The 144,179-nt window shown below is 46.1% G+C and overlaps 1 protein-coding gene and 1 long non-coding RNA gene across 7 annotated transcripts; one reads left to right on the top strand and one right to left on the bottom strand.

The window, feature by feature from the left end:
* Window positions 1-18,555: 18,555 nt before the first annotated feature.
* LOC146050357 (uncharacterized) lies at window positions 18,556-53,788 on the bottom strand. The gene is made up of 3 exons (XR_014466296.1): window positions 53,528-53,788; window positions 48,449-48,675; window positions 18,556-18,777 (listed from the first exon to the last, which is right to left on the bottom strand). It is a non-coding gene; the product is annotated as an uncharacterized LOC146050357 (long non-coding RNA).
* A 14,259-nt stretch (window positions 53,789-68,047) lies between these two features.
* EML1 (EMAP like 1) lies at window positions 68,048-142,667 on the top strand. Of its 6 annotated transcripts, none has more exons than XM_083166322.1 (24): window positions 68,048-68,201; window positions 110,914-111,096; window positions 111,598-111,730; window positions 113,149-113,199; window positions 114,012-114,146; window positions 116,362-116,390; window positions 118,222-118,248; window positions 122,665-122,794; window positions 124,522-124,671; window positions 125,259-125,328; window positions 126,203-126,313; window positions 126,934-127,029; window positions 127,842-127,976; window positions 129,769-129,868; window positions 130,495-130,646; window positions 131,239-131,364; window positions 132,705-132,836; window positions 133,438-133,505; window positions 134,033-134,121; window positions 135,937-136,034; window positions 137,216-137,303; window positions 137,617-137,712; window positions 139,505-139,635; window positions 140,131-142,667. In XM_083166322.1, exons 1-24 carry the CDS (start codon window positions 68,174-68,176, stop codon window positions 140,254-140,256), a joined length of 2,484 nt encoding a protein of 827 aa, XP_083022448.1. In that variant the 5' UTR covers window positions 68,048-68,173; the 3' UTR covers window positions 140,257-142,667. The 6 variants fall into 6 exon arrangements, with proteins under 6 accessions (XP_083022448.1, XP_083022443.1, XP_083022444.1 ...); XM_083166317.1 differs by lacking the exon at window positions 68,048-68,201 and adding an exon at window positions 76,614-76,723; XM_083166319.1 differs by lacking the exon at window positions 68,048-68,201 and adding an exon at window positions 91,590-92,093.
* The last annotated feature ends 1,512 nt before the right edge of the window (window positions 142,668-144,179 follow it).

Genomic DNA, 144,179 nt, shown 5'->3' with positions numbered 1-144,179 from the left:
ATAAAGTGTCTGGTTTTTATCACCGGCCAATCAGCTTCTACCGTTGAAGTTACAGGCTTGGCTAGAAAAATGACAGGTAGGATCTGATTGGCTGGTGATAAAAACCAGACACTTTATCACTTCACCGAGCTTAATAAATCTACCCCACAGTTCCCTAAGAAATGTGGAATGAAAACATGAAGGGCCTAGTGACAGCAGGTAGCCAGGTACAGAACACGTCAGAATAGGGACAATTTATCCTATTCTAATGCCACAAATACAATATGAGAAGGAATTATTATTTTAGGCATTATTCATTTTGAAGTATTAGTAAATAAAAGTGCTCATAGAACCCATAGTTACTATTACCCCTATCACACCGCTCCTCGGACCCAGGCAATTGCCGGCTTGGAGAACACAGCGCATCAGCTCAGCGCAGACATGCGGTGACTCCCTGCTCAGCCAGCTGTAGTGCGCATGTGCGAGATCCCCAGAACCAGCACCACCACAGCCAGGGACAGCAGTACTACATCCAGGGACAGCACTACACCTGCAGCTGCCAAACTGTCGGCCTTGCTAACCATACATACACTGCCCTGCAAATTACCGTGCATATAGCATAATACCGTGTATATAGACAGCAGTGCTGATATAGACTTTCATTTGCCACACACACCGCCAGTGTAATACATGGGAGGGGGGAGCTTTACAGAGAATATTTGGCCATTCACACCCGTCCCTGCCCCAGTGGACGTTACAATCTATACACCCTACAATATCTACACACACATACACTAGGACTGCTAGAAACCAATGTACCTACTAGAATGTTTTCAGGCTGTGGAAGGAAACCCACAAAGGGAGAACATCGCTACTCTACACACATGGAGCCTTTGGAGAAATTGTACCCGTGAGGCAGTAATGCTAACCACTGTGCCATCAGTGCTGTCCAACAATTGAGACAAGAGGAGCGAGATGTAGCGAAGGGGGTAGATTTATCGATCCTTCGAAAAGAGGTCAAGTTGACGAGTTGCAAATAGCAACCAAATAGACTTGAGATATTCTGTAGAATTAGAACTGTGACGCCAGAAGTGATGTACAGAGAGATGGATCAAATCTTGTAACTTTACCGGGGTGAGAAGTATCCCATAGCAACCAACCTGCATCTAGCCATCAATTGTATTCTAGTACATTATATAGAATGCTAGCTGAATGCCGATTGGTTGATATGGGGAAAGGGAGTTTTTGTCTTACCAGTAAAATAATTATCTGTGGCACCATTTAGGGGTCGAGCCGCCCCCTAGACACAACACTTTCAATTGCACCAATAAAGTCATTGCTCTACTCAATGCCCTCCTTCCATCAAGTGTCACTCCCATAGCTCCCAGCATGACCCATTCTGGACTTGCTGCCAGTGGCAGTTGCAGAGATAGGACTGCACTAATGTACAAAATTCAAATAGGGGAGCCCACTTGCCAGTGAGTCCCAGACTGTGGTGTTTGGGGTGTCAGTTGGTGGCACTCCCCTATCTGAATGTTAGACTGTGCTGCAGCCAAGCATCTGCAACTGCCACTGGCATGGAAGTCCAGAAACAGCATCTTGTCCCTCCTGGAACGGGTCATGTTGGGAGTGCCTAATGGGAAATCCACCACTGGTCTCCTGTATGTCTGAAAGGCACCAACTCGGAACATGTATGTAAATAAAGATATCACAGGACTGGAGGAGTTGGTGTACACCATGAAATACTAGCCAATTCATTATGCAGCAATGCTAGTCTGCTCATGAGATAGAAGCCACATTTAGCAATCGATTCCTCGTATGACAGGTGGAAAACGGTGGCCAGATTAGAGAACAAATTTAGGTTCTCTAATATTTATTTTTACTAGTTGCGATATTAAGTTTAGAATTTAGAAAGGATAAAAAAAAATTCCTATAGATCAGTTGCATAATGTAGGTGCCATTCAAGACTATGCTTTGTTCCATTATGACATCACAGTTACTGATGACATCACAGTTACTGATGACATCACAAAGCTACTTACACAGCTGCTGAAGTCACTGAGGCTCAGATTACAGACACTCATAGCCGTATACACATCTTGTGATATTGCTGGTCTGATTTTTTTCTCTGAGACCCCCTATTCTTGTCTTTGGACATAACATGGGACGTAAAAGGAGAAAGCAAGCGAAGGAGAAACCATGGAGATGTAGATCATGGAGATATAGAGGAAGGAAGATGCATTGGAGAAGGAGACAGTGCAGGAAAAGAGAGCAGTCAGCAAGAATGGTGAGAAGAGATGCATTTGTGGCATGTGTAAGAAGAGGTTGGCGGAGAATTGCGAAATTTATGACAAAGAAAAGAGATCAGGTCATAAACTCATGTCGCAAATTTCAAAGATTTTGGCATTTGAGAGACAGGAGAAACACGATCATTACTGAAGACCCAGGTGAAGGATGCAGCCATTGGGCAGGCCAAATGAACTTGCCAAACAGAGAGAAAACCGAAAAAAAATCAAGCAAAGCAGCCCCCCAAACACACTGGGAACGATTTGCTGGTTTTCTTACAAAGAAAAAACAACGATTTTTAACAGCAATTGGCAGAAGACAACCAGACATCCCACCGGCTCAGCAAACTGCAGAGAAAAGCGCCACTGCCCCCTTAACCGTGGAAACATTTACTTTTCACTTGCTACTTGGAAAGGGGAGTTATGGCAAAGTAATGCTCGCGACAGAGGCCATTCATAAGGAAAGAGTGGCAGTTAAGATCTTACGGAAGAGAGCCCTTATTGAAAAATCAAAGGAGAGAGCATTACTAGAACAAGAGGACATTTTGACAGAGTGTCGTGTTCTTCAGTTGGCACATGAGAGTCCATTTCTGACCCATGGATTTGCAGCCTTCCACACATACAGTTATCTGTACTATATCATGGAATTGGCTGGTGGAGGGGATTTGTTCCATTATGTGAAAGCAAAGTATCCGTTGATGCCAACCACAATAACATTCATTGCAGCAGAACTGGTCTGTGGCCTTCAGTTCTTACATTCCAGAGGCATAATACATAGAGACCTAAAATTGAACAACGTTTTGCTGACCACAGATGGCCATATAAAGATCACAGACTTTGGCCTGGCCTTAATGAATGCATATGGAGAGGACAATACCACAGAACCTGTTGGGACACCTGCCTACGTGGCTCCAGAAATGATAAAATGCCAGTCATACAGCGCAGGGGTAGACTGGTTCGCATTTGGGGTCATGTTATATATCCTCACCCTAGGGCACTTCCCTTTTCATGGGAAGGACAAAAAAGCGACTCTCAGTAGGGTCCTTGATCAAGAACCATCGTATTCAGGGCTTACTGATCCCATAACAAAAGACATTCTATCTCAGCTCCTGTGCAAAGATCAGACCCTTCGGCTCGGGGTGCACGGAAATGTGCGTAAACACCCCTTCTTCTCTTCTGTTAAATGGAAAAGGATAGAGACTGGAAAAGCAGCATCTCCAGTAGTCCAAACGCACAATCCCTTCAGTGATCTAGATCAAGTTCCTTTGCCCTGCAGTGAAGCTGACAAAAAAATGCCAATTCGTTACATGCACCACCGCATGTTTGATGACGTTCAATTTGTGTGCCCTAAATGGGGTGAAACGTACCATAATGCGTCAATGGAGCCAGATATTATACCACCACCTGACTTCGACCTGCACAAAAAACAATAAAAAAAAAAAAAGTGAAGCTGACAAATCGCAATTCGTTACATGGACCACCGCATGTTTGATGACATTCAGTTTGTGTGCCCTAAATGGGGTGAAACGTACCATAATGCGCCAATGGAGCCAGATATTATACCACCACCTGACTTCGACCTGCACAAAAAACAACAGTAAAAAAAAAAAAAATCTTGTACAGGTGCCCATACACCTTACAATTATTGTATACAATATCACATGTCATTGCATCTCGGTTTTGCGATGATCATCGCAAAACCAAGATGCGATAAGATGCGATATTGTATACAATATCCATGATCTTTACTCTGGTATGAACTCCACTGTAAACTGGGGATTAGGGCTACTGGCGACACCCCACAAAAAAAAACGACACCAGGCAGCCACCTCACGGGTGTGTTGGAAGAGCCGCTAAGCATTTTTAAGATGTTGACAGTGACATCCACCTCATGAATAACTTAATAAATTGAAGATTTTATCCCAGGCAATGGTACAGATGGAGCCTCCACCGCCAGGGTTGCGTGCGCACGAGACTCTCGCGCGCCCCGTGGCAACGAAGCCTGCCGCCTGTCCCCGCTGCCTCCCCCGCAGTCGTTCCCCCCCCCCCCCCCCCGGAACTTGGCAGTGTCTCCCTGAAGCGGAGACGGGCAGGGAGACGCTGCCCATCCGCCGCAATACTGGGACGCGTGTGTGAGACGCACGCGCATCCCAGTCCCTATCACCAGCGCTCGCCAGTGACAGGGATCTGGTGGGCGCTGGCCAAGGATGAGCGGCGCTACAGGGGCTATCTAATTAGCCCCAATAACGCATGCTTTAAGTCATTAAAGAGGAAAGGGTACTTGTGTAGTTTCAATATACACCCAATATATCGGATGCGATATCGGCCAATATACGCCCAATATATCGGATGCGATATCGGCCGATATATCGATATTTTGACCTGTTCATAACCCCACTATCCACTACGCATGGAGATGATTTTATTTAGTGTGGCGAGAGCAGCGAGCCACCGAGCCCGAAGCGTGGCGAGCCCCGTGAGGGGACTCCGATTACTGCGCTCGCCACCAGGGCCGCCACTAGGAATCTTGGGGCCCGGGATGTGCCGATGTGGGCAGCTGCCCGGGCCCCTCCAGAGGCCAGGGACAGCTGTACCAACAGCATCCTGATGTCGGCGGCCTTGCTCGCCACACTATATAAAATCAAATCCATGCGTAATGGATAGTGGGGTTATGAACAGGTCAAAAATCGCATCGATATATCGGCCGATATTGCATCCGATATATCGGACGTCGTGAAACTACACTTTACTTGAAAACGCCACTAGGCCTGGCCACATTTCTTGAGTTGGACAAACTGAAAGCCACACGGTGACGTTACCAAATAATTCCTGCATCTGCCTCTGCCTGTGGTAGGTAGATGTACCCAGAAACGCGCTGGACGCCCTCCAACTATACAGAAGCACAGACACTCGGGAAAACAGTTTGTCAGTTTGTAGTATAAAAGCAGCGCAAGACGAGTCTGGTCTGGATCAAACATTACTTCATTTATACTTTACTGACAGATAATTCATTCTGACAGGGTTGATTGCAATCGGTTACCCAACAAGACCCTCACTGCCACTAGAAACACATACATACACAATGATTTAATAGTGGACCGGTCACTCCAAAAATATAACTGCTTTGCCATCTATAAACAAGAAATACTTACCCAGCCAGAATGCAAAGCACCAATGAAATGGTGTGCAAGCGCTGGAGCCGCAAGTCGGCTGAGGTAAAAGCGATTCAGGGGTAGATGTATGAAACGGTGATAAGGGGGGAGGAGTGGCCCATGGCAACCAATCAGCTGCTCTGTATAATGTTATATTATGCAAATTATAGATGTTACGTCAGTGCTGATTGGTTGCCATGGGCCACTTCTCCTGTGGCTCACTGCTCCCTTATCACTGCTTCATACACCTACCCCTCAGTGACATCAGTAGTGGTGGCATCACTTAGCACTGGTGTACTGATAATGTATGTGTGGTATACACTGCACATGGGTGCCAGAGTCAGAGAGAGCCCTGTGCCACCCACCCTGCTGCTACTGCCTGGCACACAAACAGTATAAAAACACAGCACAGAAAACAAAGTTGAACTCTGCAATATTCAGGATCTGCCCAGCTCGCAGGCTTCACCCCCCCTCCCCCTGGAATATCTCTTACCTACATTAGCCAGGTGAGGACACAGGCCGCCGCTGTGATATGTGGCTGGGTCCTCCACTTGTGGGAACCGGGAGAACAACGAAGGCGCAACCAGGGGCTGGCTGGCAACTTTTAGCCTGGGGGGCCAGTCCAGAGCACTGGCCCATAAGTAACAGCGCATCTTTAAATTTAGGTTTTGCAGTTTAAAAATATGTATTAATAAAAAAAAAAAAAAAAAAATAATAGGACACCACAGGCTGCTCCCCTGTATAACATCAGGACACCACAGGCTGCTCCCCTGTATAATATCAGGACACCACAGGCTACTCCCCGTCTTATAATAATAACAGGACAACAGAGGCTGCTCCCCCTGTATAATATCCGTACACCACAGGCTACTCCCCGTCTTATAATAATAACAGGACAACAGAGGCTGCTCCCCCTGTATAATATCAGGACACCACAGGCTACTCCCCATCTTATAATAACAGGACAACAGAGGCTGCTTCCCTGTATAATAATGGGACCCCCACAGGCTGCTACTCCTGTATAATAAAAGTACACCACAGGCTGCTACCCCTGTATAATAGGACACAACAGGCTGCACCCCCTGTCTTATAATCATAACAGGACCCCACAGGCTTCTACCCCTGTATAATAATAATGGGACCCCCACAGGCTGCTCCCCCTGTATAATAACGGGACCCCCACAGGCTGCTCCCGCTGTATAATAACTGGACCCCCACAGGCTGCTCCCCCTTAAAATAATAACTGGACCCCCACAGGCTGCTCCCCCTGTATAATAACGGGTCCCCCACAGGCTGCTCCCGCTGTATAATAACTGGACCCCCACAGGCTGCTCCCCCTTAAAATAATAACTGGACCCCCACAGGCTGCTCCCCCCTGTATAATAACTGAACCTTACAGGCTGCTCAGCCTGTAGAGTCCCACTCCCTCTTAAGGTGGCCATACATTAGAAAGATATTGTACCCAATCATACAATCTCAATTGATTGTAAAATGGATTGTATGCAGATTGTGTGCACATTGTGTGTCCAAAAACCACCAAGGACTGCCGAAGAATTGAAGGGAAATTGGACACAATCATGAGCGCAATCGATCTTAAGATCAATCTTTCTGATGTATGGCCAGCATTACCTTGATGCCAGACAGCGAGGCAGGCTGCAGCATAGGGAAGAAAGTGTAACGCACAGGCAGGAAGTAGGTGGAACATACAGAGTCTCTGTAGTGGCCTCCTGCACTAGACATGTCCTCAGTGCAGGAGGCCGGCGGCCATGTTTATGGAAACTGGTCAGTCTGGCTGCAGCAGCAGCCTCAGAACAATGGCGGCCCGCACGCAAAACGATTCAGCGGCCCGGGGGGGCACATGGCACCCTGCCCCCCAGGACAGCCCGCCCCTGGACGCAACCCAGTAAAATCATGGCACCTCTCCCTTCCTGCTCATTAAGGAGCCACCTCAGCGCTTTCCCCTATGTCCTGGGTCTTGTGCAGCTCTGTACCTACTAACTGCCCCCACTCCCAACTGTCACTGTCATGTGACCTGCTCCTGTCTGCTGCTGCTGCGGAGATTTATCCACCAGCGTAATAATGTACACTATTATTATTATTATTATTATTATTATTTTATTTATAAGGCGCCACAAGTGTTTCGCAGCGCCGTACAAAGGAACAATACAGGGAGACAAAACTTGGCATAACATTGAATAAATAACAAAAATACAGTACAAATAAAGAGCACCACAGTTCAATACACATTACAGCTTAAATGTAAGTAGTGAGGACCCAATCAACATACAACTAGAGGCTTGAGGCCAATGATGGAGATGAGTATGAAGATGGTCACTGAGTGTTGGAGTATAGGAGAGCTGTGAGTGAAATGTGAAGAGAAGTGGGCTTTGACAACAGGAGGGAAGAGGGCCCTACTCGGAGGAGCTTACAATCTAGTAGGAAGGGGAGACAGACAGATTACAAGAGGTGCAAGCGAGGGGGTGGTGGTTAGATACCAGGATGTAAACAGGCAAGGGGTCGGAGAACCAGCTGGTTTATGCAGTGGAAGGGTACGCTTTGATGCTTAGGTGAGTTTTCAGTGCCCGTTTGAAGCTTTTACTATACCTACATAAGGGCAGATGTAGTAAGCAGTGATCAGGCTGAGTGAAAAATAAACAATGTGTGGGTCCCAGGGACCCCACATCTTAGTAAATTGGTGCTCTCCTCTCGAGGGTACCTCCCATGTGTTTCAGCCTGAGGCACCCTCGAGAGGAGAGGGACCCCTTTATTTTGGGGATTCCCCACCTCCACAAGAATCTCCGTCCGGGGGTGACCATTTATTGTGGATTAATGTGGGTGCAGGGTTTATAGCTTGTGTAAAATGATATATTGCCAACCAGAGGGGACTGGCCAATGACGAAGCGAGCCTCGAATGGCTTGGGTCGGAGCGGCCGTTTATTCCCCGCCCCAGCCGCAGATGGGACCCCTGACCTCCATCGCTGCAGTTGGGACCCCAGACCACCACTGAGACCATAGGACCTACTATAGTGCATTTAGTGTAAAAATGCACTATATGTCCACCAATTCCATGTCATTGGTGGAAAACTGGTTGGCTCTTACAGTGGATTGCCTACTCTCCATCTTGTTTGGTGCAGAAGATAGCAACCATGAACTTCCATCAGGGGTCCTGGGAGATTAGCAGGAGGGCTGCCTGCCAATCTCGCTGTTTAAAATACGAAGAACTCAGATATAAAATAAACACGGTGGATCTGATTATGTATCATGGAAGGATAGATTTCCTTCAAAGGATTACCAGATGATCCTCCTCATAAGCGCTGCTTATAAACACTTTATGTAAAGCGAGCACCGCATTCACGCACCACAGTCAAACCCTCCATTTGTTCATGCAGTCTGATTCTATACAAAGATAGTCACATTTCATTGGCTGTTTCACGATCCGGCCCTACCCGAACGCCATCATGGCCTAGCGATGCCACACACGTCCTTTGTCACAACTTCTCGAGGTGTGATAATATTCTCACAATATAATAAGTATGACAGCACAGATATTCAAACTACTGAGTAGAGAAGTCAAACAATGGAAACTCTACACACTGCTCTGCAAGCAAATAAACTAGCGCCAACACTGAACGAAGGAAAGATCTATAAGAATGGCAGGGTGCAAAATCACCATCAATACCAACCATCGATGGCGTCTGCAGCAATGGCCATCCCTACTCTGCAACAGGCAAAAACCTTTACTACCCCTCATTCCCACACACTTCTATCACTGCCCTGCCTCCTGTTCTCCTGCTCCGTAACATCTGCCAGTGGTGACCCGCTCCACCAGTAGGAGGAGACACTGACTCAGGGGCACCGTCCTGTGCTCCTGTGCTGCCACGGTGGACCCTCACCCACTGGCAGAAGTTGCACAGTGTCCCCCACCTCCTCTTTAGTCCCCCATATGCCCACACACCCCAATCACTACCCAGCTTCCTGCTCTCTTGAACCGTAACTTCCACCACTGGGGAGTCGCTGACGCGGTGTTGCCCACATACCCCTATCATGCCTCATAGCCCAGCCTCCTGCTCTTATGCACCCTAACTCCCACCCAGTAGGAAGAAACACTGACTCAGGGCCACCATCCTGTACTGCCACGCTGGACCCTCACCCACTGGCAGAAGCTGCACAGTGTCCCACACCCACCTCTTTAGTCCCCCGTATGCCCACACACCCCTATCACTACCCAGCCTCCTGTTTTCCTGTATAGTGATCTCCGCCAGTGGGGAGACGTTGATTGGAAAACACCCTACTATACTATTGCCCACATAACGTACATCTTACTCTGTAACCGCTTTTTGATTAAAAAGATAAACTTGTCAAAAGCTGCCTTGACGTGATGCCCCGAACTAGTGACCGCACGAAGGGGTTCCACCGTTGTGGAATGGCCTGATGTGTAGAACAGCTAAGGGCATAAGCAAAACCAAAGAATTCACTTTTAATTGCACCAGTTTTAAAATCAATGATTTTATCACATGTAATTCCAAAAATGTGATTTATTTTTTACAATGTGACTGTGGCTTATTTTATGTGGGCAAGACCACCAGGAACCTGAAGACACGCTTAGCGGAACATGTATATAATATAAGAAGAGGTTTGGAAACCCATACAGTTCCAGCTCATTTTAAAAAGGTCCACAACTGTAAAGAATGTTGTATTAAAGCTTTTGGTGGTCTTGAAGTTATCACACCCACGTGGCGAAATAAAAATATAGAAACTTGTTTAGCCCAATCAGAAATTAGATGGATTTTTAAGCTTAATACCCTGGTGCTAAAATGGTCTTAATAGTGACTTTGAAATTAAATGGTTTTTATAATTTTTGCCCTTTTAGCTGTTCTTAAATTATATTCTGTTTTTATCTGCTGTTATATTTTATAAGTGTATGTTTTTTAATGTGTTATGAAAATGTACGGATTTCTGAAAAATGATTAACTGCCCTTTATTCTCCTCCATCTCCCTCTTGTTTCTTGTATATGGACTGATAAAAAATACGGACCTATGTAGGGTACTATTAGGTGGAGCACAAGGAATGTGCACTCCACTGAATGGGCAGTGTGCAATACATCAATCCTTCCGTACCGGAAGTGACCTTCTGGTATTTTGGAACGCATGAGAAGCACCCGGTGGAACGCAAATGACGGCGTTCCACTTCCGGTTGCGGCTCAAATCACTTCCGCATCCTGTATAGCGTCAGGGCAGCGTAATGCTGTTTTGGCGCCCTTTTCTGCTATTTATATCCCACCAGCCACGGGAAACATTATGCTTCTGAAGAAGGACCCCAATGGTCCGAAATGCATTAAGCAGGTGTTCCCGTGGCTGGTAGAACCGATGCTTGTTTTTTACTTGTGCTGTTTGGAGTGGAGGACCCCTGGAGTCTCCATCCCGAGGAGAAAGGTGTCCGGAACCTGGAAACATCGGTGAAGGGATTCCTGGGTGTAACCTCCCACATGTTATCACCGGCTGGTGATTATATGCTGTTTTTAAATCTGGAAATTGTGAGTGCAAAATAAATTGTTTTCCCTTTGAAAAAAGGTGTTGCAATATTTTTCTGTTTCCGTTTTAGAGCATTTGGACATCCAACAGTTATTGAAGATTTTGGTGACCTTCCCCTCTTGTGAATAACTTTAGGAGTGACCCAAGTTTAAAACTTGTCCCACCTACAATAAGGACACTTATGTACCATTAGTGTAAGTCAGACCTGGAAAGCGCTTTATGCAGTGGTACTTCCAATTTCTGTATCCTATGTTTTGAGAAAGTTGGTGAACTTTCTTTTACCAGTACTAGCTGCTTCCTAGGCATCAGCGCAAAGGAATTGCACATTTTCTGTTCTTGTATTCGCTTTTTTATTAAACAAAACAATACACACCCCTTCCAAATCATATGCTCTCTATTTAACACATTTCACCTATAACTCAAGTTGCAATAGAGGCATCTTTCATACAATTCTAACCACACTGTATTTCTCACAATACAAACGTTAACAAATTAAGGGGGCGCAGCCCCTTACGACGGTGTGAAGAGCGCCCGTAGGGCGCGATGAAACACATAGTCTCTTATATATTTGGCTATATGTGTCAATCATCCTCAGAGTGTGTCTATAACGCTGGGCGGGGTCACACATGAAACTCCACCCCCCACCCAACCTTATACACGCACACCAAATATAAAATGTTGCCAAATGTAGCCACATATATAGGAGATATTGCCCCTGCACTACACCACCCCCCCATCCCCCCGCAATAACGTACACCTATAATACACACACACACACCCCCCCCCCCCCCCCGCAATAAATACACACATAAAACACAGACACGATCACTCTGCCCCGGCACCTGAGCTCTGTGAAGTCTCGCGGGATCTTGCGCTGCGCACACACACTTTAAAGGCAGCACAATCCAAGTCTCGCGGTAACTCCCTGTGCCACCCCAGCACACGCTCCGCACAGACAGTGCAGACCCATGCGCCCGCTGCCTCCTACTTCCTCCTGCCGCCATCCTGAAGCGCTCATCCCGGCACAGGATCCTTTACCCTGCGCCCGCTGCCTGGCACCCCCTCCGGCCACAATAGTACTGTGCCCGATGCCTGCCACCCAGCACACGCTCCGCACAGACAGTGCAGACCCATGCGCCCGCTGCCTCCTACTTCCTCCTGCCGCCATCCCGAAGCGCTCATCCCGGCACAGGCTCCTTTACCCTGCACCCGCTGCCTGGCACCCCCTCCGGCCACAATAGTACTGTGCCCAATGCCTGCCACCCAGCACACACTCCGCACAGACAGTGCAGAGCCATGCACCCGCTGCCTCCTACTTCCTCCTGCCGCCATCCCGAAGCGCTCATCCTGGCACAGGCTCCTTTACCCTGCGACCGCTGCTGGCACTCCCTCCGGCCGCAATAGTACTGTGCCCGATACCTGCCACCACCGGCGTCCGCTGACACTAAGCTCCCACTCCCCTCGAACCTGCCTGTCCACCGACACCAGTCCAGCACCCAAGGACAGAACACTGCCCACTATACCACCAATGGATAACAGGTACCTTTTGGCTATATTGTAACTAAGCCTTCACTGTTCACATATGCTACCTGCAGCACAACAACTAACACCCCTGCATGGTCCCACAATCCACCCTCCATACAAAATTAATACCCCACACCCACTCTCTTTCCACGGGAAACGGTCATCTGTCAGAACACACTTCGGTCGACCCCGGAAGGTCGACTGGCCCCAAAGACGACAGGGTTAAAGGTTGACATGGGTCAAGGTCGACATGGTTCTAGGTCTACAGTCATTAGGTTGACATGAGTTTTCACTGTTTTTTGAGCCGACATGTGCCGACTGGCGGTATTTCATGCCCGAAGCATTGCGAGCGAAGCGAGGGGCTGCGGTTCAACTCCAACTGTGTCCATGTCGACTGTGTCGACATTCGGGACAAAAAAACAGTGAAAAACTCATGTTGACCTAATGACTGTCGACCTAGAACCATGTCGACCTTGGCCCATGTCGACCTTGGGGCCAGTCGACCTTCCGGGGTCGACCTAATGACTGTAGATCTAAGTCTGTTCTGACAGATGTACAGATTCCCTTTCCACCACTATAGCACCAACCCATGCACTTTACACCTACCTAAACTTACAGCACAGCAACAAAATCCTTAACCCAACATACCCCTACACCACAACACCACACCACCGCCACACACAATTCAACCACACACACTATCTTTGCATCACTATAGCAACAACGCTTCCACTCTACACACAGCCAAAGGCCCACATTTCTCAATATCGCATTTACAATGCAATCTGCCCAGAACATTCACGTTCACGATTGTGCAGCACATACTTTTTGTACTTTGCGATGAGATGCCGCGGGAGCACGCATCTCATTGCACCGGGAAAATCGGTGCGTGTATGGGCACCTTTACAATTTTATATTCTCTGCCACCCTAGTAATTGCTTCAGTGTCCCCTAAAGCAGCTGTGTATATTGACCATGTAATTGTCCTAATACTGCAATTAGTTATTTTCTTGTGCTTTGCTCATTTATGTATTGTTAGGCGTGTGGAACCTCTGAAGCTCCATATATAACTAAACGATCATAATAAACTGGACGATATTCTGATTTTATTGTTCCAACCCGTCATAATCGCCAATATTGTTTAGAACGTTGTCCAGTGCGTACGCACCTTATAAAACAGCACTAGTTTGCTTCGCTGAAACCTAGGAAAACCTCTTCCAACATACAAACAAATGATACAAGTACACGTAGAATTTCCCCCTGGCCAGCATCAATATTCACCATGATTTATTAGTCTTTCCATCAACCATAGCCGAGGAAATGTCATTAACTTTAATAGTGTTACGTTATTATACCAACCAAGGGGTCTATGCACTAAGTCTTGGTGAGAGAATTCAGACTTGGTGGTAGGACAAATTTGTTCTCAAAATGGGCAAAATCATGCTGCACTGCATGGTAGTACCAGCCAGTCAGCTTCTAGCTGCCATGTTACATTATAAACGTCCAGATCTATGAACGTCTGTCATTTATCTAGCAAATTGAAATGACAGAAGCGGACTGGTTAATTTGGGCAACAACGCAACTTTACCACTTTCCAAGGTTTGATACATATCCCTCATTGGTATAAAATGAATTAATGCTGAATCCATTCGCTCTTTGGAGTGTTTAGGATAAAACGGATATTCCTTTCTTTCAATGTTTTAACCTGTACCCAGTGGCGTAGCTACAGGGGTCGCAGCGGTCGCACCTGCGACCGGGCCTCTGAGCCAGGGGGGCCCAACCCCCGCCACTGTTGGAGAGGTGCCCAGAGCCGGCCCTAGGCATAGGCATACTAGGCAATTGCCTAGGGCAGCAGCCTATGCCTAGGGGCAGCACTTTGGCAGCTTTACCGGGTGTTCACTGTGGGCTAATGCGATGTTATGCGGCAGGGCGACGAGTGACGGTTCGGCACTTTGTTGTGTCCAATCCGCGGCATTGCTCCCGCCTGTGACAGGCAGCTCCCGGCGCAGGCTGCCCAATCAAAGAGCTCAGAAGACAGCCGTCACTGAATCTCCAGCGCCAGCGGCTGGGACGGGCGGCTGACTTCTGAGCTCTGTGATTGGGCAGCCTGCGCCGGGTTGGCAGCCTGCGCCGGGAGTGCAGGAAGAAGCCCAGCCTGCGCCGCAGCGCCAGGAAAGTGACCCTTCGGGAAGGAGAGAGTGACAGCCAGTTAGCTAACAACATCCTGCCCGGGTCCCCCAGATGCACTGGTAAGTCATTGTCAGTGACTACCTTCAAGAAGGGGGACCATGCAGCTGCCGTGTGAGCAGTGGCGGAACTACCGTGGGTGCAGGGGGTGCAGCTGCTATGGGGCCCGGCGACTGGGGGGGCCCGGGCCCCATGGACAGCAAGCAAGCAAGCAAGCCGTGAACGTCAGTAATATTGCCAGCCGCCGCTGCCGCTGTGCAGTCAGTAACTCACTGTGCAGTGTGCTGGGCTGGCCAGGGGAGAAGCCTGCCGGGGGAGGACGCCGCCGACGTGAACTCTGACCCGCGAGATGTAGCGTCATCATTCTCGCGGGTCTGCAGCAGCAGGAGCTGCTGCTGCTGGTATTAGCCCTGGCAGCGGACCGAAAACCTGCTGACCCATATTGATGACCGCGCGCACCCGGCGTCCGCAGATCTTTACTGTGAGTCTGGGAGGTAGGGGACGTGACAGCCGCACCAATGGCCAGTACTGACGCAACCAATATGCCGGGCACGTGTTGAGTACGGCGCCACAGGCAGGAGGGTGCAGGGAAGGAAGCTGTTGAAACTAAGCACCGCTGTGTGCTGTATTTGAAAAGTACCGCCGCTGTCAGCCTGCAAGGTAATTGTAGATTTCAGTCAGGCAGCCAATCAGGAAGCGGCGGCTTCTGATTGACTCCCGACGACTGCAAGCACCGATTAAATTGGTTTACACTCTGTCACTTTATGGCAGAGCAGCTCCAATCCCCGCATGCTGCCTTGTTCAGCCAGTAATGCCTCAAGATTACATGGCATGTCTGTGCACTGCACAGTTTTTGAGAGGTGAAGGGGGAAGTTACTGGGCCCATGCACCAGCGGGGCTTTAACAGGGCAGACACAGGTCACACACTGTGCACTGTCCTGTCCCCCACTGGAGAGACCTGGATGCCTGGTCCTCCCTTCACCTTTATTGCTCCCTTTCTCCATGTTCAATGGTGCCAGAGCGGTGTACATATCCCAACACCCTCTCTGACCGTCTTTTTCCTAACTCTACCTGGCACTGTTTCTCTCCCGACACTCTTTCTTCTGGCGCCCCTTCCCCCATGGGCACTGTAGTGACAATGGGGGGCCCCGTCCAAGATTTTGCTATGGGGCCCAGATCGTTCTAGTTACGCCTCTGCGTGTGAGGTCCTGCATACAAGCATAAAAGAGGTCACCACCCAGGTGTGGGATGTGAGAGGGGGGGGGGTGTATTTGAAATGAACAGGGGGGCTAGGGTGTATATGGGAGTAGTAAAGGATTATAGGGTGTATGAAGGTGGAATAGGGTATTTTTGGTGGGGATAAAGGGTTATGGGATGTATTTTGGGTAACAGGGACTGAAGTGCAGGATGTGTGGGGGTAGCGGTATATGGGTTTTATGTTCGGTCAGTAGGTGGTGTGTAATGGAGGAGAGGAACATGGAGCATACTGTATGTGGGATGAAGAGGGGGAATAGGGTATATGGGAGAAAAGGATTTTAGGGTATGTGGGTGGAATAGGGTGCGTGGTGCGTATAGAGGGTTATGTATTAAAATATAAACAGACCGAGATTTTAATTTTGTTGTATGTAGGGGGGCCCCAAGCTGACCTTTCGCACCAGGGCCCATGAACCCTTAGCTACGCCCCTGCCTGTACCTGTTCCTATGTGGTCATTATTATTGTAATAAAGGACCTGATGTGGGATTGGTGGGTAACCAGCAAACAACTTACCGAGCGCCAGAGGGGCCGCCCTGCCGAATAAACCCCCCGCCGTCATTTCTGGGAGGGGTATGTGTAATGAAGACACATCCCCTTTGCATGCCGATTCAGAAGAAAATACCATTGAATCATTTCTCCTGCCTAAAACTCAGGTCTCAACCGACTTATTTGCGGGCCCCGGGACACAGACAGGGCTGGCGAATGATATCATGCGATGTCAGCCGCCAACCCCCAACAGGCATTGGCCGGCCTGTGTATTTATAGGGATGCCCCAGCAACGCCACCGCCCCGGCGAGTGGGTAACCCTCACCATCGGGACGGGGCCTAATTTGGGTCACTGCATGTGATCCAGAATCGGCCTCAAAGTTCCTTATGATACATGATCAGAGAAAATTTTGCTTAGTAAAATAAGTGAATCTTAAAGTAAATGGTCTGCAAACAACACAAGGAAATTCTAAGGGGTGTGGGATTACACAGCGAAAGCCCGACGTCGGAATCCCGACTGCACAGCGGGGGGGCGCAATGAAGATCCTTCTCGTGGACCCCTACGAGGGAGCAGCCGGGATTCCGACGTCGGGGTAATGACTGTCGGATCCCGACTGTTGGGGAGTCGTCCGACACCCATTCTAAGAGATATTGGTCAAAACCAGTGGTAGAAATCAGACTATGGGGGAGATTCTCTAAACTAAAAATGCGGTAAAAACCCCGTTATCGGGTTTTTACCACATTTTGGGATGCACTAAGCATCCCCCGCCGGCAGGGGCTGGCTGGCAACTTTTAGCCTGGGGGCAAGTCCAGAGCACTGGCCCATAAGTAACAGCGCATCGTTAAATGGAGGTTTTTAGTTTAAAAAATATGTATTAATAAACAAAACATTAGGCCTGGAGTTGATTATAGCACCACAGGCTGCTCCCCCTGCATAGTAACAGGATAACACCACAGGCTGCGAATGGCAGAAATATTATATATTTGTAGATAATGAATGTCAGTAAAATGTTGGGCGTCAGAGTTGGCAGTGCCTAATTCTAATTATCAGTATGTAATGCTGTGCAGTTTGTAGACACTGTTAGTGTTGTGAATGAGTTGGTTGGTGTGTAAGAATGAAGTAGATGCAGAATATCACAGTGCATTTGTAAAGACAGAAAACTGGGAAAACAATTGAGATGGGTTAATGGGAGGGGAAAAGTTGCAGGGCAATGGTAGATAAAATATATTGTTCTCCATTATCTACCATTTCCCTGCAACTCATTCACAACACTAACAGTATCTACAAACTGTACAGCACAACATTACATACTGATAATTAGAATTCCGCACTGGCAGTGCTGACACCCAACATTTTACTTGTAATCAACCACAAGAGTTTTGGGACACCCTTAAGACAATAGCAGCTCCAAATACCCAACTGACCACCACCATAGGTCAGCGCAGTGTACCCACTTGTTAATGATTGTCATCTGTCCTGGGATTTGTCCGGGTGCTGCTGTGGCTCAGAATCCTGCCTTTCTGTCCTCCACCACAGTCCTCCGCCCAGGGATGCCATCAGAAATTGATGGGCCCGGGATTGGCATAATTGTTTGGGCCCCCATTCAACAGTGCCCTCAATTCATAATACCAAACACACTCGCACAAACAAATATATAGAATAATCTTAAATATAGAGAACATAATGAAAAGTGCTAAAGGTGAACAATGAAACAAAAATCTGTGTAGCCCTATACATCTTCAATTAAGATCAAATTAATTTTAAATGATATACACTGCCTGTTACATAAATGGTATATATGAAGCCTATTACATTAGGTATTCCCTTAAACTGTATATGAATTATAATATACAGTATATATATATATATATATATATATATATATACATACATACATACATACACACACACATCCAGTGGGCCCGGCACTCAGACCCCCCCATGGGGTAACTTGCTCAGGGGCCCTCAGTGCAAGTGAAATCACTTGAAAACGTACAATGCTGGAACAAACCGCGACACTCTGAGAATTCCAAACTGTGCAAACCAAGTGAAACTTTTTAATTGTCTACATTTTTCGGGGATTCTTCCCCTTCTTCAGGACAACCAGAATACAAAAACAAAGTGCAATAAATAACCACACCAAACTTACCCCACCCTCCGGCATTCCCGCGTCCCCGATGTCGCGTCCCCGTCTCTCCGGGCATCAACCGGAAGTGTTGCTGTACCAGGAAAGTGTGCGCGCTGACCCCAGCGGTAACCAGGAGACTCTAACTCCCCTGGTACTTCCGGCCTCCGTCTCACGTCACTCCACCTCCGTCCTCTGACTGCAGGGATACCCGTACACATCCGGGTGGTAACCAGGGCGACCCGGCTGCCTCTGCAAAATATAAACAAACAATCTAAATACTGTTGCTAAAATGTGAACATTCATGGTATATATTAAAATACAAAACAGTTAATGTATTGTGATACAGTGATGAACACATAACATCAGATGCTCCCCATAAAAATTTTAAATATTAAAACACTAAGAGAAATGGTTCAATTCATAAACTTATACTGTGTGTGGGGAGCAAAGCAGTGCATCTTGTGGTCGGAGAGAAGCCTTAAAGCTCCCCCTATTGCTATATCTATAAAAGTGCTTAGTGCAAAACGATATTTAAAAATGACACATATCGAATGCTGGCTGAAACTAATTTGCATAAAAAAGACCAGCATCAACCATGAACTGTGTTTTTCTCAAAAGAGCTAAAACTAGAGTCCTTGCTGCCGGAATAAAGCTGCACTTGCCACTTTCCCTACCTCCAGTGGTGTAAGTTTGCCCCATTCGCCCAGAGGCATGATAAATGTTGGCAGGGGTGCCGAGAGAGGGGGGAAGCAGGTACAATTTACCCGGGCCCGGGCCTGTCAGGGGGGCCCTGGTCTGGACACACAGGGTTTTTTTTATTTGGTGGCAAGTACCCCCAACATGACCCATTCCATTAGGTACAAAATGCTCTGTTCCTGGACTTCCCTGCCAGTGGCAGTTACAGAGGTTGGACTCCAGCACAGTCCAAAATTCAAAGAGGGGCAGTCACATCAACTGCCAATGAGTCCAGGACAGTGATGCTTGGGGTGGCAGTATATATGACCCCCCCTTTTTGAATATTGGACTGTGCTTACATCTGTAACTGCCACTGGCAGGGAAGTCCAGGAACAGAGCATTTTGTAACTAATGGAATGGGCCATGTTGGAGGGTATGTGTAAATCCTTTGCAAAGAGCATGTAACCCCTTGCAGAGCATGTTAACCCCTGGCAGAGCATGTAAATCAGGGCAGACAGGTTAATCCCTGGCAGAGAATGTTAACCCCTGGCAGAGCATGTTAACCCCTTAATATGCAATGAGCATTACGGTGTGTGGCATAACGTGTAATGAGCATTATGGCATGTGGTATAATATGTAATGGGTGTGTGACATGTGTAATAGGCATTACAGTGTAAATTGTTGTACGTGTATCCACCTTGGAAGCAGTGGCGTAACAACGGGTCCGTAGATTGTGCGGGAGCTCCGTCCGTGGGGGCCCCAGGAAGTTGTTGTACCGGGGCCCAGGATTTCTCTTGGTGGCCCTGAATGTTGGTGACCCCCTACACACACAGCTTTCGCTCTGCTGCACACAGGACTCTCACTTAGACACACACACCTCTCACTCAGATGCACACACACACACACACACACACTTCTCACTCGGAGGCACAAACGCCTTTCACTCAGACACACACACACACACACCTTTCACGCAGACACACACACACACACACACACACACACACACACAAATGCCTCTCACTCAGACACACACTCCTTTCACACCTCTCAATCAGACGCACACACCTCTAACTCAGACACACACCTCGTGTAAATCTTGATGTGGTATATATACACCATAAGTTCACAAAAAATTACATTTGAAATGTTTACCCACTCATAATTAGCATACTGTGGCACAATGTATGTCCGCTTGTGTAATGCTCCTAGTCTTGTAACATACTCATAACAACAATGGGGGGTATTCAATGCCGTGGGCGAGTAGGATTTTCTGCTTGCTGTCACTGCTCACCCTGTCAGTATTCCACTGACCCCCCTCATACGCAAATTCCCCCTCGCTCCGTTTATTGAGCGAGGGGGAATTTGCGTATGTGACTGCAGAAGCTGCGAGACTCGCGGCTAATTACAGCTGCAGGTCTCGCTGTTTAGGGGAATCCTCGCTGTCCTGTGACGGTGAGGATTCCCCTGGAATGTTGAATAGTGCGACCGGCCAGCGCAGGGGTTAAACAGCGAGCATGGCTGGTTTTCTGTGATCCACTCTGTTTAAACCCCACGCAGCGGCATTGAATACATGCCATAGTTGCAACTCCAAGATGGAACAAGCTGTAAACAGCGCCCTAGACATTGGCCATCATAGTTAAAAGAAATACCACAACCTTACTTATTGCAAGCCCAGGAGTAGTACAGTAGACCACAATATATAGGAAACACTTTCCACAACAAATGAAGAGGCCACCATATCTTACAAGTTTATAGAGTCCTGGACTGTACTGGACATTTCTCACTGCTCAATAAAGGTGGTTCCAAAATCACATCTCTCACTCAGAGACACACAAACCTCTCACTCACATGCATATACACACACACACACACACACACACCTCTCACTCACATGCATGCATGCACACACACCTCTCACTCACATGCATGCACACACACACCTCTCACTCACATGCATGCACACACACCTCTCACATGCATGCATGCGCGCGCGCGCGCACACACACCTCACTCACATGCATGCATGCATACACACACACACCTCTCACTCACATGCATGCATGCACGCACACACACACACACCTCTCACTCACATACACACACACCTCTCACTCACATGCATGCACACACACCCCTCATTCACATGCATGCACACACACACACACCTCTCACTCACAAGCATACACACACACCTCTCACTCACATGCATGCACACACACACCTCTCACTCACATGCATGCACACACACACACACACACACACACACACCTCTCACTCTCACATGCATGCACACACACACCTCTCACTCAGACGCATGCACACACACACACACACACACACACCTCTCACTCAGACACACACACACACCTCTCACTCAGAGACACACACACACACACCTCTCACTCAGAGACACACACACACACCTCTCACTCACATGCATGCACACACACACACACCTCTCACTCAGAGACACACACACACACACCTCTCACTCACATGCATGCACACACACACACACACACACACACCTCTCACTCACATGCATGCACACACACACACCTCTCACTCACATGCATGCACACACACACCTCTCACTCAGACGCATGCACACACACACCTCTCACTCAGACACACACACACACCTCTCACTCAGAGACACACACACACACACCTCTCACTCAGAGACACACACACACACACACCTCTCACTCACATGCATGCACACACACACACACCTCTCACTCAGAGACACACACACCTCTCACTCAGATGCACACACCTGTTTTATTAAACACACACTCCTATTTCAACTAAATAAACAAAACTTCCCCTAAGAAAACAAACACACACTTCACATAAAAAATGTACAAACATATCAAATCATTGCTCCGTTCCCTATCCCCCCCCCCCCCCACCCCCCCCACACACACACTGGCCCTTATTCTGAATCGTGCGGTACGGCCCGCGTGCGGCCGTACCGCCGATGTTTTCAGTCTGCACATGCGCAGAGGTCAATCTGCGCATGTGCAGCCGAATTCGCCGCAGACGTATTTCGTCCGCCGCAAAGGGGGCGTATAGGGGCGTGAGGGGCTTCATACCCTCATTTCCCTATGCATACGCCCCGCGTTTCATGGGCGTTCCCATGCAAACGCGGGGCGTATGCATGGTAATGAGGCTATGACGCCAGTGATGGGGGCGGAAAGCTGACATCGCCGGATGTCAGTTCTCCGCCCCCATACAAGCTTTCACACGGACGATTGTCCGTGTGGTCTCAGCTTGCGGGACCTGGTGGGGCGTGCGGCCCTGCCTTCGATGGTCGCCGACCATCGAATGCAGGGGGCAGCTCCCACCATGGTGGAGGCGTACGCCCCACCATTTTCATGCGGATCGCCAGCCGTCCGTGTACGGACGGCCGTGGCGATCCGTATCGTGGGCGGGGATTGGTTTGTGCGGCCGGAGCACCGTGTGCGGCTCCGGCCGCACAGATCTGAATAAGGGCCACTGTAACATGAACCAGGTGGCTGTCAGTGCCCCTACCTGTGGCTATATTCCCCACACGGTGCAGGAGAGCACTCCAGCCAGCCAGCTACTGCAGCATTGGAGCCCAGAGGAGCTGTGCGCAGCAGCTCCCCCTAGTGTCAGTCGGCTGCCAGCTCATTCTCTATGTGAGAAAAGAAGGCGTCACCTGCACTGGCGGCCATGTTTGTGTAGCTGCGGCCATGATCTGAAAGCCGCGGCTAGGAGGATGAATAAAGGAAGGGGAGGACAATGCACGGATCACCAGGCTGGCGGCATGAATTTCGACTCGTGGAGGTTTCTGGTCACTTCCAGGCCGCTGCTCTTCCACCCACTGTGCACAGATCTGTTCGATAATCTGGAGGTTTCTTACAGCATTTAATGCAAATCGCATTCGATGTGATCTCTGCCCGATTTTATTATAGCAAGGTGCATTCGATGCATCGCAGGATTGTATGCACAATTCTACGCCAAACAAAAAGCATTTTTGATGCGATTTATCAAAAGGTGATCTTCAAGGGAAATCGAGGTACTGGTTTCCTAGCACGGCGCCACCAATTTTAATTGTAAGCCATCGGGTCGGAAAAATCGGGTCGATCGCTTCACATGCGATGCGACGGACCCGATTTTTACATTGGACCCAATTTTAAATGCCCCCCAGACCCCAATTTTCATTGTATACACACCATGATGGGTCAAATGCCCCCCCCCATTGTTAACGCCACCCCATGATGAATGCCAACCCAAAGCGTGGCGAGCGCAGCGGTACGCGTCCTCCGACCTTTTCATACCCCGTGGGCGTGGAGTTGATCTTATATAGTGTGGCGAGCGCAGCGAGCCATCGAGCCCGAAGTGTTGGGAGCGGACGCGCATTACTTCACAGGTATTACACGTGCGCTCGTCACACAGCGGGCTCGGTGGCTCGCCACACTATATAAAATCAACTCCATGCCGACGTGGATAGTGGGGATATGAAAAGGTCGTAGGACGCGTACCGCCGCCGCTCGCCAAGCTTCGGGTTGGCGTTCATCGTGGGGTGGAGTTAACAATGGGGGGCATTTCACATACAAATTACCCATCAGGGTGGGTATACAAGCAAAAATCGGGTCCATTTGGGCCATTTAACATTGTTCCTTATGTAAAATCGTGTCCATCGCATTGGTCGCATCGCATGGCATTATAATGGTATACAATGGACCCGATTTTACATAGGAATTTAACATTGAATACAATGCATACAATGTAAAATCGCGTCAGACGCATCGCATGCCATTATAATGGCATGCGATGGACCCGATTTTACATTTGTTGGGAAAGCAGTAAAAAAGCCCAAAATCAGGTCGGTCTGGTCCCTGAATGTAATCGCACAAGTGTATGGGTAGCATAAGACTTATGAGACTATTCTCACATGTGCAGATCGAGGACGCTATTGCCAATGTACGTCAGTGGGAGCCCCCCATCCACGGCAATACTACTTGCTATCACAATTGCACCATCAATGGTTGTTTAGCATTATGGTCATGACCGTCGCCTTCCCTACTCTTCAGCACAGAACGCGCTTATGCAATCAGGGAATTGTTACTGTCCACAGATATCATCTAAAACACGTCTTCAACCTGTGGCCCTCCAGATGTTGTAGAACTACATGTCCCAGCATGCCCTGACAGTTTTGGCATGCTGTCATAGGAAATATGTGGCAATGCATGTTGGAACATGTAGTTTCACAACATCTGGAGGGCCGTAGGTTGAAGACCCATGATCTAAAACAAACAAAAAAAAATAAAACAATTATCTATGGATGTTCGGTGGGGCGGGGAGCGGCGCAGACCTGTTCGAATGAACACAACCTAAGTACCAACCTGTCATTTTTCAAACACAGCCTGTAACAGGCCAGTTAGGAGCTGATTGGCTGGTACTTTATCAATGTCCACTAAATCTCTCTCCAAGTGTTAGTACATAGGGGCAGATTTATTAAGCTTGGTGAAGTGATAAAGTGTCTGGTTTTTATCACCGGCCAATCAGCTTCTACCGTTGAAGTTACAGGCTTGGCTAGAAAAATGACAGGTAGGATCTGATTGGCTGGTGATAAAAACCAGACACTTTATCACTTCACCGAGCTTAATAAATCTACCCCACAGTTCCCTAAGAAATGTGGAATGAAAACATGAAGGGCCTAGTGACAGCAGGTAGCCAGGTACAGAACACGTCAGAATAGGGACAATTTATCCTATTCTAATGCCACAAATACAATATGAGAAGGAATTATTATTTTAGGCATTATTCATTTTGAAGTATTAGTAAATAAAAGTGCTCATAGAACCCATAGTTACTATTACCCCTATCACACCGCTCCTCGGACCCAGGCAATTGCCGGCTTGGAGAACACAGCGCATCAGCTCAGCGCAGACATGCGGTGACTCCCTGCTCAGCCAGCTGTAGTGCGCATGTGCGAGATCCCCAGAACCAGCACCACCACAGCCAGGGACAGCAGTACTACATCCAGGGACAGCACTACACCTGCAGCTGCCAAACTGTCGGCCTTGCTAACCATACATACACTGCCCTGCAAATTACCGTGCATATAGCATAATACCGTGTATATAGACAGCAGTGCTGATATAGACTTTCATTTGCCACACACACCGCCAGTGTAATACATGGGAGGGGGGAGCTTTACAGAGAATATTTGGCCATTCACACCCGTCCCTGCCCCAGTGGACGTTACAATCTATACACCCTACAATATCTACACACACATACACTAGGACTGCTAGAAACCAATGTACCTACTAGAATGTTTTCAGGCTGTGGAAGGAAACCCACAAAGGGAGAACATCGCTACTCTACACACATGGAGCCTTTGGAGAAATTGTACCCGTGAGGCAGTAATGCTAACCACTGTGCCATCAGTGCTGTCCAACAATTGAGACAAGAGGAGCGAGATGTAGCGAAGGGGGTAGATTTATCGATCCTTCGAAAAGAGGTCAAGTTGACGAGTTGCAAATAGCAACCAAATAGACTTGAGATATTCTGTAGAATTAGAACTGTGACGCCAGAAGTGATGTACAGAGAGATGGATCAAATCTTGTAACTTTACCGGGGTGAGAAGTATCCCATAGCAACCAACCTGCATCTAGCCATCAATTGTATTCTAGTACATTATATAGAATGCTAGCTGAATGCCGATTGGTTGATATGGGGAAAGGGAGTTTTTGTCTTACCAGTAAAATAATTATCTGTGGCACCATTTAGGGGTCGAGCCGCCCCCTAGACACAACACTTTCAATTGCACCAATAAAGTCATTGCTCTACTCAATGCCCTCCTTCCATCAAGTGTCACTCCCATAGCTCCCAGCATGACCCATTCAAGGAGGGACAAAATGCTCTGCTGCTGGACTTGCTGCCAGTGGCAGTTGCAGAGATAGGACTGCACTAATGTACAAAATTCAAATAGGGGAGCCCACTTGCCAGTGAGTCCCAGACTGTGGTGTTTGGGGTGTCAGTTGGTGGCACTCCCCTATCTGAATGTTAGACTGTGCTGCAGCCAAGCATCTGCAACTGCCACTGGCATGGAAGTCCAGAAACAGCATCTTGTCCCTCCTGGAACGGGTCATGTTGGGAGTGCCTAATGGGAAATCCACCACTGGTCTCCTGTATGTCTGAAAGGCACCAACTCGGAACATGTATGTAAATAAAGATATCACAGGACTGGAGGAGTTGGCGTACACCATGAAATACTAGCCAATTCATTATGCAGCAATGCTAGTCTGCTCATGAGATAGAAGCCACATTTAGCAATCGATTCCTCGTATGACAGGTGGAAAACGGTGGCCAGATTAGAGAACAAATTTAGGTTCTCTAATATTTATTTTTACTAGTTGCGATATTAAGTTTAGAATTTAGAAAGGATAAAAAAAAATTCCTATAGATCAGTTGCATAATGTAGGTGCCATTCAAGACTATGCTTTGTTCCATTATGACATCACAGTTACTGATGACATCACAGTTACTGATGACATCACAAAGCTACTTACACAGCTGCTGAAGTCACTGAGGCTCAGATTACAGACACTCATAGCCGTATACACATCTTGTGATATTGCTGGTCTGATTTTTTTCTCTGAGACCCCCTATTCTTGTCTTTGGACATAACATGGGACGTAAAAGGAGAAAGCAAGCGAAGGAGAAACCATGGAGATGTAGATCATGGAGATATAGAGGAAGGAAGATGCATTGGAGAAGGAGACAGTGCAGGAAAAGAGAGCAGTCAGCAAGAATGGTGAGAAGAGATGCATTTGTGGCATGTGTAAGAAGAGGTTGGCGGAGAATTGCGAAATTTATGACAAAGAAAAGAGATCAGGTCATAAACTCATGTCGCAAATTTCAAAGATTTTGGCATTTGAGAGACAGGAGAAACACGATCATTACTGAAGACCCAGGTGAAGGATGCAGCCATTGGGCAGGCCAAATGAACTTGCCAAACAGAGAGAAAACCGAAAAAAAATCAAGCAAAGCAGCCCCCCAAACACACTGGGAACGATTTGCTGGTTTTCTTACAAAGAAAAAACAACGATTTTTAACAGCAATTGGCAGAAGACAACCAGACATCCCACCGGCTCAGCAAACTGCAGAGAAAAGCGCCACTGCCCCCTTAACCGTGGAAACATTTACTTTTCACTTGCTACTTGGAAAGGGGAGTTATGGCAAAGTAATGCTCGCGACAGAGGCCATTCATAAGGAAAGAGTGGCAGTTAAGATCTTACGGAAGAGAGCCCTTATTGAAAAATCAAAGGAGAGAGCATTACTAGAACAAGAGGACATTTTGACAGAGTGTCGTGTTCTTCAGTTGGCACATGAGAGTCCATTTCTGACCCATGGATTTGCAGCCTTCCACACATACAGTTATCTGTACTATATCATGGAATTGGCTGGTGGAGGGGATTTGTTCCATTATGTGAAAGCAAAGTATCCGTTGATGCCAACCACAATAACATTCATTGCAGCAGAACTGGTCTGTGGCCTTCAGTTCTTACATTCCAGAGGCATAATACATAGAGACCTAAAATTGAACAACGTTTTGCTGACCACAGATGGCCATATAAAGATCACAGACTTTGGCCTGGCCTTAATGAATGCATATGGAGAGGACAATACCACAGAACCTGTTGGGACACCTGCCTACGTGGCTCCAGAAATGATAAAATGCCAGTCATACAGCGCAGGGGTAGACTGGTTCGCATTTGGGGTCATGTTATATATCCTCACCCTAGGGCACTTCCCTTTTCATGGGAAGGACAAAAAAGCGACTCTCAGTAGGGTCCTTGATCAAGAACCATCGTATTCAGGGCTTACTGATCCCATAACAAAAGACATTCTATCTCAGCTCCTGTGCAAAGATCAGACCCTTCGGCTCGGGGTGCACGGAAATGTGCGTAAACACCCCTTCTTCTCTTCTGTTAAATGGAAAAGGATAGAGACTGGAAAAGCAGCATCTCCAGTAGTCCAAACGCACAATCCCTTCAGTGATCTAGATCAAGTTCCTTTGCCCTGCAGTGAAGCTGACAAAAAAATGCCAATTCGTTACATGCACCACCGCATGTTTGATGACGTTCAATTTGTGTGCCCTAAATGGGGTGAAACGTACCATAATGCGTCAATGGAGCCAGATATTATACCACCACCTGACTTCGACCTGCACAAAAAACAATAAAAAAAAAAAAAGTGAAGCTGACAAATCGCAATTCGTTACATGGACCACCGCATGTTTGATGACATTCAGTTTGTGTGCCCTAAATGGGGTGAAACGTACCATAATGCGCCAATGGAGCCAGATATTATACCACCACCTGACTTCGACCTGCACAAAAAACAACAGTAAAAAAAAAAAAAATCTTGTACAGGTGCCCATACACCTTACAATTATTGTATACAATATCACATGTCATTGCATCTCGGTTTTGCGATGATCATCGCAAAACCAAGATGCGATAAGATGCGATATTGTATACAATATCCATGATCTTTACTCTGGTATGAACTCCACTGTAAACTGGGGATTAGGGCTACTGGCGACACCCCACAAAAAAAAACGACACCAGGCAGCCACCTCACGGGTGTGTTGGAAGAGCCGCTAAGCATTTTTAAGATGTTGACAGTGACATCCACCTCATGAATAACTTAATAAATTGAAGATTTTATCCCAGGCAATGGTACAGATGGAGCCTCCACCGCCAGGGTTGCGTGCGCACGAGACTCTCGCGCGCCCCGTGGCAACGAAGCCTGCCGCCTGTCCCCGCTGCCTCCCCCGCAGTCGTTCCCCCCCCCCCCCCCCCGGAACTTGGCAGTGTCTCCCTGAAGCGGAGACGGGCAGGGAGACGCTGCCCATCCGCCGCAATACTGGGACGCGTGTGTGAGACGCACGCGCATCCCAGTCCCTATCACCAGCGCTCGCCAGTGACAGGGATCTGGTGGGCGCTGGCCAAGGATGAGCGGCGCTACAGGGGCTATCTAATTAGCCCCAATAACGCATGCTTTAAGTCATAAAAGAGGAAAGGGTACTTGTGTAGTTTCAATATACACCCAATATATCGGATGCGATATCGGCCAATATACGCCCAATATATCGGATGCGATATCGGCCGATATATCGATATTTTGACCTGTTCATAACCCCACTATCCACTACGCATGGAGATGATTTTATTTAGTGTGGCGAGAGCAGCGAGCCACCGAGCCCGAAGCGTGGCGAGCCCCGTGAGGGGACTCCGATTACTGCGCTCGCCACCAGGGCCGCCACTAGGAATCTTGGGGCCCGGGATGTGCCGATGTGGGCAGCTGCCCGGGCCCCTCCAGAGGCCAGGGACAGCTGTACCAACAGCATCCTGATGTCGGCGGCCTTGCTCGCCACACTATATAAAATCAAATCCATGCGTAATGGATAGTGGGGTTATGAACAGGTCAAAAATCGCATCGATATATCGGCCAATATTGCATCCGATATATCGGACGTCGTGAAACTACACTTTACTTGAAAACGCCACTAGGCCTGGCCACATTTCTTGAGTTTAGAGTACTTAAGTAGTCATTGCATTCGGCTGTGGCCGGATAGGCTGTGGGCAGAGTTTATCTGTGGGCCTAGATTGAAGTGGGCCGTTATTAAAGTGGGAAAACTGATTCATAACTACAGCGTTATACCAGATTCATCTGACTCATCATCTCTTGTCTCCAACAGGTAACACACTGAACATCTCCTCTGTACTGCAGAGCATTACATCTATTGTGTGGGATTGATTTGGATATCTAGGTAACACACTGAACATCTCCTCTGTACTGCAGAGCATTACATCTATTGTGTGGGATTGATTTGGATATCTAGGTAACACACTGAACATCTCCTCTGTACTGCAGAGCATTACATCTATTGTGTGGGATTGATTTGGATATCTAGGTAACACACTGAACATCTCCTCTGTACTGCAGAGCATTACATCTATTGTGTGGGATTGATTTGGATATCTAGGTAACACACTGAACATCTCCTCTGTACTGCAGAGCATTACATCTATTGTGTGGGATTGATTTGGATATCTAGGTAACACACTGAACATCTCCTCTGTACTGCAGAGCATTACATCTATTGTGTGGGATTGATTTGGATATCTAGGTAACACACTGAACATCTCCTCTGTACTGCAGAGCATTACATCTATTGTGTGGGATTGATTTGGATATCTAGGTAACACACTGAACATCTCCTCTGTACTGCAGAGCATTACATCTATTGTGTGGGATTGATTTGGATATCTAGGTAACACACTGAACATCTCCTCTGTGTACTTTACAACAGTACCTAGCCTGTGTGTAGGGAGGAATTTATTTTTATTCTAGGTGATATATAGAATCCTGGAATGCTAGTTTTGTTTTTCTAAGCCACTTTTATTGCTATGGGTTGTAGGGGGTGGGGACTGAGCGAGTGGATTCCAATTATTGGGAATTGGGAACTCATGCATTGTTAGAGTACTTAAGTAGTCATTGCATTCGGCTGTGGCCGGATAGGCTGTGGGCAGAGTTTATCTGTGGGCCTAGATTGAAGTGGGCCGTTATTAAAGTGGGAAAACTGATTCATAACTACAGCGTTATACCAGATTCATCTGACTCATCATCTCTTGTCTCCAACAGGTAACACACTGAACATCTCCTCTGTACTGCAGAGCATTACATCTATTGTGTGGGATTGATTTGGATATCTAGGTAACACACTGAACATCTCCTCTGTACTGCAGAGCATTACATCTATTGTGTGGGATTGATTTGGATATCTAGGTAACACACTGAACATCTCCTCTGTACTGCAGAGCATTACATCTATTGTGTGGGATTGATTTGGATATCTAGGTAACACACTGAACATCTCCTCTGTACTGCAGAGCATTACATCTATTGTGTGGGATTGATTTGGATATCTAGGTAACACACTGAACATCTCCTCTGTACTGCAGAGCATTACATCTATTGTGTGGGATTGATTTGGATATCTAGGTAACACACTGAACATCTCCTCTGTACTGCAGAGCATTACATCTATTGTGTGGGATTGATTTGGATATCTAGGTAACACACTGAACATCTCCTCTGTACTGCAGAGCATTACATCTATTGTGTGGGATTGATTTGGATATCTAGGTAACACACTGAACATCTCCTCTGTGTACTTTACAACAGTTCCTAGCCTGTGTGTAGGGAGGAATTTATTTTTATTCTAGGTGATATATAGAATCCTGGAATGCTAGTTTTGTTTTTCTAAGCCACTTTTATTGCTATGGGTTGTAGGGGGTGGGGACTGAGCGAGTGGATTCCAATTATTGGGAATTGGGAACTCATGCATTGTTAGAGTACTTAAGTAGTCATTGCATTCGGCTGTGGCCGGATAGGCTGTGGGCAGAGTTTATCTGTGGGCCTAGATTGAAGTGGGCCGTTATTAAAGTGGGAAAACTGATTCATAACTACAGCGTTATACCAGATTCATCTGACTCATCATCTCTTGTCTCCAACAGGTAACACACTGAACATCTCCTCTGTACTGCAGAGCATTACATCTATTGTGTGGGATTGATTTGGATATCTAGGTAACACACTGAACATCTCCTCTGTACTGCAGAGCATTACATCTATTGTGTGGGATTGATTTGGATATCTAGGTAACACACTGAACATCTCCTCTGTACTGCAGAGCATTACATCTATTGTGTGGGATTGATTTGGATATCTAGGTAACACACTGAACATCTCCTCTGTGTACTTTACAACAGTACCTAGCCTGTGTGTAGGGAGGAATTTATTTTTATTCTAGGTGATATATAGAATCCTGGAATGCTAGTTTTGTTTTTCTAAGCCACTTTTATTGCTATGGGTTGTAGGGGGTGGGGACTGAGCGAGTGGATTCCAATTATTGGGAATTGGGAACTCATGCATTGTTAGAGTACTTAAGTAGTCATTGCATTCGGCTGTGGCCGGATAGGCTGTGGGCAGAGTTTATCTGTGGGCCTAGATTGAAGTGGGCCGTTATTAAAGTGGGAAAACTGATTCATAACTACAGCGTTATACCAGATTCATCTGACTCATCATCTCTTGTCTCCAACAGGTAACACACTGAACATCTCCTCTGTACTGCAGAGCATTACATCTATTGTGTGGGATTGATTTGGATATCTAGGTAACACACTGAACATCTCCTCTGTACTGCAGAGCATTACATCTATTGTGTGGGATTGATTTGGATATCTAGGTAACACACTGAACATCTCCTCTGTACTGCAGAGCATTACATCTATTGTGTGGGATTGATTTGGATATCTAGGTAACACACTGAACATCTCCTCTGTACTGCAGAGCATTACATCTATTGTGTGGGATTGATTTGGATATCTAGGTAACACACTGAACATCTCCTCTGTACTGCAGAGCATTACATCTATTGTGTGGGATTGATTTGGATATCTAGGTAACACACTGAACATCTCCTCTGTGTACTTTACAACAGTACCTAGCCTGTGTGTAGGGAGGAATTTATTTTTATTCTAGGTGATATATAGAATCCTGGAATGCTAGTTTTGTTTTTCTAAGCCACTTTTATTGCTATGGGTTGTAGGGGGTGGGGACTGAGCGAGTGGATTCCAATTATTGGGAATTGGGAACTCATGCATTGTTAGAGTACTTAAGTAGTCATTGCATTCGGCTGTGGCCGGATAGGCTGTGGGCAGAGTTTATCTGTGGGCCTAGATTGAAGTGGGCCGTTATTAAAGTGGGAAAACTGATTCATAACTACAGCGTTATACCAGATTCATCTGACTCATCATCTCTTGTCTCCAACAGGTAACACACTGAACATCTCCTCTGTACTGCAGAGCATTACATCTATTGTGTGGGATTGATTTGGATATCTAGGTAACACACTGAACATCTCCTCTGTACTGCAGAGCATTACATCTATTGTGTGGGATTGATTTGGATATCTAGGTAACACACTGAACATCTCCTCTGTGTACTTTACAACAGTACCTAGCCTGTGTGTAGGGAGGAATTTATTTTTATTCTAGGTGATATATAGAATCCTGGAATGCTAGTTTTGTTTTTCTAAGCCACTTTTATTGCTATGGGTTGTAGGGGGTGGGGACTGAGCGAGTGGATTCCAATTATTGGGAATTGGGAACTCATGCATTGTTAGAGTACTTAAGTAGTCATTGCATTCGGCTGTGGCCGGATAGGCTGTGGGCAGAGTTTATCTGTGGGCCTAGATTGAAGTGGGCCGTTATTAAAGTGGGAAAACTGATTCATAACTACAGCGTTATACCAGATTCATCTGACTCATCATCTCTTGTCTCCAACAGGTAACACACTGAACATCTCCTCTGTACTGCAGAGCATTACATCTATTGTGTGGGATTGATTTGGATATCTAGGTAACACACTGAACATCTCCTCTGTACTGCAGAGCATTACATCTATTGTGTGGGATTGATTTGGATATCTAGGTAACACACTGAACATCTCCTCTGTACTGCAGAGCATTACATCTATTGTGTGGGATTGATTTGGATATCTAGGTAACACACTGAACATCTCCTCTGTACTGCAGAGCATTACATCTATTGTGTGGGATTGATTTGGATATCTAGGTAACACACTGAACATCTCCTCTGTACTGCAGAGCATTACATCTATTGTGTGGGATTGATTTGGATATCTAGGTAACACACTGAACATCTCCTCTGTGTACTTTACAACAGTACCTAGCCTGTGTGTAGGGAGGAATTTATTTTTATTCTAGGTGATATATAGAATCCTGGAATGCTAGTTTTGTTTTTCTAAGCCACTTTTATTGCTATGGGTTGTAGGGGGTGGGGACTGAGCGAGTGGATTCCAATTATTGGGAATTGGGAACTCATGCATTGTTAGAGTACTTAAGTAGTCATTGCATTCGGCTGTGGCCGGATAGGCTGTGGGCAGAGTTTATCTGTGGGCCGTTATTAAAGTGGGAAAACTGATTCATAACTACAGCGTTATACCAGATTCATCTGACTCATCATCTCTTGTCTCCAACAGGTAACACACTGAACATCTCCTCTGTACTGCAGAGCATTACATCTATTGTGTGGGATTGATTTGGATATCTAGGTAACACACTGAACATCTCCTCTGTACTGCAGAGCATTACATCTATTGTGTGGGATTGATTTGGATATCTAGGTAACACACTGAACATCTCCTCTGTACTGCAGAGCATTACATCTATTGTGTGGGATTGATTTGGATATCTAGGTAACACACTGAACATCTCCTCTGTGTACTTTACAACAGTACCTAGCCTGTGTGTAGGGAGGAATTTATTTTTATTCTAGGTGATATATAGAATCCTGGAATGCTAGTTTTGTTTTTCTAAGCCACTTTTATTGCTATGGGTTGTAGGGGGTGGGGACTGAGCGAGTGGATTCCAATTATTGGGAATTGGGAACTCATGCATTGTTAGAGTACTTAAGTAGTCATTGCATTCGGCTGTGGCCGGATAGGCTGTGGGCAGAGTTTATCTGTGGGCCTAGATTGAAGTGGGCCGTTATTAAAGTGGGAAAACTGATTCATAACTACAGCGTTATACCAGATTCATCTGACTCATCATCTCTTGTCTCCAACAGGTAACACACTGAACATCTCCTCTGTACTGCAGAGCATTACATCTATTGTGTGGGATTGATTTGGATATCTAGGTAACACACTGAACATCTCCTCTGTGTACTTTACAACAGTACCTAGCCTGTGTGTAGGGAGGAATTTATTTTTATTCTAGGTGATATATAGAATCCTGGAATGCTAGTTTTGTTTTTCTAAGCCACTTTTATTGCTATGGGTTGTAGGGGGTGGGGACTGAGCGAGTGGATTCCAATTATTGGGAATTGGGAACTCATGCATTGTTAGAGTACTTAAGTAGTCATTGCATTCGGCTGTGGCCGGATAGGCTGTGGGCAGAGTTTATCTGTGGGCCTAGATTGAAGTGGGCCGTTATTAAAGTGGGAAAACTGATTCATAACTACAGCGTTATACCAGCGTTAAACCGAAGTGAAACTGAAGGACAAAACAACAACTGAGAAAACCAAAGTCTGCTTGGAGTGAGTTAAATTCATTCACACGACATACTACTCCTGGCTGCTTAATCTGGCAATTCAACCATAATATCATCATTTTACATCTGCAAACAACTTTTACTATCACTGTTAAAGCTTGTACTTACACTGTCAGTTTTGAAAATGACCAGCTGTACCGCTAATGACCTCACCTCTCCTGCTCTTCCATTGATAGTAGGTGTTCTCTTTCTCTATACATCCTCTCTGGGTGAGCTTATGTGCTCACTCGACTTCCACTATCACATCTATGCTGATAACACTGAAATCTACCTCTCCTCTCCTGATCTCTCTCCCTCTATCCTCACTCATATCTCCAACTGTATCTCTGCTGTCTACTCTTGGATGACCCAGCGCTTCTTTAGACTTAAAATATCAAAGACTAAGCTGACCTCTTCCCACCCTCCTGCATAAAACCTGACCATCTCTCATCCTAACCTACTGTTTATGCTCACTTCTTTCCCTTCTGTGTCACCCCTGTCTGTCTAACCCTCCCCTTTTAGAATGTAAGCTCTCACGGGCAGGGCCGTCTCTCCTCATGTGCCTTTCTTAGAATATATAAACCACTGCCACCCTGATGATTGCTTCAGTGTCCTGTCCCCTGATGCAACTATCTATATTAACCATGTACTTGTCCTAAACTGTCTTGTAATGTAATTTGTTATGTGTTTTTGATTATAACTATGCTCTGTACAGCGCTGCGGAATCTGTGTGCGCTATATAAGAAACTGTTAATAAATAAATAAATAAATAAACTGAAAGCCACACGGTGACGTTACCAAATAATTCCTGCATCTGCCTCTGCCTGTGGTAGGTAGATGTACCCAGAAACGCGCTGGACGCCCTCCAACTATACAGAAGCACAGACACTCGGGAAAACAGTTTGTCAGTTTGTAGTATAAAAGCAGCGCAAGACGAGTCTGGTCTGGATCAAACATTACTTCATTTATACTTTACTGACAGATAATTCATTCTGACAGGGTTGATTGCAATCGGTTACCCAACAAGACCCTCACTGCCACTAGAAACACATACATACACAATGATTTAATAGTGGACCGGTCACTCCAAAAATATAACTGCTTTGCCATCTATAAACAAGAAATACTTACCCAGCCAGAATGCAAAGCACCAATGAAATGGTGTGCAAGCGCTGGAGCCGCAAGTCGGCTGAGGTAAAAGCGATTCAGGGGTAGATGTATGAAACGGTGATAAGGGGGGAGGAGTGGCCCATGGCAACCAATCAGCTGCTCTGTATAATGTTATATTATGCAAATTATAGATGTTACGTCAGTGCTGATTGGTTGCCATGGGCCACTTCTCCTGTGGCTCACTGCTCCCTTATCACTGCTTCATACACCTACCCCTCAGTGACATCAGTAGTGGTGGCATCACTTAGCACTGGTGTACTGATAATGTATGTGTGGTATACACTGCACATGGGTGCCAGAGTCAGAGAGAGCCCTGTGCCACCCACCCTGCTGCTACTGCCTGGCACACAAACAGTATAAAAACACAGCACAGAAAACAAAGTTGAACTCTGCAATATTCAGGATCTGCCCAGCTCGCAGGCTTCACCCCCCCTCCCCCTGGAATATCTCTTACCTACATTAGCCAGGTGAGGACACAGGCCGCCGCTGTGATATGTGGCTGGGTCCTCCACTTGTGGGAACCGGGAGAACAACGAAGGCGCAACCAGGGGCTGGCTGGCAACTTTTAGCCTGGGGGGCCAGTCCAGAGCACTGGCCCATAAGTAACAGCGCATCGTTAAATTTAGGTTTTGCAGTTTAAAAATATGTATTAATAAAAAATAAAAAAAAAATAATAGGACACCACAGGCTGCTCCCCTGTATAACATCAGGACACCACAGGCTGCTCCCCTGTATAATATCAGGACACCACAGGCTACTCCCCGTCTTATAATAATAACAGGACAACAGAGGCTGCTCCCCCTGTATAATATCCGTACACCACAGGCTACTCCCCGTCTTATAATAATAACAGGACAACAGAGGCTGCTCCCCCTGTATAATATCAGGACACCACAGGCTACTCCCCATCTTATAATAACAGGACAACAGAGGCTGCTTCCCTGTATAATAATGGGACCCCCACAGGCTGCTACTCCTGTATAATAAAAGTACACCACAGGCTGCTACCCCTGTATAATAGGACACAACAGGCTGCACCCCCTGTCTTATAATCATAACAGGACCCCACAGGCTTCTACCCCTGTATAATAATAATGGGACCCCCACAGGCTGCTCCCCCTGTATAATAACGGGACCCCCACAGGCTGCTCCCGCTGTATAATAACTGGACCCCCACAGGCTGCTCCCCTTAAAATAATAACTGGACCCCCACAGGCTGCTCCCCCTGTATAATAACGGGTCCCCCACAGGCTGCTCCCGCTGTATAATAACTGGACCCCCACAGGCTGCTCCCCCTTAAAATAATAACTGGACCCCCACAGGCTGCTCCCCCCTGTATAATAACTGAACCTTACAGGCTGCTCAGCCTGTAGAGTCCCACTCCCTCTTAAGGTGGCCATACATTAGAAAGATATTGTACCCAATCATACAATCTCAATTGATTGTAAAATGGATTGTATGCAGATTGTGTGCACATTGTGTGTCCAAAAACCACCAAGGACTGCCGAAGAATTGAAGGGAAATTGGACACAATCATGAGCGCAATCGATCTTAAGATCAATCTTTCTGATGTATGGCCAGCATTACCTTGATGCCAGACAGCGAGGCAGGCTGCAGCATAGGGAAGAAAGTGTAACGCACAGGCAGGAAGTAGGTGGAACATACGGAGTCTCTGTAGTGGCCTCCTGCACTAGACATGTCCTCAGTGCAGGAGGCCGGCGGCCATGTTTATGGAAACTGGTCAGTCTGGCTGCAGCAGCAGCCTCAGAACAATGGCGGCCCGCACGCAAAACGATTCAGCGGCCCGGGGGGGCACATGGCACCCTGCCCCCCAGGACAGCCCGCCCCTGGACGCAACCCAGTAAAATCATGGCACCTCTCCCTTCCTGCTCATTAAGGAGCCACCTCAGCGCTTTCCCCTATGTCCTGGGTCTTGTGCAGCTCTGTACCTACTAACTGCCCCCACTCCCAACTGTCACTGTCATGTGACCTGCTCCTGTCTGCTGCTGCTGCGGAGATTTATCCACCAGCGTAATAATGTACACTATTATTATTATTATTATTATTATTATTTTATTTATAAGGCGCCACAAGTGTTTCGCAGCGCCGTACAAAGGAACAATACAGGGAGACAAAACTTGGCATAACATTGAATAAATAACAAAAATACAGTACAAATAAAGAGCACCACAGTTCAATACACATTACAGCTTAAATGTAAGTAGTGAGGACCCAATCAACATACAACTAGAGGCTTGAGGCCAATGATGGAGATGAGTATGAAGATGGTCACTGAGTGTTGGAGTATAGGAGAGCTGTGAGTGAAATGTGAAGAGAAGTGGGCTTTGACAACAGGAGGGAAGAGGGCCCTACTCGGAGGAGCTTACAATCTAGTAGGAAGGGGAGACAGACAGATTACAAGAGGTGCAAGCGAGGGGGTGGTGGTTAGATACCAGGATGTAAACAGGCAAGGGGTCGGAGAACCAGCTGGTTTATGCAGTGGAAGGGTACGCTTTGATGCTTAGGTGAGTTTTCAGTGCCCGTTTGAAGCTTTTACTATACCTACATAAGGGCAGATGTAGTAAGCAGTGATCAGGCTGAGTGAAAAATAAACAATGTGTGGGTCCCAGGGACCCCACATCTTAGTAAATTGGTGCTCTCCTCTCGAGGGTACCTCCCATGTGTTTCAGCCTGAGGCACCCTCGAGAGGAGAGGGACCCCTTTATTTTGGGGATACCCCACCTCCACAAGAATCTCCGTCCGGGGGTGACCATTTATTGTGGATTAATGTGGGTGCAGGGTTTATAGCTTGTGTAAAATGATATATTGCCAACCAGAGGGGACTGGCCAATGACGAAGCGAGCCTCGAATGGCTTGGGTCGGAGCGGCCGTTTATTCCCCGCCCCAGCCGCAGATGGGACCCCTGACCTCCATCGCTGCAGTTGGGACCCCAGACCACCACTGAGACCATAGGACCTACTATAGTGCATTTAGTGTAAAAATGCACTATATGTCCACCAATTTCATGTCATTGGTGGAAAACTGGTTGGCTCTTACAGTGGATTGCCTACTCTCCATCTTGTTTGGTGCAGAAGATAGCAACCATGAACTTCCATCAGGGGTCCTGGGAGATTAGCAGGAGGGCTGCCTGCCAATCTCGCTGTTTAAAATACGAAGCCCTCAGATATAAAATAAACACGGTGGATCTGATTATGTATCATGGAAGGATAGATTTCCTTCAAAGGATTACCAGATGATCCTCCTCATAAGCGCTGCTTATAAACACTTTATGTAAAGCGAGCACCGCATTCACGCACCACAGTCAAACCCTCCATTTGTTCATGCAGTCTGATTCTATACAAAGATAGTCACATTTCATTGGCTGTTTCACGATCCGGCCCTACCCGAACGCCATCATGGCCTAGCGATGCCACACACGTCCTTTGTCACAACTTCTCGAGGTGTGATAATATTCTCACAATATAATAAGTATGACAGCACAGATATTCAAACTACTGAGTAGAGAAGTCAAACAATGGAAACTCTACACACTGCTCTGCAAGCAAATAAACTAGCGCCAACACTGAACGAAGGAAAGATCTATAAGAATGGCAGGGTGCAAAATCACCATCAATACCAACCATCGATGGCGTCTGCACCAATGGCCATCCCTACTCTGCAACAGGCAAAAACCTTTACTACCCCTCATTCCCACACACTTCTATCACTGCCCTGCCTCCTGTTCTCCTGCTCCGTAACATCTGCCAGTGGTGACCCGCTCCACCAGTAGGAGGAGACACTGACTCAGGGGCACCGTCCTGTGCTCCTGTGCTGCCACGGTGGACCCTCACCCACTGGCAGAAGTTGCACAGTGTCCCCCACCTCCTCTTTAGACCCCCATATGCCCACACACCCCAATCACTACCCAGCTTCCTGCTCTCTTGAACCGTAACTTCCACCACTGGGGAGTCGCTGACGCGGTGTTGCCCACATACCCCTATCATGCCTCATAGCCCAGCCTCCTGCTCTTATGCACCCTAACTCCCACCCAGTAGGAAGAAACACTGACTCAGGGCCACCATCCTGTACTGCCACGCTGGACCCTCACCCACTGGCAGAAGCTGCACAGTGTCCCACACCCACCTCTTTAGTCCCCCGTATGCCCACACACCCCTATCACTACCCAGCCTCCTGTTTTCCTGTATAGTGATCTCCGCCAGTGGGGAGACGTTGATTGGAAAACACCCTACTATACTATTGCCCACATAATGTACATCTTACTCTGTAACCGCTTTTTGATTAAAAAGATAAACTTGTCAAAAGCTGCCTTGACGTGATGCCCCGAACTAGTGACCGCACGAAGGGGTTCCACCGTTGTGGAATGTGCCTGATGTGTAGAACAGCTAAGGGCATAAGCAAAACCAAAGAATTCACTTTTAATTGCACCAGTTTTAAAATCAATGATTTTATCACATGTAATTCCAAAAATGTGATTTATTTTTTACAATGTGACTGTGGCTTATTTTATTTGGGCAAGACCACCAGGAACCTGAAGACACGCTTAGCGGAACATGTATATAATATAAGAAAAGGTTTGGAAACCCATACAGTTCCAGCTCATTTTAAAAAGGTCCACAACTGTAAAGAATGTTGTATTAAAGCTTTTGGTGGTCTTGAAGTTATCACACCCACGTGGCGAAATAAAAATATAGAAACTTGTTTAGCCCAGTCAGAAATGAGATGGATTTTTAAGCTTAATACCCTGGTGCTAAAATGGTCTTAATAGTGACTTTGAAATTAAATGGTTTTTATAATTTTTGCCCTTTTAGCTGTTCTTAAATTATATTCTGTTTTTATCTGCTGTTATATTTTATAAGTGTATGTTTTTTAATGTGTTATGAAAATGTACGGATTTCTGAAAAATGATTAACTGCCCTTTATTCTCCTCCATCTCCCTCTTGTTTCTTGTATATGGACTGATAAAAAATACGGACCTATGTAGGGTACTATTAGGTGGAGCACAAGGAATGTGCACTCCACTGAATGGGCAGTGTGCAATACATCAATCCTTCCGTACCGGAAGTGACCTTCTGGTATTTTGGAACGCATGAGAAGCACCCGGTGGAACGCAAATGACGGCGTTCCACTTCCGGTTGCGGCTCAAATCACTTCCGCATCCTGTATAGCGTCAGGGCAGCGTAATGCTGTTTTGGCGCCCTTTTCTGCTATTTATATCCCACCAGCCACGGGAAACATTATGCTTCTGAAGAAGGACCCCAATGGTCCGAAATGCATTAAGCAGGTGTTCCCGTGGCTGGTAGAACCGATGCTTGTTTTTTACTTGTGCTGTTTGGAGTGGAGGACCCCTGGAGTCTCCATCCCGAGGAGAAAGGTGTCCGGAACCTGGAAACATCGGTGAAGGGATTCCTGGGTGTAACCTCCCACATGTTATCACCGGCTGGTGATTATATGCTGTTTTTAAATCTGGAAATTGTGAGTGCAAAATAAATTGTTTTCCCTTTGAAAAAAGGTGTTGCAATATTTTTCTGTTTCCGTTTTAGAGCATTTGGACATCCAACAGTTATTGAAGATTTTGGTGACCTTCCCTTCATGTGAATAACTTTAGGAGTGACCCAAGTTTAAAAGAACTTGTCCCACCTACAATAAGGACACTTATGTACCATTAGTGTAAGTCAGACCTAGAAAGCGCTTTATGCAGTGGTACTTCCAATTTCTGTATCCTATGTTTTGAGAAAGTTGGTGAACTTTCTTTTACCAGTACTAGCTGCTTCCTAGGCATCAGCGCAAAGGAATTGCACATTTTCTGTTCTTGTATTCGCTTTTTTATTAAACAAAACAATACACACCCCTTCCAAATCATATGCTCTCTATTTAACACATTTCACCTATAACTCAAGTTGCAATAGAGGCATCTTTCATACAATTCTAACCACACTGTATTTCTCACAATACAAACGTTAACAAATTAAGGGGGCGCAGCCCCTTACGACGGTGTGAAGAGCGCCCGTAGGGCGCGATGAAACACATAGTCTCTTATATATTTGGCTATATGTGTCAATCATCCTCAGAGTGTGTCTATAACGCTGGGCGGGGTCACACATGAAACTCCACCCCCCACCCAACCTTATACACGCACACCAAATATAAAATGTTGCCAAATGTAGCCACATATATAGGAGATATTGCCCCTGCACTACACCACCCCCCCATCCCCCCGCAATAACGTACACCTATAATACACACACACCCCCCCCCCCCCCCGCAATAAATACACACATAAAACACAGACACGATCACTCTGCCCCGGCACCTGAGCTCTGTGAAGTCTCGCGGGATCTTGCGCTGCGCACACACACTTTAAAGGCAGCACAATCCAAGTCTCGCGGGAACTCCCTGTGCCACCCCAGCACACGCTCCGCACAGACAGTGCAGACCCATGCGCCCGCTGCCTCCTACTTCCTCCTGCCGCCATCCTGAAGCGCTTATCCCGGCACAGGCTCCTTTACCCTGCGCCCGCTGCCTGGCACCCCCTCCGGCCACAATAGTACTGTGCCCGATGCCTGCCACCCAGCACACGCTCCGCACAGACAGTGCAGACCCATGCGCCCGCTGCCTCCTACTTCCTCCTGCCGCCATCCCGAAGCGCTCATCCCGGCACAGGCTCCTTTACCCTGCACCCGCTGCCTGGCACCCCCTCCGGCCACAATAGTACTGTGCCCAATGCCTGCCACCCAGCACACACTCCGCACAGACAGTGCAGAGCCATGCACCCGCTGCCTCCTCCTGCCGCCATCCCGAAGCGCTCATCCTGGCACAGGCTCCTTTACCCTGCGACCGCTGCTGGCACTCCCTCCGGCCGCAATAGTACTGTGCCCGATACCTGCCACCACCGGCCGCCGCTGACACTAAGCTCCCACTCCCCTCGAACCTGCCTGTCCACCGACACCAGTCCAGCACCCAAGGACAGAACACTGCCCACTATACCACCAACGGATAACAGGTACCTTTTGGCTATATTGTAACTAAGCCTTCACTGTTCACATATGCTACCTAGCCTGCAGCACAACAACTAACACCCCTGCATGGTCCCACAATCCACCCTCCATACAAAATGAATACCCCACACCCACTCTCTTTCCACGGGAAACGGTCATCTGTCAGAACACACTTCGGTCGACCCCGGAAGGTCAACTGGCCCCAAAGACGACAGGGTTAAAGGTTGACATGGGTCAAGGTCGACATGGTTCTAGGTCTACAGTCATTAGGTTGACATGAGTTTTCACTGTTTTTTGAGCCGACATGTGCCGACTGGCGGTATTTCATGCCCGAAGCATTGCGAGCGAAGCGAGGGGCTGCGGTTCAACTCCAACTGTGTCCATGTCGACTGTGTCGACATTCGGGACAAAAAAACAGTGAAAAACTCATGTTGACCTAATGACTGTCGACCTAGAACCATGTCGACCTTGGCCCATGTCGACCTTGGGGCCAGTCGACCTTCCGGGGTCGACCTAATGACTGTAGATCTAAGTCTGTTCTGACAGATGTACAGATTCCCTTTCCACCACTATAGCACCAACCCATGCACTTTACACCTACCTAAACTTACAGCACAGCAACAAAATCCTTAACCCAACATACCCCTACACCACAACACCACACCACCGCCACACACAATTCAACCACACACACTATCTTTGCATCACTATAGCAACAACGCTTCCACTCTACACACAGCCAAAGGCCCACATTTCTCAATATCGCATTTACAATGCAATCTGCCCAGAACATTCACGCTCACGATTGTGCAGCACATACTTTTTGTACTTTGCGATGAGATGCCGCAGGAGCACGCATCTCATTGCACCGGGAAAATCGGTGCGTGTATGGGCACCTTTACAATTTTATATTCTCTGGCACCCTAGTAATTGCTTCAGTGTCCCCTAAAGCAGCTGTGTATATTGACCATGTAATTGTCCTAATACTGCAATTAGTTATTTTCTTGTGCTTTGCTCATTTATGTATTGTTAGGCGTGTGGAACCTCTGAAACTCCATATATAACTAAACGATCATAATAAACTGGACGATATTCTGATTTTATTGTTCCAACCCGTCATAATCGCCAATATTGTTTAGAACGTTGTCCAGTGCGTACGCACCTTATAAAACAGCACTAGTTTGCTTCGCTGAAACCTAGGAAAACCTCTTCCAACATACAAACAAATGATACAAGTACACGTAGAATTTCCCCCTGGCCAGCATCAATATTCACCATGATTTATTAGTCTTTCCATCAACCATAGCCGAGGAAATGTCATTAACATTAATAGTGTTACGTTATTATACCAACCAAGGGGTCTATGCACTAAGTCTTGGTGAGAGAATTCAGACTTGGTGGTAGGACAAATTTGTTCTCAAAATGGGCAAAATCATGCTGCACTGCATGGTAGTACCAGCCAGTCAGCTTCTAGCTGCCATGTTACATTATAAACGTCCAGACCTATGAACGTCTGTCATTTATCTAGCAAATTGAAATGACAGAAGCGGACTGGTTAATTTGGGCAACAACGCAACTTTACCACTTTCCAAGGTTTGATACATATCCCTCATTGGTATAAAATGAATTAATGCTGAATCCATTCGCTCTTTGGAGTGTTTAAGATAAAACGGATATTCCTTTCTTTCAATGTTTTAACCTGTACCCAGTGGCGTAGCTACAGGGGTCGCAGCGGTCGCACCTGCGACCGGGCCCCTGAGCCAGGGGGGCCCAACCCCCGCCACTGTTGGAGAGGTGCCCAGAGCCGGCCCTAGGCATAGGCATACTAGGCAATTGCCTAGGGCAGCAGCCTATGCCTAGGGGCAGCACTTCGGCAGCTTTACCGGGTGTTCACTGTGGGCTAATGCGATGTTATGCGGCAGGGCGACGAGTGACGGTTCGGCACTTTGTTGTGTCCAATCCGCGGCACTGCTCCCGCCTGTGACAGGCAGCTCCCGGCGCAGGCTGCCCAATCAAAGAGCTCAGAAGACAGCCGTCACTGAATCTCCAGCGCCAGCGGCTGACTTCTGAGCTCTGTGATTGGGCAGCCTGCGCCGGGTTGGCAGCCTGCGCCGGGAGTGCAGGAAGAAGCCCAGCCTGCGCCGCAGCGCCAGGAAAGTGACCCTTCGGGAAGGAGAGAGTGACAGCCAGTTAGCTAACAACATCCTGCCCGGGTCCCCCAGATGCACTGGTAAGTCATTGTCAGTGACTACCTTCAAGAAGGAGGACCATGCAGCTGCCGTGCATATAAGCATAAAAGAGGTCACCACCCAGGTGTGGGATGTGAGAGGGGGGGGGGGGTGTATTTGAAATGAACAGGGGGGCTAGGGTGTATATGGGAGTAGTAAAGGATTATAGGGTGTATGAAGGTGGAATAGGGTATTTTTGGTGGGGATAAAGGGTTATGGGATGTATTTTGGGTAACAGGGACTGAAGTGCAGGATGTGTGGGGGGTAGCGGTATATGGGTTTTATGTTGGGTCAGTAGGTGGTGTGTAATGGAGGAGAGGAACATGGAGCATACTGTATGTGGGATGAAGAGGGGGAATAGGGTATATGGGAGAAAAGGATTTTAGGGTATGTGGGTGGAATAGGGTGCGTGGTGCGTATAGAGGGTTATGTATTAAAATATAAACAGACCGAGATTTTAATTTTGTTGTATGTAGGGGGGCCCCAAGCTGACCTTTCGCACCAGGGCCCATGAACCCTTAGCTACGCCCCTGCCTGTACCTGTTCCTATGTGGTCATTATTATGTAATAAAGGACCTGATGTGGGATTGGTGGGTAACCAGCAAACAACTTACCGAGCGCCAGAGGGGCCGCCCTGCCGAATAAACCCCCCGCCGTCATTTCTGGGAGGGGTATGTGTAATGAAGACACATCCCCTTTGCATGCCGATTCAGGAGAAAATACCATTGAATCATTTCTCCTGCCTAACGGGAGTACGGGAGTACGGTCGGCCGAACGGTTGCAAGAAAAAGGGATTGTATATATGTGTACCCAGCTTAAAACTGAGGTCTCAACCGACTTATTTGCGGGCCCCGGGACACAGACAGGGCTGGCGAATGATATCATGCGATGTCAGCCGCCAACCCCCAACAGGCATTGGCCGGCCTGTGTATTTATAGGGATGCCCCAGCAACGCCACCGCCCCGGCGAGTGGGTAACCCTCACCATCGGGGCGGGGCCTAATTTGGGTCACTGCATGTGATCCAGAATCGGCCTCAAAGTTCCTTATGATACATGATCAGAGAAAATTTTGCTTAGTAAAATAAGTGAATCTTAAAGTAAATGGTCTGCAAACAACACAAGGAAATTCTAAGGGGTGTGGGATTACACAGCGAAAGCCCGACGTCGGAATCCCGACTGCACAGCGGGGGGGCGCAATGAAGATCCTTCTCGTGGACCCCTACGAGGGAGCAGCCGGGATTCCGACGACGGGGTAATGACTGTCGGATCCCGACTGTTGGTGAGTCGTCCGACACCCATTCTAAGAGATATTGGTCAAAACCAGTGCTAGAAATCAGACTAAGGGGGAGATTCTGTAAACTAAAATATTAATAAACAAAACATTAGGCCTGGAGTTGATATAGCACCACAGGCTGCTCCCCCTGCATAGTAACAGGATAACACCACAGGCTGCGAATGGCAGAAATATTATATATTTGTAGATAATGAATGTCAGTAAAATGTTGGGCGTCAGAGTTGGCAGTGCCTAATTCTAATTATCAGTATGTAATGCTGTGCAGTTTGTAGACACTGTTAGTGTTGTGAATGAGTTGGTTGGTGTGTAAGAATGAAGTACTGTAGATGCAGAATATCACAGTGCATTTGTAAAGACAGAAAACTGGGAAAACAATTGAGATGGGTTAATGGGAGGGGAAAAGTTGCAGGGCAATGGTAGATAAAATATATTGTTCTCCATTATCTACCATTTCCCTGCAACTCATTCACAACACTAACAGTATCTACAAACTGTACAGCACAACATTACATACTGATAATTAGAATTCCGCACTGGCAGTGCTGACACCCAACATTTTACTTGTAATCAACCACAAGAGTTTTGGGACACCCTTAAGACAATAGCAGCTCCAAATACCCAACTGATCACCACCATAGGTCAGCGCAGTGTACCCACTTGTTAATGATTGTCATCTGTCCTGGGATTTGTCCGGGTGCTGCTGTGGCTCAGAATCCTGCCTTTCTGTCCTCCACCACAGTCCTCCGCCCAGGGATGCCATCAGAAATTGATGGGCCCGGGATTGGCATAATTGTTTGGGCCCCCATTCAACAGTGCCCTCAATTCATAATACCAAACACACGCGCACAAACAAATATATAGAATAATCTTAAATATAGAGAACATAATGAAAAGTGCTAAAGGTGAACAATGAAACAAAAATCTGTGTAGCCCTATACATCTTCAATTAAGATCAAATTAATTTTAAATGATATACACTGCCTGTTACATAAATGGTATATATGAAGCCTATTACATTAGGTATTCACTTAAACTGTATATGAATTATAATATACAGTATATATATATATATATATATATATACATACATACATACACACACACATCCAGTGGGCCCGGCACTCAGACCCCCCCCCAACCCCCCCCCCCCCCCCCCCCGTGGGGTAACTTGCTCAGGGGCCCTCAGTGCAAGTGAAATCACTTGAAAACGTACAATGCTGGAACAAACCGCGACACTCTGAGAATTCCAAACTGTGCAAACCAAGTGAAACTTTTTAATTGTCTACATTTTTCAGGGATTCTTCCCCTTCTTCAGGACAACCAGAATACAAAAACAAAGTGCAATAAATAACCACACCAAACTTACCCCACTCTCCGGCATTCCCGCGTCCCCGATGTCGCCTCCCCGTCTCTCCGGGCATCAACCGAAAGAGTTGCTGTACCAGGAAGTGTGCGCGCTGACCCCAGCGGTAACCAGGAGACTCTAACTCCCCTGGTACTTCCGGCCTCCGTCTCACGTCACTCCACCTCCGTCCTCTGACTGCCGGGATACCCGTACACATCCGGCTGGTAACCAGGGCAACCCGGCTGCCTCTGCAAAATATAAACAAACAATCTAAATACTGTTGCTAAAACGTGAACATTCATGGTATATATTAAAATACAAAACAGTTAATGTATTGTGATACAGTGATGAACACATAACATCAGATGCTCCCCATAAAAATGTTAAATATTAAAACACTAAGAGAAATGGTTCAATTCATAAACTTATACTGTGTGTGGGGAGCAAAGCAGTGCATCTTGTGGTCGGAGAGAAGCCTTAAAGCTCCCCCTATTGCTATATCTATAAAAGTGCTTAGTGCAAAACGATATTTAAAATGACACATATCGAATGCTGGCTGAAACTAATTTGCATAAAAAAGACCAGCATCAACCATGAACTGTGTTTTTCTCAAAAGAGCTAAAACTAGAGTCCTTGCTGCCAGAATAAAGCTGCACTTGCCACTTTCCCTACCTCCAGTGGTGTAAGTTTGCCCCATTCGAGGCATGATAAATGTTGGCAGGGGTGCCGAGAGAGGGGGGGAGCAGGTACAATTTACCCGGGCCTGTCAGGGGGGCCCTGGTCTGGACACACAGGGTTTTTTTATTTGGTGGCAAGTACCCCCAACATGACCCATTCCATTAGGTACAAAATGCTCTGTTCCTGGACTTCCCTGCCAGTGGCAGTTACAGAGGTTGGACTCCAGCACAGTCCAAAATTCAAAGAGGGGCAGTCACATCAACTGCCAGTGAGTCCAGGACAGTGATGCTTGGGGTGGCAGTATATATGACCCCCCCTTTTTGAATATTGGACTGTGCTTACATCTGTAACTGCCACTGGCAGGGAAGTCCAGGAACAGAGCATTTTGTAACTAATGGAATGGGCCATGTTGGAGGGTATGTGTAAATCCTTTGCAAAGAGCATGTAACCCCTGGCAGAGCATGTTAACCCCTGGCAGAGCATGTGAATCAGGGCAGACAGGTTAATCCCTGGCAGAGAATGTTAACCCCTGGCAGAGCATGTTAACCCCTTAATATGCAATGAGCATTACGGTGTGTGGCATAACGTGTAATGAGCATTATGGCATGTGGTATAATATGTAATGGGTGTGTGACATGTGTAATAGGCATTACAGTGTAAATTGTTGTACGTGTATCCACCTTGGAAGCAGTGGCGTAACAACGGGTCCGTAGATTGTGCGGGAGCTCCGTCCGTGGGGGCCCCAGGAAGTTGTTGTACCGGGGCCCAGGATTTCTCTTGGCGGCCCTGCTTGTTTACATGACATAGCAGGGGGGATTTTCTTTGATAGAGATGATATCGCCTTTCACCCTGCATCTACTCCCCCCAACATGAACCATGAACCAGGCTGCCTAGCAATGGAAAACAGTTTTGTACAGATAAATGTTGGAAAAACTGAATTGTTTTTTCAGTAACATAATATAATATTGCGTAGCAGCGTTATTAAGATACTGCTAATCAATAATGTAAGAGAGGCAGAATGCAAATATGGGAATGCATGGTTCCAAGTGTATATTTGTAATGTTAATATAATGCAATATAAGGCAGGAGAATTAATCTGGTGGCACATTTTTCAGCGTGCAAGGCATCATAGGGTTATAATATACAGTATTAGAAAGATGTCACTGAATGGGGAATGATATATTGTATCAGGTTAGATTAAGCTGCATTCAGAAGTATAACATGGTGTTGCATACAAAATAGTAACTTCATTGTTACATGTTATATGTACAATCATAATGGTAGTACATTATATCAATAAGTGAATTCATCATTATGTTTGTGCATGTTTAGCATTTTACTTCAGTATTAGACTGGATGTTCAAATATTCTCTGTAAAGCGCTGTGCAATATGTAATGGGTATTATAAATAAGGGCACAGGGCGGGAACCATAGTTCTGATAGCAACTAAGTTTGCGGTACATGCATGGCCTTCACATGGAAGAAACATTACTGATGCTGGGTGCAAAGGTAGATGGACCCTTTAACAGATAAGGCAAAATAAATAAGTAAATAAAAAAAATAAAAATAGGTGTACGCATAATCTTCCCTCCAAGTCTAGCTGTTGTTAGCCAGTTTGTTTTATCTCTGTTTACAATTGTAAAGCACAATGGAATCTGCTGCGCTATATAAGAATCTGTAACGGAATCTGCTGCGCTATATAAGAATCTGTTAATAAATCAATAAATAAACTGCACAGTACAGGTAACTGCTCAGTGGGCATTAGCTTGCCAATTAGGAGGAATGTGCTGGAAATTCTGACATGGAATAAGCAAAGCAAAATAATTATAAGAAAAGCTATGTCATTTTATGTAACTTGGGTAGTAAACCATCATAGCTGCAATAATGACAGGTATCAGAAGGGTGCAAGCAGACATATGCGCAGTGCACCTGCCAGCAATGTGGTGGCAAAATCTTATAACCTTTATGCAAATACGAGGGATAACAGCCCCTTCGACAACAAGCTAGCAGTTTAACAACCCCAATTTTCATTAGGAAATTGGGTTCTCTGTTTAAGCTTAGTACAAGTTCTCTATCATGGTCATTTAGAACAAAGGTAATGAACTATTTACTGAACAAGCTTAGTGAAGTGTCTAATGCCAATGGGGCTTAAGGGGACGTTACAAATTCCATGGTGGTAGTTATCAGCGCAAATTCAGTCACTTGTATATGGATAGAGGCAGTTTAAGAAACGGAAAAAGGAGAATGCATGGAGGTGGCATTATAGGATTATTGCTCAGGTTTGGGAGGCTGCATGGTCCAACGTATTTACACACAGTACAAACTAACATGCTTTATGTCACCTCGCAGTGCAACACTTCTTCTTCCACATGCAGATGCCTAATGATCGGAGGAGGCGGGCAGGCTGATGACCTGGACGGACGCTGAGCTACGGAAATGCCGAAAGCGTAGTATGCAAACGGACTCTTCCTTGACAGGAAGGAGGGGTGAAGCTAGCATGGCCATTCATGGGGCCCCAGGAAAGAACAAGTTAAGGCCAGCATGGAGGAGGTATGAGGTACCCGGCATGCAGGCAAGAGGAGGGTCTGCTACTGGAGCTGTCCCCAATAATGCTTCACATACAACCGCACATACAGCACCAGGGGCCAGTACTGCAAATACAGGCACTGCGGCAAAGGGCACCCAGCAAAGTAATGCTACAAGAGAGCAGGGGGTTACACAGTGCCTAAAACAGAATGAGATCAGCGCAATAAGTAACGCAGCAACCCCGATACAACTAAAAACATGCAAAAATGGCTAGGATGGTACCACAACAAAGAAGATGCAGAGTTTCTGGAAAAGGAAACCACTTTATAGCAGCTAGTAGTGTCCCCCTTGGGGGTAGTACCAAAAAAGACGCCTGGAAAATTCATATAAATACAGCACATTTCATACCCCGCAGGAGGGTCGGTAAACGATGCTATAGAAAAGCAGCAGTGCAGCGTGGCTTACCAGTATTTTGAGGACGTGCTCAAAATAGTGCGCAGCTGCGGGGAAGGGGCCCTCATGGGAAGATAGATATCGAATCAGCATTCAGGCTCCTTCTGCTTCACCTCCAGAGTCAAAGATTCATGGGCCTCAAATTTGAGGGCAGTTATTTCATTGACCTATGCTTACCAATGGGCTGCACCATTTCATGCGCTTTCTTCGTAAAATTCAGTACGTTCCTGCACTGGTGTGTGGAAGCAGGAACAGGCAGTAAGACAATGGCACACTACTTGGACGACTTTCTACTGGTCGGCCAGGCTAATACCGATAGACGCGAGCAGCTGCTCAAATCCACCCAGGCACTATTCCACACATTTGGGGTACCAATAGCAACCGAAAAAACGGAAGGACCAACAACAAGACTATACAACCTAGGCATAGAAATAGACACCTCAGACAAGACGTTTAGGTTACCAGAAGACAAGGTGTCCAACCTCCTGGGGCAGATTAGCGAGCACGCAAGGGCAAAGAAATTGACACTAAAACAGCTCCAATCAGTGCTGGGGTCACTAAACTTTGCGTGCAGGATGATCCCCATGGGCAGAATCTTCTGTCGCAAACTGGAAAGGGCCACAGCGGGGACGAAAAGGGGCATCACTTAGGTTAACAGCAGAGATTAGAGAAGACATGCTCATGTGGGAAACCTTTTTCTAGAAAGTCAATGGAGTAAGGATCCGGCTGGCAGCGCCTGTGCCAAACAAGAAGCTGCAACTATACACTGACACAGCGGGGTCATGGGGCTTCGGAGATTACCTAGAGGGAGAATGGTGCACTGCACTGTGGCCCCAGAGCTGGGCAGAGGAGGGGCTGACTAAGAACTTGCTGCTTCTGGAGCTGTTCCCAATAATAGTAGCAGTGGAATTGTGGGGCAGCAGGTTAGCCAACAAGGAGAAACTTTCTGGTGTGACAACTTGGGGTGGTTGTAACCCTCCTTTATAGGAATGTAGATTACTCTAATGTCTGACTGTGCCTCCACCCCAAGCTTTGGTGGTATATAGATAGTTTTATATTTCAAGAGGGCGGGCTTGGGGAAACGCCCTTTGAATTATCCAGTAACCAATAAATTTAGTTACCTAACAATAATATTATGAATGTGTATATAGGCAATTCCACACCGCACAAATAGGTGAAACAATGGCATAAATAACCAAAACACAGTTTTATTTGACTGGAACAGAAGAATGATAGTCAAGCTCCGTCAGATTTCTTGGATGCCTCCTTTAAATACAAAGATTATACACTCCTACCTTAGTTGTATATAACCAATAATACAATGTTTACATACACAAGTTTACATACTTTAAATGTTTGCACACATTTTATATCAACAATGAAACCTATTAGTAATGAACAATAACTTATTATTGCGCAATAATATGGGTTTTTTTTTCTCACCAGTGTACACTTGTTAGTCAAAGAGGAAATCCCTTAGCGCTTTGGGTTTATTTTGTAGAGTTCGAAAGGGGGTATGTCCTGATGTTCCTTAGATGGTAAAGTTCCCACCTGAGTCCTGTAAGGTGAGGTGTTTGTTAATAAAAAATGTAAACTTCAATGAAGTATTTGTAATCCTCTCTAGGAATGGTCTGATTAAGAAATATTGTGGGATTATAGCAAGCGGTTCCAGTGGTTAATGTTAATAACCTTCCCCAAGATGAGTCCTTCCTGGAATGGAGCTTTAGTATTTCAATTATACTGCTCTTCTTCTACCATCTATGTAGTCTAATCAGTATTACTATAATAATAAAACTAGCACACTTTGTATCCAATTTCAAATAGTCCCCATTTCTTTCGATTGAAAACAAGGTGAATGTGAATAAGGCTCTCTGCTGTGTACCTTGATATTCTGCCTTTGAATCTGCACTGTCTTATATCACGCTATAGATGCAGCTGACCATAGTATAGAGCACAGGTTTTCTATAGTAAGTGATATTCAATCTCTGCAGAGCAGTAAAGAACTTATTGTCTATGTCAGCTGAAAGTTCATAGCAGGGATATCCTTTCTCTCCCACTAAAGTGTCATAAAGCAGGCCTTATATGCAGTAACCAGATTGTAGCTTTTCCTCAGCAATCTCTTTTTACTTGCACCAAGGTATAACAGGGATAGGTTATCCACTTTTCCTCAGTAGTCTTTACCAAGAAGCTGGGTATTGTATTTATTTCCACTTATACATACTGTATACAAAGTCTCTTTTTAGCAGGCAACTTTGCTCATGGAGTGGATACATTCAACTGTAAATTAATTTACTATGTGCAGCATCAAGTATATTCATTAATGAAGTATTTTCCCCCAACTGATAGTGAGTATTTATCTGGTCACATGGGAAAAAGCAGAAATGCTTGGGGCAGCAAGCTGTGTAATATAAGGCTCTGGCTCCCTTTACTCAGCTGCCTGCTCTGGGCGGTATTCAATGTGAATACCTGCGAGGTGCAGCGAATCCTTTTTTGGATTCGCTGCACATTCGCCACGTTCCGGAGCCGGCGGGCTCCAGTATTCAACGAGTCAGGGGCAGCGAGCCCCTGACTGGCGAATATGAGCTCCTGCGGCGATTGCCGCAGGGAGCCTGAGGACGGTGCCAGGCAGAGAGATGGTAGTCTCTCTGCCTAGCCCAGACCTTTGTGGGGGGTTAGGTGGGCTCCCCGGGTGCCAGGCAGCACAGGCTGCCCCCCCGGGGGTGCCAGCAGGGGGGCGTATATTCACTACACACGAACGTAATGATCGTGCAGTGAATATATGAATATGTAATGAGTGGCTAGGCTCCGGCGCCCCCTGCTGGCTGCTGTGTAAAAAAAAAAAAAAAAAATAATAATTATTTTTAAAATTAAATATATATTCATGTGCTTACAGCACATGAATAAAAATAGCATGCCCCTCCTCAGAATAAAATTCCTGATTTTTTTACACCAAATGTAAAAAACAAAACACTTTATTTTAAAAGTTCACATTCCACTTCACCATAAAAAGATAGCGATTGCTACTCGGTGAATCATGGCAAAAAAACCTTCAAATGTATTCGCCATGTGGTCATTGAATAGGGTGATTCACCGTTTTTGTCAGAAATTCGCCAAGCAGCACAAATTGGCCATAAAAACCTGGCGAATCAGGCTCATTGAATACCGCCCTCTGTCTCCTCAGCTCAGTTCCTGACAGGCAGCCACTCCCCCAGACTCTCTGACAGGCTGCTGTGGTGGCTATACATTACTGTACTAGGCTCCGCAGCACAACCCACTCCTGCTGTAAGGGCTTTCAGTAAGTCTATATTAATGACACTTAGTGCTCAATTGTGATGTACACATATATGTAGGGGTGATGTGTGCTGACCTCTATCACAACCCAGCAGGCTCACCACTCCAGACAATACTGGGGTTATCTCTGTTCTGCTCCTCTGTCACTTTTTCTCCTCCTACCTCAGGCCTTAAGCTGGGTACACATATATACAATCCAACCGTTTGGCCGACTGTACTCCCATCGGACCGTCCGCAAACAACAGCCGATCACGCGCGTACACACCTGTACAATTTTACTTGCGGCGTCCGATGTACTCCCGTCCAAACAGTCGCAAGAAAAAGATTGTACCACCGTACACACTCTCTCGATTTGGGCTTTTGACACGATATATATGAACAAAATTATCATAATGGGCTGGGTTAAGGGCATACCAAAACAAAGAGGCGTGAGTACAGAACCTAAACAAAAGTGACAGGGTACGCGTCTACTAAACTTCAAATGCCGGTCTGGTCCCGCAGTTAAATTTGAGAGGCACAAGCAGACAGACAATAGCCCTTAAAATGGCCAAGGATAATACAAGGCACAGTTGCTAATATTTCAATATGCATTACATAATGTGACACACATGGATCACCAAACTTCTATAAAGCCGGGTATGCGACTAGTTAGTTTGCGGTAGTCACCCTGCCAAACTTCTATAAAGCCGGGTATGCGAGTATAGTCAGTTTGCGGTAGTCACCCTGTAGTCGCAAACTTCTATAAAGCCGGGTATGCGAGTATAGTCAGTTTGCGGTAGTCACCCTGTAGTCGCAAACTGCTATAAAGCCGGGTATGCGAGTATAGTCAGTTTGCGGTAGTCACCCTGTAGTCGCATACCCGGCTTTATAGCAGTTTGGCAGGGTGACTACCGCAAACTGACAAGTCGCATACCCGGCTTTATAGAAATAATGAACTACAATATTTCAAATGGGGATTAGTGCAGCGCTCTGCTCCTTAACAATTAACCTATTGTTAATATTCTCAAACCAGAGCTTCAGGCTCTTTTGGTCACCATCTAACCTATATATATCTGCTGTATAATGTGATCATATAGGATGGTCCTTCATTATAATACATGAAACGGAACACGTGCAGTGTCTATTATCGGCATTAGCCATAAAGCCAGCTGTTTGTTCAATTGCCGGCTCTGCTGTATGTGTTATATAAATATCAGCACCTAAATTCCATTGTTCAATCGGAACTTGCAAATACACACAATATCAGTGGCGGTGAGGTGGCCTGGGTCCCGGAGACGCAGGGTAGCTCGGGCATCAAGGCTGTACGCGGTGGGAAGGCAGAGTGGTACCCGGTCGGTTGCATCAGCCGGCATTCCTCTGAGCCCCTGCATCCGTGCTGCCAACCCTGCTCCCCCGTCGCTGCACCACGGTCACTGGCGGGTGCTCCACGACTATGGAGGCGCCCGTACAGTCGGGACACAGTCGCCTCAGACTTCCTGTCACAGCGATAGCGCTGCTGCCCCGGTTCCCATAGTCGTGGATCGCCCTCCAGTGATCGTGGTGCAGTAACAGGGGAGCAGAGTAGGCAGCACGCCACGGATGCAGGGGCTCAGAGGAATGCCGGCTGATGCAAACATAGTGTAAGCTGCCCGGGTACCGCTCTGCCTTCCCACAGCTTACAGCCTGCCATTCATTCCCGAACACTATATGTTCCGTCTATGGTATGTGTTCCGTCTAGCAATTAAAAGGTGGTCTGTGCTGAACATGAATTTGCCAGACATGGTACACATTATGTTACACTGTGGCAATGTAATGTGTAACATAATGAGCACCATGTCTGGCAAATTCATGTTCAGAACAGACCACCTTTTAATTGCTAGACGTAACACATACCATAGACGGAACACAGACGCTCGCGCGCCAGAGCATCCAGGACAACATTACCGCAACAGGCTCCCGCGTCCTGACTGCCTCGCTTCCAGTCACAGCGAGTGCTGGGGAAAGGTAAGGTGACCCTCACCAGCACAAGCAGCAGCACCACCACCACCACTCTCCACGTGGTATGCGGTGCACAGCACGCTGCACCTCATCTTGGGCTTGTGCCCCCCAGAGCTGCCCGTCACCAAGTACCTCCAGGGCCCCCTCTCCTCGCTTTCTGTGGCCCTGTCTGTAGGGGGGGGTCCCCGCAGCACCCTCCCCTCGGGATGCTGCTCCAAGCTGCCCACTGTCTGCAAGTCTGGCACCCTGATCATAGTGCACAGACACAGGGGCTCCAGCTGTAGCGCCCGTCGTGCTTGCCCCTGCTGCCATCATCCTCCTCCCCCAGTCCTGTTCCTACTCTCTGCCTGCGCAGTGCATATCCTGCTGGTCCCCCATCCCCAGCACCATGACCCGCACACAGCAGCATTAACAGCCTCCAGCGAATCGCTGTTGTGCTACCGGGTCCGTGCAGTGGCCTGTGGCACCCCAGCTGTGGATATTAGGGGGGCAGGTGCAGGGGATGCTGCCTGTACCCCACACTACCCAGGTATCACCTCACCTCTCCCTGTATCCTTCCTGGACTGGGGGGGGGGGGGGCACCTTTGAAATGCTAGACGGACATAGATGGAACACAGACTCTGTGATACGTCTATGTGTTCCGTCTAAGGACAGCGGCAGGGAGCTGCGGGGCTGCAATTATCTACTAACCTGAAATGTAAACTACGGTGCGGCCATACTACATAACCTATAATTTTGTTTACTGGCAACACCAACAAGCAGAGAAACCTTCCACTTTCCATTCAATCATCTTAATAGTGGCCGCGCTTTATTCCACCCGCAATAATCCCCACTATCCAGTGTAATGACACTACACATACTCATACAGCTATGGAACGCCCACATGGGCGTTCCAGCTTTGGCAGTATAGTCGCAAGGACGGCAGCATATCGGTCGGACGTGCGTACACACTGCACTTTTGTTCCGATATGAGGCCGTCCTGTCGGATGAAAATTAAACTGCAAAGAACCATCGACCGACCGAGTATGGACGGACAAGACAGTTTTTTGCCGTTTATCGCTCGTACGGGACAGCGTACACACATATACAATTGAACGGCTGTCCGACCCAGAACGGAAGAACGGCCCGACAATTGTATATATGTGTACCCAGCTTTACACTCACTGCATAATCATGAACAGGCCTCTACGATTTCTACGGCAACTGCTCCTGCTCCCCCTTCTGAAAGCTGGCTCACCAAGACACTGCCAGCAGATCAGGAGGATCTCTCCATTCACCTGCTCCTTCACTTCCACTGTCCCCCGCCGCTGCTGCTGTGTTTACAGCCAGCTACTTTGCAAGCAGCAGCGGGGACAGATAAGGTATACAACTCTGGCCAGGGGATCAGCAGTCTCCCAGACTCTCTGTCAGCTGCTCTATTTATACCCCCTCCTCAGCTGGCCACACCCACACCTCTTTCCCGCCTTCTGCCTCCCTCTCACTGCAGCTGACTGGATGATTGACAGCCTCACAGTCAGCTGTGCACATGAAGTATCTAGTACTTTCTCTCACTGTCATCAATGTACATATAAATTGATTTAACCCTAAAATAACTGCCTCTAATGTATATAGGTATTTATACACTACAGCATCTCCCTATGCCACATACATACATTTATACATATTAGCCAATACATGTTCATAAATATACATGAAATACATACTGTTAATTAAAATATATTTACTCATGGATTTATTATTTAACCCCTTCATTGGGCTACAGTTCTGCTCATGTCAATTTAACCCTTTATCAGGGTTACATGGTGCAGGCGGTCAACAAGCAAAGTGCCTCCTCCCCGCCAGCGATTAACCTGATCAGGCACCTGGTATTGGGGTGTCTGCAACACAACATTAACTTCCGTGCCAGGTGTAGACAACAAAATAGCCGATGCCCTCTCCAGGGGAAGATGCGAAGCCTTTAGGGAGGCAGCACCACAGGCTCAGCTGCAAGGTCTAACCTGTCCTCCTCACTTATGGCAGATTGTGAAGACAAGGTGAACAAGATGGTGAGGTATTCATTAGCAACCCTTGCTACAGGCCACTCCCACCCACAACCCATGTTACCACAGCAACAGGCAACAAAGGTCAGAGCACAGTATGGACAAGAACATAGCTCGGTCACAGCCATATGGGCAGAGAGTAAGCTGGGGACTAGGACACCAGCAGGCATTAGGGGACAGAAAAACCCATCAGACTAGAGTCCAGGGCGAGGTAGGGTCACGGTAGGGTGGCGGGCTACGGTCCTAGGACCTAGCGTTGGCGGAAGTACTGCGGGCCAGCCAAGGTGGGCGCCAGGCCTGGCGTCGGGGGGCAAAACGGGATCACCCACGGGTACAGGTCGTCAGTTGCGAGAAGGGGATCCCGGCCCCCCAGGCGGTTACATGATTCAGTTGATAAGGGCTGGTGGACCGCAGTGCTATCTTTGCCACCCAAATTAAGTAACAGTAAATCTGAAATCAAGTTAATAAATTGTGACCATTTAATTCACCAAAAATACTAGACTCCGACTGGTTATTTCAGGTACAAGGGGAAGGTTACAAAAGGGGAAAGAAGGGGAGGAGATGGTGCTTTGGGTTCAAGGTTTGTTGACTGGTGAGGGGCATCAGGCGCTCAGCGGTTTATACACAGCTCCCCCTTATTACACCTGGTATACATAGCACATTACACACATTACAACTAGGGTTACCACCTAGTCCCTTTAATTCCGGACACATGTTAATTACACAGGTTCTGTGGCAGTTTAAAATCAGGTGAAGTGGAGTCTTGAAGTCAGCCAGCCACAGAACCTGTGTAATTAATATGTGTCCGGAATTAAAGGGACTAGGTGGTAACCCTAATTACAACTAATCAATAAAAATAATACAATTGGGCAGGGGGGTGGCCATTAATGTGCCTACGGGCACCCTCACCCCTAAATCTGCCCCTGGTAAGCTTTGCGGGGCAGCGGGAGACTCAGGTAAGTCGGGAACCTCCCGCTGATTGCGGGAGGGTAGGCAAGCCTGGGAAAAATGCCTGTTTGCAGAGAGCTTTGTACTATTTTTGCAAATACAGGGCCAATTATATCCATGCACCCTATTAGAAGCTTAGTTGGGGCAGGGTCCAGGTCACAAGTGGTGGGACGCAGCCGTCGGGTAATTTCTGCAATGTCTTTTACATCCATTGGGTCAAAGCTGTTCCAAGAAGTCAGGTGGCTTACATTCGCAGGCTTGATAGTTTGGAACTCCTTTGATGACACTGTGGGTATTCCAGCCCGGATGGAAGACTTATTGCAACTTGACTGGGAGAGGGCTTCGTCAGGCTGCAGGCATGCTGGTTTGCAAAGCTTCTCCACTGTACGGAAAAGCTGAGCAGGCCTGTTGTTTGCTGTTCTGATCTTATTTGATAGGAACTCTGATTTCTTATGATTGATTGTTGATTGTACACAGTGATAGAACAAACTGGGTAACAACAGACAGGTAGGAGGGCCCTGCTGCAAGCTTACCATCTATAGCAGTGGTTCTCAACCTCCATCCTCCATCCTCCAGGTGCACTCATTATTCACTGACACATTTTAAAAGATCCACAGGTGGGTCTAATTACTTCACTTGTGATTCTGTGTGGAGACCTGGAAAACATGAACTGTTGGGGGTCATAAGGACTGAGGTTAAGAACCACTGCTCTATATATATACATTTTAAAAGATCCACAGGTGGGTCTAATTACTTCACTTGTGATTCTGTGTGGAGACCTGGAAAACATGAACTGTTGGGGGTCATAAGGACTGAGGTTGAGAACCACTGCTCTATAGTGACATAGGAGAGAAACACAAGGACAGGCACAGGGAGACCCGGAAAACATGCATCATTAAAGTGTCTCCTGGGGGATGAATGTCTGACATTTATATTAGTAGTGTTTCTTTTGGTAGTCAGCGTAGTTTCCCTGTCAGAATCAGCGTAGTGTTCCCGCAGCCAGCGTAGTCAGCTTGTGTCTGCAACTGTGTGTGCGATTGCGCCTAACTGGAGCTTATGCAGTTAGCATAGTCAGTCAGCGTTACGCAGTTAACGTAGTCAGCGTTGTGTCACTGCTTATTACATTGTGTGGGAACCATTGATCATTTTTTACCTGCCTGGCATGACAGGTCTGAATGTATTCCTGAAACACCCCCTCTATCCACGTCAGGCCGAAGCGTGGCGAGGGGACGTGGTACTACTACCACTATCCACGTGCAGTTGAATTTATAAAGTATGGCGAGCACAGCGTGCCACCGAGCCCAAAGCGTGGCGAGCATCCGTGGATTACTTGGCGTGTATTCTGCGTCCCCTCGAGGGGCTTGCTGCGCTTGCCACGCTTCGGGCTCGTTTTACACGTCCCCTCACGGGGCTCGCTGCGCTCGCCATGTTTCAGGCTCGCTGCGCTCGCTACACTTTAGAAAATCCACTCCACGCCGACGTGGATAGTGGGGGTATGAACAGGTCAGGAGGACGCGTAACCTCACGGGGCTCGCCGCGCTTCGGGCTGACATGGATAGTGGGGGTTTGAAATGGAGGCATTTGCCAGTATGTAATATGGGGCACTGGCAAATGCATCCTTTATTGTGCATGAGACGCACTTGTGCACTGCTCCCCCTTTGTGCACGAGACACACGTACTAACCCTGACCGTCTCCCTGAAGCAGACACGGGCAGAGTTGCCGAACCCTGCTGCAGGAATTACTGAGACGCCCAAGCGTATGAGACGCTCGTGCATCTTAAGCAGATGGAGCACCTCTCCGCCAGCGCCCGCATGATTGCCTCCCCGCCGGCGTCTGCCAGCGCAGGGGATCTGGTGGTTACCGGCGCTAACTAGGCCAGGGATGCGGGGGACAGAGCTGCAGCTCACGGGGACAGTACAGTGACTACGCTGCCTGACGGGGACACTACGCTGAATACACATGGCTGTCGCTGGGACTCTACGCTAACTACGCTAGGCTGCCGCTGGGCTACGCTGGCAGCGTATCGTAGCTTGCCACCGTGAAACTACACCTTTCTTTTTTATAGCCCCACCCTATTACACAGAACTTACAAGAACATATTAAAGCATCCCCATCAGTCCCTGACCCATTGGAGCTTGCATTCTAAAGAGACTTGCCCTGAGACTCGAGCTGCCACTCCCCCTCCCCTTAGCCTTGACCCTCTCCCCCCGTCGTACCTAGCTGAGAAGTGGCTACTACTGCCTAGCCTTCTCCACTACTGCTCCTAACCGTTCTTCACTACTGCTGCCCGCCCTTCTCACTACTGCTGCCTCCCCTTCTCCACTACTGCACCTAACCCTTCTTCACTACTGCTGTCCGCCCTTCTCACTAATGCTGCCAACCCTTCTTCACTATTGCTACCAACCCTTCTTCACTACTGCTGCCCACCCTACTCACTACTGCTGCCCACCCTTCTCCACTACTGCTGCCAACCCTTCTTCACTAATGCTACCAACCCTTCTTCACTACTGCCGCCCACCCTACTCACTACTGCCGCCCACCCTTCTTACTACTGCCGCCCACCCTTCTCACTACTGCCGCCCACCCTTCACATTACTGCCGCCCACCCTTCTCACTAATGCTGCCCGTCCTTCTCCCTACTGCTGCCCGCCCTTCTCCCTACTGCTGCCCGCCCTTCTCCCTACTGCTGCCCATCATTCTCACTTCTGCTGCCCATTTTTCTCACTACTGCCGCCCACCCTTCTCACTACTGCCGCCAACCCTTCTCACTACTGCCGCCCACCCTTCACATTACTGCCGCCCACCCTTCTCACTAATGCTGCCCACCCATCTCCACTACTGTTGGCCACCCTTTTCCACTACTGCTGTCCACTCTTCTCACTACTGTTTCCTGCCCTTCTCACAACTACTGCCTACCCTTCTCACTACTGCTGCCCACCCTTCTCCACTACTGTTGACCACCCTTCTCCACTACTTCTGCCCACCCTTCTCCACTACTGCTGCCCACCCTTCTCACAACTACTGCCCACCCTACTCACTACTGCTGCCCACCCTTCTCACTACTGCTGCCTCCCCTTCTCCACTACTGCTGCCAACCCTTCTTCACTAAGGCTACCAACCCTTCTTCACTACTGCCGCCCACCCTACTCACTACTGCCACCCACCCTTCTCACTACTGCCGCCCACCCTTCACATTACTGCCGCCCACCCTTCTCCCTACTGCTGCCCGCCCTTCTCCCTACTGCTGCCCACCCTTCTCCCTACTGCTGCCCGTCATTCTCACTTCTGCTGCCCATTTTTCTCACTACTGCCGCCCACCCTTCTCACTACTGCCGCCCACCCTTCTCACTACTGCCGCCCACCCTTCACATTACTGCCGCCCACCCTTCTCACTAATGCTGCCCACCCTTCTCCACTACTGTTGGCCACCCTTTTCCACTACTGCTGTCCACCCTTCTCACTACTGTTTCCCGCCCTTCTCACAACTACTGCCTACCCTTCTCACTACTGCTGCCCACCCTTCTCAACTGCTGTTGACCACCCTTCTCCACTACTTCTGCCCACCCTTCTCCACTACTGCTGCCTGCCCTTCTCACAACTACTGCCCACCCTTCACATTACTGCTGCCCACCCTTCTCCACTACTGGTGACCACCCTTCTCCACTAATTCTGCCCACCCTTCTCCACTACTGCTGCCTACCCTTCTCACTACTGCTGCCCTCCCTTCTCACTAATGGGTCCACCCCACCCCACATCCACCGCCTTCCCACGACACAGCAGTGCTCCCATTCCAGAAGTGCTCCTCAGTCACTATCCTCCCTTATGTCACTTCCAGCAATACCATCAGTAGATATAACTCTGCCCATTAAGCTTTCTTGTCAGACATATTTCTGGATAAGGGAAATTAATCTTGTTTACGCTTTGTAGCCTCATTTGTTCTGCAAGAAAAACAGATTAGATGCACTGAGCGCTTCGCCGTCTCCTTATGTTCCCTGTGTTGGTTTTCTTGTTTCATTAAATCTGATGGATGCTGGAGGGTGCAGGGATGTGACTCTAGCCCAGACACTCTGCAGTCTCCCTGGTGTCACTTCTGTGCAGACATACATGACCTGGACAATGGGGGGGGGGGCAGATTGGGACAGGTATAGTGTCAAAGCTCTCACTGCGGAGATGACTGATGTCTTATGTAGCCCATACACGTGAGATATTGCATACAATCTTTTTTCGATTTCAACCACATCTGTTTGATAAATCAAATTATTGTCTGCACACTTTATGTACCATGCAACGCAATGTGCAGGCTCGGTGGTCGAATGGCGCGTTGATAAATAGTATGTGCTGCACATAATATTTATCAAATTGCAGGAGGGATCGCATGTGGTTTTAAACCACACGCAGTTGCTCGCAATGCGATTGGAGGGTGGTGGGGACAATTTAAAACACTGGGCGGCCCTCTGATTGGCTGAGAGAGAGCACTCTCAGCCAACCAGCAGCTGCCTGAATGGGAGGCCTCTGATTGGCTGAGAGCTCTCTCAGCCAATCAGAGGGCCCCCAGTGTTTTAAATAGTTTTGTCAAATTCTGATGCCACTGCTGACCTCCGTTGTCTGCCAGCCTTCCTACACAGCGCTGCTATACATCGCTGCCTGCCGCCATCGGGTGCTGGAAAAAAGCAGTTGGGCACCCTAAAATGTGATCAGATGCGATACGATGTCCCATCTCATCCGATCGCGTATGTTTGGGCACCATTAGAGTGAGCAATAGGACAATCAGAGATTGGGGGGCCTGGGACAGGCAATTTCATCAGGACCCCTCCTGTCTGGGAAAGATCTGTGCTGCCAGCTGATTGCCGCTGGAGCACCGAGTGGCAGTCAGACATAGACCACACTGGTGACATTTCACATATGGAGTCCGCGCAAGCCAATCGAAGCTTGTGAACCAACAGCCAATCAGGAGCCACTGACTCTGTGTCCTTGATACATCCTGCCAATGTAATCACATTCTGCATTTGATCTCCAACGATATCTTTACGTAAATAAATCACTCACGGAGCTCATTGCCTAGTGTAGATGGGGCTTTAATGTCTTAATGAAATACATTCCTCCAGTCTGCGGTTCTAAAGCAATATGTACATAGGCCCTTATTCTGGTTCACTCGCAAAGGCACATTCCTTCTCAAATGGACAAAACCATGCTGCACTGCAGGTGGGGCAGATGTAACATGTGCAGAGAGATTTAGATTTGGGTGAGTTATTTTGTATCTGTGCAGGGAAAATACTGACTGCTTTATTTTTACACTGCAATGTACAGTAGATCTCACTTTGAAGTAAAACCTCACCCAAATCTAATTCCCTCTGCACAAGTTACATCTGCCCCACCTGCAGTGCACATGGTTTTGTCCATTTGAGAAGGAATTTGCCTTTGTGAGTGAACCAGAATAATGGCCATATAGTGATTAATAGCACATTTACCTGTTATCTCTGATTATTGAACACACTTATATAACAGGCCCCCACGCATCACAACACCCCCCATGCCTCTATTCAGGCTTCTGAATATTTCCAAATCCACTGACATTCCTGGGCGCAGTCACACCCTGAAATGACCTGAAAATATTTCAGTCGGGTGTGCCTGTACTACAGATCATCCATGCCTGTAATGTGATCAGCCTGTGTTCCTATAATCATCTATTTATCCAGAAATCCGGGTGAGGAGTACTCGGCAATCTGCACTCTGACCTAACTGTCATGTAGAGCACACAAGCTGAAAGCTTGATGTGTGAACCTACTGTAGTTTTACGTGGCCTTGAAATCTTCCATCTCTGAAAATCAATTGTAGTAACTTATCGGATAAATATATGATAAATATCTTCTTGTTTCAGTCCACAGACTTTTTTTTCTCTTTCCCCAGGTGAAGGCACAGTCATAACGCAGCCACTGCCAGACCCACTGCGCCTTGATCTGATGATGGCAGCAGTCTTTTCTCTGACTGCAGTCTCAAATAAGAGCTGCTGCTGACTGTGTTTGAAAAATGACAGGTAGGAGCTGATTGGCTGGCTGTTTATCACTCTCCATTTTTACATCTATGAAGCTTAGTGCATCTGGCCCATAGACTGTAACATTGATTGGCAAGTACTTTATTACTCTCCACTTTATCTCACCATGAAGTTTATTACATAGACCGTGCACTGGTAATGCACCACAAGAAATAATTCCTATTGGAAACTCTACCTCTGCATGTGTGTTTCTAATTGATGATGTGGACCTTCATTTCTTATTGCCATTATAATGAATAAATATGCCCTATATTAGCATATAAACTTGTATGATGTCATACAAATAGGAGCTATTGGAAATGCCCCAAGCTTGGCTGTGGTGATGGAACTGGAGATTGAGAACATACCTGAATGAAGCAGGAGCAGTAAGAACATACTAGCGCTGTTTAAGGCATTACAGAATCTCCCAGGAGCCAAGTCAGCTCCATCTGCTAATTGCCTGTATTTGTTGTATCCTTGTCTCTGGATCAATACTGAGCTGCCACATCCGGGGGATTCATTTTCAGGGCTTTAGGGAAGATTAGTAAAACATCTCCCATTATATCAGCATAAAGGAAGAATACACATTAGCTGCACTATAGAGGCAATGCTAGGTCTCACAGCCTCCACTGCAGGAATAAAGGACCTTATTCTGGTTGACCTGCAACGCTGCAAATTTTGCAGCTTTCCGAGTCAACCAAACGCCACCCCACCCCCTTGCATGCTGAGTTTCCCTCGCCGGCTTGTAAATGGATGTTTTGCATAAGCACCATTCGCAGCTGCGTGTGCGGGGAGGAAATCATTCGGTGGTCGCCAACTTTCGAATGATTTCTACAGCCCCACATCTACGAGTACCCCCTGTGCAGGAAGCAGGGGGGTAGCTGACATCAGCTGCCTGCCCCTGCACCCGCGACACAGGCACATTTACAGGGGAACACCCATGAAATGCTGGATGTTGCCATGTGTGCGACCCCTCATCGCCACCCCATGCCCCCCACCCGCACTGCTAGGTGTGAACAGGATGGCAAACAGCAGTTCACCGTGCCCGCTCACACCAAGCGTCTTAATATGCGCATAAATGGCATGAATAGAATAGGGGCCAAAGTAAGCTGTCAATTTTAATGGGGGAGTAATGGCAAATTCATTACAATATATTACTTTAGCCTTCTAAGCAATGCGCACAGCGTTTATTCACGGGTGACAGGGGGTTCGCCCAACTGCACCCCCCACCCCACCGCGGGACACTGCCGGCCACGGGTGGCCCGCGGGACGTACCCAAAAATGGGACATTCTCCCAGTAATCAGGACACTTGGGAGTATGCCGTAACCATCAAAGCAACATCTTATGGCCCTCGGTGCATACAACACTTGAATCCCCCCCGGAGAGTTGAGGAGCAGCATTAGCCTTTTATCATATAGAATAGTACAGCACAAATCCTTTTCCAGTGAGGAAATGAAATAACGTTCATGCATTGTTTTGTGTATTATTAGAGATACAGGGACATCTGTCCTGCCTCGCCAATGAAAGTCTCGGGTCAGTGTTAAAATGCCCCAGTATAAATATTCCATTAGTGCACTGAGTGACTTATGGGAAATGGAAAGTCCAGAGGGAGGGGGATCAAATTATATCCTCCAATCACAGGACAGTCCTGGCTCTGGGATTCATTCTTATCTTCTTGGCTTTTTGCTTTCTTTTTTTTCCCTTCTTGTAATGAAAAGTCAGAACCTCAGCTGTTGGTCAGACATAGAACCGGGAAGCTTTGGACCACATTCCCTGGGGTTCTGCAGCCTCTAGTGCCAGGATGTCGGACAGTGAAGGTCTCGCTCTGGGTAAGTCAGATTTATTTTTACCTACACTGGCCGTGCGGTCTCACATTTCCCTGTCCTGCAACTAGATTAGAAGCATAGGCGGCCGTCTGCCTGGCACAGGCCTGACTCAGTGGTGCAGTGCGCTGGCAAGGAAGTCGTTCCAGGGAATAATTATTAACAGATGGGAGTTCTATTGAAGATGAGATATTGCCAGAGCAACCAATCATTCAGCACCTTCTAGAAGAGTGGTGTCAAACTCATGGCCCTCCAGCTGTTGTGGAACTACACGTCCCAGCATGACATGCCACAGAACTTATATAATGGATTGCCAAAACTGTGGCAGGGCATGCTGGGACGTGTAAATCCACAACAGCTGGAGGTTTGATACCACTGTTCTAGAAGATAATAGAATCAGGTTGCTATGGACATCTCATCTTAGTAAATTTACCTCACAAACTGCATCGTCATGATTCCCTGTATGGTTGGTGCAGGCTGTGGGGCCAGAAGGACATAATTAATTGTGCCACCCACCTGCCCACCCCACACACCTCCCATCTCCTTCTACTGCAGAACACAGCATCATGCCCTAGGACTGCCAACTTTGCTGGGGACGTGGGCGCGATTGGAGAGACTGGTCTGCTCTCCTGCTCCCTGAAATGTTGTGAAGCTGCTGGACAGTCTGAGAGAGTTTACAGTAGCATCAATTAATAGAGAGGCACAAATAGCTGTATCTGTGCCTCGTGCCTCACTGATTCCTAGGGTATTGGCAGGATGCTTTCTCCTTCATACTGGCTGAGCTTTATACTCTGAATATATTGACAGTAAAATGGGATAGAGTGTTATTTAACTTATACGCATTGTAGCAATTGCAACAATATTACCAGATGAGTGATTATATCTGTATGAGAGTTATTTATATCTGCATGAGAGTATTAGTATACCTGTTTATGCGTTACTTATATCTGCATGAGTATTAGTATACCTGTTTATGCGTTACTTATATCTGCATGAGTATTAGTATACCTGTTTATGCGTTACTTATATCTGCATGAGAGTATTAGTATACCTGTTTATGCGTTACTTATATCTGCATGAGTATTAGTATACCTGTTTATGCGTTACTTATATCTGCATGAGAGTATTAGTATACCTGTTTATGCGTTACTTATATCTGCATGAGAGTATTAGTATACCTGTTTATGCGTTACTTATATCTGCATGAGTATTAGTATACCTGTTTATGCGTTACTTATATCTGCATGAGTATTAGTATACCTGTTTATGCGTTACTTATATCTGCATGAGAGTATTAGTATACCTGTTTATGCGTTACTTATATCTGCATGAGAGTATTAGTATACCTGTTTATGCGTTACTTATCTGTATGTGAGTTATTGTTCTTGTATGAGAGTTATTATAACTGTATATGAGTTAGTATACCTGTATGAGAGTTATTACACCTGTATGTTCATCATTTATATCTGTATGACAGTTATTACACCTGTATGACAGTTATTATACCTGTATGTGCATCATTTATATCTGTATGAGAATTATTACACCTGTATGAGAGTTATTATACCTGTATGAGAATTATTACACCTGTATGAGAGTTATTACACCTGTATGAGAGTAACTATACCTGTATATGAGTTATTATACCTGTATGTGCATCATTTATATCGAGTATGGGTAAAAACCAGACCCAGACAAGATCCCGGACCGCCGGACCGGACATCAAAATCAGCTATCACAGGAACCCCCCTCCAAACATGACACCCCCAGGTTCCAGGGTCTTGTCCAGGTCCGGTTTTTACATAGACCCATTTATATCTGTATGAGAATTATTACAACTGTATGAGAGTTATTATACCTGTGCTGTGTGTGAGTTATTATACCTGCGTGAGAGATATTATACCTGTATATAAGTTATTTATATCTGTATGCGTTATTATTCCTGTATGTCAGTTATTATACCTGTGTGTGTGAGTTATTATACCTGTATAAGAGTTATTATACCTGTATATGAGTTATTATACCTGTATATGCATTATTATACCTGTATATACGTTATTATACCTGTATATGTGTTACTTATATCTATATGAGAGTTATTATACCTGTATATGTGTTACTTATATCTATATGAGAGTTATTATACCTGTATGAGAGTTATTATACCTGTATATGTGTTACTTATATCTGTATGAGAGTTATTATACCTGTATGAGAGTTATTATACCTGTATATGTGTTACTTATATCTGTATGAGAGTTATTATACCTGTATGAGAGTTATTATACCTGTATATGTGTTACTTATATCTGTATGAGAGTTATTATACCTGTATATGGGTTACTTATATCTATATGAGAGTTATTATACCTGTATATGTGTTACTTATATCTGTATGAGAGTTATTATACCTGTATGTGCGTTACTTATATCTGTATGAGAGTTATTATACCTGTATGTGCCTCATTATACCTCTATGTGAGTTATTATACCTGGATGAGAGTTATTATACCTGTATGTCAGTAATTATACCTTTATATGGGTTATTATACCTGTATTTGCGTTACTTATATCTGTACGAGAGTTATTATACCTGTATATGAGTTATTATACCTGTATATGAGTTATTATACCTGTATATGCGTTACTTATATCTGTATGAGAGTTATTATACCTGTATGTGCCTCATTATACCTCTATGTAAGTTATTATACCTGTGTGAGAGGTATTATACTGTATGTGAGCTATATATATCTGTATCTGATTATTATAGAATAGACTTCCTTTATTCATCTCACAATGGAGAAACTCACATCTGGGTCATCTGGTGGTTGTGGGGACTGCAGGGCATTACGGGGGAAATTATCCACCTTTCCATGAGGGGGAACAAATTACACAGATTGGGATTCTTTGCCCCCGTGGAGCTGATGAAATCTTTGATGGGTCAATTACGAAGCTTCTAGAGGGGGAATTCCAAATGCCATCCTCTGCAGAACAATGGCGCAAGTGCGGGAGTCTGGGGGGAGCGACAGGAGAACCTGGCTCTGGTTGATAGCCCTACAGGGGTAAATTTACGAAGATAGAACTTATTTTAATGATGGAATGCTGCCCAGAGCAACCAATCAGATTCTATTATCTTCTAGAAGGTGCTAAATAAATAAGAGGTAGCATCTAATTGGTTGCTATGGGCAACATCCCATCTTCAATAGTAGTCCCATCTTAGTAAATTTACCCCCCCAGTTCTAGAAGGACAGTCAATATGTCAAGACCAAAAGGTTGACATGCAGTAGGTCGACAGGTTGAAAAGGTCGACATGGTCAAATGGTCAACATAAAAAAATGGTTGACCTGGTCAAAAGGTTGACATGGAAAAGGTCCAAAATGTGCCAATCTCTTCCCGAAATGCAGTCAGCGATGGAACAGTTAACAGACAAGTCTGCGTTCTGCTGCCTCTCCATTAGTGCCGGGGTTCTGGCATTCCTGAGGTAAAGAGCGGAGCCATGAATAATTTAGCGACCACCATTCCCTCAGTGCAATGTTTTCCCCCTGTATGTTGATGCGGCACAGATTGTTGTCCACATATTTCATTACATTCTCATCAATGATGGAAGAGAAGGTCTGTGCTTGCCTGTAACAGACACACCACCTCCCGTGCTGCACAACAAGGGCGGAGGCCCCATGTTAGGCCGTGGAAGCCTTGTGCAGAGGTCAACCTGGAGGAAATGCCAAACACATACAGGGGGGATTCTGACGGGTGTGAGTCAGACAGTCAGAGGCTTCAGTAACAGGAACAGGCCATTTACAGACAAATAGCAGGTGGGCCGTTGGTGTTTGGGAACCCCGGGGCTAGTAGCCCAGTGGCTGGGCCTATAACATAGCTGCCTACCCTCCTGCATTCTGCAGGAGACTCCCTAAAATAGCAGCATTTATTTATTTATTAACAGTTTCTTATATAGCGCAGCATATTCCGTTGCGCTTTACAAGCATTCTCCCTCATTAGTCTAGCAATCCCCCTCATGTCACCTAGCCCACATTACACTGTTACATCATAGTTACCTCTCCTCCTGCATGCTGCAGGAGACTCCCTGACATAGCAGCAATCTCCCTCTCTCCCTCATTAGTCTAGTAATCCCCCTCATGTCACCTAGCCCACATTACACTGATACATCATAGTTACCTCCCCTCCTGCATTCTGCAGGAGACTCCCTGACATAGCAGCAATCTCCCTCTCTCCCTCATTAGTCTAGCAATCTCCCTCATGTCACCTAGCCCACATTACACTGTTACATCATAGTTACCTCCCCTCCTGCATTCTGCAGGAGACTCCCTGACATAGCAGCAATCTCCCTCTCTCCCTCATTAGTCTAGTAATCCCCCTCATGTCACCTAGCCCACATTACACTGTTACATCATAGTTACCTCCCCTCCTGCATGCTGCAGGAGACTCCCTGACATAGCAGCAATCTCCCTCTCTCCCTCATTAGTCTAGTAATCCCCCTCATGTCACCTAGCCCACATTACACTGTTACATCATAGTTACCGCCCCTCCTGCATGCTGCAGGAGACTCCCTGACATAGCAGCAATCTCCCTCTCTCCCTCATTAGTCTAGCAATCTCCCTCATGTCACCTAGCCCACATTACACTGTTACATCATAGTTACCTCCCCTCCTGCATTCTGCAGGAGACTCCCTGACATAGCAGCAATCTCCCTCTCTCCCTCATTAGTCTAGCATTCCCCCTCATGTCACCTAGCCCACATTACACTGTTACATCATAGTTACCTACTCTCCTGCATTCTGCAGGAGACTCCCTGACATAGCAGCAATCTCCCTCTCTCCCTCATTAGTCTAGTAATCTCCCTCATGTCACCTAGCCCACATTACACTGTTACATTGTTGGGGAAAAAAGGAATGAGAGACAGATACATTTACATTGAATCATCAGCACCATTTCCCAGCCCTTTACCAAGTATAGTAGCTCTTACTAACTGCTTTGGGGCTCATCTACATGACACGTTCACAATCTCTCCATATATGGAACTAGACACGCCCCCTCAATGGGGCACTTTGCAAAATTCTATTACGAACTATAATCTCCCTGAAACTGTTTTTCAAAAGTAGGCAAGTATGGCCTATAATCTGTCTCTGATTACCTGGGTGTGTTTGAGCAAATGTATGGTTGGATTTGGGCATTAAAGCAGAGCACCCCTACAGGACAGGTTGCGGTACTGCACTTTGTATGTATCCATTTGAAGTGCTAACTTTTTTGGGATCAAGATTGAAAAAAACCCACGTCAGCTCTACAAATACAGTAGAACCAGTCCCCTCCTTCATATGACCTGGGAATGTAATATGGTGTGATATTGAGTAATCTCATTCATGTACGCACAGTTATGACCTACCTGTAGTATGGGTTATGGCAGGGCTGGGCAACACCGGCCCTCCAGATATTAATGAACTACACATCCCAGGATGCTTTGCATTCGTTTTGCTATGTGGCCATGCTGAAACTGATGCAAGGCATGCTGGGATGTGTAGTTCATCAACATCTGGAGGGCCGGTGTTGCCCAGCCCTGGGTTATGGTATAGTGGGCAGACAATGTCTAGGTCGACAGTCACTAAGTCGAACACTAATGGTCAACAGTGACTTGGTCAACACCTGAAAATAGTTGCTAGAAGGTTGACACAAGCTTAAGGTTGACATGGACCTTGTTGACACCTACAAGGTGGACACGATTTTTTCACTGTTTTTGGGGGGTGGCTGGGCGGCTAATAATGGTGTGCCTAGGGGTGGCCAGGCTCCGAAATACACCTATGCTAAGATGGGAGTACTATTAAAAATGTAATGTTGCTAAGAGCAACCAATCAGAATGTACTTCTTATGTATTTTGCACCGTCTATATATACTATAGATCCATCCAGTAGAGGGTTCTTGACCCTAGATACATAATCACAGCTTTGTCTGTAATGGCCGTCCCTGTGTGGCCAAGGCAGCCCCCACACCCAACATAGCGATTAATGGTGGTCACACATTTGGGACACAAGGGGACATCTGTCTACATTAACTGCTCCAAACTGATAAGATTTCAGGATTTTAAGCCAAAAGGCTTTTTAATGCCAAAATGCTGCTGAATAACTTAAACCCCTTTAAGAATTACAATTAAGGACTAACCCTCCCATTAGTAAATGACTGACAGTGTCACCTCCTGCGGTTCCCAATCTGTCATCATCCTTGATGATCCCGAATTTGTTCCATTGTATATACTTTGCAGGACACAGCACAGTCCAGAATAAAGCTGGGTACACATATATACAATCCCTGTTTTTTTGCGACCGTTCGACCGACCATAGACGCGATGGACCGTCCACAAACAGCCGATACACGAGTACACACCTGTACAATTTTACTTGTGACGTCCGATGTACTCCCGTCCAAACAGTCGCAAGAAAAAGAATGTACCACTGTACACACTCTCTCGATTTGGGCTATTGACATGATATATATAAACAAAATTATCATAATGGGCTGGGTTAAGGGCATACCAAAACAAAGAGGCGTGAGCACAGAACCTAAACAAAAGTCGGGGTACGCAGCCGGCAGGGTGACTATGGACAGATACGGCAAACTGCTATAAAGATGGGGGAAAGCATTCTACAGTCAGCCGGCAGGGTGACTATGGACAGATATGCAAACTGCTATAAAGACGGGGGAAAGCGTCTACAGTCAGTTTGCAGTATCTGTCCATAGTCATCCTGCTGACTGACTGTAGAATGCTTTCCCCATCTTGGGGTGCATATATATTATGTGTGTGTGTATATGTATATATATATATATATATTGAAAAAAAGTAATTGAAAGACTGCGCTTAGCTGTTATTCCCTCAGAGTGCCAGTACACTCTGGTCCTGGTACAGTGTGAGCAGCTTATGCCATTGGTTTTAAACCCATGCCTTGTGGTACCCAGTCCACAGTGTTTTTATATGTGGTACGAGTTTTATCTTGCTTACATCCAGGAAAACTTTCTTGAATAAATTTCATACTTTGAAATATTACACCATGAAGCGCCTTCTTTCTACCCATTTCTAGATATATATATATATATATATATATATATATAACGCTTCTTGTGCTGTAGGAGAGATCATGCAGCTATGGAACGCCCACATGGGAATTCCAGCTTTGCCAGTATAGTCGGAAGAACGGCCAGCATATCGATCGAACTTGCGTACACACTGCACTTTTGTTCTGATATGGGGCCGTCCTGTCAGATGAATATTAAACAGCACTAAACCTTCGACCGACCGAGTATGGACAGACAAGACCGTTTTGGGCAGTTTATCGATCGTACAGAGTACGTCGGGACAGTGTACACACCTATACAATTGAACGGCCGTCCGACCCAGAACGGAAGAACGGCCCGACGATTGTATATATATATGTGTACCCAGAGAGGTCTCAGAAAATCAGTGGTTGCCCATTCATTTGTATGGGATTTTTTTTTAAGGGCTTTGCTCCCGCCGCGCTCCCTCAGGCCGCTGCCGTCCCCCACAAGGCTTTGGGCTGCAACGTGCGACCTCTCTACTCGGGACCGCGCATCGGGTTGGACGGGATGTCTTCATCAGAATCGGGTGTAATCGTGCCCAAATCACATAGTGTATGGATGGGGTTTGTTTAAACTGAAATCTAAATTGCTGTGTAAGAATAAAGCAGCCAATATTTACCCTGCCCAGAAACAATGTAACTGAATCACGCTCATTGTGGTCCACATATTGTGGTCACATGCACAAGCCCAAATAGCAACCAAAAATAGTGAAAGGATCTATTCGCTATCCTCTCGCAATTTGATGGACAGGAAGTCTGCATTTTGGGGTGGTAAACAGACGTTTTCTGGGGGTGTCTGAAAAATGCAGGCGTTCCCATCACTGCGCTCAGCACACTGTTATATTCCCCATCCACGTGCTAGTGGATGGTAGGGTGTGAAATACCTCCAGTTTGAACTCATGTCATGACCTTACAATTGTCGACCTGATGCGTGTGTTAACCTTCCAACTCTATCGACTTTTGCCACGTTGACCTATTTCATAAATCAATTTAAGCCCTGACTACCTTTAGTGGTCCACTTTGTGTATGTCGACATTCACAGTGTTGACCTAGCGACCATATCCCCTCAGCAATAATGTACAATGTCTTGTGTTTACTTCCTCCAACAACACCCACAACATGGCCGAGATATTTGCAATGTAAATGAGATCAGTGACATTATTTAAATGCTCCTTTCCAACGACCTTGTAATCCTAAGCCGCATTAATGACATCACTATAATACTTGGGTTTAAGGAAGAATTACTCCATTGAACAGGTGTGAGTTTAGCGAGTCCCCTCTGTAACCTTTTACATAACTAGTTCCCAGGAATATACATCTCCATGATCAGCCAGCTAGCCGTACATGACGCTGCTTGGACCGCCATGAAGTCCATACCGGAGGAACCCTTTCAGAGCAGTCACGGTGGAGGACAGGAGCCCAGATCAGGTTATTGGAGATCCCAATATGTATCATTATGCTGCTAGGAGAGAGAAAGGCAGCAGACGGTGCTATAGATCAGTGGTTCTCAAACTCGGTCCTCAGGACCCAGCACAGTTCTCGTTTTTCAGGTCACCCAGCAGGTGCACAGGTGCATTCATTACTCATTGACACAGTTGAAAAGATCCACAGGTGGAGCTAATTATTTCACTTGGGATTCTGTGAGGAGACCTGCAAAACATGCACTGTGTGGGGTCCTGAGGACCGGGTTTGAGTACCTGTGCTATAGATTGATGTGTGAGCAGAGGGATGGGTTGCACTGTTCAAGTGACACCAAATACCACATTTATTGTCATCTTATTCCTTAGAATGTATTTCTATAGCACAGACATATTACAGCGCTCTTTACAATTGGGAACGCAGTAATAAAACAAGGCAGGCAGCAAGGTAAAAGGGACTTGCTCACAAGCTTGCAATCTACAGGGAAAGAGGAATCTGATTCGTATAGACTGTGAGCGGTACGATCCCAGTCATGCAGCAGTGATGGCCTGCTCGGTTGTTTGAGTATGTAAAGAACACATGTACATTTTGTTGGAGCTGTGTAGTGGTCTGCGCTTTAGTTACACACTGTTATTTAGTGGGGTAAAATGTCCGTTTTATGTTTTTGACCCAATTTGACAGTTTGATGATCTGTGCTGTACTAATTCTTATGTTGTGGGTGCTGAATATAATTTGTTTCATTTTGTATGACAGTTACACATTACTGCTTTTCTTGCTTTGTAAACTGGATATAATCAGTATTACATGGAGACCTGTACAGTCTCTGATTCTATATATATGGATATAATTTCAGGTATGCAAAGTACCACTTCAGGTATGCAAAGAACCCCACATAGGGGGTTCCATGGTTGTTGCCATAGGGGGTTCCATGCTCGTTGCCTGGGAGGATTACGTGCTTGTTGCCAAGGTGGATTAGATGCTCATTGTCCTGGGGCAGGTAAATGCTCATTGCCCAGGGGGAGGTAAATCCTTTTTATTGCAGGGGGGTCAGTGCCGCGGAGTTGCAGAATCTCTGACAGAGTCTCTGACCCTGCGCCCCTCCAAAGATGGCCGCCGCCGCAAAGGAGACATACGCTAGAGGTGCAGGAGCACTTCTAGCTTGTCTTCTCTGTGGATGCGGACATTTTTGGAGGCGCAGAGTCTCGGAGGCGTCGGCACAGCATTGAGGGGGCGCAGTCCAGACCTTAAATAATAATTATATGATTTATTTTGGCACTATGTCTCCTCTCTGTTACATGACTGTAAATACAGGATGGATGGCAGGAAACAATTGTGATGATTTATTTCAATAGACAAAGAAAAGAATAAAATGTTTCAGGATTTTCCTCTGATTTCTGTGATATTTCCATAGCCGTCAGAGACTCGTTTTAATATTTTCTGATGGTGACAGGGAATTGGATTAATTAGTAATCTGTCCTGCTATACATAAATGTGTTGGGATGACTTATTTCATAGGGATAAATAACAGATGGCATCTTAATGAGCGTTAATGTCATTAGTGGGTCACTTGGTGATAAGTAGGGATTGGAGTTCTATGCCATCCCGGACTACAAACAAAATTACATGTCCCGGCTCCTGTTGTACACACTTTTCTTTGCACTTGAGGAGTACCTTGCTTGTTTATGTGCGTAGAGCCCGGTCTGTGGTGACAGGTAGAGAGAGGGCAGGGATTTCCAATAGCAAAATTGCATTTTAATAAGAGTATGTGTTGAAAATAAGTCAAATCAGTTCTACACTAGTCAAAATGGCAGAACAGCATAACAGTAACGCCGGCGTCTGTGTATGTACGGCCTAACGGAGCAACACTTGAATTGGCTTCCGGCATGCGCAACACATGAATTGAATGCATGGAATTTGCGTCTTCCTATGAATCAGGCCCTGTGTCCTGGCTGACAAAAATATTGATTAAAACACTACTGAGCCAGAATTCCAGAAAATACCTGTACTATATGCCATGTTGCATGATTATTTGTCCACCAGGTGGCACTGCTCTGTCTTGCTGGAATCTGAACCATACAGTATGATTAATTCGCTGTTTTTTTTTTTTATGGGAGGGGGGATTAAGTTTCAGAGGATGAGATGTTATTCTGAATTTAGCAATGATGTGCAAAACTATGAAGAGCTTGAGGGTACATGGACTGAAACGCGTACAGCAGAAAATTATATTATCAGAACAATTTTAATATGTGAAATTGTGTAACAGACTGCTTAGTTTGCGTAATCTCATGAACACTTTGGGGAGTATTCAATCCCCGGTTTCAATATTCAATCCTGGCCATTTTCACCAGGGAAACAGACGGGATTCACGGCTGCAGACTCGGCTCTTTGAAAAGCCAAATTTGCATTCGTGGAAGCGGCTGGTACATTTTTGAATTAGTGTCCGTTTCCACAGAAAAAGATGTGGGTTTGCGGATCCACGTCTTTTACAATTTTCAGATTGATCTCGGTAATCAGAAGAAAAGGTTGAATAGATGGCTTATGAATTCCATCTATTCCTTTGCGGAAACGGGCAATATTTTGGCGTTTTTCATCAAAATAGCAGTGGGGGGGTTTGCGGTGGACAGGGGGCGGCATCATCGGCCGCATGCTGGGGGATGGAATCTCCGGGGCGGGCTTTCAGAGAGGTAGCTGACCTGCGAGTATACACTGCCTAGCAAACAGGTCTGAATCAGGCCCAATATTAAAGGCAAAACCACATTAGATATCAGCTATTTATCATCCAGGAGATTAGTATTTGTGTTAGAGCAGAGATGTCGCAGACCAGTAGTTACGGTTACAATACTTGGGTGATTTGTAATTGGTCCCTGTAGGGTTGTAGTCAGCATGTTACTGTTACACTGATTTTCACCTTGTTCTTGTATTAATAAAGCGCTGGCATATTACATAGTGTTAAACATGGAGGGATAACAGCAAATTACACCCAGTGACATGAGACAAGCTGTACATGGTAGAGAGGAAACCATCACAAACCCATGGAGATACATACAAACTCCACACATATATGGTCGGGCCCCCCACTAGTTTGTTACCTTGGAGCTCCCACCAACCGTAATCCAACCCTGTATACAGGCTTCAAGTACCCTAATGTGCAGAATTTCGAAAGTGTTAAACGCAACGCAGACGATGTACACGAAAAGCAAATTTCGACAGGCAGGTAGATGCGCCCAGGACTGCTGCTGTGTGTGTTCTCTGTGGGTCACTACACCCCACTACAACAATACACCAAAACACAATTTGAGAACACACTTCAGCGCTATCCCTATAGAGAATAGCTCCTCAGCACAACAAAAGACTTGCTTGTAGAACTTTTGGGTCTACTTGTGTCCTAAATGAGTGCTGTAGAGTAATTGGGGCCTTCTACTGACCTCCATGGGGGTCCCTATATGCCCATAAAGGTATCTTTTATATTTTCTCTCCGCAGACGCAGACGATGGCAGATTTTTATTAGCAGAGGACTCCTGGGTGCACATGGTTGGGTGCTATTTTTTGTGCCTGTTTATTTAGGCCTCTCTGCACCCATCTTTCTACCAGGGCTGTGCCAGCCACAAAACTTCATAGTGAATGAGGTGCTGTAAATTCAGCAGCAGTTGTGGAGCTGCTTGTACAGAACACTGTGGCCCAGATCTGATCGCAGTACAAATTTGTTCTCAAAACGGGCAAAACCATGTGCACTGCAGGGGGGCAGATGTAAAGATGTGCAGAGAGAGTCAAATTTGGGTGAGTTATTTTGTTTCTGTGCAGGGAAAATAATGGCTGCATTATTTTTGCACTGCAACTTAAGATTTCAGTTTCAACACACCCCACCCAAATGTAACTCTCTCTGCACATGTTACATCTGCCCCACCTGCAGTGCACATGGTTTTGCCCATTTCGAGAGCAAATTTGTACTGCGATCAGATCTGAATAAGGGCCTGTGTTGTGTCTTGTGTTCCCACAAGCTGCGGGTAGTCTGAGGCTCCTGCTGGAGCTGTGTTCCATGTGGTGGAGGAACAGTGGGTTATTATAATGTGCCAAGTTCTCATCCCTGAAGACCAAATCGGTATTAACGCATAAGGCAGGGATTTCCTATCAGCACAATGTGTGTAACAGAGAGCCCGAGCCCAAGCTGGGCAGTGTGACCTTATTAATAAGTGTCCTGGTCGCCAAGCTACTTATACAGGGTGCGTGCTATACAGAGGGCGCCTTTGTTCTCTGGAGACTATTTCGCGTTTAAACCCATGCATTTTATTTCCCATGTATAGGATTTCTACACCTTTTATGTAAAACATTTTGTTTTTATTCCTTTGGCCTGATTCAGAGATTTGCTAGTTTGACCAAATATAAAAATGCAGTTGCACTTGGACGGGCGGCCATGTTCTATAGTGTTGCTCTAAAAGTCGATGGTACGGCTCATGGTCTAAAGAGGGTGTGTGTCCATACCTCATAAAAAAAAGGGGCACCGTTCTTATTCGGGAGGGGGGTGGTGTATAGGGGAGGGCACCTACTACCTACCTTGCTTGTGATAAGGGGGTTCTCCCCCTCAGCCAGGGCACCCTCTCTCCAATTATAATTTGGAAGATGAAACTAGCCTTAATTGCAGGTATCCCCCTGGTGGGGGCGGGGGGTGATTATACAGCAGATTATGGATGAAGGCAGTCAGTCATTTCTGGCTTAAGATGCCTCGATAATGTTCAACCCTGTCCCATCCCTTGAAAATGGCATTAAAAACCCTTTTTCCCACACACCGCAGAATCTTAGAATCGTTAAGTAATGATCCTCCGTTTTAATGCTGTACTGATATTGTCTGATTGTGTCTAGCCATCGCTGTAATCATATACCTACATACACATGTCATTGTGATTGAATCTCCCATTTTACTTTCTGTCACGTTTATAATCTTATCGGATCGTACTGTACTATTTGATCAATACATTTTTGTTTTGTAATGATTCTTTTCCTGTCAATAAAAAAACTTTTGAGAAAGATGCCTCAACATTAACATAATTTAGCACAGCTGCTACTTGCAAATATTCAGCTGCTGTGCTACAGCAGACACCTCTACTTTAATTCAGCCCCTTTGTTCTGGATCTATGGACACACTTGTGCAGAGACAACGGGTGTTTTTCTCAGCGCCGGCCTCGACCAGCCTGTATCTGTTGCAGATGACCGGTGTGGTCAGACTTACACACATCTGCACATACCGGAAAAATCTTTTAATAGTTCGTAAATTGCGTATATATGGATTTGCGGGTGGATAGCGATCAGCGATCCAGTAATAATTAACTCACAGATATTTTTTCTGTCTGAGTGGTGGTTATCTGCTACAACTTTGCAGATCAGTGATCAGGACTGAATCAGCCCAAAGTTCTGTTCATCTGCGATTGTATGAGGACACATCTATATATAGAATGATAGTACACCAGTAAGTGCAATATAACATCCGCAGCCCTGAGATTATTATCATTCACGCTGCCTAATAAAGGTCACGCGAGAACATGACAGTAGGGTTATTGGATCTCTGCCAGCTACACCCAGGTGACAGGTGAGACCGATCTTCCACCATCTGTCACTTTAACTCAGAACGAGATCATCCGGTTACAGGAATAGAAGTAGACTGAGTTCTAAGCACTCGGCACAGATAAAAGATGCTTGTGATTAACATGTGACACATGAGCTGTGTGGATCGCGGTGTGGGATGACATCATTGCGCTGCTGTGCTGTACCACGTGTCTCATATGGTCCGTAGGCCCAGTTCTGGTCACAGGCCCTTGGAGGTCCGAGCCTCTGGCTCTGATCAGACTTGTGGGGTTGCGTCATCTCTCCGTGGTGAGAAGCCGGCACTCGTGTCAGTGAATCAGTCTATTTGTATGATTCTCCAGCTGATCTGACAGAGGGTATGACACATACGGGGTGCGGCCACACGAGGAGATCCGTGTATGAGGATGATATGATTCCCCACATGTTACGCTGCCAGCGGATCTGTGTCACATGGAAAACATTCCTAACTTGGTTACGGTTGATAGATCTATAGGGGAAATTTAGTAAGATGAGAGTTCTATTTCATATGGGATGTTGCTATGGGCAACCAATCAGAATCTAATTCTTATTTTTTTCAGCACCTTCTAGAAGATAATAGATAGTGCCTGACTGGTTGCCCATAGCAACATCCCATGTGAAATAGAACTCCCATCTTAGTAAATATTCCCCATAGTGTATGGATGTACAGTCAATAGGACTGCCCCAAAAGGTCAAAGGTCAAAAGGTTGACAGGGTCAAAAGGTCAACATGAAAAATGTTGACATGGTTAAATGTCGACAGTGTCAAAATGTCGACATGAAAAAAAAGTAGACATATGACAAGGTCGACATAAGTTTTTCATGATTTTTTTTAGACCGGCTTGTTCTTACTTCACCATCTATATCGGCGGGTGTTGAATATATGGTTGACAGTCATTAGGTCAACACCACTGTGTCGACATACTGAAAGGTCAACATGGAACTATGTTGACAGGTCATTAGGTCGACACAAGCATTAGGTTGACATGTACAAGGTCGACAGTGAAAAGGTCAATATGGGTTTTTTCACAGGTTTTTTTTCCACCCGAATGTCGACACAGTTGACATGGACACTGAAACATAGCACCGCGTCCCCTCGCATGGCTCTCTGGGCTTGCCATGCTTCGGGCACGGTGCCCGCTATGCTCGGCACACTATTTTATTCTCCCACCACACCATAGTGGATTGTAGGGCATGAAATACTGCCTGTCGGCACATGTCGGCTCAAAAAACAGTAAAAAAACCCTGTCGACCTTTTGACTGTCGACCTTCCCTATGTCAGCCTAATGCTTGTGTCGACCGAACGACCTGTCGACCTTGTCCCATGTCGATCTAGACCCATGTCAGACATCAGTATGTCGACCTAGTGGTGTCAACCTAATGACTGTCAACCAACTTGTGGTCGACCAATCGTCCGTATCCCCCATCGGCACAGAGGGAGTATATAATAGTGTGCCGTACGTAGCATGGCATGGAGCCCGAAGCATGGCGAGCAAAGCGAGACTTGCGTGGTTCTTGGTACACTAATTGGGGGTCCATGTCAACAGCTGACGCCATTGACACCCAAAAAACGTAAAAAAACTCATGTTGACCTTTTCGTGTGTCTACCCAGTGGTGCATTTATAATGTGCACACAGGGGCCCACACCGAGCAAACTGCACCCATTTATTAATACTCACTCCTGCGTCTAGCTTTTGACCCTGTTGACCTTTTGACCCTATTGACGGTTTCCTATGTTGACCGTTTCACCCTGTCGGCCTACTGATTGCCTATCTAATAATTCATTCACATTTAACGTTTGATTTCATTGACTAAGGGGCATATTTCTAAAATGGCGAAAATGTTTTACTGGCGATAGCATTGCCATCAAAGGCATTGCAGGAGGAAATCTATGTAACAACACAACAAGAATGGAGTCTAGCACTCATTAACAGAAGATGACAATGATAAGTACGTCATTGGAAGTAACGCAGGAGCGTTTCTCAGCTGCCGGGGCTATTTCATTTTTGTGGTTAATGAGCATACGCTATAAGAGGTACGGCAAGTGTAGACAATTTAGCCTCAGTCCTTTCACATTGGTACGCACAGATATACACCACATGGCTTGTAGTGGTATTTGCATAAAGTCGCCGATGGGCAACACCGGCAAACGAGGCAGCTAAGGGTGCGGCTGCTTCCACCACTGAATCTGGCCTATGGTCTCATCATGCAGTAACTGCCGCTGATTGATGCGCTAAGATGGCAACACTCCAAAAACTCATTAATGAAAGTGGGAGCGCAGTCATTTGAAACATCAGTATTGATTTTCAGTCCCTTTTCATGCTTTTTACTAAGGTTAAAACACATCAGCAAAATGCAATTTAAAAATAAATTGTGACTTTGGCTATAGGATAGATTTGTCAGAATATGGCAGCGTGCAGTGGGGAACTTATCATTTCCTAACTAAAAAGATCTGTTTTGGACACTGGAACAAACAGGTCACCATCTACAATGCTATCTTTAGCTTTAGTTGCACATTTATCATTATTATTATTTATTTATTAACAGTTTCTTATATAGCGCACACATATTCCGCAGCGCTTTACAGAGCATAGTTATAATCAAAAACACATAACGAATTACAGTACAAGACAGTTTAGGACAAGTACATGGTTAATATGGATAGTTGCATCAGGGGACAGGACACTGAAGCAATCATCAGGGTGGCAGAGGTTTATATATTCTAAGAAAGGCACAAGAGGAGAGAGGGCCCTGCCCGTGAGAGCTTACATTCTAAAAGGGAGGGTTAGACAGACAGGGTGACACAGAAGGTAAAGAAGTAAACAGTAGGTAAGGATAAGCGATGGTCAGGTTTTATGCAGGAGGGTGGGAAGATGACAGCTTAGTCTTTGATATTTTAAGTTTATCGTTTTTCACACTGTGCATATTCTGTGCATGGGAGTGGGGTAGTGCTGCAGCTTCACCTATCTGCCAATGATTAATGGTGCTGAGCTTTGGGAGACAAGGCACACTGACTGCACAAGTGTGCAGTGCATTACTGGGAGTTGACTAAGTCCCATGAGTCTTTGCACAAGAGGTCAGAGGCTGAGAGGACAATAGCAGCAGCGGTCTTGTCATGGGAGGGTTTTAATCAGAGGCAGCACTGAGCTTGTCAGGGCTCCTAGAGAGGGACAAACACAGGCTTTACATGTGGTAATATATAAAAAATATATATATAAAATGTATGTTTATATTATCCCCCCCCCCCCTGCAGTTACCCATTGACCAAGTTTATACTGCCATTACTCTGTGTTTTGACAGTGTAATATTCTCCCATGCAGTTTGCGCCCAGTAATGACAAGTGGAAGGGGTCTCCCCTGTCTAAAGTGACCCCGGGCCCCCCCGAAGGCTTAAACCGGCCCTGCTTGTAGGTAGAATTGCGTGCTAAAGATCACAGCCTTGGAAACACTGATATGGCGATGCTCCAAAAAAAAAAGTAATTAAAAAGGTGGTAATAGAGCAAAGTCTATGATATTGAGCGCCATCAGTGCCTTCTTATCCTTCTAGTTATTATTTGCAGGCACTGATGGTTGGAGGGGAAGTGTGATCCCTTACTAATGACTGGTGGTTAATGAAAGGGTGCGCTAATGTTCACACCAGTAACTTCTCTGAACTGTGTTATTGTAGGATAAGCTGAAGCTTCCGGCTTGCAAACGCCACAAAGCATTTCCATCTTCCAGTGTTAGCAGCCCTCAGGCAGTTCTCAGACTCTGCGACCAGCCCATGATACAGATAGAGCCCCTGCCCTCGTCTCGCTCTGCCCATTCCCTCCCATATTGTTTTACAGATCAGCGGCTTCTGTGTTTTATACTGAAAAGACCCCGTCTAGGGTTACTTGTCACAGAGGAGCCTAAACAGATCTGCTGATGGTTTGGTCTCATACATAGGGGGTCATTCTTGTTGACACATTTTGCAGCTTTGCCTGTCATCTGTGTGTGCCGCCCAAATGAACACCCCCCCGCGACTATCAATTAATTTTGCAAGCACACACAGTTCTAAGACACCTCTGGTGTCTTAGATTTGCGAGTGCCCTGTGCGGGAAGTGGGCGGGTAGCTGACATTCGCTGATGTCAGCTGCCTGCCCCCCGCACCCGCGTCATGGGCGAATTTCCATGGGGGCATCCAGCATTTTCATGGGAACACCCATGAAATGCTGTGCGTTCCCATGGGCGCAGCGACGCCCCGACGCCCCACTGCTAGGTGTGCACGGGACAGCGAATAAGCAATTTGTGGCACCCGCTGGCACCAAGCGGCTGCACATGCACATACATGTGTATGCACATATGGAGTCACAAACCATCGCCCCCCACGCAGGGGAGCGCATGGATTAGTATATCCCTCATAAGCCCGGACATTACTCTTCTCCAGGTCAAGTGTCCCTGCAGAAATGACCATCATATTCCAGGCCATGGATAATACATGTATTTACACATGTCCAACACAGCCCAGAGTGCTGTACAGCTACAGATTATGCCGCAATGATCTACATAAAATGGATAAAGTAATGGAATAAGTCATTTCTATCACAATTATGGCCTATTCCGCAGTGGGATTTCCATGCTTGAGCACAGGAGGTTACATCAAAGGGATGGATGCACTAATTATGGGTCTGATTCAGACCTGATTGCACTGCTGCTAATTTTCGGAGCCTAGCGATCAGGTATAAACTGCCCCACCAGAGTGAAATCCCGCTCCGCGTAAGTCTATGAATTGCTTAGCAGCAAATCTATATGCAAGCCGCTCAGCATTGATTGATTCCCCAGTGTATACAGTATGTGCGTAGCCCAGGACGTACTCAGCAGTATCAATAGAATCAGGCTGACCAGGGCCGAAGCTGACGTCACATGACTTCCCACAAACACCTGCTCTCGCCTGTCTATTCCCTAACACTCCCAGAAAACGGCCGGTCACCACACCCAAACGCCAGGCTTCCTGTCAATCAACATGCCAACTGACAGCGATCCAAAAAAGTGGCAAGATTCCATCACAAGACGGCCTCGCGCATGGGACCTACAGGCTGAATGCATGCGCAGTCTATCAATAATCGTCCGGCCTGCAGATTCGTAGCTGTGCAATCAGGGCTGAATCAGGCTCAATGTCACCATAAAGTACAATAAGAAACTTTTGGTTTGGGGAGCCGTGAAAAAGAGTTCTGATTCTCTAGAGTCACTGGGCTCAAATTCTTTTGTGAACCACTGGTTTAAGCGGAGGCTAGTGGAGACTGTGGTTGTGCATGGAAGAGCCTTCCTTCCATAGGTGGGGAACAGTCTTGAGAAAGTCTTGGAGGTGCAGGTGTGTTGGTAGTGGGGAAGTGAGACATCGGCCACTGGTGGAGTGGAGAGGGTGGAAAGAATTGGAGAGGAAGATGAGTTCAGAGGGTGGGACGGGGTGGGAAGTGCAGACATAGCTGAGGGCTTTGCAGTTGAGGGTGTTGAGTTGAACTGGAATCTGTAGGGTCTGGGGAACCAGAGTGGCAGAAGTGGAGCAGAGGAGAGCAGCATAGAGGATGAGATAAGAGAATGGTGCCATCGTCAAGGCAGGAGATAATGAGAAGGTGGATGAGCATTTAGGTGGGAAAAGATTAATCATTGCCATTTGTAATAGTTGATGCCTTGGGTTCAAATCTGTATTTGAGGAGAGATGAAGGGCGCCCGAGTGGTACACAGGTAGCTAACATGAGGAACAGAGGAAGTGTTGTCCATTGTGAGAGAGATTTGGGGAGGTTTGGAAACTGATGATACTGAAGATGATGAGAACTGTCTTAGATATGTTAAGTTTAGCTCCATCAATAAAGAAACAGCAGGAACCCAGCTGGACATATGAGAAGGTGGAAAGGATGGTTGTGTAGAGGATATATTGGGTAAATTCAGCAACAAGGTAGTACGGAAGACCGAAGAAGTTCAACAAGTGAGGTGTGCTGTGAGAAGTGTACATGGCCACAGAGCATTAGGAGAGGCTGTAAGGAAGCCCAATCACCCAATCATCCTCAAGCATCATCCTGCTCAATGCCCTACTGCCCGTATGAAGATAAGGCTGATATCAGGCCGCGCCCACCTCCTCTCACATAGCATCTCCCAGAAACGAGGAATAAAGATGAGGCAAGTATGAGTGTACGTTCACTTGCGTTTATCATTCTGGCAGATTTGTTTATGCTCGATGCCTTTGGATACAAGAACCGATAATCTCATGTCTTTGTGTTATACACAGTTATATCACACTGGATAGTGCAGTGTGTTGCCCTGTCTCAGGGCTATGGAAAGAATCAGTCCTGCTTGGATTTCTCTGAAAGCGGAGTTCTTTTACAGATCTGTCCGCCTCTGCCTTCTTCTTGGATCCCCCACTGTTCAAAAGAAACTCAACCCTTCCACTGCTGGTAACATGTAGGAGTTGAGTAGCTGAAGACTTTACAGGCACCAGTTTAACTGGGCGGCCCATTCATTGGGACTAAGGGCCTTATTCTAGTTCACTCTTTCTGACAAAATCCTTCTTAGATGGACAAAACCATGTGCACTGCAGGTGGGGCAGATGTAACTTGTGCAGAGAGAGTTAGATTTGGGTGGGGTTTTACTTCAAAGTGAGGTCTATATTGCAGTGTACAAATAAAGCAGTCAGTATTTACCCTGCACAGAAACAAAATAAGTCACCCAAATCTAATTCTCTCTGCACAATTTACATCTGCCCCCCTGCAGTGCACATGGTTTTGTCCATCTAAGACGGATTTCGTCAGAAAGAGTGAACTAGAATAAGGCCCTAAGTGGGGTATTTGTGAAAGCTTGGAGAGAGATAAAATTATGATAGACAAAATTCCAACCAATCAGCTCTTGACTGATGTTTGCCAAACACAGCCTGTAAAATATAATACCGCTTTCAGACCGCAAATGCTGGGTCACACCTGGGATTGGGACACGGGTACATCCCAGGAGCGACCCATCATTTGCTGCCTGAAAGCTCTGAGTCTGACATGGCTTATTGCTGGGTCGGTGACATCACACAGGGGCTGAGTGGTGGCATATCATTGGGTGGTGGGGAGAAGGCAGCTGACAGCGAGCGTTGCCTCCTCCATACTGTGAACGCTTGACCTGGGTTACCTGTTTACACTGCACCTAACCCAGGTCAGAGCCGTGTTCAACCCTGGTTGCGACTTGGTTAACTCGACCCGGGATGGTCCTTTCAGATCGCACCTCAACCCAGGTTGGTGATGTCACAGCCTGGCAATAACCCAAGTTCACAGTGTGGTCTGAAAGTGGTATAAGACAGAATCTGATTGGCTAGTACTTTATTTTTCACAATTTTATCTCAATCTGAGCTTTGACAAATCTCTTTGCTATATAGCGAAGTGCTTACATAATACCGTTAGCCCCCTGGCTGTACAAGCCACCTGCAAAGCATGCCGGGCAGCTTCTGAGCACCTGTTTAGACACTGCCTGGCTGTTTCCAACCCCGGCTTGCTGCTCTGCACAGTTTGCCGGTCAGAGGTCATGCTACGCAGGCCATGTCACTGCCTCCCGCCCACCTCTGGCCTCACCATCACCCCCGAGGTTGGGATAATTTGGTCTATAGTATGATGGTCGACAGTCATTAGGTCGACATGGGAAGAGGTCGACATGGTTCTAGGTCGACATGGTTCTAGGTCGAAAGGTCATTAGTTCGTTAGGTCGCTAGTTTGACAGGTCATTAGGTCGACAGTGAAAAGGTCAACATGGGTTTTTTCACTGTTTTTTTACTTGAATGTGAACACAGTCGACATGGACACAGTTTAAAGTGCACCGCATCCCCTTGCATCGCTCGCACTCGCAATGCGTCAGGCACGGTGCCTCGATACGCTCGGCACACTATTTTATTATTCGTGAGAACACCCTTGTCAACCTTTTGACTGTCGACCTAGACACTGTCGAACTAATGACCTGTCTATCTTTTCCTATGTCGACCTAGACCCATGTCGACCTTTTCCCATGTCGAACTAAGGGTGTCAAACTAATGACTGTCTACCATAATGCTGTAGACCAAATTACCGCATCCCCACCCCCGCACCCGGCTGTCTGCCCCCTTTTAAACGGCATTCCTGCCTCCTGCCCTACTCCCAGCTAGAGATGGCCATTGACTATCGATGATTCGAAATCATTGATGGGTCATGGCTGATGTCGAATACATTTGCCATCGATGGGGGAGAACCATATGGTTTCCCTCCATCAATGGAATAGCAAAGCAATGTTTTACTGTTTTTTTTCTTCAAAGTACCGGGACACCGAGCATAGCTCCGCCCCAGACACCCACGAAGCCCCACCCCCTGTGTTTTCATTGGCCCACAGGCCAGTTGCAGAATTGTCATCGATGGCCATCCCTACTTCCAGCCACACCATTCACCATGTCATATGTAAGTAAATGCACAGCCGCTTTGGATAATGATTAAGAATAATGATTATACAGTCAACACTGCACCAGCTGGGGGTGACAGAGGTGGCATATTACCCCACACAACCGCCCCCCAGGCGGGGTAAATGTTGCATTGCCATACCTCACATCCCCAATGCCCCCTTAATATGAGATGCATATACCTATAATGGGAATAATGGTTATACAGTCCGCATTGCCCCAGCTGAGGTGACAGGTAGTAGATCACCCCCCACACAACTGCCCCAGCCGGGGTAACTGTCATCCTGCCATATACCACACCCCCAGTGCCAAGATGCATGTACCTATAATGGGAATAATGGTTATATAGTCAGCATTGCCCCAGCTGAGGGTGTCACGCATACTTGCCTACTTTTGAAAACTAGTTTCATGGAGATTATAGTTGGTAGTATAATTTGGTACAGCGCCCCATTGTCATGCTCCACCCAAAGGGCGTGTCTAGTTCCATATATGGAGAGATTGTAAAAAGAGATTGTGAGCGTGGCACCTAGAAGCGTGGGTGTGTAATTTAAAATGACATATCCAAATGTAGATGAGCCCCAACGCAGTTAGTAAAGCTACTTTTTGGTAAAGTGCTGGGAAATGGTGCTGATGATTCAATGTAAATCCTCGCTTTCCTTCCCCCCCCCCCAAAAATGTAAGTGTAATGTGGGCTAGGTGACATGAGGGAGATTGGTAGACTAATGAGGGAGATTGCTGCTATTTTAGAGAGTCTCCTGCAGAATGCAGGAGGGGACGCAACTATGGTGTCACGTTGTGTATCACCCCACACAACTGCCCCAACCGGGGTAATATCCTCACCCTGCTATACACCACACCCCCAGCCACAGGCCAGCAGAGCCGGAGGGGTTAATGCGTCTGGCCGGCCCCATACCTCAGACGCCTGGAAGTGGGGGGCGGGGACGGAGGAACTTCCAAGTCCTCCTCATCCCCAAAATCCCGGAGCTGTCGCCGCCGCCGCCGTCATCGCTATCCTCTCCTCTCCCCGCCCGCAGCCCAGCACCTTCCCGCCGCTGTGAGGTCAGAGGACGGAGTACAGGAGCCAGGGCTGCTCTGTGCCCTGAGACCCCCATTGTGGATGTGGAGGCAGCGGCAGCCCCTCGCCGCCCGGCGGTTGTCATGGTAACCAGGGGCGGCAGCAGCAGGAGGAGGCCGGTGGCAGCAGCAGCAGCAGCTCCCAAGCTCCGGGCAGCAGGAGGCCAGTGAACCGGCCACAGGAGGAGGATCCGGGACGGCTGTGTGAGGGGGCTGGAGAGCAGCCGGGATGGAGGACGGGTTCCCAGGCTACAGCAGCAGCCTGTATGACACCACCTCCCTCTTCCAGTTCTGCAATGGTGAGTACAGGGCAGGGGGGCACTTGCCAAATCAGGGGGCAGCAGCGTGCATCCACAACCCACCCTGGTACTAGTTGCCAGTAGTTGGGGTTTTACAAGACCCTCCTTCCCTGCTGCAGCCTACTGGTAATTGTAGTTCCTCAAGATCTCTGTATAATTGTGACCCAGCTCCTACCATGCCAGGGTACTCGCTGTACCAAGCTGGATATGCCCGACCATTCATTTCTAGAGTGTGTGCCTGGATAAGCGAAGCATCAGCAGGTGCTACCGTGCCACAGCATGCACATACCAGGTGAAGTGACCAACCTGAGACATAGGGTAGAGGTGGAGGGCCCTGCTCGTCATAGCTTACACTGTAATCTAGGGGAGGTGTATGCTGCACTTCACTTCAGCAGTATGGAGATGTATCATGTGTTGGGCATCTGCCAGGAGTGTGTTGGTAAACCTTGGCACAGAGGAGACCAGGATCTCCTGGCACAGAACGCCGTCGTCTGGCAGCAGGTATTCTATATGTTGTAGCTGGGCATTTGCTCTCATGGATTTCTGTAGTGGATGTCAGGTCTGATTCAGACATAGAAACATAGAATATGATGGCATATAAGAACCATTTGACCCATCTAGTCTGCCCCTTATTTATCCTTCAGGTAATCTCAACCCTTGACATGAACCCTGAATTCACAATCTTATAGATTATGGAATGACTGCGCAGCGTACAGATCGCTACACGCATGGGCAAGCTCAACTAGCGCCACAAATAGCGAAAATATCTAATCGCAAATGGAAGTCACTATTTAGGGGCGGTTACCGCCTGTTTTATGGAAGTGTCGGAAAAAACGCAGACGTGACCGTGCGTTTTAAGGGAGGGTGTGTGGCGTCAGCGCCGGTCTCTCGCAAAGTTGTCTAAGAGTCAGGATTCCTCACATTTCCGCAGACTGGGAAATCGTTTGATGGTTCGGGAATTGTGTATAGATGTGCGACAGGATAGCGGTATTTTCACAACTCACTCGCAGACTTGCACAGGGCAGGGATTTTTTTTCTGTCTGGGCGGCAGCTTTCTAATCGCAGTCATCTGCAAATGTGCGTATGAGCGATCCAGTCGGAATCCGGCACTTGGGTCGCATACCGGCTCTATGCTTCTGTAATGGCATGCAGGTTCGAGGGTCCCGACAGCAATCCTATTAGTGCCGAAGGATGCGAGTTGCTGTTTGGATGCCGTTTAAATGCTGAAAACTGCACCTGAATTAAGCCAATTTTGCACCCTTCGCTGGGCTGACCTATGGAGGTGCGAGCACTTTTAATCAAATTCAGTCTCCTGTAAAGTGTGCCCAGTGCCATGATGATTCGCGAGTGCGAATCATCCGCACCGAATAGGATCGACCACCCATAATCTTTTACATTAGCGGTGTGTAGGTAGTAGAAGGGTGAAGTCATTTCAATACTAATTGGTTCCCACTTAAAGTGTGCAGTATGTAAAGTGTGTGTGTGTGTGTGTGTGTGTGTGTATAGATCTATCATAATTATGCATGTATCACTAATCAGTGTCGGGTGTGCCTCAGGTTTCAGCTCTGGAATGATTCAGTCCCATAAATGCGGCTGGTTAGACAAGCCTGTTAATGAATAATAGGAATGTTGTCTTCAGCATGGTTGCAATGAAAGTCTAAAGAAATGTTATGGGCACAAGGTGAGATGCCAGTGTTTGGGGGCGACTCATCAACTTATGAAATGTCAGTATGGAAAGAGATAATTTGTGCGGAGTTTGTATATTCTCCCCGTGTGGGTTTCCTCCGGGTACTCCGGTTTCCTCCCACAATCCAAAAATATACTGGTAGGTTAATTGGCTCCCAACAAAATTAACACTAAAATATCTGTGTGTATGTGGTCGGGAATGTAGATTGCAAACTCCATTGGGGCAGGGACTGATGTGAGTATTCAGATATTCTCTGTACAGCGCTGCGGAATATGTGTGCATTATATAAATAACTGGTGATAATAATTATGACATCATGTATCAGCACTGTAATACTATGGTTAGCATTGCTGATTCACCGTATGGAGGCTACGAGTTCAATGATGGCTGTATCTGTGTGGAGTCTGTATGTTATCCCAATTGTCTGACTTTTTTGTCTCACTCTGAAAGCATGCTGATTGGTCAGTTGTATGTTTAGGGCTGTAAGCGCCAATGGGGCATAGACTGATGTGAATGACAAATATTCTCTGTACCGCAGTGCATACAAATGCTGGTGCTGTGTACAGAAATGATAGTAATGCGCTTCTGATCCGACCCTACCACTAAGTGGTGCCCGACACAGCAATTCCTGTGTTACTCCATTCCTCCGCGCACAACCGCCAGCGCTGACATTACTGTTGTGGTGTTCCATTAGTTTGACGGGCTGGGAACTAGAATTATTATACTGTAGGCCATCTCTTTAGGGCAGCTGGTGTTCTTATTATCGTTTATTTATATGGCACCATAAGGGTTCCACAGCGCCTGACAATACATGGATGAGCAAATACGCATGTAATAATGTTCTATGGCATGCTATCAGTCTATGCTATGTTAGATTTCCCAGGTTTTGCCTGTTATACCACTTTTACACCAAAACTGCCAGGTCGAACCTGGATGCGACTCGGCAGTTGTTCCCTTTTACACCGCCATCCCCCGGAATTATGCCGGGTAGCGGACGCCGGTGAATTCGGGCCCAGAGCCGGCGCTCAGCGATTTACATCATCTCCAATCGCCGGGAAACCCACTGACCGTCACTCCTGCAACGCCGGCCAACAAGCTGGGGGCAAACCCAGCACCCAGGTAAGCTGCTGGGCTGCCCCCAGCCTCCGTCCATGAGGTGAAGGGATGCCGCACGCAGGCATCCATTCACCTCTGCTGCTGTCTGCATAGTACCGCAGACAGCAGCTGAGGCTGTACGCAGCCCCTGCAAAACCTCCGGACCGACCTCAGGGCGCTGCGGTCCGGAGGTTGGGGCTCCCTGATTGAAGGAAATGGGCCCCTGGGTCGGATGACCCAGGTTACCCATTTACACGGCCCCTGACTCCGGGGAAGCCCCGTGTCCAACCAGGAACACTTGCTGGGTCGGACACCAAGTAACAGGACCCGGGTTATTTTTTTGTTTGTTTTTACCCCTTTTATAACTATCCCCGGCCCAGACAATAATCCGGGTCTCAGCCCTGGTGTAAAAGGGGTATTATATATCATATGTTGCCTTTTAACTACAATTTTGTTGCCTTTAGTATATACAGCACAGAATTGCTGCTCTCAAGTAACATCTGCTAACTATTCCCAATCACCTGAGGCTGATGTTGTAGTAAAATATCCGTTTATCAGATCTGCACATAGAACCCATCCACGCGGGGCTTTAAATGAGCTATGTGTGAACGCCTGCTGCTCTCACATATTCGATGTTAAATGTATATAAATAGTAAGCCTGCAGGAAGCAAAAGCTTCGAAAGCTAGTCTGCTACCTTCTGTGTTTGTGCATGTGTGAGAAAGAGATGTAGTTTCACTCTCTGCCAGCAGATGGCAGTGTTTTGGAGACTCACAGACACATATATAGATGATAATATTTGGTTTATCCAACACGGGCGCGTTGCTGGAGAATCCGTCTGGGAGAGTTTATCCAGATACTTCCTGTGCATGTGTGCTGTGGAAAGGACCTCAGTGCCTCTGTCCCCGTTCCCTGGATCACGCCTGTGTTTCCCTGGGATGAGCTGGGTGTAGGGTGACTTCATATTGGCAAAAGGGGAAACCGCGTTAATTATTGCTGTCTGAGCTATAATGCGGCTATTGTAGACTGGAGAAAGACCTTTTCTCCAATCGGTTGCAACTAAGGTAAGCATAGAGGTGAATGATCTGCTGAGTGAACAGACCAGTTTTTTAACTCTTGCAGCGCCCTGTGATACAGCTGCAGGACTGAGCTGCCCTTTACTGCTGCATGTAGATCTACGGCTCTGGGGATAGGTTTAGCATCCCCACAATCATCTGTGATGACATCGAAATTCACCATCGCCCAGTGTGTACTATCGATATGTCTGTGAACGGTGTCGTTCATATATAGCGCGTCAGCTGTACAACACAGCCGATGCGCGATATATCGGCGCGTCATTCTTTGTGTACAGCTGCTGCAGGAACAGGCGATGATTGGTTTCTTAATCAAATGCGCCCGCCCAGTTTGGATGTCAGTCCCAACCGATTGGGCAGCGTGTGGAGAACAGGCTGCCCGATAAGCCTGTAGATATGTCAACTAGTGTGTACCCAGCTTAAAAGTCCAGGTTTTAAGGATATCCACTGTTGCTTACAGGTGGGCTAATCAAACTGAATAAGGTACTAAAATAAATCAGTTGTGTCCAATCATGAATATCCTAAAAACCTGTCATGTTGGGGTGTCTTGTGGACTGAAGGGCAGACTAATTCAGTGAAAAAGTGGACGGTGATAATGCAGCAGCCAATCGGCCCCCAACTATCACCTTTTAAACCCAGCCTGTAACCTGACAGGAGCCGATTGGCTGGTGCGCTGTTACCTTCCACTTTATCACTCCACCAGGCATAATACATCTGCCTCTGAGTTTCGGAATCTCTGGTGTAGGCCATCGTACAGGGCTTCATGATACAGAAGTCAATTAATGAATTAGTAATTACATTCTAACTGCTAACTTGATATGCTTTAGCGCGGCATCAACAACATTCTCTGTCCATGGAGGATGTTGCAAGCAAGAGCCCCTGCTTTTTGTCTGCTGGCATCACAAAGTATGTTTACACTTGGGGATTCTGGCACCCCGCCGGGTCCCGTCCGCTGCGATGAGGCTGTGTACACACAATGGTTTTTGGGATGGGTAATAAAGCAACCTCATAAACAATTGGACATACCTATTTGACCTTTCCTAGCCAGAACCAAGCAACATGCAACAACAAAAAAAGGTATCGGAGAACGGTCGGATGAGGTTCTTGTATGCTGTGCAATCTCTATGTAGTATTTTCTGGCTGCGGAATTTGAGAGTTTCTATTTACTTCCGGGCTTTGGAAACATAAGGGTGCTACACCAGGCCTTTGATGTTGGATTCTTGATGAGAACAGACGTCCACATGCATGATCTAGACAGGAAAAGGAATAAACTCCATACTTAAAAATGTAAAGCAGACAAAAGCTCCGATAAACTAAAAAATAGTCTGGCGTATGACATGTGGTATTAGGTGGATGGTGCTTATGTGCGGTTGAGTTTACGTTGCCTATGTGAGCGCCATAATTATATGTTCCTGTTGGCAGCTGCACAGGGCATTGTGTACAGAAGACCCAGGAATTGTGTTTCACTAGAGGATGGGTAGAAAATTAGGTGTCGGTAGAAGCAGGTATAGGATTTCTGGAGTAGAACATGATCCGGTGGGTGTGAGCAAGGTGGCTGTTTAATTGGAGTTCTTACTTGGCTATTAAGTCATGCAAGACCCATTGTTAGACGGAAATACATTCTAGACAAACCGGTTCTAGTACCTATTCGTTAAGGCGATTAGGTCCGTTATAAAGGCATAAATGGTACTTTCTAAGTAACGGACCCATTTGCCATTGCTGCCATGCCGCAACTACATAGCTGATGTTATTTATATAGTGCACACATAGTCCGCAGCGCTTTGCAGAGATACTGTATTTAAACACTTATGTCTCTCGACTGCCCCAGTGGAGCTTACAATCTATATTCCCTACAACATGTACTCACACACACACACACAGACATTCTAGGGGTATTAATTGTTGGGAGCCATGACCTCTCTGGGCTGTAGCATTTATTAGTGAATAAGCCCCTACGTGTTTTGTTTATAAAACAGCTTTCTATACTGTAATCAAACCGTTTTGTATTTTGGGTTGAAAAACATCTTAAGATGTTAAACTACAGGATGGAATTTTGGCATTTTATTGAGGAATATATTACTGCGGGTATCACAGACAGTATGAAACTGGTTCGCTGCACCAGCGTTGTGTAGATTGTGGGTACTTGTACTAAATCAAACAAATCATTTCCCGTGAAGCACAAGTATAAACATAAGACGTCCTGACTACATCTGGAGTGTTCCGGAAGTGTGCCTTCCACAATGGCGCCCTGAGGCCGTACAGACATTAATGTGTATTACAGCAGCACCGCTACGTCGGACCAGCGGAGGGCCACAGGCTGTCTTACATGCTTAGGGGGGTTTCACATGGTCCAGCTGACACCGGGCGGCGAAAACCCGCACAGCCAAAAGCCGTGACGTACACATTAGTTAATAATGGATAGGATTGTGTCCATTCACACGGGACGGTCACGGCCCGGCCGCCTAGTTGCAGCCGGATGTCACCACTGGAAAGGACGGCTATGGCCATCCCGATCATTGTAGACTTCTTGGCCCTGCGGGGTTTCGCCGCCCGGCGGCTGCTGGTGTGTGTGTGTGAAAGGGGACCTTACGTGCCCTGCTGAGGTGGTATATTACATGGAAACAGAACATACATTTTCACTGTTCTTTACATGTTTTGAGCTTTTCTGGATCATAATTGTACCTGTAGCGCTTGTTATCGTATCAGTAATAGGTCCTACCACATGCTGAAAATGTAACGGTGTGGCTCATAGGATACATCGTGGCTAGATCCGACATGGGCACAAGGTCGACATGAGTTCATGCTTTTTTGTGTGTCAAGGTAGACACCTGAGTATGCCGACCCCAAATAATGTAGCGCTGACCATTCGCTCGCTATCGGAGTTCACGTGGACGTTACGTTATGAAAAAGTCCAACAAAAATGTAAGAAAAATTGTGTGAAAATGCATGTCGACCTTTTCATGTGTTGACCACTGCCGCGTCCACTATTTGCTGGTGTCGACCTACTGACTGTGGACCTATCACCCGGTTCCCAATTTTAATATAAATGTTAGAATTTCACAGAGAGGACAAAGCCAATGGGAACCCGGTCGTTTTAGTGTTAATGTATTTGTTACGCCAGGGGAGCTCAGTAATGGTAAATGTGCGACTAAGCCCTTTTAGTATTCGGTCTGAAATGATCCACATTATCATGTGTTACTATGGATGTAGGTGAAGTCCTGCCGCTGACCACCACTCTACGGACCAGATTACTCCTTTTGTGCGCTAAAAGATGTCATCACAGAAAGTGAAAGCAATTTTTGCAGGGACACTGATCTGTTTCAAACTTGCTGGATATGGAGAGAGGGAGCTGTGAAGACAGAGATTGGGGGTAGGAGCAGATAGGGTGGGGTGGAGAGTTTTTGGGCTAAAAACTGTCACAGGTCAAAGTGAAAGTACATTGCAAAAGCCATCAGTTTGACAGGCTTTAATTAGTCATTTTATAAATATCTATCAGTCTCAAAAACACTTTAGAGGTACACGCTGTCCTGGTATTTGGGAGGTATAGTGTTTACTTGGGCCTTTGTTTTAAAATTATTATTATTTTTTTAGTTATTTTGCAGGATAAAACCCAAGGGGTGTGGTATGGGACTCCGACAGTCGGGATCCCGACTGGCCAGAGTCAGACAGCATGGCGAGCGCAAAAAAGCCCCTTGCGGGCACGGTGGCTCGCTACGCGAGCCACCTATTCTATTCTCCCTCTATTGGGGTCGTGGACCCCCACGAGGGAAAATAGCGGGTGGCCGTCGGGCACCCGGCTGTCAGCGTTTTGACAGTCGGGATCCCGACGTCGGGTAAATGATTGTCGGGATCCCGTCCGGCACCCAACCCAAGTCCTGCCAAGGAAATCTGGACTTGTAATCAGAAGTGATTTTCAATGAATGATCTGGCTTCCGCAGTAAAACGTTTTAGGAGTAATGGCCATTACGTTATTGACTGCGCGTATTGATTACATGAGTGGTTCCTTTTATCACTGATGAGCTCAGCGCAGGAGGAATCTCTCCGTCATTGAAGGGGTTATAATTTCCCAGCCGCCCACTGCAAATAGACTGTAGAGTCTGGCGTTGACCTCCGTCCTGCTATTGGTATTAGCAATCGTGGACTGCTGCCCTCTGATGAAACCTATGTGTTCTCCTGCCCGGTGTGACACGTAAGGCTTAATGCTGTGTAACACACTGCAGGTCTGCTGGCGATGCTTCTACGTGAGCTGCGCACGGCCCCTTATTCTAGCTGCGCAATACACGAGTCGTAAGAAATGCCAGGTAAAACGTGGCGAGTTCTTCTGGATTCCATACCAGTTGTGCGCTCTAGCAATAAGCTGCAAATGGCTTTTACCATTATTCATTACCCAGCCGTCGGAATCCTGACTGCTAAAAGCCTGACACACTGGCAGCGGCTACTCTCCCTCATGGAGGTCCACAACCCCCATAGAGGGAGAATAAAATAGGAGGGGAACATAGCGAACCACTGTGCCCGCAGCGTGGTGAGCGGGGAAGGGGCTTCCTTGTACTCACCCTGCAGTCGGGATTCCGCCATATGGGTAATGACTGTCGGAATCCCGACTGTCGGGGTGTTCTACCACCACACCCTCCTTACACACACTGAAAACATGGACCGTGCGCACCAAAGGCGTGGCTTTATGGTGAAGGGGTGTGGTCACATATTAGTACCAATTCATATTACACCACACAGTAGTGTCCGTTATTCACATTACTCCAGTCAGCGGTTTTCCTCTTGAAATCCATGGGAACCTGCTGATTGGCTAAGAGCAGTGACAGATGGCTCTCTCGGCCAGTCAGCAGCCGCCCATTGATTTAATGGAGAGTGACTGCTGTGCCTGGCATCTCCTCTGCTCTGTAGACTAGCTAGGTGACAGCGGTGCACCCACAGTGCAGATGGGCAGAAGGCAAGGCACCGCTGGCACACACTTTCAGCCTTGACCGCACGACACTCACAAGTCAGGGTGGCTATGTCTGATTACATTGCTACTACCCAGTTCACACCCCAAAACGGCCTATTTCACAGAAGAACAGATCTAGCCATGTTCTGTGTCACGAGCAGAGATCTGTGCCTCTCCCACCACCTGCCATATATGTAACTTGGTCAATATTAATCAACTAATTGAGGATCAGAGATGGACATAAAGTACAGAGAGGCGACAGGCTGCCCTAATACAATATTTATGGGAATGCAGTGTATTAATTAGAGTGGTGGGCTTCTTGCGGCAACCTTGACAACTCTTATCCCCCGCTTTTGTCCTGCTGTATGTGTCTATTATACGTTGAAACTTTTATTTTTTATTTTTAAAACTTAATAAAGTTGATTATATATGGCTGACTTTTAAGCCTCACTCACATATTTTCTCCAATCAATATACAAGTTGAGTATCCCTTATCTGGATATCCGTTTTCAAAATTATTCCGAAAACCATAATTTCCTGAATGTATTTTTGTTTACTAAAAGCCCTACTGGAGATATCTTAAAATGGCTCTACTGAGGACAGGATATTGGCTCTACCGAGGACAGGATATGTAACTGGCTCTACCGAGGACAGGATATGTAACTGGCACTACTGGGGATGTGATGTGTAACTGGCACTACTGAGGACAGGATATGTAACTGGCTCTACTGAGGACAGGATATGTAACTGGCTCTACTGAGGACAGGATTTGTAACTGGCACTACTGAGGACAGGATATGTAACTGGCACTACTGGGGACGTGATGTGTAACTGGCACTACTGGGGACGTGATGTGTAACTGGCACTACTGGGGACAGGATATGTAACTGGCACTACTGGGGACGTGATATGTATCTGGCACTACTGGGGGCATGATATGTAACTGGCACTCTTGGGGGCGTGATATGTAACTGGCACTCTTGGGGGCGTGATGTGTAACTGGCCACTAGTGGGGACGTGATGTGTAACTGGCCACTAGTGGGGACGTGATGTGTAACTGGCCACTAGTGGGGACGTGATGTGTAACTGGCCACTAGTGGGGACGTGATGTGTAACTGGCCACTAGTGGGGACGTGATGTGTAACTGGCCACTAGTGGGGACGTGATGTGTAACTGGCCACTAGTGGGGACGTGATGTGTAACTGGCCACTAGTGGGGACGTGATGTGTAACTGGCCACTAGTGGGGACGTGATGTGTAACTGGCCACTAGTGGGGACGTGATGTGTAACTGGCCACTAGTGGGGACGTGATGTGTAACTGGCCACTAGTGGGTGCATGGTATGTAACTAGCCACTAGTGGGGATGGGATGTGTAACTGGCATTTAATATATTCAAGAAAATGGTTACTTAGCATCACATTTAGGGGTAGATGTATGAAGCAGTGATAAGGGAGGAGAAGTGATACATTGCCTGATACTTTATCACCGGCCAATCAGCTCTTGACTTTTAAGTTACAGGCTGAGGAAGGAAGAGTTAGGAGCTAATTGGCCTGTGATAAAGTACCAGGCACTTTATCACTTCTCCCTTATCACTGCTTCATACATCTACCCCTGTGTGTCTGAGATATTACAAAACTTTGTTTTATGTTTTAAAACCTTGTTTCATGCACAAATAAAATATATTTGTGTACATTTCATGTGTTTTATACAACATTAAATGCATTTTGTGTTAACACATGGGTTCCGTCCTCAAGATACCTCATTGAAACATAAAAATATTCTGATATGCGGAATAATCCGTTATCCAAAAGGCTTCTTGTCCCGAGCATATTGGATACAGGATACTTAACCTGTACTGTTTTTCAATGGTATGAGCAAAAAATTGATGTTAAAGCACAATTTTTTTTTTTTTTTTTGGCACTTATTTTTTCAGTGCATGTGTGTGATTTGGTGGAAACCTTTATCATTTATTGTGTTATGATGAATGTTCCCTTATATTACCTTTCATGCATTCGGTGAGTTCATGTGGAAGAGCAAGAAGTGGATGATATATTCCTTTGCGTTTGCTATCGGCCAAGAAGTTTCTGCTAGAGTAACTTCTCCTGGCAGGCTCGCCAAGTGTTCCTGGGCATCTGTGTGTGAGTACCTGGCATGAGCGCAAGTAACCCAGCTTTATGTCTGTTGCCAGGCATCTTAGCCAATTAGTTTCTCATCTGTAACAAGGTGAAATTAGCATCTCAATAGTGTGACTAGTGAGATAAATCAGTTGGATCTCAACCTCCTCTGTGTACTCTCTTGACGCCTTTTGGCATGGAGATATATCATACGATCGGGAGTTATGGAGTGTTCATACTTCACTAAATCTACTCTCATGTGTGGGATGTTTGGAGGGAGGAACATCACTATTAAATACTTACTGAGTGATAGCTGCCATGTGGATTAGCTCTGTTCATATACAGGGGCCACTAGAACAGATTGCATACACACGTAGAGATCTGTGCTAAGCAATTTTGCTGGAGTCAAGATCTCCCATGGAGCGCACATACACACGCAGAGATTTGTGCTAAGCAATTTTGCTTAAGCAAAAAAAGGCCAGGTAGAGGATCAGAATGAGAGCTTGCAATCAGTATCTCTCATTCTGTACGCACAGAGAGATTTATAATAATTTGATAAGCAATCTGACTAGATTTTGACGGCATGCACTGATTTAGTTAGCAAGAGATATTTAATCTCTTGGAGCATACACACAGAGAGATCTGTGCTTACTTTCTAAGCAATCTAGTCAGATTGCTTAGAAAATAGCACACATTTGCTCCATGTGTATGCCCCTTAAGGGCCATATTTGATGGAATCATGGAGCTTTAACTGGCGTACGGTCTCTGTCGCTGTATGGTGGCCCCTAGGAGTCAATTCTATTCCCGGAGCTATTCAAATCAGCTGTTTAGTCCAACTAGTGGATTTCTGCTAATAGAAAACTGACAAAACTAGATGGTTGTTGCAGTTTTGCACTAGTGCGGCACAGACAGCATCACAACGGGCACTTAAGTTGGATCTTGTGGCTTAACACTTGCAAGTACGGCACACTGCGACATAACAGCGCTCTGAATTAAATCAACAAAGTAGAATGTATTTCATAAAGCAACACTATAGGGCAGATGTATTTAGCCTGGTAAAGTGGAAGGTGATAAGGCAGTAGCCAATCAGCTCCCAACTGCCATGTTACAGGCTAGGTTTCAAAAATGACAGTTGGGAGCACCAGGTTTAATATACATCTGCCCCTGTATTCGTAACCATTTGAGGCATGACTGAGTGAATCTGTTGTATGTAATTGGAAGATATGACTAAAAATATATTTGCTAATTTATTCGTCTGGCCTGGAATTAGTGGCTGACGTGAATTTTGTAATGAAGATACTGTCAGAATGGGAGAATTTGTGGAAAGCAAGGTGTGTGTGTGTGTGTGTGTGTGTGTGTGTATGTACGTGTGTGAGACTGGGACAGATGGCTAGTTCAGTCACACCATATATGTAGTCACTGTATCCTGCGCTCCATGCTTTTTGGCGGGCTGTAAGAGTGTCTGTGGCCAAAAATGATATAGAACCAGTTGCAGCCACAATAGACCATATCTCAGGTTAAATGATAACAATAATAATATAATAAAGAATAATGGTCGCAGAGACATACAGAGGAACTTTGTATCACAGCGCGAGTGTTCGGCCTTCGTGTAGGTAAAGCTCCATCTTTGTCATGCACATGATCCGTGATAATCTCCCACCTCAGGGATTAGCACCTCAGCCTGATTTAGCATGGATTTTGCTAAGTGATAATTGTGTCTGTAGGTGTTCTGGGAGTATGGGGAGAAGAATGTGGAGATGTTACACTGTATAAATACATTGTTATTAGCTAGCACTGCATCTAGGGGCATATTAATCAATCTTTGCGAGCGTGGCCCCTGATTTATCCTTCTGTGGTAGTGGCCCCTGATTTATTGCTCTGTGCGAGCGTGGCTCCTGATTTATTGCTCTGTGCGAGCGTGGCCCCTGATTTATCCTTCTGTGGTAGTGGCCCCTGATTTATTGCTCTGTGCGAGCGTGGCCCCTGATTTATCGCTCTGTGTATAAATGGTGTATTCTTTTTCTGAATGTAACTTGCTTTGATTGGCCACCAACAGTTGGTAATGCATACCCTCATGTGGCTCCTTATGCTCGGTTCGGACTCGGAACCTCAATACACTTGGCACACTATTATATTCTCCCTCTATGCCAACATGTATGGTGAAGTAAGAACAAGCCAGTTAAAAAAAAAAAAAAAAAAAATCATGAAAAACACGTCTACCTTCATGTCAATATTTTGACTGTCAACATTTTAACGCTGTTGATATTTTTGTGTTGACGTTTGACCTTGTCGACCTATTGCATGTTGATGTTTTGGGGTAGACCTATTGACTGTCTACACACTGTAGATCTCTCAACCAGAACCAATTCCGGCAATTAGAGACTCCTACTTCTGGGTATGTGTCGGCACACTGCTGCAACACTTCCTGAGTAGTGTCAGCTAATTCCCACTGGTCCCCTACTCTGGAGGAGTCTGCAGGGAGTACCCGGGGAGGACTTGAGCTTGGCAACACTGGGCTCAATCCAGAACAGCCAAAGAAAGCATATTTGTGCAAATCACTTTACACGGGAGATCAGGTGTGCAAAAATAATTGAAGTATACATGGAGCTACGTAAGCGACTTGTCACAAAACGGAAAATCAACACAACATCGCTCCAGGGTGCACCCAGCTTTAATCGGGTTCATTATGATTTCCCAACATTCAAAATACCAATGATCAAATGCCGACATTTTCATTATGCCGACCAAGCCACTATGCCGACATGTGAAAAAGTTTTTTGTGTCTGTTGATACGGGCACCATACATGTGTACTGCATCCTCTCGCATGGCACATCCTAACTCTATGCCCACTTGGATTGTCAAGTAAGAACAAATCGATTTCAAAGAAAAAAAATCATAAAAAACTTCTGGTTTTGACGTGTCAACATTTTAAATGTTGGCATTTTGACTGTTTTGGTATAATGAATATGGACATTTTGACGGAGACTGTATTTTGTATGTCCGTAAATTGTCTGCATCCCCTTTAGCCTCCACCATTTCCATCTCCTGCTAATGAAGCTTCCATGCCACGATGCTGGTGGGCTGTCATATAATGCGCAACACTGGAAAGTTCTGCACTTTTCTAGCTGCGATATGTTTGCTGTGCTCTTATCTTTGTGCAGTATTGGCAGCGTGGCATAAGGCACAATGATCTGTTGTCTGTTTATGAGAAGATTATGTCATAATGCTTAAATGTCACGTCTGTGCTCCGCACTGCCAGATTACCACAGAAGGACAAGGAATGTTCAATGAAGTCTTGTCCCGAAGTTTCCTCTATTCTCCCTTTTTCCTGTAATTCAGCAGCTGCCGTGGAACGCAGCCTCGTCTGCGTTTTTACCGCAGATTACAACATTGCACATTGGGGTTCTGATGACGTCATTAGTGACGCCACACCCCCTGCATTTTACCTCATCGCTTTTGTCATGTGGCGTCTCTGGTGTTTGGGTAACAGTAGGCCGAGGAGTCACTGGTTCCCGATGAAGCCACCGGCTGCAGTAACATATGTATCTGCCGGGTATGTAATTGGCTTGGCACATGATAACCAGCACTCTATTTTGGCATATTTTGCCGTTTTGCGTTGGCCGTTACTTGTGGCGTGTCATTAATAGGCCAGCTAAGTAATACCCCTTTTACACCAAGGTAAAGATCCAGGTTGGACCCAGGTCAGCGTTGGTGTAAAAGGGGTCAACCCAGGTCCAGTAACACTGGTCTCCTACACAGATTCTGACCAGGGTTGAACACTGGTTGGACCTGGGTCGTGGGCGGTGTAAATGGTCCCAACCCAGGTTGGGACATTCGGGTAGCGCTGAAAGGATATCCGAAGTGAAGACAGCAGCCAGGAAGCATACAGGTAGGGAGGGCTGGGGGGAGCTTTGGTCTGCTGCTGCAGGGGAAGGGGGCTGGGGGGAGCACATGGGAGATGCTGCACTGAATATAACTGTTTGAAAAAACATTTTACAAAATAAACAAACCAAAATTTTTCAATGCTAACTTGTCATATATTTAAATTTTTATTGGAAATCATTGAGGGAAGGTTGGCTGGCAGTTTATCAGTCCTAAAATGGCCATTTTTAATGTCATCCATAGGGAAAAGCAGGGCTGACCCAGGTTCAGTGGAAACGGCGCAGACCTGGGTCCGACCTGGGTCACAGTGCTGTGTTAATGGGGTATGAATCTGGGTCCAACCCTGGAAACTCCTGTGTTGAAAGACCAGGGTCCGACCAGGGATTTTGGTGTAAAAGGGGTATTACTGGGAGTGTTGTGCAGCCAAACAACTCTGACCCTAGTGCAGTCTGGGAATGATTGCCTGCGCACATGTTGTAGCCCTTGGTAAGGTCTCCAAGGGCCAGGTACCTATATAAAGTGGTTATGGTATATATGGTCGAATGTGAGTGTGGTTGACATCGACGGAAGGTCAACACAAGCAAAAAGTCGATGGGAAAATGGTCGACACAGGAAAAGGTCGACCTACTTTTACGGGTTTTTATGTCGATAAGTGTACCGCATCTTCTCGCATGGCTCGCTGCACTTGGCACAGTATTATAGGTCTACTGGGATGGTAAAATATCAAGTCCGCGGAAAAAAAAATCTTGTGTCAACCTTTTCCTGTGTTGACCATGTTCATGCCGACCTTCTGTCAATGTCGACCCTAATAAAGTTTTACCAGGAAGTCTGTTGGATCCATCTGTTAAGAGAACCTTTTGCATTTTGTGCTCATCCAGGCTTTGGAGAGATTTGCATTGGCCTATACAGTACATGTAGGATCAGGCAAATTCTGTTCCTGTGGGTAGACTGCCTGTGTCGCTGGTTGTTACACATACTTCACGGTTCAGCCCTATGTCCTTAATGAAGCATGTGAGTGAGGGGACATTAAGCCAGATGTACTCCGCAGTATAATGTGGAGAGTGATAAACTACCAAACAGCTCACAACTGTCATTTTTCATACCCTGTAACACAGCAGTTAGGAGTTGATTGACTGGTACTTTATCTCTCGCCACTTTATGTTTTAAGGCTTAGCAAATCTGTATAAGAATGTCACACTCATTACTAACGGCCTACTAAACTTTAGATGGAGATAAAGTACCAACCAGCCCCTAACTGTCATTTTTCAAACATGTGCAGATATGATGGTAAGCCTTAAAAAGAGATCAACACAAGGGTAATGGTGTGATAACTATCACTTTTCAAACACAGCCTATAACTTGACAGTTAGGGGCTAGATCTCCGTCCACGGCTTAATAACTAAACCCCGATGTCCATTGCTTTTGTGAGTATTAAACTTGTTCTGTATGATAAATAGTGCTCCGGTCATGTGTTCAGCTCCTGTCAAGTGTTTGAAAAAATGGCAGTTGGGAGTGGATTGGCTGGAGCTCACATGCTATGAATTATCACTTTATAAATGAGGCCCATCATTTCGTATGTGGGTGCATTATACAAATGGCTTCAGAACTGCCCTCTGTTCGACATGTTGAGCTAGGACTGACATGCCATACGCACTCGCTCATTATACAATGTGACTTGTGCCAGGTGGTGGAATCCGTGCAGGTAGCAGGCGGAGACTGTAGTAAGGGGTATTGTGATTTGGAAATGGTGAGAAAGTGGTCAGTGAATATTAAGTGGGCTCTTGTCGCACTACAGATGGCATGATCAGAGCTGGGGTAGAGAAGGGTGACGAGGAGCGCGGCTAATGAGAGAAACGAGGGAAGGGTACAGATGTTTTTTGTTTTTTTTTAAGGCGACAAAGCCAGTGTTACCATCAGATCTAATGTACAGGGTACATGATAAATGGTAAGCGCCATTACAGATGATCCAATTAGGTTACCATTCTTAGTGCCAGCGGTAAAACTTCCAAATATATCAAGGGCTTTAACAAGGTACAGGAGGGAGACATTCTTCACAGGAAGAGGAGCAACAGAACACGAGGACATGCACTGACACTAGAGGGAGGAAGATTCAGGGGAAATGTGAGGAAGAATTTTTTCACAGAAAGAGTAGTACATAAGTGGAATAGCCTACCATCAGAGGTGGTAGACGTAAATACAGTAGTACAATTTAAACATGCTTGGGATAAGCATATTGATATCCTTACAAAAAAATAAGGATCAAATATGGTTTGAGGTAACATGTTTAAAAAAAGGGGCAGACTAGATGGGCCAAGTGGTTCTTATCTGCCGTCAAATTCTATGTTTCTAATGGGATGTAGTCATTATGGGGCTGAGATATCTATATATATATATATATATATATATATATATATATATATATATATATATATATATATATATATATATATATATATATATATATATATATATATATATATATATAATCTACACCAACAATAGTTTCCTCAGCGCCCTCAATCAGTAATGTCCATCAAACATTTCAATATATAGTAAAAATATAGTCAAATACAGTTGTAGTGGTTCTTTTTGTGAGAAGTTTTTCTCTTTTTATTTTCAGTACATGTGACCAATACCCTTATTGGTCACATGTACTGAAAACAAAAAGAGAAAAACTTCTCACAAAAAGAACCACTACAACTGTATTTGACTATTTTTTATATTTTTACTATATATTGAAGGTACTCTTTACTTAGAAGGGCGGCCATCTCGGGCATTGAATGCACTAAAAAATCAGGTGCGATGCGACAGACGAGATGCCCGAGATTTCCCATAGGGAACAATGTTAAATGTCTCAATTGACCCGATTTTCCTGTTCAATGCCTCAATTGACCCAATTTTTCCATAGGAAACAATGTTAAATGGGCCACAGAGGCCAAATAGGCACCCTGAAGTGAATTATGGCCACCCGAATTGTTAACGCCACCCCACGATCAACGTCAACCCGAAGCGTGGCGAGCGCAGCGAGCCCGCGAGGGGTGGCGGTACGCGTCCTACGACCTTTTCATACCCCCACTATCCACGTCGGCGTGGAGTTGAGAATAGAAAGTGTGGCGAGCGCAGCGAGCCCCGCGAGGGGACGCGGATACCTTCACAGGTATCCGCGTCCCCTCGCGGGCTTCACAGCTGTCCGCGTACCCTCGCGGGGCTCGCTGCGCTCGCCACACTTTCTATTCTCAACTCCACGCCGACGTGGATAGTGGGGGTATGAAAAGGTCGTAGGACGCGTACCGCCGCCCCTCGCGGGCTCGCCACGCTTCGGGTTGACGTTGATCGTGGGGTGGCGTTAACAATTCGGGTGGCCATTATACACTTCAGGGTGCCTATTTGGCCTCTGTGGCCCATTTAACATTGTTTCCTATGGAAAAATCGGGTCAATTGAGGCATTGAACAGGAAAATTGGGTCAATTGAGACATTTAACATTGTTCCCTATGGGAAATCTCGGGCATCTCGTCGGTTGATCGCACCCGATTTTTTAGTGCATTCAATGCCCGAGATGCCCGAGATTTTTTACTAACGATGCCCACGATCAAAATCGTGGGCGCCCTTCTAAGTAAAGAGTACCATATTGAAATGTTTGATGGACATTACTGATTGAGGGCACTGAGGACACTATTGTTGGTGTAGTTAGTTATCTATCCCAACTAGTAGAGGATAGTGTCAGCAGCGACCATCAAAAATTGTGTTTTAATAGCGCATTTGGAGATTTGTTGAGAGAGATAGATAGATATATATATATATATATATATATATAATATATATATACTATCATGCGTTTGAGAATGACAGTTGGGAGCTGATTAGCCAGATCACCATTTTTTTTTTCCGTACGCAACCAGTTTCAAAACTTGTGGCATATGATAAACTCATTGATAAATAAGCTGCATTCGTGATGTCAATGTGTTCCGATGTTGGAATTCAGAATGTGGAGTTTAGCAGTTGGGTGACTGTCGGTCTGCTCCCGTTACAGATGACAGTGCCTCGGCCTCGAGCACCATGGAGGTGACCGATCGCATCGCATCCCTGGAGCAGCGGGTGCAGATACAGGAGGACGAGATCCAGCTGCTGAAGTCTGCCCTGGCCGATGTAGTGAGGCGACTGAATGTGTCAGAGGAGCAGCATTGTATGCAGAACCGGAAGGGACCCACCAAAGGTGCGTTTCATTGGATCTCCAACCAATATAGACCTTCATTAGTACTTCCACTAAGGCAGTGGTGTCCAACTCATGGCCCTCCAGCTGTTGTAGAACTACACGTCCCAGCATGCCCTGCACGTAACATTACAGGTCATTATGATGTTTGCTTGGTAATTTTCACACCTATTTTGACAGATTCGCTTGGCAATCAAAGGGTTAAGACACTGCATTATTTAAATAAAATTGAATCTTTTTTTTAATTCAGAATAAATGCAAAAATACTTTAGAAAATCTGCATTAAGTTAAAAGTTAAAGAAACTTTAATTTTTCTCCTCTACCCCGACCCCAGGGCCCCCTTTTTTATGTCTGACCTCCATCTCCCTTCTTTTGCTTCCTGGGGAATTTTTTTTGGGAAATTTTGGGTCATAAAATCATTGGCTTTTGCCACTAGTAGTTTTAAAGAGGAACTCGCATCAGACTTGCCGACCACTTTGTAATTGTTAATTTTCTGTTTTGCAGCCAGACCAATGGTCCCGACGTTGCCCCTGAGACCAGCTGTTAACAATGAAACCATCTTACCAAAGAAACCCAGTAGCTCTCTGCCATCTCCGTCAGGGACCAGGAAGGATATTGTTCCACTCGCGTCCAAAAGGTAAAACACCCCCCCCCCCCCAACCCGAAATATGGGGGACACAGCGCTCCAGGCACTGGATTGTCAGCTCTTCATCCGATAGGACCAATTCGGAGCTGCTTGCAACGCCAACCCAGCAAATTGACAGCCGCCTGAATCGGGCCCAATGTCCACGTCTTGCTCTCATGTAATACAAGTTGTGTGGTCCAGTTAGTGTGATCTGTATCTCAAATCGCTGATTCCTATAGTGTTCCTCTGACTATCAGAGCAAAGGGGATGTCTGGTAACCTTCTCCCCGTCTCTCTGTAAGACGGACATGCACCAAACTCGGGCTTGCGCAGAATCGAAATTTAGGATCTGGCCAAATTTGACGTCCTCTTACAAAAGTCAGTTGACTTCTGTACCAAACGAAAGCCATGATTTCCATATTAAATTCTAAGGTGGATCATAAATTACACTTATTACCTATTGTACAGACTATGGGGGTGACTCTGGTTGATTCGCAAGGCTGTGAATTCGCAGCCTTGTGAGTCCGCTATACCCTCCTTGCGAATTGTGGCCAGGCCGCCACCCATTCGCAAGGGCGATTCCCTCACAGGGCCTGCGAATGGAGGTTACACAGTAATAGAGGTTAAGCAGTAACCTCCATTCGCAGCCTATTGTGATCCACCCACATCATTTGATGGTCGGCGACCATCGAATGATGGTGAAGGTGCACGCATACAAAAGTGACTCTCAAGTCACTTACGTATGCGTGGCTGCTCGGGAGGAAGTGAACAGGCAGCTGAAACTGGTGATGTCAGCTGGCTGCCCCCGCTTCATCGGGGCGTTTTTTTTGGTGAACTCCCAGCGTTCTCATGGGAACGCCTGTAAAACGCTGGGCGTTCCCATATGTGACTGCACCGGCCCGCCACCCCACGCAGTCTGCACATGCACAGAAATGCATCTGCGCAGACACTAAACATCACTCCCCCGTGTGAACACATGGGGGGGGAGGTGGGGGGCAAATGTACCAGAATAAGCCCCATATCCTGTGCTGTCAATGTTTATTTTAAAATGAGTTTTTCAAAGTTCTGACCCAAAGTATGTATTTATGAACTATCTATCTATCTATATATCTATCTATCTATCTATCTATCTGTTTTATTTATATATTATTTATATAATGGTATATGAAAATATATATTTTTTTTTTCTTTTACTCCTTTACACTATGGCTGTTTTCTATGTTCCATTATAAATGCCACTCACAGAAATGGGACCACACATATTTCTAACCATAGGCGCATTGACCTCTCTCTGGCGGTGATAATCCCACCATCAGACAGAGCAGCGATAATATCCGTTCTATGTGCATCTCTCTGTGTTTCTCCTGTGTACATGCTGTACTGTTGTATCACTCATTACTCTGCTTCCTCCCTGCACCCTTCTGGCTGTAGCAAGTCTGTGCGTCTCTACAATTCATGTAAATTAACTAAAGCCACCGTAAGGTAAATGGTTTATTTTTTACTTTTGTGGTGTATCTTCATTGTGGGTTTTTTTTTTTACTGGAAGAATTTCTGAATCAATTGTTACATTGTAAAGTTTTAACTTTGAATTGAAAATCTTTATTTGTACACAGTACATGACATTGTATCGTTGTGTCAGTTGTCCTTATTCTGGATCAATACTCTTTGTCACCAGAATATCACCAATAGCAGATTTGGGGGATTTTGGACAGGTCACCTACAGGCAGAACTGACACCTCTTAATTGTCAGCCTCTTCAGCTCTCAAGGGAACAATTCAGACTTTACTGCTCAGGTCTGAATTCGCTCCCTCGTCTGATAGTGGGGGTTTGCGCTTGAGTAGATATGTGCCCCTGTGCGAATGCCTTCAGTGAGTTTCACACTTTGCATGGGTGCTCACTTCTTGATGGGCGGGCAGGGGCCGGATGCAGGTGACCGCCCAGTGTTTTATAGGTGCACCCATAGAAATGCCGGACGTACTGCTGTGATGGCTGGTGTGTTCATGCCTGCTCGGCGCAGCCAGGTGATGTCACATGACGTCAGCTCCCGCCCCCATTTCGGTCATCTCCGTCCAGGATAAAATGAAGTATAGACTTTTATCCACAAAGGGAGGAAAAATCATTTAATGGTGACCATCTAATGATTTTTCATTAATCATCTCCATGACTTATGAAGGGTATCGCAATCCTTTGTGCTGTTTTGGTACCTTTTTGAATGTCTGCATAACATTTTAGTCTTTTAGTTACACATGCATAAATACCCTGCCTTCATGTGAATTGTCATCTTTTGTCCCCAGCAATGTCAAACGAACCAACTCTACAGAACGCATCTCTCCAGGCAGCCGAAGGGAAAGCGGCGGTGATGCCAAAAACAGCCGGAACCGCGCTGGATCCACCAGCAGCTCTTCCAGCGGAAAGAAGAACAGCGAGAGGTAGAGATCACCGTAATCCTTCTCCGTGTCCTCCGCCAACGTCATACTTACATTCCTGCTGACTGCACATTGTGTGCTTCAATTTTGAGGGCAGAACCAATTTTTCCAAATCAACCAATGAATCTTCTTGTAACCAGGAACTTGTGATGTCACTTCTTGTTGAACTCATGTGCTGTATTCTCATGGATGTTGGTTCATCCAACTAATTGGCTGTATCCAATGTGTGAGAGTGACTTTAAAGTTAACCTCGTCACTTGGGGGGGGGGGTCAGTTTGGATTGGCAGTTGCTCCACTTTTTGAATTTTGAACTGTGCTGATTATATTTTTTAATGGCTTTTATTTCAGTATACCTTCTTCTCTTCTGTGTATTATATTTCATGTCTGATTAGTGTCATGTGCCAAGATTCTAGTTTTTTTTTTTTTTTTTTGTCCTTGTGCCTTTTCTGGCCTGTGATCTGTTCAGTGCAGGTTATTTTGTTCACAGCCTTTCTGATACTGGTATAATAAGCCGCTGGTAGCGGAAATACTGTACGATCTCTGCGTTCTAGAATAGAATACAGAGAAATGTATTTATAGTGTGGAATGTGATCTGTCCTCTCGGTGCACATTCCTCACAGCGTGTTTATGTTCCAGCTTTTACATAACTGTAGATGTATGCGGGACCTCGTCCTTGTGTGCGACTTCCTGTGGCCGTGTCATGTAATCAGGAAGTGGGATGTGCGCCTGATAAGGCCTTCCCCATGTGCATGTCGCATGGACTGATGGGTGTGGAGGCCCAGGAAGGAAACAGAAGAGCGAACAGTTGCATGTGTATATAATGTATTGGAAGTCTATGTGTATAGCTGCGGAAAGAGATAAAGTACCAGTCAATCAGCTTCTAACTGTCATGTGAGGTTGAAAATGACAGGAGCTGATACTTTCTTTGTCCACTTTATCTCTCTGTAAGGATAAGAGACCACCAGTGTTGTAGCTCAATGGCAGCCGCTGAACCACGAAGTGCAAATTCTTTTTTTTTTCCACTCATGTATTCATTTAGGGGGGTATTCAATGTCAGGGGCACGGCTGTCGAGCTAGCGCAACAGCCGTGCCCCTGTCCCGTTCTTGGTAAGCTCGCATGGAGCTCGGCAGTCGGGATTCAATGTCCCGGCCGCCGAGCGGCGAGAAGGGGGCGTGGCCGCGAGTTGATGACGGAAATAGACGAGCTCCGGCCGGGAGCTCGCCTATTTCCGGCTTTTCTCGGCAGAACGAGCCCGACAGCTTGTGATGTCGGGCTCGCTCTGCGCAAAACCCCTGTTCAATGCTGTCGGGGAAGACGGCATTGAATAGGGCCCCGCAGCCATCTCCCCCGTCGGGAGATGGCTGCGGGAGCTCGAACGACATTGAATACCCCCCTTAGGCGCTGCAGAACCCTTGTGGCGCCATATAAATAAATGATGAAGGTACAGAATGGGTATGGACCATAGGGTCAACTGTATGAAGGTTGACGTACATAAGTTGACAACTGAAGGTCGGAAGGTTGACACAGGCATTGGGTCGACAGTCAAAATGTCGACATAAGTTTTTCACCTTTTTATTTGTTCCGAATTTCAACGTAAGATGACATAGACACTGTACCGGTGTACCGCGTCCCCTCACATGGCTCGATGCGCTCAGCACACTATTACTTTCTCCAACCACACAATAATGGATGGTAGGGAGTGAAATACCGCCTTTCTGCACGCGTCGGCTCAAAAAAAAACCATGAAAAACTCATGTCGACCTTTTAACTGTCGACCTTCCCATTGTTGAACTAATTCTTGTGTCGACCTTCGGACCCTGTCGACATAGCCATGTCCACCTATTTCAGGTGTTGACGTGAGCCCTGTCCACCTCCAGTGGTCAACGTAATGTATGTCGAACCTTCATATAGCTGACCTGGTGACAGTGTCCTATACAAAACCAGTGGGGGTTGTGTGTGTGTGTGTGTGTGTGTGTGTGTGTGTGTGTGTATATGTGTGTGTGTGTGTATTTCTCTGCACACAAGTTGTATGCATGCTCCGCCTCTTCTGTGTTGCCTCCACTAAATGTCACTCTGCTGAGTATATGGCGGCTGTCATCCCGTACTCAGGTTCTACCCTGGGGTTGGCATTGTGTGTTAATTTGATTCTTGTTTTTCCGATTTAATGCATTTAAATAATTAAACCCATTCCTTTTTTTTTTTTTTTTTTTTCTCCAGCAAACCCAAGGAACCGATGTTCAGCGCTGGTGAGTCCTTATCCAGTCAATAGCATCCACCATAAGGGGGGGGGGGGGGGGGGGGGGGGGGTGTTCTACTTCCATTGCAGGGCATGCGCCAAGCGTTAGGCAGGTATCACATTGCTGCTCTGCCAAATCTACTGCAGATATGCCTTTACATCATGACAGGTCACAGGTAAAGTGCATATAGTGCTGTGCAATCAAAAGAAACATAATCAAAGAACCAGATTACCTTATATGCCAGAAACAAATGTGTACCGTGTAGTCCCCTGCATCTGTGTGCCTCGCTTCCGGGGGGGTGTTGCTGAGACCGACCTCCAGTGACGTCACCCCACTCCTCTGAGCAGGCCCGTCTCCTGAACAGTCCTCCCGGGACAGAGATTGGCACAACCCCGCCGGGTCACTCACCATTGTTTGTCCTGACGACGGGGGAGACCCCGAAACGTTGACTTATGAATAAAGCCTGTCCTGCTTTCACTATTTGATTGAAAGTCCCTGAGTGCCCATTTTTTCCTGCAAATATATATAGAGAAAATCTCTTGGGGTGCTTTCATGTGACACCTTCAATTCTTCAATCAGAGAACTTCAGCTCTTGAAAAAAATTACCAGAAGGAAAGCTTTGTTTGTCCTGATAAAACAAAGTAACAATGCCCAGGGTAGAGTAAAGGCCCATATACACTGGGCGACTTTGAGGTGAAAGTCGCTCAAATCAGCAAGTTTGAGCGGCTTTCAGCTCAGTCGCCCAGTGTGTATGGCTTTTGCGCGCTCCCGCATCATTGCTGGGAAAGCCGTTCATCTGCTGGTTATACCAGCAGATGAGCGGCTTTCAGGACGGCTTTGCATAGCGCTCCGCTATACAATGCCATCCTCCCCCCTCCGTCGGCGCCGGGCAGGGGGAAAGCCGCTCAGTGTGTATGCACTGAGCGGCTTTCTCCGCAGCAATGATTTTCATCGCTGTCAATACACGCTGGGCATAGTCGTCCAGTGTGTATGGACCTAAGAGATTAATGAGTGCACTTATTACAATGTATGGCTAGCCCTGGATATTGGGAGCCTTTATGAATGTATTGTGACCATAATGAATCATTTTCTGCTGAAATGTATCATTGTAAATCATCAGGATGCAATCTCCAATAAGACCTTGTCCCAGCTATCAGGATACTAGACGATGCCCTTACAGCAGCTCAGTTTAGTTTGTGCCACTTCCTCCTTGTATGAGAGGGGAGGGTGTCGCCATTGGCAGTAGGTGACTCGCCCCGAAGAGAGGAGGGTGTGGCCATTGGCAGTAGGTGACTCTCCCCGCGGAGAGGGGAGGGTGTCGCCATTGGCAGTAGGAGACCCTCACCCCCAGATAGGGAAGGGTGTCGCCATTGAAAGTAGGTGAAACTCCTCCCGGAGAGGGGAGGGTGTTGCCATTGGCAGTAGGTGACTAACCCCCCCCCCCCCCATCCCCAGAGAAGGGAGGGTGTGGCCATTGGAAAGTAGGTGACTCTCCACCAAGAGAGGGGAGGGTGTTGCCATTGGCGGTACGTTATCCCCCCCCCTGCGGTAACAGGAGTGTGCCACCATTGGCAGTACGTGATACTCCCCCCAGAGAAGGGAGGGTGTGGCTATTGGCAGTAGGTGACCCTCCGCCCAGAGAGGGTAGGGTGTTGCCATTGGCAGTATGTTACGCCCGCCCCCCCCACCCCCCCCGCGGAAAGGCGAAAGGGGTCGCCATTGGCAGTAGGTGACTCGCCCCGGAGAAGGGAGGGTGTTGCCATTGGCAGTAGGTGACTCTAACCGTTCACCATAAACACTTCTTTACCCAGATTTCTCTTTCTGTCTCTGTAATCACAAGGGAAGCGGCGGGTGACGCACTGCAAAGGTAGGAATCTGGTATTAGGCCGGACAGGCTCTCTGAGCAGCGCAGCCACCAAGGTGCTGGGATATTATATCTAGTCAGTGCCACATGAAATCTGAAGTGAGACACTGCAAGGGTTAATGTGGTAATGGCTTCCAATCCCGGGGAAGATATTACCACATGCTGTACCCATCTATTCAAATCATATAAATCAATGCTCCCAGTCACAGACCTGTGTCACCTTGGCAGCAGTGGTGCCTGCGCAGGGCCTGTAGTGTTCCCGCTCCTAGTGGTAGACAGCAGTGTCCTGTCCTAGCTGCCTCTAGTATTTGCTTCTCCTGGCTTCATACACCGCGCTGTTTTGTACCTGTTTTGCTGTGCCCTTTATTTGCACATTCACCTATTTTGCACTTTAGTTTATTAATTCTTGTGCAGGTGGGCACAGAACGCGGCATTTCATGTTTGTAGGGAACAATTTCTAATTTTGCAACCACTCTTATTAATCACTATTTCCAGACCAACTTTAGCACCTGCATACGCTGAGTTATCTGTCATTGGGCCTAATTCAGACTTGATAGCGGGGCAAATTTGTTCTCAAAACGGGCAAGACCATGCTGCACTGCAGGTGGGGCAGATGTTACACGTGCAGAGAAAGTAAGATTTGGGGGAGTTATATTGTTTCTGTTCAGAGTAAGGGTGGGATGTATTAATATACATCGCCGGCTGTCCGCCGCGATGCCAGCGCATATGTACTAACCTATGCGGTGACGGAGCCCCCCGCGATACCTGTACTCTGGTGCTCCGTCATCTCCCTGCCGCCTGGCTCTCCCCTCATGTCGGGGACGGCTAAGCAGGCTGTCCCCGTCACCTCCTCCTCCCCCCTGCAGCCGGAAGGACGTCCGGCTGCGTTACTAGGGGGAGGCAGGGCTTACCTTCCGGGTCCAGGAGGACCTGGATAGGGTAACCCAGAGGGAGGGGGGTCGGCGGGTTTGCGGCGGAGGCGTCGGCCTGCAAAGAGAAGCCCATAGGCTATCGCCACCCAAAGGTGGCGATACCCTTCGCTGTGTTAACGAGGTGGCGGGGTTTTAATACATTGGAAAATGCAGTAAAACGGGGGTTTTACCGCATTTTCCCCTTAGTACATCCCGCCCTAATTACTGGCTGCTTTATTTTTACACTGCAATTAAGATTACAGTTTAAAGACACCCCTCCCGAATCTAACTCTCTCTGCACCTGTCACATCTGCCCCACTTGCAGTCTTGCCCATTTTGAGCTCAAATGTACCCTGCGATCAGGCCTGAATTAGGCCCAATTAGCTTCTTGCCGGATTAAACCAATGAGAAGCTGCAGATTTCTGCAGATGGCTTGGGTAGAAAGAAAGTGTCAATTATCGGACGTACTCTGTAATGCTGTGTACACACGCTACAATTTTCCATTCGATTTTTACTATATAGGCAACATCGAATTGGGATCGCATAGATATCGAATGGAGATAGAACATAGGTTTAACGAACCTTTCGATCTCAATCCAATGCTGATGCGCACTCCCGTTAAGCAGAAATCCCATAGCCAAATAAGCAGTGCAGCAATGACTATATAGTACAGATCTTTACTATACTGTATAGTCAAAATTTAATACATGCGTTTTGGCTTGCCGTGCAATTCGAGCGAATAGCGAGGCTACCGCACCGTGTGTACACACCATTAGATTTGGAAATATTTGTATTCAGGGGAATGATTCCGTGTTTCTTTATTGCAATGATATGTTCAGCGATCCAGTATCATTGGCGCCCTCTACTGGATTCTTGGGAGCATAGTATTGTAATAAAACATCCCTTTAACAAATATGAAATGCTATTTGTTGCCTTTTTAAATTGGTATATTAGTGTGTGTGTTTTTATATATAATAAAATGTAACACTTAATTTACTGATGTGCACAATTTAATTAGTTAATGACTATGCCAGGCAGGTGTGCTTTTTCAACATCTGCTCCTTAATATTATAGTTCTAACCCCCTTTGAACGCACAAATGACATCATTTTAAAACTCCAAGTGAGAGTCCTTTCTTCCTGTACCTGGAAGCGATTTTGAGGATATTTTATAGTGACATAAGGTCTTGTACTACTGCACAATTATGTCGACCTATAGACGTTTGTCTGTGAGCCATCCGGATACCAGGCCAAGCTCCTTGCCTAATTTTTAAATAGGATAGCCGTTTTGGAAACCAAGAAATATATTAAGAAGTTGCTTTTTGCATGCTGCTATATTTTTGTACAAACTCCAGCCACATCCCTTGTCCTGTGAGGAGAATCATTTGATAAGTATATATAGTACTGTACCCATAGCTGTGAGGAATTTCACCATGGCAGCTCCCACATCTCTAAAGCTGGGTACACACGGATAGATTTGAAGCCCGATGTGGGCGTTCCCGATCGATGGGAGCGACCAATCGTTCAAAACGTTCCGTGCATCGTTAACGATGCGCGTACCCGTGAATCGTTAACGATGGTCTATGATCTTTCCTGCATGCAGGAAGATCATAGACAAATCTTTTGTCAAGTGTATCCAATCGTTCAGTGTGTACGCACGATGAACGATTTGATACACTCGTTAACGACATCGTTCCGTGCGTACCTACCTTTACATACACATAGCAATGTCTCTCTTATGAGTTTTAATGATGTTTCAAGCAGTTACCAGCATCATTCGGTGGAGACTTTATCCTGTCCTTTATCCGTTTCCTGTCATGTGTGATGCCTAAATTCAGGCACCGAGCTTTGGCTGGCCTTCCCCTTTACATAACATTATCGATTATCATATATCCTTACAGCGTCCATGCACAAGGGCTCCCGATTGTCCACCTATCTGTAGCCATTTAACACTTATTTGTATAGGATTTCAAAATGGCCGCCATCCTGACTAAAGAGCTCCCGTAAAATACATAAAACACCTTATTCTTCTCTGTAGATTGGAGTATTTTTCATTCTGACATTAAGACAAGTCCCAGCTGTGCACTTTTTACCTCAGGTGTCTCCACGTTTACACTAGTAACACTCATGACCACACGTGTGAAGTTATAGTGGCCAGAACACACTGCATACTGTATAGAAAGTGACCTCATCACCTACAGAGTAAAACAGGCGCATTCAGTCTATCCATGTGGCAGTGACATCACACATTCCTAGGACACTGATTGGAGGATTAGTTCCTGCCCTACTATGTGTAGGCATGCAAACAAAAGTGGTTGGTGTAGATCAATTTACACCAACCACTTTTGTTTGCATGTCATTATCTGTGTAGTGGTGGCACTTACACTACAGGTGTTTATCAGGCAGCATACCCCTGGTAGCGCTAAAAGCAATACCACCATTCGCTACTATGTGTAGGCGACAGGGTCTGCTTAAAGAACATCCCTTACAAGACCTATGAGCGACCCACACAAATTTCCTTTATTGTCCATTGAGATCTACATGTATCTTACACGCTAAATGCGATATTGATTCAATAACTTGTACCTTGTGCCCTCCTGTTTTCTTTCTTTGTGCTTGTCCGCTGTGTTATTTAGTGACTGTGCAGGTCTTGATGGCTTCGCAGCTGTTCGACGCCTGTAAGAACGAGGCTGAGGCAATTGATCACCCCACGCAGCCGCCATCGTTCAGTCCTGAATGTGGACCGCTGTCCTTCAACGCCCCCAAGAACATGTCCCTGACACTTACTAAAAGTCCCAGTCTGACTAACGTCCCCTTCCCCAGATCTCCCAGCTGCAAAAGCTCCCGGTCCCCCAGCAGCTATTTCCAGCTTTGTTATTGACCGTGCTACTGTGATACGTCCGATGGCCTATTACCAATGCAGACGATGTGGATTTACAGCAGCACAATCTGCCATTTGGGTTACTGGATTACAACTATAGCTAGCAAGTAACTTAGATATTAAATAAAATAAACCGATGCTAGCGAGGAGTTGTGAGACAGCTGTCCAAAGGCATATGGAAGCGTCCATTATGCAACTTCTAGTAGTGAACACCGCCACTTTTATATTTATGGAATGTTGATGGGCCCTGGATAAAATGGCGGTACCAGCATATGCCGCCGGTAATTTGCAAAGTGCGGGTTGCCCTCACCTGCCCATTCCTAGCAGAATTATTTTTGTATGCTTGTGTTGTGCTAATTCTAGGTTCTGTAATTATCTGAACATTGATTTTGTATGTGCATGTTACTAATTTTATTAAACGATTACTAAACTTATTTAAGTGGTCTTGTGTTTTTTTTTCTTTTTCCTTATCGCTTGCTACGAAATACCCTTATTGGTTTGCACACCCCCCCTGATTTTAGGTTGCCTTTATTTTAGCGATCATCCAAACCGCGTACAGCATGGCGAGATAAGAGGCCATATTTGTGGTGGACGAGATTTCTGTTATTGCTCTGACTTTTATTTTCTAGAGGAAGGTTATGTAAAAATGTTCCTGAGAGGACGTCCGGTCACCATGCACTTACCCAAAGATCAAGTGGAGTCCTACAGCTTGGAGGCGAAGGCGGAACTTCCAGCCAAAAAACTGAAACTAGAATGGGTGTATCCTTTTTAATCAGTGATGTAACTGTACATGTCTGCAGTCACGCCGTGAGTAGAAGCCACGGTTGAGATTGGCAGGATGTGTAAGGAAGTGGGTGGAGATTAACATAGTTAATGCAAAAACACCCAGGTGGTGCAGTAATGGTTAGAATTCCTGCCTCACAGCACTGAGGTCATGGGTTCGATTCCAACCATGGCCCTATCTGTGTGTAGTTTGTATATTCTCCCCCTTCAGTTTAGTAATGTATACACTGTAAATCATTATGTTTTTATTGCAGATGTGCAGTGACGTCACTTACCTCTTCCACACTGCTAAAAGGACACCTGGCTTTACGGGTGCATGCGCATCTTGCTCCATGGCAGTAGCAGGACACTTCTGCAGTGACATCACAAGGGTGGTGCGGGCCGCACCCAGTGTCTCCATGTAGAACCTGGTACTGCATACTAGTCAGCAGCCCACATCGCCAAGACCTCCGGAGTGACTGAAAAGGGGGTTGGAACGTTCTGCCGGTGGAAGGCACCAGGATGTGCCCGCATGAACTGCCCCGCCACTAAAGCTGTGTGCTTGCTGTATGATCAGTAGGCCACAGATTTTTAAGATCTAAAAAAAAACAACCCAAGATGTAGAATTTTATAGGGTTTATAGATTTCAGTTTAGGAATTTTATATATTGCATAAAAATAAAACAGTGCACAACTTTATTTTTGAAACCCTGCCGTTATTACATTTGTGCAGTGACTTCACCCCTTCCACAGCTGGTAAGGTGGTCGCTAAAATGGGGCGTGGCTTTTTGGCACAGGGTGCGGCTAAGCATTCCAACCCCCTTTTCCGTCACTCCGGAGGTCTATGAGATGTGGGCTGCGCACAGCGACTGCTTAGTTTGCAGTGCCAGGTACTACATGGTGGCACTGGGTGCAGCCCACACCACTCATGTGAAGTTACTGCAGATGTGGCCTACTGATCATACAGCAAGCACACGGCTTTAGTGGCGGGGCAGTTCATGCGCGCGTGTCCTGGTGCTTTTCACCGGCAGAACCTTCGAGTTGTTACTGCTCATTGCAATACAATTGGTCCCTTTAGAGATTAAGGGGTCTATGTACTAAAGGGGTGTACACACGGTGTGATGTAATTTCTATTCAATCCTGATCGAATTGCATTAGTGCCGTGTACACATTTGATTTAGACTGGGCAGTACTGACGGTGTAATGGTTAGCATTACTGCCTCACAGCGCTGAGGTCATGGGTTCGATTCCCACCATGGCCCTAACTGTGTGGAGTTTATATAGTCTCCCCGCGCTTGTATTGGGTTCCTCCGGATACTCTGGTTTCTTCCCACAATCCAAAAATATACTGTTAGGTTAATTGGCTCCCAACAAATTTAACCCTAGAATGTCTGTGTGTGCGTGTATATGTGGTAGGGAATATAGATTGTAAGCTCCACTGGGGCAGGGACTGATGTGAATGGTCGTATATGTTTTGCTGCGGAATATGTGTGCGCTATATGAGAAACTGTTAATAAATAAATAGACCATATAGTACAGATCTGTACTATATAGTCTTGCCTGCACTGTCTATTTTTCTGTTTGATGCAGCGGGGCCGCACATTGGGTAACACCACTGCTTAGTAAATCTTCCCCTATGAGATGCATGATTAACACTTGTGGCATCCAAGTGCTCTGTATTTCCTCAATTTCCGCCATATTGTTCCTCCTTGACCACTCCTTCAGCTACGGCTACCGAGGCCGCGACTGCCGCACTAACCTGTATCTTCTACCCACCGGGGAAACAGTTTATTTTATAGCTTCTGTTGTCGTGTTATATAATGTGGAAGAACAGCTGCAGAGACATTACACCGGTCACAATGATGACGTCAAGTGGTGAGTCCCCATATACAGTGTTCGCCTTACCTGATCTACGAAGGACTTGTACTGGGTCCTTAATATAGTCCTAGAGGAATCCGGACACTGACTTATGTATATTGTAAGAGTTCAATTACATATTAGCATCCATCTGGTCTGAGTACACTGTGGGGGGTATGGGTCATTGGTTCGATCCTATTTAGGTCAACATGCATTGGCTTAACTACTGAAGGTGGTTAGGTTGACACCCGAGATAAATCAATATGACTAAGGCCAAAGGGGTCGGGAGGTCAAACAAGCATAAGGTCGACAATGGGAAGTTCAGCAGTGAAAAGGTCGACAGGCAGGTGTACGTTATACAATGGACTGAATACATGTTACATGGAAGCTTATTACATCCCCTTCTAGATGACAGAAGGTTGTAGAAATTACATTTTTATACAGAACTTTTATTGTGGTTGCTGTAGCCAAGAATAAGCTGTATATCTCCCCGGTAACAGCCCTCTCTGATGTTGGCCAGACAGTGCGTCCTCCTACGTCTGCCCCCACCTACCTGTGTCTTTACATGTGTGTTCTTTATTAATAGCCTTTGTATTTTATCACAGCCTCGCCATCCATCCTGATAAAATCACCATCGCAACAGGCCAAGTTGCGGGTACATCTAAGGACGGGAAGGTAAGCTCCTCATTCTTATTACAGAACGCCAGTGTTTGGATCACACTACTTCCCTGCATATGTATTACAGCGTAACTGTCCCCTACACACACAGTGGAGGCATCCTTATTCAGTGCCTCACACCTCCTTGGTAAAGCTATATATGAAGATCTGTCCTCCAGAGAACGTAATTGTCATGAAAAGTAATTGGGGAATTATTAAATATTCCAAAAGTAAATCCTCCCCATAAATTGTACCTATTGCACCCCAAGTCATGTCCAAAAATGTAGAAGGGATGGTCGGGTCAATGTAACTGCATGCCCGGGACCACCGTGCCCCCAAAGCCTTAGGAGGTGTCATAGGTTTAAATTACCTTATCCCTAATTGTACATGTTTGTTAGCACTAGTAATATACAGAGAATTATTGCTGCCTTTTTTCTCTTAATGTGCACACACTGTACAATTTTTTTTGACCAATCAAAATCTTTCAGTGCGTTTGTGACGAACAATGAACGATGATGCACTTACCAGCCAGTTGTTCATCAACTGTGCATGCAGCTCAATTTGGATATCTTTCAAAGAGCCTATAAACTAGCTAGATCTTTCATCTGTCGTCAATATCTTTCGTCAACATCTTTCATCCAGGACACTGGGTTCAAGGGAAATGTCTTTCATTAAAATTGGTCCAAAAAAATTGTACAGTGTGTATGCACCTTACCATGATTCTTATAAACACATATATAAACACATATGTAAGACGCCCACACACACACACACATACAGATATACACATGGGACACGCACACAGGCATGCTCACACACATACAGTGACATACGTGGGACACACACACACACTTATGGAATTAGGGATTAATGTATTGTGTTTACCTTCCAGCAATTACCGCCACACGTCCGTGTTTGGGATTCTGTGACGCTCAACACGTTACATGTCATCGGCATGGGTTTCTTTGACCGCGCTGTCACGTGTGTTGCTTTTTCGAAGTCTGTAAGTAATAGCAATATAGACAATACTAGTAATTAGGAATGTCACAGACCCTGTGGTGTCCACCTATGGAACAGATGATATAGATATATATATATATATATATATATATATATATATATATATATATATATATATATATATATATATATATATATATATTATTCTTGCACTCTCTATTAGTTCTATTAAAATATTATAAGGTTTTAATGATATCCTCACCTTTTTCGGTTAAAACCTCTTATATACAGAGGAATTAGAATTACAATGATAAAAACATTCAATAAAATATACAAAGTACTTATGATTTCTCCCATGAATGAATGCTTGATGACCCTACGCGTTTCGTCTTAACGACTTCATCAGGGGAAATTCAAAGCGAATCATTATATTAGATTCAATGATTCCTTTTCAAAAGGTTCTTCATTGAAAAAAATCGGGAAAAAATCCACACTGGTGTAACGATCAATAATAAGCAAATGCTCCAAAAAGATTTTTCTGTTGAGAGGGGCTTATTCCATAGAGATACCAGACATATCATATATTCTGCTTCCGCAGAACGTATCACATGATCTTACATTCCTTCTTCCCTCCAAGTCATCCGCTGTTTCCTGCGCTTTCAGAATGGAGGAGGAAACCTGTGCTCTGTGGATGATTCCAACGACCACGTTCTCTCCGTCTGGGACTGGCAGAAGGAAGAGAAGCTGGCAGACGTCAAGGTCAGTTTTTTATGGTTTATAGAACACGCGTCTTTTTATTAGCGGTTTGCAGTTATACTGATCAGTGTTATGTCTGCATTATTCCTGTGCAGGATGAGATAATAGTCATGTCTCCTTCCAGTATAAGAACTGATGTAGGCAGGATCTGCTATCGGCGGCATGCCTCCCTGTTATACGTGTCTGTGTATAATGCAAAATACATTATTATTTATACTGCAAGGGGAAAGGTTCCCACACTCTGTCCTCATGGCACCCAAACTGTCCATGTTGTAAGGATAACCAGCTTGGGCCACACGTTACTTAAATAGTACCTGAGTCAATTTGATTTAACAATCTGTGCTTAGCCAGGGATATCCTGAAAACCTGGAAAGTTAGGGTGACTAGAAGACCAAGTTTGCGAACAATTAGACTCTGAAGCCCATACTGGGTGAAATTGGGTCCAGTTGGCTCCTGCAGTGCAGTCAGCGAGCCTCACGTACAAACAAGAATCTGGGGGTCATCTGCGGATTGCACGTACAGGCATGCCCAACACCATGTGGCATGTGGGTTTATTTTGATCACATGACCCTCAGACATCGCACTTTCCTCGTAGCAATCAGTCCGGCAATGTTGTACCAGCTGGATGTTGTTGGCATGAGCAGTTTAATGCTAAGCTAATGCTCTATAGCTCCTTACACCCAAGTGTCGGGTCAGGGAAAGGTGTGGGTGCGGCATTATCCTGTCCTGCAAGATAAGGATTTTGCTGCCCCCTGTAGTCTGGTCTGTTGGGTCCCAATGAATTTGTTTCTTGATGGTTGTGATTTCCTTTCCAGTGTTCCAATGAAGCTGTATTTGTGGCAGACTTCCACCCCACAGATACAAACACAATAGTCACGTGCGGGAAGTCTCATCTCTACTTCTGGACCTTGGAAGGAAATTCTTTGATTAAGAAGCAAGGATTATTTGAGGTACAGAACCCTTATTATTAATATACATGTATTCTGTGCATAGCTGGTGAATGTTGGCTGATTGTAACTGACCCTCTTGGGACGGGAACCTGTTGTTCTCCTCATCCGAGAAGGCATTTATTACATTGCCATACACAAGTATGGTGCCCGCTGTCAGCAGATATATATTATATATAGTCAGTCTAGTCAGATATATATTATATATAGACTTTGTCATAATTTGTCACTGTGATCTGACTTGAAGAAAAGACGCAAGTCTTGAAACGTCGTCAGTCTTGTAACTTTACCTTGTACTAAAAACGTATTATTCTAAAAACCGGAGCGTCTGTGGCGTAAACTGGGCCAATTGTGGAGTGTAATTTTTGTGTTTCAGTTATTTGCTTTTCACATCCCAGATCCCCTGTCGGTATTACAGTATATCCATGTGTTACACATCTAGTTCTCCCTACGGAATGTCAGGTGATTGCTGGGGAAACTTGGGCATGTCTTCACACTCCCTATGGGGTCGGGAAAGTTCCCTAGTGGCCAGAAGACAGTGTGCGGTGACAGGACTGGGATAGATAAATAGATTGGACCCTGACATACACATAAATTGGATCACAGTAACCTGACACCTTGCAGTATATTTACTAAGGCGCCGGTTTTTAACCAATCAGATTTTTCTTCATTTATCTAGCATCATTTATAAGATGATAGTGACAATCCAGTTGCTATGGGCAACATCTTAACGTATAAAAACCCACACCTTAGTAAATATACCCTTTTGTGTCTGTTAATGTAAAGTGAGACACACAAAGGAGCTTTTAGTTTATGATCCTGAATGCCCATGGTCCGGGAGGGATTACGTCTTGCCGAACAGTTTAGTGCAGTGGTTCCCAAACTGTGTGCCGTGGCTCCCTGGGGTGCCTCAGGACACTTGCAGGGGTGCCCTGGGTTGGTGGTCCAGGACCAACAAAAATTATTAATGGTGCATTATTTATTAGAAAAAACAGTGCTGGTGGCTGCCAATCATAAAATCTGTACAAACAGAAGCAAACCCTGCCATTTACCACATAACTGACATGAAGAATCGCATATAAACACAATCTAATAAAATAAATTTTGGCCTAGGGGTGCTGTAAAAAAATTCTGATACTCTAGGGGTGCCTTGATTAAAAAAAGATTGGGAACCCCTGGTTTAGTGTCTACCTTCAGTGTGCATGAAACAGTTCTGATTTATTCAGTGCAACTTGTAGTCCCGTACTGAGACATGGTGACGTGTAACACTGATACAAAGCGGTAAGTAAATGGCAAAGATGGGGAAAATATATGGAAAAATAAGTAATACCACTTGGGGGGAGTCAAGAATAGACCCAAGGAACTCATTGAACCCTGCTATAAATAAGGTTTAAAAACCGAGATAGCTTAATACGGACCTGTGAATGTTAAATGTTAAGTGTTTGTAAGTTATGGAATGTAATTGAACTCATGTGAGATATGGGACATATATGTAAATGTCAAACATATCTAAATGCATGTAAATGTTTTATAAAGAATAAAATAAAAAAAATAAAAAGGGGTAATTATATGGAAGCGCTCCATGGGGGCGATGTAATTACTTCTAATATCGCAAAGCTAGCGATCCATTATAAGGCTGGTTACCCGTAACCCCCCAAATGCATCTCCGTTCCAATATAAAAGTTGTGTGTGTGCCCGTTCTGGGAAATAGGGTATCTATACCCTGTCTGTGTAGTTTTCATACAGACCATATGATACACTGATGTTAAACTTGTATTCACTTTTATAAACCCAGAAACAAGAGAAACCAAAGTTCGTGCTGTGCGTCACTTTTTCAGAGAACGGTGACACAATCACCGGGGACTCCAGTGGGAACCTCCTGGTTTGGGGAAAAGGTAAAAAGTAGTTTTTTGTGTTCTCATGTGCATGTACACATACATAAGCATCCTCATACATGTAGCCTCAACACACAATGCACTGCAAGATACCTCATACATACAGCCTCAGTACACCATGCAGTGTGAGATGCCTCATACATGTAGTCTCAACACACAATGCAGCGCAAGGTACCGTACCTCATACATTAAGCCTCAATACACCATGCTTAGCAAGATACCTCATACATTCAGCCTCAGTACACCATGCAGCCTGAAATACCTACATGTAGCCTCAGTACACCATGCAGCGTGATATGCCTCATACATCCAGCCTCAGTACACCGTGCAGCGTGAGATGCCTCATACATCCAGCCTCAGTACACCACACAGTGTGATATGCCTCATACATCCAGCCTCAGTACACCATGCAGCGTGATATGCCTCATACATCCAGCCTCAGTACACCGTGCAGCGTGAGATGCCTCGCTTATTTCTCTTTTTGATATTGGAACATTTGTTCTGACTCTAGGACACATCATTGTGTATAAAAATTATATTTAGCAAGTTTTGCAAATTATTTCATTGTGGCTTCAGATATCCTGAGTTTGCCATCTACCGCTTGAATGTCTGTTTTGCATTTATAGGTACGAATCGGATTAGCCACGCCATCCAGGGAGCCCACGAAGGTGGCATTTTTGCGCTCTGCATGCAGAGAGATGGAACGTTGGTGTCTGGAGGGAAGGACAGAAAACTGATCTCCTGGGACGGAAATTATCAGAAACTGAATGTAGCAGAGGTGAGGGGATTATCGGTGCAAAAACAAAAATGCTACTTTTTCGCACTTGGGCCCTGTATAGAGAGAGTTAGATGTGTGGGTTATTTTGTTTCTGTGCAGGGTAAATACTGGCTGCATTATTTTTACACTGCAATACAGATTTCAGTTTCAACACACCCCACCCAAATTTAACCCTCTCTGCACATGTTACATTTGCCCCACCTGCAGTGCACATGGTTTTGCCCATTTTGAGAACAAATTTGTACTGCGATCAGATATGAATCAGGGCCTTGGTGGCACAGTGTCATCACCTATGTGTGTCCTAGCAGACTAATCTATTTATTCACATAATTGCTGGTCTGAAGCATTAATGAAGATTCATAGGGTGGTATTGATTTGCGCCCGAGCTCCCATCTAAAGTGACCGTAGATCGTGGGTTGATATTTTAACTATTTTATTGTGCAAATTCCGCTCATTATGGTCCAGTTTAACCAAGCATTTGTGCATTTCAGCTCACCACCACCCCCTGGGATAGCCAGCTGAAATGCTGGTGAAAACATTTAAGATTCATGTGCTTGCTCAAACATAATTACTGGTTGATATTTCCTCTTAGATTCCAGAGCAGTTTGGTCCGGTGCGGACTGTGGCAGAAGGAAAGGGGGATGTAGTGCTTATCGGTACCACTAGAAACTACGTTCTTCAGGGCAATTTATCAGGAGTCTTTACCACAATCACCCAGGTAACAATAATGTCTGTTGGTCTTTTACAGTATTTACATTTTAGTTGTGTATATGTATATAATTATAATAAGCTATGTATATGTTTTATATTTCTTATACATCCCATTGAAGGGGAGACCAGCCCCAAAATGTTGATATTTTAATACATGCTTAAACACTTTGAAAGACTGTGGGGAGCATTCAGTCCATACCAATTTCTCCGTCAGTCATAAAAATCGTCACTTCAGAAAACAAGTGGATTGGCAAATTACTCGCCAATCCTTGTGTTTTAGTTATTTAATGATTAACCGTTTCTTATATAGCGCACACACATATTCCGCAGCGCTTTACAGACTATAGTTGAACATTCACATCAGTCCCTGTCCCAGTGGAGCTTACAATCTGTATTACCTACCACATGTACACGCACACACAGACATTCTACCAGTATATTTTGGGATTGCGGGAGGAAACGGGAAAAAACCCAGACAAGCAAGGGGAGAACATACAAACTCTGCACAGTTAGGGCCATGGTGGGTATCAAACCCATGACCTTAGCGCTGTGAGGCAGTAATACTAACCATTACACCGTCCGTGGTGCATCCATTTTCGACTATTTCCAATGATGCAGATTCAAATTTAAACAAAGGCGAATCTGTATCCGTGGAAAAGCCGGTTGAAAATGGCTGCATTGAATAGGGATGTCTGGATTTTCTCCTCTTCATTGCCTCTGCTCTGCTCCTCATCATTGTCTCTGCTCTGCACCTCCTCCACCTCATTGTCTCTCCTCTATCTTCCCTCCTCCTTGTGTCTCCTCTACCCCTCCTCATTCTCCTGGTCTCTCCTCTACTCCTCCTCATTCTCCTTGTCTCTCCTCTACCCCTTCTCCTTGTCTCTCCTCTACCCCTTCTCCTTGTCTCTCCTCTACCCCCTCCTCCTTCTCCTTGTCTCTCCTCTACCCCCTCCTCCTTCTCCTTGTCTCTCCTCTACCCCCTCCTCCTTCTCCTTGTCTCTCCTCTACCCCCTCCTCCTTCTCCTTGTCTCTCCTCTACCCCCTCCTCCTTCCTTCTCCTTGTCTCTCCTCTACCCCCTCCTCCTTCCTTCTGCTTGTCTCTCCTCTACCCCCTCCTCCCTCCTTCTGCTTGTCTCTCCTCTACCCCCTCCTCCCTCCTTCTGCTTGTCTCTCCTCTACCCCCTCCTCCTTCTGCTGGTCTCCCCTCTACCCCCCTCCTCCTTCTGCTGGTCTCTCCTCTACCCCCCTCCTCCTTCTGCTGGTCTCCTCCTCCATATACTATGTTCCTAAATCCTTTCTAACCTTATTAGTCAGTAATATAACGCTTTGGCGCTTTGGTTTGTATAGGGTCATACAGATGAACTGTGGGGGTTAGCCGCACATTCTCAGAAGCCTCAGTTCCTCACGTGTGGTCATGACAAACAGATAACGCTATGGGATGCCATCAGCCATCGCCCAATCTGGACCAAGATCATTGAGGTGTGTACATGGATCCCACCAGGATTTGTTCAATCTTAGTGTCCTATTCGTGTCTTCTCTCCTTGGTGTCATGTTAGTGTCTCCTCTCCTTGGTGCCATGTTAGTGCCTCCGCTCCTTGGTGCCATGTTAGTGCCTCCTCTCCTTGGTGCCATGTTAGTGCCTCCTCTCTATATCTTGCTTACTAAAAACGTCTCCTAATGCCACTATAACGTAGCACCCCAAACTGATGTGAGTAATGGCAAAGCGCTTAAGAAGTGTATTGTAATGACTTTGTTTTACATAGGGACGGCTTACTACTTCCTGTGCTGCATTTTGAATTGCTTCCTGGTACTCTTATTGCTCCTAGCTTATTGATAAATGCAAGATATATTGGTGGAGGCAGAGGAGGGTCAGTCACAATGGGTAGAACTGCCAGTATGAGTAATGGCTGCAGGTGCAGCTTAAGAAGTCTTGTCTATGTTCTTATTGGGTATCTGTAGACCAAGTGTTGCGCAAGGATTCACCAATGAAGCGGATACCACGCGTGTCATGTAGGTAACGTGGGTGTGGTTTGTGGGAGTCCTTCCCTCCAATAACTTGCGTGTTCTCTTTCTGTTCCAGGATCCAGCTCAGTCCTCTGGTTTCCACCCTACCGGGTCTGTTGTAGCAGTAGGGACTCTCACGGGGAGGTACGTGCCTCTGAGGGTATTACAGGGGTGTTCTGAGAATGCTAATAAACTGCACTTACTATGATAGACATTCCATATCAGCATAAATATACAATAATATATCAGAAGTCGTCATATTAGATCATTGTATGTCATACTATTTACTATTCTGCACTGCAGCCTGCACATCACATGGGTTATTGAACATCTAGGATAAATGTGACATCCGCCCGCTCCCTCTCTCTCCAAGCATATTTGGGAGCGCATAACTAGTGATTCCCAAGTGGCCCTTACTTTTATAATCCGGAAATAACTTAACTCTTAACAGTACAGCAGTGGTGATGTGTCCCCATATAGCAGTAATCACTCATTTGCTGTATTCCTAAGTACTTGCAGATGGTCTGCCCTGTGCGCCCCGCGGTACAGAGTGTAATGTCAGTAAGAAGTACTACGTATCTGTCACATACACAGCAGTGCTTCCACCGCATCCTGTGCGTGGGGCTAATGGGCGTCTCCCAGCTCACTCCCCCTCTCACTTTGTCCTGCAGGTGGTTTGTTTTAGACACAGAGACCAAGGATCTGGTCACCGTACACACAGATGGGAACGAGCAGCTATCGGTCATGTCGTACTCCCCAGGTTTGTTTGCCTATATTTTTGTTTCACTCAAAAAAAACGAAGGATATGGAATCAACCTGAGCCGGTTGAGACTATAAGGGCGCTTGAGATGAGTTGATCTCCTAGCAGCTGCTGAAAGACAGGTCAGTGACTCCTGTCGGGTATGTGCACAAGAAAAAAGCAGCGCTGTACCTTTAAGAGAAAAACTTTGGAATTAGATGATCTTTACAAAAAATGGTTAAAAGCAAATCTAGCATAAAAACAGTAATACATTTATAACATAAGATTCCATTTCCACACTAACAACAGTAAAAGAAAGAGTCCAGCCCTGTTTCACCAAACAGTAATGTATAGTGTTAAGTAATTACCACTCCTAGTTGGTCAGTTCCATGGGTAGATGGTACATTTTCATAAGTCCAAGTGGTCGGCCCAAGTTGGCACAAATTACCGTCCCACTGGAGAAGTTTGGAGGATGATTGGCACTTCTGAACGGATGTCCCAAAGGTGAATGGTGCAGTCCTTCGATTCACGTGGTCGGCCCCTGATGGCACAAATTACCGATCCACGGACGAGGGATATAGGGGTCCGGGTAGCCAATGGGTTGTAGCTATTTAGCTGAGTCCAAACAAACCCTGGGTGATGGGTGGAGTAGTGGTTGATTTTCTTCTGTGTAAAAGGTGAGGGCTTCAATCTTAGTAAGTGGTTTAAGAGGAACCAGCACTGCTGACGCGTTTCGCTGCTCCTGGCAGCTTTATCAAATCACTTTGGCTTCTGTTGATAACAAATGCTGATGTTCAATCTGGGATTCCAGGGGCCAAATATAATAGGGTGAGAGTTTCAGAAAGTGAGAGATTTTGGGAGAGTTTTCCCATTTTTTTTAAAGCAGCACATTTTACATGGCAAAATCAACCTGATTTTGCAGTGTAATTGATTGCTGCTTAAAAAAAAATGGGAAAACTCTCCCAAAATCTCTCACTTTCTGAAACTCTCACCCTATTACATTTGGCCCCAGATGTTGGAAACATTTGATCTAACAGAAACTCGACAGTCGGAATTCAGTGTTCTGACTGTCGAGCGATGGACTCGGATTGTTAAAAAACTTCTGTGAATTTGACAATCCACAGCTGTTTCTGACAAAAACGCCCTTCAGTCCTGTCGATAACTTGGGCTACATGTAGGAGCAGCCTGTATTTACCCTGCATGCAGACATCATAAATACATTTGGACCCTTTGAAGTGCAATGTGGTTTGGCTCCAGGATCTAAAGTGCATCAGACCCTAATAGAATAACGTACCATGGGTGACTACATGGGAGACTGATTCTGTTCTTTGGCATGTTTGCATGGTCTGCATAAGGCAGGACAGACCCAGATACTGGATGGAGGGGGGGGGGGGGGGGGGCTGGGGGAGTGAATGAACCATGGCTTAATAGCTTACTGGGCCATATAGCTTTCAGAGCTAGACACATTGCTGGACATTCTTGTATATACTCCCATCATCCCACCAAGAATCTCCATTGGTGTCTGTGGACTGTGCAGCCTTTGTTCTGCTGTTGCCCACACACCGTCGGCGGCCATTTTGTGCCTCAGTGACGTCCATGTTTGCTAATGAATAAGACAAGCTGTATATAGACCTATTGGTTAATCCCATGAGATGGCAGCCTCCACATTGCTTAGGTGACAAGGGTTCATGTACCCCTTCCGAACCTCAGAGAGGGATATGAGAGATTCTCATCTGACACCTTTGTGTTAATTGTCTTTATGTGACGGAACTGTCTGAATAATCCGCTGACTCATTTCTCAGACCCTCTTCCATCTAATTTCTTCTCTCTGAATAGATGGAAATTTCCTTGCGATCGGTTCCCATGACAACTACATCTATATTTATGCTGTTAACGAGAATGGACGAAAATACAGTCGCATCGGCAAATGCTCAGTAAGTTCTAACCTGCTACAATGATGCATGAAAGGTTTACGCTCTCTAACGGCTGATTGAGAAGATGACGCCGCTCAATTAAAAATTGCAATAACCCAAAAGGATGCACAATAAAGTCAATTAAAGCTGTATTTTATCTCGTGTTTTATGAAGCCACATTCAGCATCTTCCCGCCTCTGTCGCCTTGTCGTAGCCAATCTGCAAATTCCCGCTTGAGATCACGCTTCCAAATACCCCCGCTGTGACCAAATCAGTTGTGATGGGTAGAAGGTATTCATACTTCCTGCCACCAGGGGGCGAACCGCTTAATTTCCATACAAGTCATTTGAAGTCTTCTTTCATTTCTACTACAGATTCAGACAGAGGATTAACATATTATCAATGGTGCCACCTAGGATATAAAAACTATTCCATCCACTTCTACAATCCGTCCATAATTGCTAAATGTCAAATATTTAAGGTCACCTCTAACGAGCCATGCATCCTTAATCAAGCTATCTGCAGTAAGAGACAATTGCACATGCTCTGCTCTTTGTCTCTCTGTCATAATTTGCTCTGGGTGCATTGTTGGGGACGCCCCCCCCCCCCCTGACTTGTGACTGCTGCGATCATGAACTGTGCATTACTTCTCCTCTGTTTTGTTTTACATACTCTCTATTATTTAACCCTTTGAGTGCCAGCATTGCTGTAGAGATCCTCAAAGTATCCACTTAAGGTCCATACACATTGGCCGATTATGGGGGGGGGGCTTTGCATAGTGCTGGGCTATGCAAGCCATCCTCAAGCCACTCATCTGCTAGTAATAGCAGATAAGCAGCTTCCCCGGCGATGATGCGGGAGCGCGTAGCAGCGCTCACCGCTCAACGCCGCGCCATACACATTGGGCGGCTTTCTGCTGAAAGCCACTCAAACTTGCTGTTTTGAGCGGTTTTCAGCTCGTCGCCCAGTGTGTATGGGCCTTAGAACATCCCGCACCGCTCACAGCGACTGTTCTTTTTGGGTGCAATATTTAACTAAACTTTAATGAATTGACTTGGCCGTATATGTGTTTATACTAAGAGAACGGTCGCTGTGAGCGGCGCTGGCATTTTTAGCGGATACTTTGAGGACCTCTCACAGCAACATTAGCACTCAAAGGGTTAATCCGTTACATTTCAACAAGTGTGTTTTTCCCTCCTAAGGGTCATTCCAGTTTTATCACTCACCTGGACTGGTCGGAGAATTCGCAGTATCTGATGTCTAATTCCGGGGATTATGAAATCTTGTACTGTGAGTGTTTTTACTTAAAAAAAAAAAAAAATGATACATACATACATACATACATACATACATACATACATACATCTGTATACATTTCTCAAAAAACCCACCAGCTACCTACTGTATATGCAGCGATCCTTCCCACCTATGACAGCCCTGATAATAGTCATGCAGATGTTGTGTACAGGAGAATACGTGTAGTGTGTGCTGTGTCACTGTAATTCCTTTGTTAAGCTGCTGGGAGTCCTACTGAGACTCATGGTGCGTGCCAGGTGACGTCCCAGTTTCCTGCAACCCTGTCATTGTGGCATTTCTGTTACAGGGATCCCCACGGCCTGCAAGCAAGTGGTGAGTGTGGAAACCACCAGAGACCTGGAGTGGGCGACGCACACCTGCACTCTGGGATTCCACGTTTTTGGTTAGTGAAAGTCCCTGTCTTGGAGGCGGTTCTGGTAATTCTGACAGGGGGAGGGGGTGAGGTGTAATTGGGGTTCCAAATAAGTTAATTTCATCATATTCAGTTGCTATTTGTGTGTCCATTTTATGGCCTGGATTTAAACTTTTCATAAGGTTTTACTTCTACTGTTCATAGCGGTTTGGTTTCTCTTTAACCCTTTCAGTGCCAACATCTCTTTGAGCGATGTTCAAAATATCCACTACAAATGCCAGCATTGCTCACATTTGTTATATACATTAAAATAAAAAAGGTTGTGTAAAATTATTATATATTTCCTATATATGGTACCATTAAAGGTCATTATGATGAATACATGCTTGCTTGGCAATTTTCACACCTATTTTGACAATTCACTTGGCACAAAAGGGTTAAGTGTAAAAGCCCCCATCCACTGTAACTCGGAAGTTGTGTCTTTCGATGGTCATTATTCAGTGTGGTTAGGGCAGTCCATGGGGCAGTCATCACTGCCAATAAGAAACTTCTCAGCCTTTACTGGTAAATCGGAGGTTGATCCATCGTTATTCAGAGCTTCACTGTACGTGTTACAGACAGTGGAGGTTTTTTCCTATGGGCTGCAGACCCTCCAGGTAAAATCTGCATAAGTGAAGCCAGATGCAGTCTGTGAAGACTGCTCTGGCTTCACTGTGACGTATTGGAAGTCCGACCTGCCAGTCACCCAAGGCAGTCCCATTGGGAGGTCTTCCCTTCCTCCGGAAGGATGCCTCTATATGGGCTGCTGAGCGACAGCCCATAAAATCCGGGTTCTGCTCATGCGCAGGACAAGGATGATAATGCCAGCACATGCGCGGTACCGAAGCAGCTACTGCACATACGCTGACCCCGAAGCTGGGACCAAGACCGGCGGTGGGGTCTGGGAGCGGTACCATAAGCATGTGGCGTAACAATAGCCCCGCAGATCCCACTGTGTCGGGGTGGCGCTGAGTAAGTGCGGGGGCCAGTCTGCGGGGCTATGGGTAAGCCGCTGTCGCATCTGTGGCCGGGACTCGCCTATGACTTGTGCAGTCCCGGCTGTCAGTCTCCTCCTGGCTCCATCTCCTCCTGCAGTGTTAAAACCGTCCGCATGTCGCCGCGCATACAGGTACCCGATCCAAAATCGGATAGGTACCCATACAGGTACCTGCTCCAAAATCAGACCATTTTTCAGAGGTGCTGTGGCAATCTGCGGGTACCTGTATGCGCGGCGGCGGAGGCGGCATGCTGAGAGGGTACTGAGGCGAAATAATTCAATTGTTTCTTACCAGGACATAATCGGCTCCATTGTCTTGATGAGAAGTGATGTCATGACAGCAGAACCCCCACACACATATCACAATTGTCTATTCTATTCCTGGCCACTTGCTACCACCGACATAATAAATAATTAAATAAAAAGGATTCTCTGAGGGGATATTTAATTTGTGCCGCAATTTTTCACCCGTTTTTAGGGCGCATTTGAGTCTCTATTTGAGACCCTATTCAGTCTCCGTGTTTATTCTTTTGCCTGGGCGAAAAATCAGTCATGAGCAAAAACAGAGTGGATCAGCAAATTTGCTTCGGTGGTGAATTTGCGTCCATTTTCGCCCATGTTGACTCTACCCCAAAAAAAGTGCATGGGGGGAAAACACTTATAAACCGGCAAAACCACCCTTGATTGAATACTGATCGGCGAATCATTGTTGTTTTTCCACTGATTTAATACCTCCTAAGTTGTTGCCGTCTGTTCAGCAAACCCTGATTATACTTTTTTCTGCAGGTGTTTGGCCAGAAGGTTCCGACGGGACTGACCTGAACGCCATCTGCAGATCCGCGGATCTGAAGCTTCTGGCTACAGGAGATGACTTTGGCAAAGTCCATCTGTTCTCGTATCCTTGCTCTCAGTTCCGGGTAGGTTATAGTTGACGCTCATTACTACCCTTTATTCTGGGCACCTATTGTGCTTTGTCCTATCCATAAGTCTAATATCCATTCATTCTGTGTCGTCCAGAGTACGTCATTGTGGTAGTACATTATGTTCCATAACGGAATTAAAAAATGGAACTGTAAAGGTTAAAAATACAGCTGAACGCCTGTGAGGGACCCTTAGGCAGAGGAACAGGAGGTGCATGATGCTGTGTTAGTGGGACATTGGTAATGAGTATATACATGTCTGATGTCTACAGCTATCATTCATATGTCTGTTTAGTACCGTACCATTGTCCATTGTGTTATCAAAGGGGGAGATGTATCTAGGCGTATAGAGAGATCAGGTTAAGTAGTCACTCCAAACCAACCAATCACCACACAGAGGGCATTATATGTAGCATAAGGTGCAAATGCGCCAATTTTATTGAATTGCAGAATTTGCTGATTTACACTTAGATGTCATCCACCTGTTCGCAGGCATCCAGCCACGCTTATGGAGGCCACAGCAGCCACGTCACAAACGTGGGCTTTCTACATGAAGACAGCCATCTAGTCTCTACCGGAGGGAAAGACATGAGTATCATGCAGTGGAGGCTTCTCTAGGCCACAGCTTGGACAGCCCCTGGAATCTGCCACGCCGACACTTGCCTTCCTTCCCGTGTCTGACCTGGGCTGGTCTCTTATCGGGTATTGGAGACGTCCTAGAGTAGAACTCAGGAACAGAAGCCCCGGTCGTTTGCCAGACACCATCGCCTCTCGGTGTCCTTATAACCAGGATGGGGGGGGGGGGGTGTATCATATACCTACAGTATAATCCACTACGCGTAATATGCTCTACATTGTAACTCATGATCGAAGGTCTTATATTCTGTTTTGATGTCATGTTCTATGAATATAACGTACTGTAAACCTGTGTTGCAATAAGTCTGTCATAACCTAATAATCCTACTTTGTGTACTTATTGTTTTTGCCATGCGCAGTATTCTGTTGATGATGGTAAAGGACTTGGTACCTGCAGTTGCCGTCACACAGTCGGGGCTGTTAATGTGAATGTCTGTAGGTGTCATTGTGACTTTTGGCATGTAATGTATTTACCCGTTCTCCTTCTCCCGGAGATCAATCCCAAATTTCAGCACGGATCCGATTTCTCACGATATTTGGGCATTGCGGACGTCTTATTGCTGCAGAATGTATTCTGCAACCTTTGGTTCTGTGTGTGTGTGTTTAACCTGCTGTGGTCTATATAACCTGCAATAATGTTTTCTATACTTCCTAAACAACCTTTTATGTGTACTTGCTCGGTTACACTGCCGCGGCTGTCCTTGCAAATTCCCTAATTCTAAAGTGTCTATTTCCACCTGGTGCTACTCATAGTTTGCATTGTGTGATCTTTACATAGGACCTCTGTGGCCTGCATTGGTTATAAGGTGGGGGGGGGGGGTGTTCTATCCAGGGGGTCTCATTACCTCAGATAATATTCTGATGCATTCTGGGCTCGTTGGTGTGGTCCAGGCAGCAGAGCAAAGTTCTGCGAACGTTGGATTTGATGGAATTGTTAAGGAATATGTTGTAGATGTTGAGGTTTTAGGGTACAGGGGATCATACGTTAAACGTACAAGGTGTAAGTGGCTGGAGCTGATTTGTGGGCATTTGCAGGCTTAGGATAAAGGCTTCACATGTCTTAGGTGGTGGAGATTGTAGAACATATGCTGGACATGTTGCGGAAGTGGAGGTGGGTTGCTGGAGGATGGACATGTGAAAAGTAGGGGTGGTTGAAGATATGCAGGACGTTGCAGGTCTATTGAAGGGGGGAGGCTTGAGGTTCAGCATATACCCTGGACATATTGCGGGGTAAAGACAGAAGATAAGCTGGACCTGTTGTAGGTGAGGATGTGGGATCTTCTGACTGGAGCATACTATATGTGCAGGACGTGTTGCAGGTGGTGAGGACCAGAAGATAAGCTGGACCTTTTTCTGGTTTAGATGAGGCGTTTCATGGGTTTTTCCAGCCTTTCCCCCTTGAAAACTTTTTTTATGGGGGAAAGGAACTTTCTTATTGAGGGCCCATCAAGTATTGGCTTAAGCTACTATAGGTTCTAAATCATGGAAACGATAGTGTCGAGTATTTAGTGGGCCTCTGGCCTTTTTTAGGGTTTTATCTGTTATGGTAACCATCTGTATGGTCAGTGGTGTCGTTGGGGTTAAGCTTTACTGCTGAGCATTGTGGGCCAGCATAGATTGTGAAACGCGTCAGCTATAATATCTGAACCAGCCCCCAAAGTGAACTTCGCCTGGCTCTTAGTGCCCCCTTGTCTAATGCACGATATTTGGATTTTATGATCATTGATAACCAAGCCAGTAATTAAAGGATTGTGACGTCACCCTATAAGGTCTTTTTAATGTATGGCTCTTCAACTGCTGCTTCAATAATAATGCATCTCTATATATAACATAGCAAGCACTTCTAAGTAATAAATTAAAATGTATTTAACTGGGGCGTACCTTACGATATATAGCCAAGTGCCTTTTCCCATGTTACAGTTCCAATATTTCTTCCTAAGCGGCACTTTGATGCATCATTGAATATGTTGTTGCAGTCACATGACCAAGACGTTGCGACCAATGATGGGAATGTTACTAGCGGACATTACATTTACCCCGATACTGTACTAGGCTGACGCTGTATGCTTTTATCCAGCAGTAAGGCCGTGCTTTACATTTTAATTTCTGTGGGGTATTGTAAATGTGACTTTTTAAAAAGTGCAACACATGTAAAGTCTTTTTATTATAATATGTTTGCATGGAAGGGAACATGAATCCAAACTTGACTAGAAACCCGTTTAAACGTTTGGTCTTAATAGCGGCTTTTCATGTTTATTAGGAAAGTTTATATGATGCTTAAAGAAACCTTTATTGCATATGATTGTTTCAATAAAAAGCTTGAAATGCATTGTTTACATGGGGGGGAGGGACTAAGGAGATGAAATGAAATAAATCTGATGTTTGATATGAAATAGACGGATGCTGTGTGTTATTTTATGTACTTATTACAGTATTCTAGACCTGAGCAGATGCCAGATATTTGTTAAGGTCAGACCAGTCTGCGCAGAATCTGTGAATTCTGTGCTCACAGCCATTGGCTCTTTGCATAAATACCGTAGACCAGGGGTGGGCAGACCAATCCCGAGGTCTACCAACGATACATGTTTTCCAGGCAACCTGTGGTTCTGTAGAATGTGTCGGTTAGGAATGCAGCACATGTTTGAAAATGTGACAATTAGTAATGACTGCACCTGTGCACCGGCTAGGGGTCTGGGGAATGTGACCATAATGACTGCACTGTGCACCGGCTAGGGGTCTGGGAAATATGACAGTTAGTAAAGACTGCACCTGTTCACCAGCTAGGGGCTCTGGGAAATTGGAAAGTAATGATTGCACCTGTGCACAAGCTAGGGGCTCTGGGAAATGGGACAGTAATGATTGCACCTGTGCTCCAGCTAGGTGGTCTGGGAAATGTGACAGTAATGACTGCACATGTGCACCAGCTAGGGTTCTGGGGAATGTGACAGTAATGACTGCACCTGTGCGCCAGCTAGGGGCTCTGGGAAATGGGATAGAAATGATTGCACCTGTGCTCCAGCTAGATGTCTGGGAAATGTGACAATAATGACTGCACCTGTGCACCAGCTAGGAGCCTATGGGCCGAAGCTACCATCTGTGGGATTATGACTGAATGCCTCAGATTCCCCCATAAGTGCGACAATACCACAGCGCCGTCGAGCCACGGTTGACCTGGGACAGCCGGACAGCTGATTGTGTGACCACCACCCACCACTTTTCGGAGGCCCCTAGAATTGTGGACCCCTGGGCAGCTTCCTAGTATGCCTATACATTAAGATGGCCCCGGGTGGTTTAATTTTTTTAGAAAGACCCCTCGAAGCCCACATTGTCCCACAGGAGTAATCACGTGAAGATGTACATTGCTGACAGATCACCTGTTTCCTCATGTGTCTGCTCCAGATCCCGCAGATCATCATTTCTCATATTTCCTGTTCCACCGGTTCAGCCAAACATAAGACACTTTCAGAGACTTCAACAGGCTCATTAATTGTTCTGAGAATATACACTCCCATCACAATATTCATGTTGTCTTTGTGTGCCAAAGGTGTGGCATCTGTCTCAGGGTATATGTGTGATTAGCTGCCACCATTCCTGTGAATGGTCTCTCTTAGGATAATCCTCGGCCTGGGGCGGCCATTTTTATTTGATTACAGAGCTTATGTCAAACTGTGTGGTATAAACAGGAGAATTGTTTTGTATAATTTTACTGAAAATTTAATGAAAGAAGTCGGCAGCCTTGCGGGATGCCGGCTGAACTGGGACTTTTTTTTTTTTTTTAAAGGGGCAATCACATATCAGACAGTCCCAGTATGACCGGCATCCCAGCAGAGTCGGCCATGTAGGTAATCCTGGGATCGGAGGTCCATATGCAACACAAACCCTATAACCATTTGGTTCCGCTCTAC

Source organism: Crinia signifera, chromosome 12, assembly GCF_055691185.1.
Source record: "Crinia signifera chromosome 12, ASM5569118v1, whole genome shotgun sequence".
NCBI lineage: Eukaryota > Metazoa > Chordata > Amphibia > Anura > Myobatrachidae > Crinia > Crinia signifera.
Note: the sequence above shows the minus strand (reverse complement) of the source record. Positions and strands in the feature narration are given on the sequence as shown.

Bases quoted from the DNA above. Each gene is read 5' to 3' on its own strand.
- EML1 (XM_083166317.1), top strand. From the start codon at position 76,618: ATGATCAGCCAGCTAGCCGTACATGACGCTGCTTGGACCGCCATGAAG. The intron at 136,035-137,215 runs GTAAGTTCTAAC...TTCCCTCCTAAG, and splicing joins GTCGCATCGGCAAATGCTCA to GGTCATTCCAGTTTTATCAC. The intron at 137,304-137,616 runs GTGAGTGTTTTT...TTTCTGTTACAG, and splicing joins GGATTATGAAATCTTGTACT to GGATCCCCACGGCCTGCAAG.